General features: G+C 50.6%; 7 protein-coding genes, 2 long non-coding RNA genes and 1 pseudogene across 23 annotated transcripts; 5 read left to right on the top strand and 5 right to left on the bottom strand.

The window, feature by feature from the left end:
* Positions 1–48,762: 48,762 nt before the first annotated feature.
* On the bottom strand, positions 48,763–49,937 carry LOC130541853 (histo-blood group ABO system transferase 2-like; annotated as a pseudogene).
* Positions 49,938–61,638: 11,701 nt separating this feature from the next.
* Positions 61,639–66,482, bottom strand: LOC113248801 (28S ribosomal protein S24, mitochondrial-like). The gene is made up of 4 exons (XM_026490408.4): positions 66,431–66,482; positions 65,270–65,394; positions 63,931–64,042; positions 61,639–62,602 (listed from the first exon to the last, which is right to left on the bottom strand). The coding sequence occupies exons 1-4, from the start codon at positions 66,480–66,482 to the stop codon at positions 62,319–62,321; spliced, it is 573 nt and encodes a 190-aa protein (XP_026346193.3). The 3' UTR covers positions 61,639–62,318.
* Positions 66,483–69,099: 2,617 nt separating this feature from the next.
* SCGB1C1 (secretoglobin family 1C member 1) lies at positions 69,100–70,411 on the top strand. The gene is made up of 3 exons (XM_026490433.1): positions 69,100–69,154; positions 69,729–69,928; positions 70,379–70,411. The coding sequence occupies exons 1-3, from the start codon at positions 69,100–69,102 to the stop codon at positions 70,409–70,411; spliced, it is 288 nt and encodes a 95-aa protein (XP_026346218.1).
* A 1,684-nt stretch (positions 70,412–72,095) lies between these two features.
* On the top strand, positions 72,096–75,218 carry CIMAP1A (ciliary microtubule associated protein 1A). 2 transcript variants are annotated; one of them, XM_026490401.1, is made up of 6 exons: positions 72,096–72,204; positions 72,634–72,834; positions 73,268–73,369; positions 73,549–73,670; positions 74,455–74,595; positions 75,129–75,218. In XM_026490401.1, exons 1-6 carry the CDS (start codon positions 72,096–72,098, stop codon positions 75,216–75,218), a joined length of 765 nt encoding a protein of 254 aa, XP_026346186.1. The 2 variants fall into 2 exon arrangements, with proteins under 2 accessions (XP_026346186.1, XP_026346187.1); XM_026490402.1 differs by lacking the exon at positions 74,455–74,595.
* Positions 75,219–76,648: 1,430 nt separating this feature from the next.
* On the bottom strand, positions 76,649–80,966 carry BET1L (Bet1 golgi vesicular membrane trafficking protein like). 2 transcript variants are annotated; one of them, XM_026490358.4, is made up of 4 exons: positions 80,823–80,957; positions 79,606–79,697; positions 79,268–79,324; positions 76,649–79,123 (listed from the first exon to the last, which is right to left on the bottom strand). In XM_026490358.4, exons 1-4 carry the CDS (start codon positions 80,839–80,841, stop codon positions 78,956–78,958), a joined length of 336 nt encoding a protein of 111 aa, XP_026346143.1. In that variant the 5' UTR covers positions 80,842–80,957; the 3' UTR covers positions 76,649–78,955. The 2 variants fall into 2 exon arrangements, with proteins under 2 accessions (XP_026346143.1, XP_057164210.1); XM_057308227.1 differs by having other exon boundaries at positions 76,649–79,324; positions 80,823–80,966.
* A 1,333-nt stretch (positions 80,967–82,299) lies between these two features.
* RIC8A (RIC8 guanine nucleotide exchange factor A) lies at positions 82,300–88,067 on the top strand. The gene is made up of 10 exons (XM_026490344.4): positions 82,300–82,500; positions 82,782–82,829; positions 82,916–83,503; positions 83,941–84,032; positions 84,585–84,735; positions 85,819–85,914; positions 86,000–86,144; positions 86,220–86,364; positions 86,759–86,878; positions 87,271–88,067. The coding sequence occupies exons 1-10, from the start codon at positions 82,417–82,419 to the stop codon at positions 87,389–87,391; spliced, it is 1,590 nt and encodes a 529-aa protein (XP_026346129.2). The 5' UTR covers positions 82,300–82,416; the 3' UTR covers positions 87,392–88,067.
* A 622-nt stretch (positions 88,068–88,689) lies between these two features.
* SIRT3 (sirtuin 3) lies at positions 88,690–108,306 on the bottom strand. Of its 12 annotated transcripts, none has more exons than XM_026490345.4 (10): positions 108,077–108,306; positions 103,890–104,034; positions 102,726–102,917; positions 102,396–102,628; positions 101,953–102,008; positions 100,632–100,689; positions 100,420–100,520; positions 94,454–94,615; positions 90,758–90,967; positions 88,690–89,251 (listed from the first exon to the last, which is right to left on the bottom strand). In XM_026490345.4, exons 1-10 carry the CDS (start codon positions 108,129–108,131, stop codon positions 89,231–89,233), a joined length of 1,233 nt encoding a protein of 410 aa, XP_026346130.3. In that variant the 5' UTR covers positions 108,132–108,306; the 3' UTR covers positions 88,690–89,230. The 12 variants fall into 12 exon arrangements, with proteins under 12 accessions (XP_026346130.3, XP_026346132.3, XP_026346133.3 ...); XM_026490347.4 differs by lacking the exon at positions 108,077–108,306 and adding an exon at positions 107,857–108,050; XM_026490348.4 differs by lacking the exon at positions 108,077–108,306 and adding an exon at positions 106,408–107,833.
* Positions 108,307–108,614: 308 nt separating this feature from the next.
* On the top strand, positions 108,615–121,209 carry PSMD13 (proteasome 26S subunit, non-ATPase 13). 2 transcript variants are annotated; one of them, XM_026490355.4, is made up of 13 exons: positions 108,615–108,853; positions 110,098–110,176; positions 113,671–113,705; positions 113,791–113,846; positions 114,083–114,126; positions 114,310–114,396; positions 116,060–116,231; positions 117,386–117,465; positions 117,544–117,669; positions 119,222–119,284; positions 119,884–119,964; positions 120,127–120,243; positions 120,782–121,209. In XM_026490355.4, the coding sequence occupies exons 1-13, from the start codon at positions 108,759–108,761 to the stop codon at positions 120,875–120,877; spliced, it is 1,131 nt and encodes a 376-aa protein (XP_026346140.1). In that variant the 5' UTR covers positions 108,615–108,758; the 3' UTR covers positions 120,878–121,209. The 2 variants fall into 2 exon arrangements, with proteins under 2 accessions (XP_026346140.1, XP_026346139.1); XM_026490354.4 differs by having other exon boundaries at positions 108,674–108,853; positions 120,091–120,243.
* On the bottom strand, positions 113,765–115,151 carry LOC125281231 (uncharacterized). The gene is made up of 2 exons (XR_007188371.2): positions 114,202–115,151; positions 113,765–113,900 (listed from the first exon to the last, which is right to left on the bottom strand). It is a non-coding gene; the product is annotated as an uncharacterized LOC125281231 (long non-coding RNA).
* A 2,501-nt stretch (positions 121,210–123,710) lies between the features above and the next one.
* On the top strand, positions 123,711–129,261 carry LOC130542979 (uncharacterized). The gene is made up of 4 exons (XR_008957927.1): positions 123,711–123,850; positions 124,163–124,291; positions 125,324–125,452; positions 129,063–129,261. It is a non-coding gene; the product is annotated as an uncharacterized LOC130542979 (long non-coding RNA).
* The last annotated feature ends 10,111 nt before the right edge of the window (positions 129,262–139,372 follow it).

Genomic DNA, 139,372 nt, shown 5'->3' with positions numbered 1-139,372 from the left:
AGCCCTGTCCTCGGACACCCGTGAGACACCGACGACAGACGTCGAGGGAGACGGTCAGCGCTGTCCTCGGACACCCGTGAGACACCGACGACAGACGTCGAGGGAGACGGTCAGCCCTGTCCTCGGACACCCGTGAGACACCGACGACAGACGTCGAGGGAGACGGTCAGCCCTGTCCTCGGACACCCGTGAGACACCGACGACAGACGTCGAGGGAGACGGTCAGCGCTGTCCTCGGACACCCGTGAGACACCGACGACAGACGTTGAGGGAGACGGACAGCCCTGTCCTCGGACACCTGTGAGACACCGACGACAGACGTCGAGGGAGACGGTCAGCCCTGTCCTCGGACACCTGTGAGACACCGACGACAGACGTCGAGGGAGACGGTCAGCCCTGTCCTCGGACACCCGTGAGACACCGACGACAGACGTCAAGGGAGATGGACAGCCCTGTCTTCGACACCCCTGAGACACCGACGACAGACATGGAGGGAGACGGACAGCCTATCTTCGGACACCCATGAGACACCAACGACAGACGTCGAGGGAGATGGACAGCCCTGTCACGGACACCCGTGAGATACCGACGACAGATGGACACCCCTGAGACACCGACGACAGACGTTGAAGGAGAAAGACAGCCCTGCCTTCCGACACCCGGGAGACACCGATGACGGACGTCGAGGGAGGTGGACAGCCCTGTCCTCGGACACCCAGAGACACCGATGACAGAGGTCGGGGAGACGGACAGCCCTGCCCTCGGACACCCCTGAGACACCGACGACAGACGGACACCCGGGAGACACGACAGACGTCGAGGGAGACACTCGGAGACCGGAAGACACTCTGCGCTCGGGAAGAACCGACGCCGTGAGAACACCTGCTCTCCCCACAGCCGTCTGTCTGCAGAGCGCGCGCCGTCGCTACCGAACCTCCAGACACCGAACCGACAGCCCGGACCGGGTGTGGACGCGGGGAGGACCCTGCGGGGCCGAGGCGGGGGGAGCACGAGCACCGGGTGGGCGGCCGGAGGCTCCCAGACTGCAGACCGCCTGCGGAGCCCCCAGAACCGGATCCGTGTGCGCGTAAACACAGACCCGCGGACCAGCCCAGCGGATCCGAGCCCAGAGAGGGGAGACCCCACAGCCCCGCGCGCAGCCCCGCCAGGGACCCCACGGCACCGCACACAAACCACGGAAACCCCACCGTCTACACAGCGCGCCCTTCCTCCGCGGGGTCCTGTGAGCACGGACCCCTCAGCAGTCCCGGCTCAGGCGGCTTCTCCTCACCTTCTCCTCCCGCGGTGGGTGCTGAGGAGACCCGGGTTCTGTGGGTGTGGACGCGCACCCAGGTCCTCCACTGCGGGTCCTTTCGGTGTGGACGCGGAAACACGTCCTCCACTGCGGGTCCTGTCCGCGTGGACGCGGCCCCATGTCCTCCCGAAGTCTCCACAGCGGATCCTGAGGAGGCCAAGCTCCTGTCGGTGTGGACGCGCACCCACGTCCTCCACTGCGGGTCCTTTCGGTGTGGACGCGGAAATACGTCCTCCCGAAGTCTCCATAGCGGATCCTGAGGAGGCCGGGCTCCTGTCAATGTGAACACAGACCCACATCCTCCACAGCAGGTCGTGGGGAGGCCGGGCTCCTGACCGTGGGTGAGGCCCCACGTCCTCCCAGGGCCTGGGCGTCACCACAGACGGTCCTGAGGACTTGGAACGCCCCTCAGCTCCTGGAAAGCGCATGCCCAGCGGGAGTCACGGAGCGGGACTCGGGCGCCCCCTGCGGGCGGTGGGGGCGGTGCAGGGTGGGGTGCGCTCAGTTCAGTGGAGGCACCTGTCCCTTCTGGAGTCCAGCTGAATCCATTATATTTTGAAAATTCAAACTGAAATGGAGTCCAATTACCCCTGACATCTCCAGAAATAGAAACAATTAATTAGAAACCATACAGAATTAAGTGAAATGCAGGCACAAGCATTACAACTTACACCAAAATTCATTCAACATTGTAGATAAATTTAAAATGTAAAACTGTCAAAAAGAAAACATAAAAGAATATCTACATGACCTTGGGTTTGGTGATGAGTTTTAACACAACACCAAACGCCAATCCACAAAAGAAAAAAAAACTGATAACAAGTACTTCCTAAAATTAGAACTTCTGCTCTGTGAAAGACCTTGCTCAGAAACTAAAAGACAAGCCACAAACTGGGAGAAAATATTTGCAAAATATATATCCGGTAAAAGATCTGTATTCAAAATATACAAAAAACTATCAGAACTGAACAGTAAGGAAACAAACATCCGAACTGATAATGGGTAAGGGTCTGAAAATGCCTGGACAAAGAAGATATGCAGACACAGAATAAGCATACAAAAATATGCTCAACGTCATCATTAGGAAAGAACAAGTGTAAACGACAGTGAGACAGCACTGCACACCTATTCCAAATGCTGAACTCCAGAAACAAGAATACCAACTGCTGGAAGGCGAGGAATGGCAGCAACTGTCCCTTCAGAAGACAGTTTGGCCATTTTCTCCAAACCTAAATAAGTCTCACGTTAAGGTCCAACAAGTGTACTTCTAGTATTTAGACCACTGCTGTGAAAAGCTATTTCCAAACAAAAACATGCAGTTATGCACAGCAGCTCTATTCATGGTGGTTACAAACTTAACGAAGCCAGGATGTCCTTCCGGTAATGAATCCATAAGCAAACTGAGTGCATCCATGTGAAGGAAGCAGAATATGCCAGGCAAAATGTGCCTCTTTGGCACAAGGGTTATTTGGGTGGATTAATTTTAAGAAACAGCACACATGGGAGAATCTCTGACAACTGGGTAGAAGTTGCTGTTTGGTGAGTGAAAGGTACGCTGATAAAGGAAAGCTCCATTGGTAGGCCTGTCTCCCTCTGTATCAGGAACAGAATGACTAAATCTCAAGAAACTCTTACTGAAAGAAAAAGCACAGACTTAAATCTGTGTAACAACCATTCCCTCACTTACTGTGCTCACCTGATAACATCCCTTAACTGGCCTTCCCACCACCTAAAATCTTTTGGTCTTTAGTTGAAGATGGCATTTAGAGTGAGGGCTGGGTCACTTCAAGGGGTTACTCCATTTTCCTGGGTATCTCCCATGAATACAGGACATTTGAATGATATTAAACTTTGACTTGTTTTTCTCCTGTTAATCTATTCAGCAATAAAAATAAATGAACCATCACCCCCACACAATGACATGGATGAACTTTACACGTATTTTTCTAAGTCAAAGAATCCAGTCTGAAAAAGTTACACACTGAGTGACCCCATTTGTAGGAGATTCTGGAAAAGGCAAAACTAGAGGTGATAAAATGATCAAGGGGTGAATTCCATCATATTTTAATGATTTGTACCTGCCATTATTCATTTGTCAAAACCCAAACATTTTGGGGCACCTGGCTGGCGCAGTCGGTGGAGCATGCAACTATTGATCTTGGGGTTGTGAGTTCGAGCCCCATTTGGGTGTGGAGATTACTTAAAAATAAAATCTTTAAAAAACACAAACAAACATGTTTACATCCCCAAGAGTAAATCAAAAGCTACTGAAATAAAGTTACTTAGGATGTGGGAGTGTCGCAGGGTGGTGTAGGGACCAAGGGCAGGCTGCCCCAAATCTGCCACTTTGACATATATATTTTAAATAAAAGTTACTTAAGAGACAGCCTATGTAAGAGGGATGCTCAAACCCTCCTCTGTCCCCCGAAGCAGGAAATCTATCTGCACATGAAGATCTCCCTGTACCAGGAGATGAAAAGACTTCCTAATCACCAGAAATGGGAAGTTTAGAGCCCAGAAGCTGCATAAACAACCCTTGTTACTTTTGACTAACTTACTACCCCAGCCTGAATTCTGTTTAGAATTCCTTACTAATTGAAGCTCCCAAGGTTGTTTTCCTTCTTCTGTGAATTTCTCACAGATTTATTTTCTCTTTGTCCACAAAGTATAAAACCTGCCTGCCTTGGTCATTTAATCATGTGTACATGATTAAACTTTGTGGGTTTTTCCCTCCTGTTAATCTGTTTCATGTCAATGTATAATTCCCAATCCAACTGAAAGAACCTTGAAATGAGCAAAATTTCTTCTGCCCCTTCAGTGGGATACAGAAAATGACAAAGAATCTAACTGTACTGGAAATGTATGAAAAAACACCCACTGCAGGTTGTATGGCAGAAGATGCTGACCTAAGTAAACTTTGGAAACAAGTGGAATCTGTAGACTAAAGGAAAAAGTTCTTTCCCATCAGGGTGGTAGCTAACAGATCTGAAAACTCCCCATCTGTAATCTGGAATGGAGCAATGAATTAAAACATGGCAGGTGGTGAGAGCCAGTTTGTCACTGTTGGAGTAGAAAGTTACAGATCAGCCAAGGAAGAATATCACAATACAACCAGGTTGGAGACATCAGCATGAACTCCTCTTCGGCTCAGTACGGATACAGACAGTACCACACGGACATCTTTAATTAGGTGTGTTTACATTGGTTGGAACACATGCATGTATTGCCTTCCATTGTCTGCTGAGCACATTCAGTTCCCACAGGCAAGACTTTAATACCATTCTCTAATAAAAGGAGCCAGAGCTCTTCTAAGATATTGCTAATAGTAGGACTGAGACTGTAAATATAGGAGCCAGGATAATCTTGAAGTATCAGAAAGTAAAGAAGTACCACAGAAAACCCCACAAAGATGGAATGATGTCCACAGAAAACAGGAGACAATGGAAAACACTGGTAAAAAATAAATGATTTGTTAAAAAGAAACCACAGGCCCCAAATGCAGTCACTTAACATTAAGAGACCCGGGTCAGCAAACGAGGTCTTACCACCTAACCCAACTGCAGTTTCACACACCCCCACCTCCAAGTAAACTTTAACCAGTCAACCAGGAATATGTACTGAATGGCCCCTTCTGTTCCCCTTAGGAGGGCAACCCTGCCTTAAACAATGCATTGTTTGCTAACGATTTCCTTTTTTCAATTCCCTGTCTGCTTTTAAAAGCCTTTCCTTCCGTGCAGCTCAAAGGAGGTCCTTTCTATTTGCTAGATGGGATGCTGCCCAATTCATGAATTGTTCAGTAAGGCAATGTGATCTTTTAAATTGCTCAGTTGTATTTTTTATTAACAGATTACACAGGTTTTTACAATTGGGGTTGAATAGACCTCTTCTAACAGAATTCCAAATAATAAATATAGACAGACCCTCAGCTACCCATCAAGGAGGTGCAGCTGACTCCCCTCTCCTAAAGTGTGTGGGCTCCGCACAGTGTCTTCCTACTCACGAGGACACACCATAGGCACCTGGGAAAGTAACTTCATGGTGGGGAAGCCCGACCAACACAGCCTCAGGTGACCAAGGTTAACACAGACAGTGACAAGTGTTCCTTCCTGTACAGTGATGACAGAGCACTTTACCTCTGTGATCCGCTTCCCTGAAAACCACAGCCCCCGTCTAACCATGAGAAAAACAAGTAAATCCCGTCTATGTACAGGTCTATGTACAAAATGCCTGACCTGTCCTTCTCAGCACCATCCAGGTCATCAAAACAAGACAAGTCACAGCCAAGCAGAGCCTAAAGAGACATGATGACCACATGTCACGGGGTGCCCTCACGGGATCCTGGAACCAGAAAAGGTAGAACAGAGGGAACCTGGATAAGTATGGACTTCAGTAAATAATAACGTATCAACATTTGTTCATTAATTGTGACAATTTATGACAAATTTAAAGGTTAAATAAGAGAAACCTCTTACATCAGACTGAAAACCTAGAGGAAATGGGTGATTTCCTAATAAAAATGCACATTAACAAAATAGACCCTAAAATAAGGAAAAAACAAGCAGACCAATTAGCCATCCAGGGCCTCTTCCTCGTGCTGATTCTCGTGCTGAGGTGGATAGAGGGATGAGTGAAATAGATGAAGCGGATTAAGAGGACACTTTTCTTGATGACCACTGAGTAATATATAGAATTACTGAATCACTCTATTGGACACCTGAAACGAATGTAACACTGTATGTTAGCTCTACTAGAATTTAAATAAATTTTTTTAAAAAATTTTTCTTTCAGGAACCTCTTTGAAAAAGCTTTTCCTGTGCAATGTGCATAAGCCCTACTTGGGAGGATTCACTCTACAATAATTATTCACTCTATGCCTCGAATTCAGATTTCACTGAGTTCTTGCACTCTACCTGTGGATCCCAGCCCACGGGAGCCATGGTCCTTTTCTGTCCAGGCTCAGCACCTATGCATTCAACATTGGAAGTAGAGACACATGTCACTTCACAGTCCAGGAAGCTATTATTGTTTCTGTTTTAGTGTGAGATAGTCACAGACTGTGGGACAGGTTTCAGAGCAGGTTTATTATGGATCCTGGATCTCTACTTCAATGGTCATTACCTGGATCCATTTGGCTAATAGGTTCCCTGTGGATGGTCTTGATTCCAAGCACATACACAGAAGATGCAAAGGTGGGTGGGCTTGGATGGGACAGGAAGAAGACCAATAACAGACGAGTGTACGACCCCTCCCCTGATCCAGGAACTGCTACGGGAGAGGGTACAGGAGGAAGAATCCATGTGAAACTCCAAGGTCACCAGGTGAACACAGGAGGCACAGGTCAAGGGATCTGGAGATGCAGGGCTTGGAGGCTGCTCTGAGCTACCTCTGGGAGGGAGGGAGGAAGTGAGGGAGGGAGGGAAGGAATGAGAAGGAGACACTGCCTGCCCCTGGCCCATTCCAGCTGCCCACCGCTCTGGCACACATCAGTCTACACAGCTGACACAGCCTATGCTCAGGGTTGACTGGCTCAGGTCCCTCAATCCTCAGTGGGACAGCTGGCCCCAGGGCTCAGAGACATGCTGAGGGAGATGAGAGGGAAAGCTGCCCCACCCAGATCATCCCCTCCTTGAGCAGACAGCCCTTCAGAACTGCTAAAAAAAAACCCCACTAACAGGTTTGAAAGACATGCCATGGATGAACCAAGGCATAGAGATATGTAAAATAACATTCATTTTTAAGTTCAGAGCTGTCATCTCAGGAAGTGGGGAGAGCTTCCCTGAGGAAGACTGAGGGGAGGGCAGGCCATGCTGAAAAGGGAGACATGGCTCTCCTGATTGGGGACCTGCAGCCCCCTTCCAGGGCAGGGCATCGTCCTCACCTCATGGGGGATCCATGGAAGTGTTCCATCAGGGGACTGACAGGGCCAGAGGTGGGTCTCGAGAAGGCTACCCTGGCATCAGACTGCACAGGGCACCAGGGACGAGGGCCCGATGGAGGACGGGCAATATCCCGGAGGCCATGGGGCAAGAGCAGAGGCACATGACCTTGAAGATGATGATGAAAAGCAGGAGGTGGCAGCATGGAGCCGGCCCGAAAGTGCCATGGGAGCAGTGCCCACAGCTACACTGACGGTGCCTTCTGAGCCAGGTGTGGCTGACTTCAGTGGGCTCCAGACCAGTCCTGACCACAACCTTAGGAAGTGTGCACCACCCCGGCCTCCTATCCCCTTGCAGCTGCTAGGAATCATGGTCACAGACCCTGGTCAGCTTTCGTGGAAACCAAGCAGTGGCTCCCCTGCACGCTGCCCCTCTGGTGGCGGTCCAGTGCGACCCTCGTGCCTGGCCAGAGACTGATGTCTACCTGTCTCCACACAACTCCGCAGACAGGAGGGTGTCCCTGAATTCCACAGCACCTGATGAGACAGATCCACAGACCCCAACACCCAGTGGGTCACTCGGGACCTCACCTATGGTCATGAAGCTCACCATGCCCTATTTCTGTCACTTCCCACAGAAAGCCTGGTTCTGACCCCCACAATACCATCCATCCTGGTTGCTGATGTGTGGTCATGCCACGAACCCACGTGGCACCTTTCTTTTAGAGAAGGCTACCCCTGCACCTCGTAGAAAATATTTCTAATGAAGTAAAGTCCATCAGGACTACGGTGTGAACAGTGACACACAGTCTGCATGGTAGTAGTCAGTAATTCTAACAAGGGTTGACCCCCCCTCCCATCTCACAAAACCTTCCTCTGTCCCCACGAAACTCATGGTCTGCCCTCAGAAAAACCCCCAGGAAACAAAGTTTAATCTGAATTCTCCCTTCACCTTCTGGTTCAAATCTTGTCCAACCACAATTATATGAAACTAGAAAACAGTCTCAAGAAGAAAATGGGACATGATGGGTAGTAAGGAGGGCACGTATTGCATGGTGCACTGGGTGTTATATGCAACTAATGAATCATCGAACTTTACATCAAAAACCAGGGATGTACTGTATGGTGACTAACATAATATAATAAAGAAACATTTAAAAAAAAGAAGAAGAAGAAAATGGGACAGTTGAAAGTATGTGGAGATTGGGGCACCTGGGTGGCTCAGTCATTAAGCATCTGCCTTCAGCTCAGGTCGTGATCCCAGGGTCCTGGGATCGAGCTCTGCATCAGGCTCCTTGCTCAGTGGGGACCCTGCTTCTCCTTCTCCCACCCCCCTGCTTGCGTTCCCTCTCTCGCTGTCTCACTCTCTGTCAAATAAATAAATAAAATCTTTAAAAAAATATGTGGACATTTAACAACATGCTACTGAACAACCAACAGTCAAAGAAGAAATCAAAAGAAATTTTAGAAGTACCTTGACACAAACAAAAAAGAGAACCTACAAAAACTTATGGGATGCAGCAAAAGTAGCTCTAAGGGGGACGTTCATAGAAATTCAGGTCTTCGTCAATCCATGAGAATGCTCTCCAATAAACAACCTGATTTTATGTAGTAAAGAAGTAGAAAAAAAAAAAACAACAACAAGCAAAGCCCCAAATTAGTAGAAATAAGGAAATAACAAAAAGGAATGCATAAATAAATCCAATGGGGACAAAGAAGACCAAAAAATCAATGAAAATAAGAGCTGCCTTTTTTGGAAAGAAAAACAAAACTGACAAACTTAGCTAGACTCACCAAGAAAGACAGAGGACTCAAAATCAGGAAAGAAAGATAATGGATTCCCGTCTCACATCAAAATCAAAAGAACACAAGCAGCAAACTCTTCGACCTTGGACACAACAACTTCTTGCAAGACACGTCTCTAAAGGCAAAGGAAATAAAAGCAAAAATGAACTATTGACACTTCATCAAGATAAAAAGCTTCTGCACGGCAAATCAAACAATCAACAAAACTAAAAGGCAACCTATGGAATTGAAGAAGATATTTGCAAATGATATTACAGATAAAAAGGGCTGGTATCCAAGATCTATAAAGAACTTCTCAAACTCGACACCCAAGAAATGGGCAGAAGACACAAAGAGATACTTCTCCAGAGAAGACATACAAATGGCCAACAGACACATGAAAAAATGCTCCACATCACTTGCCATCAGGAAAATACAAATCAAAACTACAATGAGATACCACCTTACACCAGTTAGAATGGTTAAAATTAACAAGACAGGAAATAAAAAATGTTGGAGAGGATGTGGAGAAAGGGGAACCCTCTTACACTATTGGTGAGAATGCAAGCTGGTACAGCCACTTTTGAAAACAGTATGGAGGTTCCTCAAGACGTTAAACACAGAGCTACCCTACGACCTACCAATTGCACTACTGGGTATTTACCCCATAGACACAGAGTAATGAAAAGAAGGGGCTCCTGTATCCCACTGTTCATAGCAGCAATGTCCATAATAGCCAAACTGTGGAAGGAGCCAAGATGTCCTTCAGCAGATGAATGGACAAAGAAGATGTGGTTCATCTATACAATGGAATATTACTCAGCCATCAGAAAGGATGAATACCCACCATTTGCACCAACATGGATGGACAAGGAGGGGATTATGCTAAGTGAAATTAAGTGAAGCAGAGAAAGACAATTATCATATCGTTTCACTCCTATGTGGAACGGAAGGAATAGCATGGAGGACATTAGGAGAAGGAAGGGAAAAGTGAAGGAGGGGAATGAGATGGGGAGATGAACCATGAGAGACTATTGACGCCGGGAAACAAACTGAAGGTTGCAGAAAGGGAGGGGGTAGGGGAATGGGTTATCTTGGTGATGGGTATTAAGGAGGGCACATGTCATAATGAGCACTAGGTGTTATATGCAAGCAATGAATCATGGAACACTACATCAAAAACTAATGAAGTACTGTAGGGTGACTAACATAATTTTAAAAAAAGAGGAAGATATGAAATCCATACAGGAAAACTGTCAAAATTTGCAAATGACATGAAATCCCTAAAGATTCCACAAAAAACTGTTAGAATAAACACATTCAGTAAAGCTGGAGGATATAAAGTCAACATACAGAGACCTGTTGCATTTATTTTTTCAGATTTTATTTATTTATTTGACAGGGAAAGAAAAAGCATGAGCAGGGGGAGTGTCAAACAGAGGGAGAAACAGACCCTCACTAAGCAGGGATCCCAGGACTCTGGGATCATGACCTGAGCTGAAGGCAGACGCTTCACCGACGGAGCCACCCAGATGACCCAACTTCTTGCATTTCTGTATACTGATGACACACTTTCGCAAAGAGAAATTTAAAAAGCAATGCCATTTACAATTGCATCCAAAAAAAATCTAGGAATAAAAGCAACCAAGAATGAGAAAGACATGGTACACTCAACACATGGCAGAAAAGAAAGGAAAAACATGTGTGTCAGCAGGGGGTGGAATGTATGGGTCAAAGATTTGGAAGGCAACACAAACAAATGGAAGCATACGCCATGCTCCTTAACTGGAAGAGTTAATTATGTGAACATGTCCATCATACCCAAAGCAATCGACAGATGTGATGAAATCCCCATCTGAATTCCAGTGGCATTATTCGAGGAAATAGAAGACAGTCCTAAAACTCATATGGAATCACAAAAGACCCCAAATACCCAAAGCAACCTGGAGAAAGAAAGCTGCAGTCAACACACTCCTGGATTTCAAGCTAGATTACAAAGCTGTTGTCATCAAAACAGGATGGTACTGGCATAAACACAGACACCAGGTCAGTGGAACAGAACAGAAAGCTCAGAAACTTACCCACACGTAGATGATCCTAACTTACGACACAGCAGCAGAAGATATGCCATGGGGAAAGGACTGTCTCTTCAGTGAGCGGTAACAGGCAAACTGGACACTAAATGCAGAAGAATATAACTGGGTCACTTTCTTACACCACACACAAAATTTTTAATGGATGAATGATTTGAACATAAGACCTGAATCCATAAACCTCCAAGAAGACACAGGTACTAACTTTCTCGACATTGGTTTGGGCAAAGAGTCTTCAGATCGGACACCAAATGCAAAGGCAACAAAAGCAAAAATAAACAAGTGGAACAACATCAAACTGAAATCTTCCACACGGCAAAAGACACCATCAAAAACTTAAAAGGCCACTGACCCAATAAGAAAAATATATCTGCGAATCATATGTGTGAGAAGAGGCTAATATCCAAGATACACACAACACTCATACAAATCAAAACAAAAAAAACTGTATAAAAAATGGGGAGAATATGTGAATAGATACTTTCCAAAGATGGCACACAGGTGCCAACAGACAGAAAAAGTTGTTCAACATCACTAATCATCGTCAGGGAGACATAAGTCAAAACCACAATCAGCCATCACCTCACAACTGTTGCAACGGCAATCGTCCCAGAGGCAGACGACGGGACCCTGTGCACTGTTGGTGGGAATGGAAATTGGTGCACCCACTGTGACAAACGGTATGGAGGTTCCTGAAAAAATAAATGCAACTACCACATAACCCAGGAATGGCTCTACTGAGTATTTGGAGAACACAAAAACACTGCCTCAAAAAGACAGATGCACTCCCACGTTCACTGCAGCATTATTCACAATAACCAGACATACAAACACAGACCTTGGGGGCCTTATGCCAAGTAACTCAGACACAGAAAGACAAATACCAGATGCTCTCATGTACATTCCACGTGGAATAAACAAATACTGAACGCATAGATACTGAGAACAGATGGGTGGGTGCCTGATTCGGGGATGGGGTGGTAGAAACAGGTGAAGGTGGTCAAAGTCTCAATGTTTGAGTGATAAAATCCGACAGTCATGAAATGTTCTGTCCAGCATGGAGACTAAAACTAACCCCGCAGGATGAGGTATAGGTTTCCCTGCTCTTTGAAAGTACAGTGCTCCTGGGAAACCTTCCACAGCAGAAATGGTGTAAAGAAGGAACTACCATTAATTTACACAGAAAAATTAGAGAGCGTGCTCAGACTCCAAATTTCCTTCTCTTTGGCTTTTCTTAGGGCCTCGGGATACAACTTCCTAACAGATGACGAAAATAAATGGAGATAAAGCACAGCAGAGGCTCACAGACACAATTCAAAGTGCTGGTGGCTGGATGCGGAGAGCGGTTCCCAGCGGAAGGAGCTGGTTGGGGCGCACGCCGCCTCTGTCGTGCTTCTCCCCAAAACAGATGCTGAACACGATTCTCACTGTTCGACTTTTTTCATAAGAGGGAAATCCTCTTCAGGTCTCTTCCTCTTACTGAAGCCGGGTAATAACGTAGATCTTTCAAGAAAGCCAAGTGTCTTACTGTGAACGTTTAAAAAGTGGGGGATAACTGTACTTGAGCATTGCTGAGGGAGGACATGTGAAAGGTTCTCCCAGACACAAACCTCAGCAGATCCACCAGGAAAGGCCCCTTCTTCAGCATGGGGAACACGGACTACCTCCTACCCCCAGAAACCTTCTTCCCTTCGCTCAGGACAACGCATAACAGCTGGGAGTCACCCCAATTCCTCCTTTCTCCCATTCCCAATATCTAACCCACTGGCAAATCCTGTGAGCTCCATCTTCAAAATGTACCCAGAATAGGTCTAACCACTCCATCCAAGGCCACCTGTCTGGTCCACACTGGAGCCCATCTCTTGGCTGAGTTCCTGGAAAAGCTTCATCATTGACCTGCCTTGCCATCCTCAACCCTCTGTCATCTGTTCTGAACACTGTAGCCAGGAGGGCCCAGTGAAACAGGGTCTCATGGGGTTACAGCCCTGTAATGGCTTTCTGTCACCCTCTGTCACATCTCTGAGGTCATGTCCTAAGCTGTCTCCTGTGGCCACAGGGCCTTCTTGCTGCTCCTGGACATACCTGGAATTCTCCTGCCCCAGAGCCTTTGCACATGCTTTCCCTTCTGTTTAGAATGCTCTTAATGTGTTCTCACTCACCTTCTGAGAAGTCTGAATTGGAGTGACAGGGACAGAAGATGAGGCTGTGTGTGTTGGGTGAGGCTGGTGGCCCAGAAGAAGGTGCTCGGCCAGCTCTCTACCTGTGCCTCACTTGTCCTCAGCCAGGAACTTGCACACAGCCCTCACCTGTCACAGCTCTCACACAGGAGACCCACAGCCACCCCTGGAGCCCGCCCTGCCCACACCCTGCTACAGAATGCACTCAGCTCTCCTCTGGGACCCCTGTCAGCTTTACCCAGACCCGGAACTCCCCCGTCTCCTGCAAAGCTCCAGGATTACCCCTCTTCTTCCAAACTCACACTGGCGCAAGGCTTTCATGGGAAAGCTACAAAGCTAACTAATGAAAGGTTCACACCTACTTTCCCCTTCTGTTGCATTTCTCTGCACCTTCCTTCCTACCTGTGCAAACTGGTACATATCAGTGGAGCATGAACATGCTCTGAGATATGAATCTTTCATCGCAGCTTTCTGAGGACTCCTGCGATAAGAAACTAGCATATCCTACAACAGGGTGTTTTACAACTATCATCTGCAGAATAGTACAGCCAAAATCACTACATTTTTACCTCACTCTTCATGAAGCAGAACACTTTCTCTTCTTTTACTTAAATTCCAGTTAGTTCACATGCCATGGAATATTCGCTTCAGGGGTAGGATTTAGTGATTCCTCACCTGCATACAGTACCCGGTGCTCATCACAAGTGCCCTCCTTAATACCCCTCACCCATTTAACCCTTCCCCCCATGCCCCTGTCCTGCAGCAACACTCAGTTTGTTCTCCAAGGTTGAGTCTGTTTCCTTGTTTGCCTCTCTCAACACCCCTCAACTCTGCTCATCTGTTTTCGTTCTGAAATTCCACATGAGTGAGAGCATAGGATATTTGTCTTTCCTCACTGATTTTGCTTAGCTCAATACACTCTAGATCCATCCACATCCTTGCAAATGGTAAGATTTCATTCTTTCTGAAGCTGGGTCATATACCATTATATATATATGTATCCCACATCTGCTTTATCCATTCATCAGTGCATGGACTTTGGGATTCTCTCCATAGTTTGACTATTGTGGACGTTGCTGCTATAAACATCACGGTGCATGTACCCCCTTCGAATCTGCATTTTTGTATCCTTTGGGTAAATACCTAGGAGAGCAATTGCTGGATCATATGGTTGTTCAACGTCTAACTTTTTGAGGAACCCCAAACTGTTTTCCAGAGTGGCTGCACCAGTTTGCATTCCCACCAACAGGATGGGAGGGTTCCCCTTTAAGCAGAACATTATCTGCGAGCAATTTCATAAGAGGAAACAAAACCTCTGTGAGATGCACCCAGGGTCAGGCAAGCAGTTGCAGAATTCACCCCAGGGCTCCTGACACCAAGCCCCTTGAAGCCACCAGCATGCCTCTATCCAAAAGAATTCCCAGACTCTCCTTCTGACTCCACCACCAAAGAAACTACAGAGAAAACAGCTCCTCAAAATATCTAGATGATACATTCAGTAAAACTAGAAAGTCAAGCTCAACTTTTAAACAGTAAAAGGCTGCCTTGAATAATTTAGAATTTTCCCTCGACCCTAATTGTAACTCTTTTGATGAAAAGACTAACCAATGATGAAACATCACCTTTGACAAATGACAAGACATCATCCAAGTCTGTATCTGATGACAAAAAGCCACCTAACTCTAGATGCTGGCCACGCATCTATATCCTAGGCCCAAGTGAATAACACTGTTAGATGAAGGAACAAATCAGACATTACAGAGTGAATCTCAACTTCCCTTTCTAATAAAAGAGGATTTCCTAGCAAACAGATGGTCAAAATACATTTGTAAGCAATAAATGGACAGAGAAATTGTGATCCCTGCAAAGTTCTACCTGCAGGGAAACTAAGTAACTCTTGCACCAAATCCAGAATGCTGACAGCTACTTAAGTTTTACTTCGTGGCTCAGCTAGAGAAAAGAGAAAAGCCCAGGAGGTTTTGGGAAAATGAGAGGTTTTACCTCCAGTCTGACATAGATAGGACATTTCGCCAAACGTACCTGTGCTTTCTCTGAACACTGGCGTCCTGTGACAAGCTGCCTCACTGACTCAGATGCTGACGTTCAAAACCTCGGGTCTCGTGGAGCCAGAGTAGAGAACTGCTGTCAGCTGGGGAGAAGAAGACACCTCTAACCTATAGCCTGCACACCTGCTTCGGTTTCTGGGCGAAGGGGCAACACATATTTGTTTTTTACTAGTAATTATCTTCATTCTAAATAGACCAATGACCTTGCCTTTTCTGGAAAGCAGAATTACTCTTCCAAACCCTCAACTCATCTGTTCCAAATACAACCAGAGGGGGGTCTGCTTTACGCCCGCCTCCAGGCCCCCACCTGGAGGACCTTCCAGCATGATTCTAACAGCCAAATACCACCAACTCCGGGGCACGGGGTTGAGGCTGGGGGATGTTGAGGCTGGGGGATGGAGCTGGGGCTTGTTACCGCCACACCTGTGCCTGGGGCAGCAGGAACCTGGAGGACCCTCCTGCACAATACTGACAGCTCATTACCCCCAACCCCTGGGGACAATGCTAAAGCTGGGGGACCGTTCTGGGGCTTATTATCACCACACCTGTGCCTGGGGCAGCAGGAACCTGGAGGACCCTCCTGCAGGATCCGGACACCCCATTAGCACCAACCCCAGGGGACACGGGGCACAATGCTGAAGTTGGGGGACTGCTCTGGGGCTTGTTACTACCACACCCGTGCCTGGGGGAACAGGGAACACCCTGCTGAACTCGGGGTACTGCTCAAGGTCCATCACCTGCACTGTGTCAGGGAACCAGGGGACACTCCACTGAAGATGGGGACTGTGTGCGGTCCTTACCTTCACTCTTCCTGGGGAACACGGGAAACCCTGAAATTCTGCAACCCATCCCACAAAAGCTCAGGTGAGCGGGCGCCCTGGAGTTCACGGGTCTGGGGAATACGGCCAGTTGACAGACATCGGGCAGAGGAGACTTCAAAGGGAAAAAGAAAACTCACCCGCGATGAACCCTCTCCACGCGCCCTTCCAGAACCCTGCCTCCCACCCGGGGCTCACCCTCCCCCCGGACCCCCACCGCGGCACACATCCCGCACTCACCCAGCCAGGAACTCCGCAGGACAACTCTCTCCCAGCGTTCCTTCTTCTGCCCCAGGTCTGCAACCCGCTGCAACTCTGGGACCGCCCACAGAGACGTAGCTCCACCCCCACACAGTGATTGGTCGGGAGGGTGGTGCCCTGAGCCCCTTGGATGCTGGGCAACCCGCCCTCCCGCCCCACAACCCTGCGAGTGCAGGGGGTCCAGGAGGCGCCTCCCTGCCCCAACACCCGGCATGGGTGGGGTCGTGGGCCGGGCCCCACACACACACCTGGCCCCTTCCGGGGACCCCTCTAGCTGCAGACCACCCTCAGAGCCCTGCCCCTTCCCTTTCTGCACCAGCCCTCCCTGCTGGCGTGTGCCTGGTTCCAGGCAAGGTCAGCTGCTCTCAGAACCTCCAAGGCTTGGGCTTTAGGAAATGCAATGATTTCATGCATTTCCAAGGCAACTTTAAGACCTAAAAAGTAATGCTCTAACTGGGAAGAGCTTCACCTTCTGGTCTCACCCATGGAGTGGACAGTGCTTCTCAGACCTTCAACACATCCTTCTAGGATGAGCCCATTTGTGCTGGAATCTATATACACATGCTTGGTTCTGCAGGAAAGCATCCAGGATGGAGAACAGCCGCCCTTCTGTGCTGTTGCTGTTGTGAACCAGGAACATATATTTTTCACTTAAAAAGAAAGCGTATTGTTATTGTCGACACTAAATGAACTAAATAAACAGTTTAGAGCGAAAGGAAGAGAGTTTTATTCAAACCCAAGTCAGGACAGCTGCCTGGGAGACACAATCTTCACAAAGGGATTGCTCCGGGGAAGGAACATTTGGGGCAGGGTTACATATTTGTTCTGCTTTATTTTACGTACAGAGTTACACACCACGATGAGGAAGAAGATTCCAGAAAGTTACAGACTTGTTCTTATGTTTTCAGAATGTGCAAGTCAGTATGACTTTAATCTTATGGGAGCCACAGAGGTTCTTTATTTTTTCTCATCTTTATGTTGGCATTTTTCGTTATTGTTTTCTTCTCGAAGCAGATGTACAACATGAGCTTGGGGCAGAAATAGGGTCCATCCTTTGAGGTTTTGTCCAGTCATTTTGAACTGGGTAAAATGTTAAAGGATAGCTTCCCTGGGAGCCCAGGATCAGGGCCCACAGATGATATAAGATAAAAATTACTTTTATCATTATAATTACTCCTAAATGGAGGAATTTGAGACAAAAGCACCTTTCACAAGAGTACCAAGAAATCAAAATGATGCCCACAGAAGGCTGCCTGCTCCATGGTCAGCACAGGTAACAGAAGTGTTCACAGTCTCTGGACTCCTGCCCTTCTCCTGCCCAAATCTCTGAAGCACACAGACCACTTAAAATCAGAATTGTAGAACTGCTAGACACCTTAGAGATGTCTGGCACCATTCCCTTGGACTGCAGAATAAAACACAGTAGCTCGTTGTCACAAACTAATTTCAACATGAAGTGCCCCCTGGAAGCAGTAAGTTCTTTCTCTGCAAATTATGACTAATGTAAGTCACATCATACCATATAAACACTACGATGGCTGGGAAGTCATCGTAGGTAAGGGAATATTTTAGCCATGTTTATAAGCATTGGCTCACTTTGTAGAAGAGGCTGAGCTGAGTGTTTTTAAAACTATTTCAGACCTGTCTTAGAGCACACTCTGAACATACCAGAGCCTGAATCAACTAAAAAAAGATAGTTCGTTTCAGTAACTTTAATACCAGAAAAATATTACACTGTCTCTATTCCTAGGGGTCTCTATTCCTAGAGGTCCTCCACTGAGATAATTCTCTTCATGATCATGATGGGCAGAGGTTAAAAGGCAAGCTGAATTCATTCCAGTTGGCCACACGACAAGAAAATCCTGATACTTGATAGGTTTCCAGATCGAGAAGACCAGAGGGAAATAGTACCCTGTATGGAATAACAACAGATTTGGAGTCAATTTGGGGATCCCACTTAGGTTTCTGACACTAAAATCCTCTGTGACTCGTATTGCCTGAGTCCCTGTCTAACCATCTGAAAATGTGCCTCTAATATCTACATCCTAGTTGAGAAGTTTAAGAGGGAGAATGCTACAAAGAGCCAGTATGATGTCTCTCAAGAACAGGTGCTCAGGAAGCCATAATTGCTATTGGGTCTATTACTTTTCCAGAAGAAAGAACACATGTTGAATCCATATTTCTAATAGATGACTCACCAGATGATTTTCAAACCTGAAGGAAGGCCAAGAAGTCGCTCTTGTGTCATATTTCACTCAGAAATCATGTTGTTGGACTGGTGAGGACGATACGATAGCAACGTCATCACTAAGAGTGGGGAGCTTCTAATTTCCATATGGCCATGTTGACCCCCTTAGCTCAGAGCCACCAGAAAGGGCAGCTGGGGAGGGAGCACCATCATCACTAGGAGTGGGGAGCTTCCCATTTCCATATGGCCATGTTGACCCCCTTAGCTCAGGGCCACCAGAAAGGACAGCTGAGGGGGACCACAGGCCCAGGCTGCCAGGTGTGGCTGGGGCAGGCAGAACTCTGACTTAAAGCTCAACTCCTGTCTAGGTTATTATAATGCTCTTCACAAATAAAGTGGCATTGTCCATGAGTCCTGATGTAGAAAAGGTTGAGAATTTCCATTGAGATTCCCTCTCTGACCTTTAGGATATGTAGCAAAGTTACATTTAAATTTTAAACATGGAGGGACTTCCTGGTTTTCTTTTCATTATGACTGTGGCTCAATTCCCCTGTGCTCTAAGAATAGAATCTAGTTAATGTCAGTGTTTAAAATTTGTAGACTTTATTCATGGCCCAACATATCATCATTTGGGTAAATATGCTATGACCACTTGAAAATACTGTATTCTGCACTTACTAGGTAGTGTTCCATATAGGTCAATTAGGTCACATTTGTTACCAATGTTTTGTCTGCTTTTTCTGTCAGATATTGAGAAAGGTATATTAAAATCTTCAAACAATGCTGCTCTATTCAACATTGCATTGGAAAATCTACCCAGTGTTATAAGGCAAAAGAAACAGAAAGTATAAGAATTGAGGGGATGATTGTGACTATTCACAGATAATAGGATGGTGTACATAGAAAATCCAAAATAGTCTATAAATACCCTATTAGAATTAAAATGGAATTTAGAAATTTGAGATGGATTATAGCTTCACATTAGACAGTTTCTGGAAGAAAATGTAGACCATTTCAATCTTGGGGTAGGACACAGGGTGCACTGACCATGTAAAAGAATTCAGTGGGACTTCATAAAAATGGGACTATTCACAGATAATAGGATGGTGTACATAGAAAATCCAAAATAGTCTATAAATACCCTATTAGAATTAAAATGGAATTTAGAAATTTGAGATGGATTATAGCTTCACATTAGACAGTTTCTGGAAGAAAATGTAGACCATTTCAATCTTGGGGTAGGACACAGGGTGCACTGACCATGTAAAAGAATTCAGTGGGACTTCATAAAAATGGGACATTTCTCCTTATCTTATGACCACTAAGAAAATGAAAAGGTGAACTGCAGACTGGGAAGTAAAGATTTGCAACACACACTGACAAAGACTTGTCAATAAAGAATTCCTACTCATCAACCATAAAACGCACTCTATTTATAAACGAATACTTCACAAAAGATTGACTGATGGCCAATAAGAACAGGAAAGGGTGCTCTACAGTATTATTTTCAGGCACAGCAAGGCCTTTCCTAAAATGAAAACATACACACAAACCAGTATTCCCTAGATGGATGACGTCCTTATTTCTGAGGACAGCTTGAAGAACAGACTAGCATCAAAGTAAAGTGATGGAATTCCTGACACTCAGAGGATGGACAATTGACCTCAAACTACAATACAATTTCTAGGCATCATTCGGTCCTCTGAAGGCAGACAACTGCCACACCCCTTCCTACACCACACAGGTTGCTTCCCAACCCCTACCATAAAAGAACAAGATGAGAAACAGGACTAGTAGGAAATAGCAAAAATCACATGTGGGGATTATCCTGAAACACACTGATCACATAACTAGTGTAAGGAAGTGTAGGGAACTGACAAGGACAGAGACTCAAGAGGTACTTCTTTGGGAAATGCTGTCTGAAATCGTCACACGTTGGTACCTGCTAATGAGGGCTCTGAGCATATCCTAGGGTTTGCTCACAAGGGTCTGCAACACCATCGCTGAGGACTGAAAATCTTCAAGACCTCAAAGCTTGCCTGATTGACTATTGGACTAACAGATTCCCATGTTCTGAAAACAGATACCAACTCATTGAAAGGTTCACCTGGGCTTTCTCGGAGGCCCTACAAGAACGTGAACCATTCACTGAAAATCAATTACACACACACACACACACACACACACACACACATACACACACACACACCCGTCATTTCACCAATTACTTAAACATTAAAGGATCTTCCTACCTTTTCTTTTTTACATTGATATTTATACTCACATGAAATGTCATCATTTCTAATGAACACTAATGTCAAAATAGAGATCCATTGACACAATATTCACAAAATGGAACTTCCCTGTTGTAATTTTCAATATATCGTTTTTTAAAGTTCATACATATTTTAGGTTTTTGGTAACTCATATAGGAGAAAATCAGCATTGAAAAACTCTAAATACTGACAATGAGTTTTAAGCCTAGAAAACAAAAATTGTCCAATTTCACGGATAATAAGGAACCAAAGGGAAAGCATGGAAGTTGTAGTCGAATAATTTTACACATATGCATCCTCTATTATTCTACTACTGAGGGGCGTGTTTTATTACCACTATGCATGCATCAATTGTCTTCCACGTGCACCTGCACAGGTATAATGAATTACTACAGTAGAATGAAATGTCTGGGAACTACTTGGCGGCATCTATAATGAACAATTAAATTTCGTTCTATATTTGGTGAACTTCCACTGTCTGTCCCTTTAGACAATGGACCCTAAACAAAAGGGGGAATGAACCACGAGAGACTATGGACTCTGGGAAACAAACTGGGGGTTCAGAGGGGAGGGGTGTGGGGGATTGGGATGGGCCAGTGATGGGTATTAAGGAGGGCACATATTGCACGGAGCACTGGGTGTTATATGCAAATAATGAATCACGGAACACTACATCAAAAACTAAGGATATACTGTATGGTGACTAACATAACATAATAAAAAACTATTATTAGAAAAAAAATAAAAAATAAAGGTTAAAAAAAACCAATACAGCTTTTCTGTTTCAAGAACAATCACAATTGAGAAGAAACTAACTTCCCAATTCCTAAAGCAACACACAGACCGAGTTCCATTTCACTCCCCTTTATTCACATTCTCTGTGGGTTCTAAGCTATTTCCTTACCTCCTTTCCTGCTGAGCAGGGAGCCCGGGCTTGATCCCAGAACCCTGGGATCATGACCTGAGCCGAAGGCAGACGCTTACTGGCTGAGCCAACCAGGAGCCCCGCCCATGTTTTTCTTAAGCAAAAGGACACTTTCTCGGATGACTTCACATGACTTCACATGGTTCCAGAGATCTGCACTTTGCCTCTAGGAGGTTGGAGATGAAGGCAATTGCAAACTCTCACAGTGGTTTCCCACTATGACCTGCCTGGTGACAGTGAGCCCCTTATGAGCCCACGAGAGGGTGCTGTGACACTCAGGTGTGGCTGGGCTGGCACAGAAAACCAAATCCATTTCCCTGGCTGACATCTCTGGGGAACAGATGCCCCGCACTGTGAATGAGTCCCTGCCACTGAGCTGTCCAGAGATGGCCATCCTCAGGGAGGATGAGGATCAAGGACAATGCCAGAGGAGACCTCATCTGTCTCTTTTATCTTTTCATATTGTGGACAGTGGACAACTAGCTGCCTACAAGTCCCCAGCTACCTTAGTCTCTTCTGTGAACGACCCAGAGGTTTTAAAAACACTTAAGATTTTGTCCTCACAAGTGCCCAAATATTTACATATAGATAAGAGTGCAATCAGTTCCTTAATTTTAAATGTAAATATGTGAATAAATTCTTATTTCTAAAAAAGATTTATTTATTTTAGAGAGAAGAGAGAGAGCACAAGCAGGAGGGGCAGGAAGAGGGAGGGAGAGTCTCAAGCTGACTCTGCACTGAGCACCCAGACCTAAGCAGGGCTCCATCTCATGACCCTGAGATCATGACCTGAGGTGAAACCAGGAGTGGGATACTTAACCAACTACACCACCCAGTTGACCTAATGAATTCTTAATTTAATTTCATTCATAACCAACTGCTATGGGATCACAGAGCTAATAATTAGGCACATTCTCATCTTTAGCATGAATATAGAGGAGGACGACCAAATTCTACCGAACTTCTAATGTGGTGACAAAAATCTCAAATCCTCTAAAACACTCCTCAGGTTATATCCATAAGTTTTAATGATATGCTCAAACAATTTCAAAAATTATCTCTTTTTAATAAAACATACATGGTTTACTTAAAGTCAACTAGCCTTTGCATTTAAGCTCCAAATGGTTTTGTCTTTACCAGGATAGTTAAAATCATCACTACAGAAAAATGGAAGGAAGTTGTTGGGTGGTTGTAGCCATTTCTCATAGATCGGTAAGTTCCAGCTTCATTTATCATATTTAGCCTGAAGAGATCACCTACTTCCTGCTACAGACCTTCTTACATTTGAATTTTCTCAGTTATTCCCATACCAGTTAGATTCCATCCTGAGAGTTACAGGGAGAACTGGCAAAGACACTGGACTCTGGGTGTCCCGAAGAGAGAGGGAATGAGCTGCTATTAACACTTTGCAGCCCAGGCCACGTGCCCTGCTGCCGCCTTACACTGAAACAATATTTCTCACACAGAAGTGCTGATGAAATGATGCAAGTTACAAAGGACTAGATCTACCTACATAAGCTCAAACACAGGTCAAACAAACAATTGTTTATGAACTCACATATGGGTGATAAGGCTAGAGTTACAGTCAAAAATTACAGTCACAACTAAAAATGATATCAAAACACAGATTATAACAAAGTCACCATTGAAGGGAAGAGAAAGATATGGAGTTGGATAGAGGCCATCTGAGGTTCTATCCAGGTTCCTTAACAAGGGTGTCAATATATTGACCCTTCACTTTTTTATTATTCTGTTATTTTTTCTCAAGAAATACATTTATTTAGATTCTCTTGGTCGCACACAGTTATGAATATGTCTAATGAATATCGTATTATACATCACGTCACTGTCATTTATGTGTCTATGACTAGAAAAAACCCAGTACATTGGTTTTACATAGTCTTAGAAGACAGTCCAGCTCAGGTCCTCAGTGAAAGCTTGTTGAGTGAAATAACAGCACTGCCAAATGATTGTCTAGTCCATATTTAAACCTGCAATCTCTGATAAGTCTACAGATCCCTTCATGGTGTTGAATGTTCTCCATCGTCGTGTTACAGGATTTGTGTCCCCTCAGTGCCAGGGTTCTTGGTCATGCTGCTTCCAAGAATGAAGAGGTAGACCAGACGAAGGGTGGTAGGCATCAAAGCAAAGTTTATTGAGCAAGAATACAAAGCTCCCAGAGAGGGAGGGGACCCAAGTGGGTTGCACCCGGAGTTTCTACGTTTAGGGGTTTTTATAAGCTCTTTTTGTGGAACTTTCTTAAGCAGGGTGTGCTGAGTTGTGCCAATCAGGGCTTTGGTCACATATCTGTCTCCCTAGTAGGTTCATGTCCACTTGCTGATGGTCTTTTTTTTTTCCCCTAACATCTGGGGGCTTAGATCTTAACTGCCCCTTGTCCATGATATTGACAAATGCTTTTGTGGTTAATTGTCTTATTTTAGGACGTTTTGCAGAAGTCATTCCTGCAAAGGCTGCAGAGCAGAATGTCCGTGTTGTCCTGTCTAAGCTGCAGAACAGGATATCAGTGCTATTTTATTTTAACTGTCCTGACTCCATATTTTCTTGTTGGGGACCCTGACCCTGACTACCTAACTGTCCAACTAACTCCTAACTTTCCCCCCTCTGAAGAAGTGACCCTAACTGCTGGTAGGGAAAGGGGGCCATGACTAGTCTAACTGCTCCTGCTGGTCGGGGGCGTTGTTGAAGAATCATAGTCAGGGTTTCATCCCCAGAGATCTGTCCAAAAGTCCTCGGTAGAAGTCGGTAGGGGCTGTCTCCATTTGTGGCTGCACAGACAGGACCATCTGTAGCCTGACGGACTTTAAACAAGAAAAGACAAATCAGATAAGGGCATTTAGAATACAAGGTCTGGAAAGGAATAGAAGGGAGATGACTAATAGTGGGGCTCTTATACCAGCAACACAGGTCAGGTGGTCTCTCGTTTGGATTCTCAGAACCTGGTAGCCCAAATAGATGACCTCTTCTCTTTCTGCATGTCTCTCAGGGCACAGCTGTGAGAGAAGGTATAAATAAATAAAATTAGACATGTGGAAGCAGAATAATGGTCTCCCAAAGTGTGCACATCCTAACACCCAAATTCAGTGACTGTGACCTCACATGGTAAAAGGGACTCTAAACATAACAGTAGAGAAGGAGGCAAGATGGCAGAAGAGTAGGGGACCTCGTTTCATCTGGTCACTTGAATTTAGCTTGATATCTATCAAATCATACTGAATACCCACAAAATCACCCTGAGATGTAAGAAAATATGTCTGGATCTCTACAACCAGAAAAACAACTGGGTTTTTTTGCAAGGTAGGATGTGCAGAGGCATGAATCTGTGGGGAGATATTGGAAGATAAACAGAAGCGGGAGGGAGTCTCCATAAGCTGGCTACCATTAAATGATATAACAACAGAGCGCAAATCAGAACTCTTAGAAATCTTCTCTGGTGAGAAATATCCCTTTCTGAAAGGGGCTCAGGGGATGAAAAGGGCAGAATTCTATGTGGGTCATTGTGGTCTCAGGATCCCAGGAGATACAGAAAGAATAGGGATGCCTGAACCAATACAGTGCCCAAGAAGTGGAGCAAAGAAGCTGGTTGTGGTCAGTGAGCCCAGAAGGGACTCTCAGCTCTGGTCACCATAAACCAGGAGATGGGCTAGTATGGCAACCACTCTCTGCCTGACCACCCTGTAAAGGACTGGAACTTGTGGGCTGTTTACCGTCCTCTGGGAGGGGCAAAAAGGCTGTGGAGCTGGGTGCACACAAGAGCCCACAACTGCTCACAGTCCCAAAGACACAAAGTGCAGTGATGGTCTCTGGGACTCCCCCGGGGAAGATTGCAGTGGACACAAACCACGGGAGTCTGCAAACTTTGGTGCACATAGAAGTGGAGACCCTTTCACCTGGAGGGTTTATTGAAGAGGGGGATCATGATCTTGTGGCTCTGGGCCAGAGATCGGGCACAGCCATTTTTGCTCTGACCCTCAGAAAATGGTGGAAATCTTCCAGGGAACAAAAGCCACAAAGACGACCAGCTCACCTTGAGCCCATCCCCCTGACAAGGGTGGGGCAACTCTGCCCAGGCAAAGACACCTGAAAAGCAGCACAGCAGGCCCCTCCCCCAGAAGGTGGACTGGATGAACAGGTGAAAGACGAGCTTATGGATTCCACCACACTGTAAAACTCCAGCACCAGGGGAAAATATTATACTGAGCTCCAGGTGCTTCCTCAAAACTCATTTATCCTTCAGTCTAAAATTTTCCATTTCTTCTTCTTCTTTTTTACCTTTTCCCCATTTCAACTATATTCTTATTTTGCCAACTTATGTTTTTAAGTCCATTTTTAACTTTTATTATATCGCATCTACATTTTATAGATATATGCTTCATTCTAGTTCTTTTTTCACTCTATGTATCTTGCTTTCTTTGCAATTTTGGGATGTAGTGTCTTCTAACACAGAGACCAAAATTCAATCAGGAACAAGTGGATCACCCTGCTTTGTCCACCCAGTGAGATTATAGTCTCTCCTCCTCCACCTTTTTTTTATAGTTTTCTTTCACTTTGGCTGTTTGCTTTTCTATGGTGGCTTCCGACCAATTCAGATTTTTTCTAGGGTACATTCTGCTTGGGTTGTGGATGATATTTTGGACTCTGTTCTTTTGCTCACCTATACTTCCCTGGGCAGAATGACAAAAAGGAAGAATTCACAACAAAGGAAAGAGCCAGAGGCAATGTTCTCTGCCACAGAGCTAATGGATATGGATATAAGATGTCAGAGAAAGCATTCAGGATAGCAATTATAAAGTTAATAGCTAAGCTTGAAAAGAGCATAAATGACAATACAGAATCTTTAAGGGTGGAAATGAGATCTAATCAGGCTGAACTTAAAAATGCTATGAATGAGATGCATTCTAAATTGGATGCTCTACGAGCTAGTGTCAATGAGGCAAAAGAGAGAGTAAGTGATCTAGAGGACAGACTGATGGAAAGGAAGGAAGTTGAGGAAAAGAGAGAACGACAACTCATACCCCATGAAAAAAGGCTACAAGAATTTAATGATCCCTTGAAACAAACCAATGTCAGAATTGCTGGGATCCGAGAGAGGGTGGAGAGAAAGAGAACTAGAAGGTATATTTGAGCAAATCATAGCTGAGAATTTCCCTGATCTGGGGAAGGAAACAAGCATTCAAGTCAAAAAGCCACAGAGGACCCCTCCCAAAATCAATAACAATAGATCAACACCCCAACATATAATAGTGAAGCTTGCAAATCTTACAGCCAAAGAAGCTGTCCTGAGAGCAGCTAGGGAGAGGAGGATCCTTATGTGTGGAGGGAGGAACATCAGAATAACATCAGACCTATCCACAGAAACCCAGCAGGCAAGAGAGGGCTGGCAAGGTATATTCAGGGTACTAAATGAGAAGAACATGCAGCCAAGAATAGTGTATCCAGCAAGGCTGTCATTCAGAATGGAAGGAGAGATAAAGAGCCTCCAGGACAAACAGAAACTGAAAGATTATGTGACCACCAAGCAAGACCTGTAAGGAATCTTAAAGGGGATTCTGTAAGTGAAGAGAGACCCTGAGAGCAATATAAACCAGAAAGTAACAGAGACAATCTACAGAAACAAGGACTTTACAGGCAATACAATGGCACTAAATTAATATCTTTTGATAGTTACTCTGAATGTAAATGGGCTAAATGCTTAAACCAAAAGACACAGGGTATCAGATTGGATAAAAAAGCAAGACCCATACATATGCTGTGTACAACAGACTCATTTTAGACCTAAAGACACTTCTAATTGAAAGTGAGGGGGTGAAGAACAATTTATCATGCTAATGGACCTCAAAAGAAAGCTGGAGTAATAATCCTCGTATCAGACAAATTAGATTTTAAACCAAAGACTGTAGTAAGGAATGAAGATGGACACTATATCATACATAAAGGGTCTATCCAACAAGATGATCTAACAAAGCGGTAAATATCTATGCCCTGGATGTGGGAGCAGCCAATTGTATAAACCAATTAATACCAAAGTAAGGAAACATATTGATAACCATACACTGGTAGTAGGAGACTTCAACACCCCTCTCACAGCTGAACAGATCATCTACACAGAAGATCAACAAAGAAACAAGGGCTTTGACGCACTGGACCAGATGGACTTCACAGATATATAGAGAACATTCCATCCTAAATCAACAGAATACTCATTCTTCTCGAATGCACATGGAACTTTCTCCAGAATAGATCAGATACTGGGTCACAAATCAGGTCTCAACCATCACCAAAAGATTGAGATTATTCTCTGCATAATTTCAGACCACAATGCTTTGAAACTGGAACTCAAATACAAGAAGAAATTTGGAAGAAACTCAAGCACTTGGAAGTTAAAGAGCATCCTGCTAAAGAATGAATGGGGCAACCAGGAAATTAAAGAAGAACTTAAACAATTCATGCAAACTAAAGAGGATGAAAACACATCAGTTCAAAACCTATGGGATACAGCAAAGGCGGTCCTAAGAGGGAAGTATATAGCAATACAAGCCTTTCTCAAAAAATTAGAAAAATCCCAAATACACAAGCTAACCATATACCTAAAGGACCTGGAGAAAGAACAGCAAATACAGCCTAAACCCAGCAGGAGAAGAGAAATAATAAAGATTAGAATAGAAATCAATGAAATATAAACCAGAACAGTGGAACAGATCAACAAAACTAGAAGCTGGTTCTTTGAAAGAATTAATATGATCGATAAACCTCTGGCCTGACTTATCCAAAAGAAAGGGAAAGGACCCAAATTAATAAAATCATGAATGAAAGGGGAGCGATCACAAACAATACCAAGGAAATACAGACAATTGTTAGAATATATTATTAGCGGGGCGCCTGGGTGGCTCAGTCCTTCAGCATCTGCCTTCGGTTCAGGGCATGATCCCAGCATTCTGGGATCGAGCCCCACATCGGGCTCCTCCACTGGAAGCCTGCTTCTTCCTCTCCCACTCCCCCTGCTTGTGTTCCCTCTCTCGCTGGCTGTCTCTCTCTCTGCCAAATAAATAAAATCTTTAAAATATATATATATTATTAGCAACTATATGCCAACAAATTAGGCAATCTGGAAGAAACGGGTGCATTCCTGGAAACTTAAAAACTAACAAGACTGAAACAGGAAGAGATAGAAAATCTTAACAGACCAGGGGCGCCTGGGTGGCACAGCGGTTAAGCGTCTGCCTTCGGCTCAGGGCATGATCCCGGCGTTATGGGATCAAGTCCCACATCAGGATCCTCCGCTATGAGCCTGCTTCTTCCTCTCCCACTCCCCCTGCTTGTGTTCCCTCTCTCGCTGGCTATCTCTATCTCTGTCGAATAAAAAAACAAAATCTTTAAAAAAAAAAAAGAAAGAAAGAAAATCTTAACAGACCAATAACCAGCAAGGAAATTTGAAGCAGTAACCAAAAACCTCCCCCCGCCCCAAAAAGAGTCCAGGCACAGATAGCTTCCCAGGGGAATTCTACCAAACATTTACAGAAGAATTAATACCTATTCTCCTGAAGCTGTTTCAAAAAATAGAAACAGAAGGAAAACTTCCAAACTTGGTCTATGAGGCAGCATTACCTTTATCCCAAAACCAGGCAAAGATCCCATCAAAAAGAAAAATTACAGACCAATATCCTTGATGAAATGGATGCCAAAATTCTCAACAAGATCCTAGCCAATAGGATCCAATAATACATTAAAAGAATTATTCACTATGACCAGGTGGGATTTATTCCTGGGGTGCAAGGGTGATTCAAACATTCACAAATCAGTCAATGTGATAGAGCACATTAATAAAAGAAAAGAACCATATGATCCTCTCAATTAATGCAGAAAAGCATTTGACAAAATGCAGCATCCTTTCTTGATTAAAACTCTTCAAAGTATAGGGTTAGAGAGAACACACTCAACATCATAAAATCCATCTCTGAAAAGCCCACAGCAAATGTCATTCTCAATGGGGAAAAACTGAGAGCTTTTCCCATAAGGTCAGGAACATGACAGGGGTGCCCACTCTCACGACTATTGTTCAACATTGTACTAAAAGTCCTAGCCTCAGCAATCAGACAACAAGAAGAAATAAAAGGCATTCGAATTGGCTAAAGAAGAAGTCAAAGTCTCTCTCTTCACAGATGACATGATACTTTATGCAGAAAACCCAAAGGACTCCACCCCAAAATTGCTAGAACTCATACAGGAATTCAGTAATGTGGCGGGATACAAAATCAATGCACAGAAATCAGTTGCATTTCTATACACTAACAATGAGACTGAAGAAAGAGTAATTAGGGAATCAATTCTGTTTACAATAACAACAAAAATCATAAGATAACTAGGAATAAACCTAGCCAAAGAGGTAAAGGATCTGTACTCTAGAAACTACAGAACACTTATGAAAGAAGTTGAGGAAGACACAAAGAGATGGAAAAACACTCCACGCTCATAGATTGGAAGAATAAACATAGTTAAAATGTCTATGCTGCCCAGAGCAATCTACACATTCAGTGCAATCCCTATCAAAATTCCATCACCATTTTTCACAGAGCTGGAACAACCAATCCTAAGATTTGTATGGAATCAGAAAAGACCCTGAATCTACAGGGGAATGTTGAAAAAGAAAACCAAAGCTGGAGGCATCACAATGCCTGACTTCAAGCTACATTACAAAGCTGTGAGTATCAAGACAGTACGGTACTAGCACAAAAACAGACACATAGATCAATGGAACAGAATAGAGAAGCCAGAAATGGACCCTTAACTCTATGGTCAAACTAATCTTTGACAAAGCAGGAAAGAATATCCAAAGGAAGAAAGACAGTCTCTTCAATAAATGGTGCTGGGAAAATTGGGCAGCCACATGCAGAAGAATGAAACTGGACCATTCTCTTACACCATATGCAAAGATAAACTCAAAATGGACGAAAGATCTAAATGTGAGACAGGAATCCATCAAAATCCTAGAGAGCACAGGCAGTAACCTCTTCGACATCAGTTGCAGCAACTTCTTGCAACACACGTCTCTTAAGGCAAGGGATACAAAAGCAAAAATGAACTCTTGGGACTTCATCAAGATAAAAAGCTTCTGCTTGGTAAAGGAAACAGTCAACAAAACTAAGAGGGAACCCATGGAATGGGAGAAGATATTTGCAAATGACAAAACAGACAAAGGGCTAGTATCCAAGATCTATAAAGAACTTATCAAACTCAACACCCAAAGAACAAATAATCCAGTCAAGAAAGGGACAGAAGAAGGATACAAACCATGAGAGACTCTGGATTCTGGGAAACAAACTGAGGATTACAGAAGGGAGGGGGTGGGGAGATGGGGGTGATGGGTATTAAGGAGGGCACATCTTGAGATGAGCACTGGGTGTTATACTCAACTAATGAACCATTGAACACTACATCAAAAACAAATAATTAAATTAAATTAAATTATTAAATTAAATTAAATTAAATTAAAAAGTGATCAACCAAAAGCCAACTTCTCTTTATTAATCACTCAACCAGCAACTCTAAACATCAGTGATAAAATATTCCTTTCCAGAAAAAATATTTTGTTGGTCTAAGTTCTAAATCTAAACAAATGCTATGGTTACCATTGGCTTTCAACATAGATATTAGCAAATTAGCATTTTTTATAACTTGTTTTTAAGAAACATCATATTCTACAGATAATTTCAATTCTGGAAATTCCAGTAATACAGCAGGCCCCTCAACTCCTGACTCAGCCAAGTGTGCCCCTTTCCAATTATAAGTCCCCTTCATGGGCAAACTACTTATCTCTGCATCTAAACAGGAGATTCAAAGAAAGCAATGACAGCACTGAGGATGTAAAGACAAAAGATGTAAATTGAGTTATTTTACCTCTGTCTACTTGGACTATTTATTTGTGTTTAAAATTTAAAACAGTGAAAAGGAGGGCAGATTCCAAGTGGTACTATTTTTGTTTAGTAAGAGTAGGCATGAAATGGAATCGTTTCATTTCACAATTACTGTGGAAAATAATTTTGTCTAAAAGAGGAGAAAGGTGTTAAAAAATAATCCATGCCATTGTCAAACAGGCCAGCCTCAGCCTCTCATCCCTCCTGACTTTTATTAAGATATAATGCTTAGAGTGGAAAAGCTTGGTGGCCTCAAACAAAAAAGACACCAAAATAGGGGTTTGGGTGAATCCTCTTGTAATCAAATCAACACAAACCTATGATAGGTCTTCATGTCTTCTCTGTCGTGTATATATTTTTGTTACAGGCACACTACAAAATTAGAAGGAAGATACCATGGCCCATGCTGGGATGTTCTGGATTCAGTTACAGCATAGTGCAGGACAGCAGGATGGCAGTATTAATTTCCGCATGCCCCAAGTTGTCCCAGAATGCCTAAGTCCTGAGAGAGAAACCCTTGAGCACAAAGCAATAAAATACTAAAGGTGTCTTATATCGTGCCAGTGACAAACTCATAGCAGAGCTCCATGCCCGATCTATCCATCTTAATTCATGCTTCCTAAGAGCGCTCAGCTGGCTCAGTCAGTAGAGCCTGTGACTCTTAATCCCAAGGTTTTCCAGCCCCATGTGGGTGTAGAGATTACTTAAAAATCTATTCGTGGGGTGCCTGGGTGGCTCAGTCGGTCAGGTGCCCAACTCTTGATTTCCACTGAGGTCATGATCTCAGGTTCCTGAGATTGACCCCCACCCTGTGACAGCCTCCACAATCAAGCGAGGAGTCTTCTTGAGGATTCTCTCCCCTCCCTCTGCCCCTTCTCTCTCTCTCTCTCAAATAAATAAATCTGTAAAGAAAAAAAAAATTGGACAGAAGACACACACAGACACTTCTCCAAAGAAGACATACAAATGGCTAACAGACACATTAAAAAATGTTCAACATCACTAGCCGTCAGGGAAATACAAATCACAACCACATGAGATACCACCTTGCACCAGTTAGAATGGCCAAAATAAACAAGACAGGGAAGAGCAAATGTTGGAGAGGATGTGGAGAAACAGGAACCCTCCTCCTACACTGGTACGCAAGGTAGGAATGCAAGCTGGTATAGCCACTCTGGAAAACAGTGCGGAGGTTACTCGAGAAGTTAAAAATAGAGCTACCCTATGACCCAGCAATTGCACTATCAGGTATTTATCCCAAAGATACAGATGTAGTGAAAAGAAGGGGCACATGCACCCCAGTGTTCATAGCAGCAAAGTCCACAATAGCCAAACTGTAGAAGGGGCCGAGATGTCCTTCAACAGATGAATGGATAAAGAAGATGTGGTTCATCTATACAATGGAATATTACTCAGCCATAAGAAAGGATGAATACTACCATTTGCATCGACATGGTTAGAACTGGAGGGGATTATGCCAAGTGAAATAAGTCAATCAGAGGAAGACAATTATCATATGATTTCACTCATATATGGAATTTAAGAAACAAAACAGAGGATCATTGAGGAAGGGAGGGAAAAAGAAAACAAGACAAAATCAGAGATGGAGACAAACCATAAGAGACTCTTAATCATAGGAAACAAACTGAAAGTTGCTGAAGGGAGGTAGATGAAGTAATGGGTGATGGGCATTAAGGAGGGCACGTGATGTAATGAGCACTGGGTGTTATACACATCTGATGAATCACTGAACTCTACCTCTGAAAATAATAATACATTATTTATGTTAAGTAGATGGATTTAAATAAATTTAAATGTAAAAAAACTGTGTTGGGAAACTGGATATCCCCATGTAAAAGAACAAAGATGGACCCTTCCATTTCACCTCTTACAGAAATGACTAAAAAATGGATCAAAGACCTCAATGAATGTCCTAAAACTGTCCATCTCCCATAAGAAAACATAGGGGAAAAGCTTCATGAGACTGTATAGGACAATGATTTCTTAGGACACCAAAAACACAGCAACAACAACAATAAAAGGCAAATAGGACTACATCAAAGTAAAAAAACTATTGTGAATCACAGGACACAACAGGTGAAAAGACAACCTACAGAATGGGAAAAAATATTTGCAAATCATATATCTGATGATGAGTTAATATCCAGAATAAAGAACTTGTACAGCATAATAACAAAACAATCAAATGACTTGATTTAAAAATGGGCAAAGGACTTGAATTGACATATCTAATTGACAAGCATAAGAAAATATGCTCAATATGATTAATAAGCAGAGAAGACTAAACCAAACCACAGAGATATCATCTACATTCATTCTGACGGCTACTGGAAAAAAAAAGACAACCAGAAACAGAAAACTCCAAATGTTGGCAAAGATGTGGAGAAAGTGGAACTTTTGTGCACCGCTGGTGTGATTGTAAAATGGTGTACCACTATGGAAAACAGTATCGAAGCATCTCAAAAACTAAAAATGCAGGTACAGTATGATCCAGCAATCCCACCTCTGGGTATATATTCAAAAGAATCAGAAAGCAGGTTCTGGAAGAGATATTTGCACACCCATGTCACAGCAGCACTCTTCACAATAGACAAACGGCCAAATGGTAGAAGCAACTCAAATGTCCACCAATGGATAAATGGATAAACCAAATGTGGTCTATCCATCAATGAAATATCATTGAGTCTTACCGAGGAAGGAAATCCTGACACCTGCTACAACATGCATGAACCTTGAGGACACGATACTCCGTGAAATAAGCCCTCACAAAAAGACAAATACTGTAGGAATCCACAGCTGGGAGTCTCCAAAGTAGCCATATTTCCAGAAATAGAAGCTAGACCGGTAGTAACCAGGAGATTCAGGGAAGGGGGAAAAGGGGGAAGCTGTGATTTAATGGGTGCAGACAAAGGCCCATCAGAAAAAGACAAATACCATATGATCCCACTCATATGTGGAATTTAAGAAAGAAAATAGATGAACATGTGGGAATAGGGAGAAGAAAAAAAGCAGAGAAGGAAACAAACCATAAGAGAATCTTCATGATAGAGGACAAACTGAGGGTCCCTGGAGAGAGGGGGTGGGGGAGGGGCTAGATGGGTGATGGGGATTAAGGAGGGCACTTACTGTGATAAGCCCTGGGTGTTGTATTCAGTGATGAATCACAGAATTGTACTCCAGAAACCAATATTGCACTGTATGTTAACTAAAATTTAATTAGAAAAATAAAGATGCTGATCCGATGAGCACACAACTAATGAGTCATTGAGCACTACATCAAAAACTAATGATGTCGGCTAATTGAATTTAAATAAAATATAAAAAAATAAGAATGAGTACAGGATTTCAGATTTGCAAGACGGAACGTTCTGGAGGTATGTTCACAGCAGTGTAAATATACTTAACATTACTGAACTTTATACTGAAAATGTTTAAAATGGCAAAATTAATGTTACGATTTCTTACAATTTTTTAAAAGTACATTCTGTATGATTCTATTTTTATATTTTATTATGTGCAGTTAGCTAGTGTATAGCACATAGTTTTTGATGTAGTGTTCAATGATTCGTTAGTTATGTATAACACCCAGTGTTCATCACAGCACGTGCCCTCCTCAGTTTTTATAAAGATTTTGTTTATTTATTTTAGAGAGAGAGAGGGCATGGCACGAGAATGACAGGACAGGCAGGCGGTGGAAGGAGAATCCTGAGCCCACGCTGCACTGAACACAGACCCTATGTGGGGCTCAATCCCAGGACCATGACACCACATCCAGAGTCAAAATCAAGAGTCAGTGGCTTAACTGACTGAGCCGCCATCCATCTCCTTGGGCATTAGTGTTGTTCCGTTCCCTGCTCTCTCCACCACCGCTGTGCTGAACACTCCTGAAAATACAACTGAAAAACCAAGCCAGAGTTCCTGGGGGTGAGTCCAAGGACAAGCATGCTAGGTGATGGGTGCACCTGCGGCCTGGGATGGGTACTGCTCACTGTTCTCCCAGACAGGGGTGCCCAAAACCCTTCTCTCCAGGGGACCTGTGGGGACCGCCATGTCCTCAGGAACCTGAGGGCCACCCGGCCCAGGAATTCACCTTCCCCAGCAGAGGACAGATGGGGCGTCTTTCTCTGGCCAGGAATAGGAACCCTGATCCCAGGAAAGGAGAGCTCTCCTGGACTCCTGGCCCAGCCAGGCAGCCGTGGGCACCCTGTATGTGATGGAGCCAGAGCGGCTGGACCTTGGAGGGAATGTGTGCCTTACACCAGCCGTGTGTGGGGCAGGCGGGAGCAGCAGCCCCTGCTTCTTGGGGAGCAGTGATGTGTGTGGAAGGAAGGAGGCCGGGGGGCGGGGGGGAGCCTTCTCAGCCACACCACAGTCTCTCCCTTGGTCCTGAAACCAGCAGGAAGGGAGTCCTGAGGGCAGAGACAAGACTCCAGGAGGATTCCCATCCAAGGAAAGGAGGCCCGCAGCCCCTGGAGGGCACTGAAGCCTCCAGCCCACAGGCCATACACACAGGATCACCTCCGGCATTTCCTTAGCACATTGTCCATGTTCGTGTGTGGACAGTGATTGGCCCACTCAGTGCTGGTGCATTTTCAGAGGCAGACTAGAAACTGTCCAGTGCCTGCTAGTGGGACAGAGGACCCCCGCCCACAGAAGCAGAGGATGTCCCTTTTCCTCCAGAGCTGGGGGAGGCAGCCACTGTACTTGGGCAGGACCTGGTCCAGGTGTGTTGTCCTTTCTGAAGTCCCCGCGTTCAGTGGGCATCGTTGTGCCTGAGAAAGGTCCCCTCAGCCTTAGAGTCGGGAGCAGTGAGGGGCTGTCTCTGGCCCTGGCCCAGGATCACGACCCGAAACCATCCTGTCTTTGGGAAAACATGTCCCTCTCCCCTCCCCAGGTCCAGGACGCCCGGGATCCTGCAAGAGCTCTTCATTCGAGGAGTCCTGGAGAGCGTATGTGTCTCGTCAGCCCAGCAAGTGAAAGAACCAAACCCCAACGCTCAGGTTCTAACCGAAGCAGAATTTCCATGTACTCTTCAAGTCCAGATTTACTGTGTGCAGCAAGGACGCCTTCCCCTCCCCACTAGGTAAGTGGGTGCTGGGGAAGGGCTGTCTGGGCATGGGGACAGCCTCCTCCCCTCCTACGTGGCCTTGGGGGACCCCAGGGAAAGTCTTCCTTGCTCTCCTTCCCTCAGAGGGAGGGGCTGTCCTCGTGCTCCCAGGGCTCCCCACTGCGTCCCCACTCCTAAAGAACAGCCACCCATGGACCTCGTGTCAGAAGTGTGGTCTGCCACTGCTCCTGGGCTCCCAGCCAGGGGCCTGGCGGCTGCATGGAGGGGCTAGATTGCTTTTGGAGGGAGGGGTGCTCACTGGTGACCCTGCTCACCATCCCCCACAGTGGTCTGCAATCCAGGCTCTGTGCCCAGCGTAGGTCAATCACCAGCACCCCACATGCTCCTGCCATGGGAATGATCATTCAGCATCACCCCATTGCACACAGGAGGAGAGCGAGGCCCAGAAAGGGGAGGCAAATGGCTCCAGTCACAGGGCTCCTCCGCAGAGAAGCTGGAGGCCAGCCCTCCCAAGCCCCCGCTAGCCCACCCAGAGACTCCCTGAACCCAGAGTGAGCCCTCCCCTGCCTGCCCAGCCACTCACTGGTCCCTGAGTTTGATGACGGCCTGTTCTTCTTGGCTCTGAAGGTGTTGCTGGTCGACTAGGAGGGGGAGTCCAGCTGGCGGGACAGGCGGTAGCTACAGGACAGAGTGACACGTCTGAGCTAGCAGGAGCCACACTCTGGTCTCCCTCCCAGAGCCTGCCCGGGAGCTGGAATCTGGGTGCCCTAGGGGCCAGCATGCAACAGAGTCTCTGCTGACCAGGGAGCCATGGTTCCCAGGGAGAGTCCACTCTGTCCTCTCCCCACACCTGCCTGGCCTCACCTCTCCTCACTGTGGGGCTCTGAGACCCGGAACCAGTCCCCATAGGGCTGCTCAGTATCCAGCTTAATTTTGCAGCCCCTGAGCAGCTGGATTTCCTGGAGCTGGAGGGAGGACTGGCTGCAGTCAAGGACTGGGCTGGGGAGGATGCAGGGCCTCGTGGGGGGACAGGATGGGGCAGGGGCTCAGTTCTGGGGATGCTGCTCATGTCTAAAAAGGGCTGAAATCCCTGAATGCCCACGGGGTCCCTCATTATAGTAACAACACCCTCACACTCAGGCATCCTGGTGGTGGGCCCCTCCTCCCTGGCCTCCTTACCACCCCTCTGACTCTAGCCAGGGCTGCCACCAGGGGCAGGCTAGACCTCGTTCTAGGTCCTGCCAGGGAGACTAGGCAAAATGAGGAGAGGAGAAGGGGCGGACTGATCTTTTCCCTGCCCTGAGTCAGCCTCCATTGCTGCCTTCAGGTCCCCTGGCCCAGCCATGCACTTAGCTAGACCCTGGGAGGGAGTCTGCATTCCAGGCCAGCTGGGTGGGGGGCTATTCAGTGACCTTTGCGTCCCCAGATGTCCAACCCACCTGGCCTTGCACCCTGAAGCTTGCTGCCCAGGGTGGGCATGGTTCTGGGGCTCAGCGGACTCTGGGGCCACAGGGCACTCGGCAGTGGTGAGGGAACATGGGGGACCAGTCAGGTGTGGAGCCATGGGTCTCGTGCACGTCCGTCACAGGGCGGGGTCATGATACACGTGCTGTGTGCAGGTCCCCTGTGCACACCTGACCCTCTCAGTGGAGAGGCCTGTGTGCCTGGTACACCTGTCCTCCACCTACCCCAGAGGAGCGGCCACATTCAAGCATTTCCATGTCCAACCCTCAGGGACAGTTGGGAACCTGGGGTCCAGAGAGTCAGGGACTGGCCCAGGACAAATGAGGGGTGCAGAGTCCAAGGAGCAGGGCTTCTCTTCAGTCCTAGGCCAGCCTTAACCCTCCCATGAGGTTTGCTTTGGGGGTGAGAGCCCCTCAGATCCTCGGGGATAGCTCCCCACCCCATCCCATGCAGGGACATGACCTTGGGCATCCCCAGGCAGGTAGAGGCATGTGCACACACACACACACACACACACACACACACACACTCTGACTGCCCAGCTGGGGGTCAGAAGGGGAGGACACCCTGGGAGCGAGGTGGTGACAAAAAGAAGAAAGAGGTCAGAGAGAGCTGGGCCATGGGGGCAGGGGCATCAGGACTCCTGGCAATACCCCAGATCCATAGCATGGGGAGGGGAGACACACGAGGCTGATGGTCAGGGGGTCCCCAAGAGGCCCAGGGGGGTTGCCAGGGCACTGGGAGAGGACAGGGTCAGGGTCCAGTGTCCATCACCTCCCTGGGCACCTGAAAGTAGGAAGAGACACCCCCCCTAGTGCAGAGGGGGCTCAGCTTACTCTATGGTCAATTGGGCTGTAGAGACAGGCTGTCCCCAGGGTCCCACAGGCTTGTAGAAGAGCCTGTTGGCCTTGGATCTCCGTCCCTGACCCACTGTGCTCCCAGTCCTGGGAAAATGCTTTGTACTCCCTCGAGGTTCTTCTGAGCAGAGGGCAGCCTGGGGGCTTGGGGGGCTGAGGACCTGGGTATGCAGAATGTGGCAGAGCACTGACCACTGGTCGGGGGACCAAGGTCAGGACCCTCCTTGGTGCAGCCTCAGGGTTCCCATTTGGAAGAGGTTCCAGACTCAGTGCTCTGGGCATGGTGAGGAGGCCTGAGGAAGGAACTGAGCACCAGGACAGGAAAGGGAAACAGGGACAAGGGAGAGTTCTGAGGTTTCTCACATCGTCCCCGGAGCCCGCAGATCCTGCTCCTGTGAGACACTCAGAGACAGAGACAGAGACTGAACACAGGAGAGAGGGAACCAGGAGAAGTCACAGACTTTCCTCCATCAGCTTGGAAATGGGATCCCATCATTTTGCTCCATTCTGTTCCTTAGAGCGCAGTCACAGAGGCCATCCACCCTGGAGGGGAGGGGACTCCCCAGGGATGTGTGACCAGGATTCGGGAATGCCTGGGAACCACTGTGGAGACTGCCCCGCACATGGGCACAGACAAGGCCCAGGGACCTGAGCCTAAATCTAATGGGAGCCCCTGGAAGTCTGTGTCGTGAGAGGACAAGGTCAGAACCCATTCATTGCAACCTTCCCACGGGGCCTGGGACAAAGGGGTGGCTTTCCTGGACCCCAGAGCAGACCCAGCCCCTCTGAGCGTGTTCCATGCCCCGCCCAGCCCCTGGCTCATCCTTGCATTGCCAAGTGTGTGCCCCAGCCTCCTGTGATAGCAGATACGGAATGTATGTAGAGGTCCTACCCCTGATGGTGTTCCTAGAAGTAGAAGCCAGAACACCCCACTGTGCAGATGGGGAGCCTGGGGAGGCCCTGAGAGGCACAGGGTCTGTCCAGGGTCACGGCCCTGGTCACGAGCAGAAGCCCGGTCTGAAACCAGCTCTGTGTCGTCACAGCGGGGACACTGGCTGCACCCAGGCCCCCTGGGGGCTGTGGGTGGGCGGTGTGGGTGTCACTGTATGGATGGGCCATGGGGGGGAGGGTGAGCATAGAGCAGCTGGGGGAGGGGGGCCCTTGGGGGCTCTTGTAGGAGAAGGAAGTCGGGCAAGGGAGCCCCAGGCAGTGGTGACCTCACTTCCCTGACAACGGACCCCAACAGAATTTGGAACCCGGGTAACCAGGCACCCACATTCCAGAGCCAGCCCCCTGCCCAGCTCATTTCGTTGGAGATCCTCGAACGAAGAACATGTTTGCGTGTTGCATCCCCAAGTCTGGAGGCTGCAGGCTGAGGAAAGCGCGCCCTGCAAACACTTCCCCTCGCTGGGGATGTCGTGTCAGGGCTCCCCGACGCCTCTGGCCATTTGGCAGGAAGGACCGAAAGGTGACACCATGAGGCCCAGAGCCGGCCAGCCCAGCCCCACACACTCTGATCCGACTGTGCAGCCCCAGGTCCCCTCCCTGTGTGTGTGTGTGTGTGTGTGTGTGTGTGTGTGTGTGTGTGTGTGTATAAGAGGGGTCTTGTAGGGTGGGGCCACTCCGAGCAGGAGCAGGCTGATGAGGGGTCAATGTCCAGTGGGCAGGTCATGTTCACACCCCAGGTCAAGCCTGGCTGGGTGGGACAGGGTGTGTGGGGGCTACGCCCTTCTGCCCAAGGTTTATCCCGAGCCCTGCAGGGATGGGTCACTGCATCCCAGGTGCAGGGCTGTGCACGCACAGGTCTGTGTCTGATCTGGGAGCACCAGGGGGCCTGGGCAGGAGGACAGTGAAGACAGCCGGGCAGGGCTGTGATGCCTCTGGGCCGGCTACCGGTCCCTGTCTTTGCAGAAGGCCACGGATGACACTGAGAGGAAGCTGGTGGACACGCCCTCCTCTCCAGGAGCAGGGACAGGGGATCACCTGGGAAGGGTTCTGACTCCGCCCAGGCCACTGTCCCCAGTAGTCGTTCACTCAGTGAGTGTGATCCAGGAGCCAGAGCCCACGGAGGCCGAGCCCGAGGGTGAGAAGGCTGGGGCTGGGTGTGTGTGGTGTGTGGGGATGGGTCAGTGCTGGCCCCATGGGGAGGAGCCCCCAGAGGCTGGTGTGGGTCCAGGAGCAAGGACCGGGCTCAGAGCACCCAGTGGGTGGACTGCAGTCGGGGACACGTCCTGGTCAGGGTTCCTTCCTGGCTGCAGCTTCTCTGGGCGCCCCTGGGCTGGGTTCTGTCTCTGCAAAGGCCACGAGAGGCAGGCACATGGGTGAGCTTTTCTCCTCTCACAGCTGCTCCACCATCTGAGGAACTAGAGCCAGCTCCAAGTTTATGGGAAGCTCCAGAGGGAGGGGTGGTGCCTGCAGCAACTTCAGCAGGAGACCAGGAGCCAGCGGGTGACCTGGCACCTGCCCACGGAGAGCCTGAAGCTGTGCAGGAAGAGCCTGCTGGAGACCCTGCTGACGGAGAGCCTGCCCCTGAGCCCGGCACTGCTCCTGCCCCCACACCTGCCCCTCTCTGTGCTCCTGTTCTTGCCCCTGCCCGTGCCCCTGCCAGAGCCACTGCCCTTGCCCCTGCCTGTGCTCCTGTTCCTACCCTCCAGCTCTTGCCCCTGCTCCTGCCCCTTCCTCTACCCCTGCCAGAGCAGCTGCCCCTTCCCCTGCCCCTGCCTGTGCTGCCATTACTGCCCCAGAACAAGCTCATGCCCCAACTCTTGCCCCCTCCCCTGCCAGAACTGCTGCCCCTTCCCCTGCCCCTGCCAGAGACCCTGACCCTTCCCCTGCCCCTGCCTGTGCTGCTGTTCCTGCCTTGGACCCAGATCCTGCCCCACCTCCTGCCCCTTCCCCTGCCAGAACTGCTGCCCCTTCCCCTGCCCCTGCCAGAGCCGCTGACCCTTCCCCTGCCCCTGCCTGTGCTCAGGTTCCTGCCCCGGACCCAGCTCCTGCCCCAGACCCAGCTCCTGCCCCTTCCCCTGCCTGTGCTCAGGTTCCTGCCCCAGACCCTGCTCCTGCCCCAGCTCCTGCTCCTTCCCCTGCCAGAACTGCTGCCCCTTTCCCTGCCCCTGCCTGTGCTCCTGATCCTGCCCCAGACCCTGCTCCTGCCCCAACTCCTGCCCCTTCCCCTGCCAGAACTGCTGCCCCTTTCCCTGCCCCTGCCTGTGCTCCTGATCCTGCCCCAGACCCAGCTCCTGCCCCAGCTCCTGCCCCTTACCCTGCCAGAACTGCTGCCCCTTTCCCTGCCCCTGCCTGTACTCTGGCTCCTGCCCAGGACCCAGCTCCTGCCCCAGACCCAGCTCCTGCCCCAGCTCCTGCCCCTTCCCCTGCCAGAACTGCTGCCCCTTACCCTGCCCCTGCCAGAGCCACTGACCCTTCCCCTGTCCCTGCCTGTGCTCCTGTTCCTGCCCCAGACCCTACTCCTTCCCCAGCTCCTGCCCCTTCCCCTGACAGAACTGCTGCCCCTTTCCCTGTCCCTGCCTGTGCTCTGGTTCCTGCCCCAGACCCAGCTCCTGCTCCTTCCCTTGCCAGAACTGCTGCCCCTTCCCTTTCCCCTGCCAGAGCCTGTGACCCTTCCCCTGCCCCTGCCTGTGCTCCTGTTCCTGCCCCAGACCCTGCTCCTTCCCCAACTCCTACCCCTTCCCCTGCCCCTGCCTGTGCTCCAGTTCCTGCCGTGGACCCAACTCCTGCCCCTTCCCCTGTCCCTGACTGTGCTCCTGTTCCTGCCCCAGACCCTGCTCCTGCCCCAACTCCTGCCCCTTCCCCTGCCAGAACTGCTGCCCCTTCCCCTGCCCCTCCCAGAGCTGCTGACCCTTCCCCTGTCCCTGCCTGTGCTCCTGTTCCTGCCCCAGACCCAGCTCTTGCCCCAACTCCTGCCCCTTCCCCTGCCAGAACTGCTGCCCCTTCCCCTGCCCCTGCCAGAGCCGCTGACCCTTTCCCTGCCCCTGCCTGTGCTCTGGTTCCTGCCCTGGACCCAGCTCCTGCCCCTTCCCCTGCCAGAACTGCTACCCCTTCCTCTGCCCCTGCCAGAGCCGCTGACCCTTCCCCTGTCCCTGCCTGTGCTCCTGTTCCTGCCCCAGACCCAGCTCCTGCCCCTACTCCTGCCCCTTCCCCTGCTAGAACTGCTGCCCCTTTCCTTGCCCCTGCCTGTGCCCTGGTTCCTGCCCTGGACCCAGCTCCTGCCCCAGACCCAGCTCCTGGCCCAGCTCCTGCCCCTTCCCCTGCCCCTGCCTGTGCTCTGGTTCCTGCCCTGGACCCAGCTCCTGCCCTTTCCCCTGCCAGAACTGCTGCCCCTGCCTGTGCTCTGGTTCCTGCCCTGGACCCAGATCCTGCCCCAGATCCTGCCCCCTCCCCTGCCAGAACTGCTGCCCCTTCCCCCTGCCCCTGCCTGTGGTCCTGTTCTTGCCCCTCACCCAGCTCCTGCCCTGGATCCTGCCCCTGCCACTGCTGCTGACCCTGTCCCTCCCCTTGCTCCTGCCCCTGTCCCTGTTCTTGCACCTGTCCCTGCTCCTGTCCCTGCCCCTATCCCAACCCCTGTCCCTACTCCTGCTCTTGCAGGGCTCCCAGAGCCACATCCAGAGCCCACAGCCCTGCAGGGAGAGCTCCTTGTACAATTACCCTTAGTTCCTTCACCCGAACCCGACATCCCGCCAGAGTGTTTCATCCCCTCCCCCTATGTTCTTTCTCTCTGGTACATATTGACTGTTACTTTATCTTTTCATGTTCTGTATACTGTTTATTATTTGTTTTAAGTAAAATTACTTGTTTTCAATTGAACACGTCATGCACATTGAGTATATTCACAATGTTGTGCCACCCCACCAGAGAACATTGCTGCAGAATATCTCCTTCCCCAAAGGAGTCCCTGAACGAGAAGCCCTCCCTGCCCATTTCTCCCCCAGCGCACACCCTCAAAACCCCTAAGCTACTCTGTTTCTTTACCTGTTTCGGATGTTTCTGTAAGTGGAATCACAATAGGTACCTTCGTGTCTGCCCACCTATTTTCAAAGGGGACTCTTTTTTTCTGTGTTTATCTGACATAGCATTTCCCTTATTCGATACTGAAGTCCCCGATGGATTACAGATCAGACATAATCGTAGAGACCACTTTAGGAATTATGGGCACAATCTCAGGGCCGAGACCCCTGTTCCTGCTGGGACACCACGGCCTGACCTCAGACAGGAAACAGCTGGCTCTTCCTGTGACCCACACAGAAACCAGGGAAATGCAGAAAGCTAGTAGACACACCACAAAGGGCAAAAGCATTGCTCACAACCCAAGGCCAGAGAAAGGTTTCCCCTGCCTCTGGTCCAAACTGTGCTCCAAGTCACTGGGTTCCACAGGGACAGAGACCAAACACATGCAAGTCCAAGGGGGAGGATAGGCACGCGGGGAGTATGTGTCAGAGATGCGGGAGCTCCCGGGGAAGGACTCCGGCAAAGGAAACCCTACGGAGGCAGCACTGGTCACCCTCAGACTGGCAGGTGTCTGGTCTGGGGACCAGCAGCCCTGGGTAGAATGTGAGGACACAGAAGTCCCCCGCAGGTCCCCTGGAGAGAAGGGTGATGGGCAGCCCTGTCTGGGAGAACAGTGAGCCGCACCCACCCCAGGTCACAGGTGCACCCATGACCTAGCACGCTCGTCCTCGGACTCACCCCTGAAAACTCTCACTCAGTTTTTCACAGATGTATTTTCAGGAGTGTTCTTCACAGCAGTGGTGGAGAGAGCAGGCTATGCACCAACACTAATGCCCAAGGAGATGGATGGGATCCTCGGTCCCAGTCCTCATGATAGGATGCCCTGTAGCTACTGTCACAGCTTCCTCTGGGGCACAGGATCTGGGAAGCCCTCCTGAGACTCCCCTCCTGCCACCCTGGTCCTGGGAACATTCAGAATGGTCTGAGGAGGAGGTGGAGAGGATCCAGGATGACAGCAGTTCCGAGGAGAAGGATGGTCAGCACTGGGAGGACAGTTGGACGTGCCCTGAGCCACCATCCAGGGCCCGGACTATGATGCCCTCGGACCTCACCCCAAATAATGGCTCCTGATGTAGGGACCCTAATTCCGTGGTTTCACTCCCTCCCTCCCTACATCATTTATTCACTCCATCATTCATTCCCCCCCCCACACCTCTTTCCTTCCCCTCCACCCCTTCCATCCTCCCTCAGGCCCTCCCTCATTCAGCAGAGGATCTGGGGTCCCTGCTGTGTACTGAGCACTGGGGCTTCATCAGTGAGCACCCCCCAACCCATGCAGTCACATCCACTGTGGGTGGTGACAGGGGCCAGTCCTCAGGGTGAGCAGGGGTGATGAGCACCAGGAATCTGCTCCTGAAAACAGAGACGAGTTGCGCAAAGAAAAGAATGGAGAGACCCATGCTTAGCACTTCCTCTAGAAAAATCTAGTCTTGAAAAGTAAGTATATCCTAGACTTGATGCAATGTGAGTTCTCATGGCAGGTACGCACTGATTCCTAGACCCAACGAAGAGTAAATCATCCAGTGTTGATGGGGGTTTGTGACACACCTTTTCTGACCAAATGACAGTGATTCAGCCAACATCTCCAGGACCTCTGAGTCTTCCCAAGGCCTCTGCAATCCTCTGATTCTTCCATCGACCTCCTTGGGAAGCTCTGTTGCCTTCCTTGTCGCCTGCCTCTTCTGGAACCCTCTGTGGCCTCCCCACCAGGGCCACCCTCACCAGGATTTCCCGTGACCCATGGCTAGGTGCCTGCATCCTGTGCTGGGCCCCACGAGCCCCGTGCTTTGTGCAAGTCCTGTGTGCTCACTCTGGGTCACTTGGCATCTCCCCTTGCAGCGGGCTGCATCTTCCTGCGCTGGGTCTCCTCTGAGCAGTCTGTGAGGCCGGACTGTGCCCATGTCACGGGCACTGAATCGCGAGTCTAGAAGGTCCAGATGACCCACTCCCAGTCCCAGCATGTACAGAATGGGCCGAGGGTGGTTCCCAAGCAGAGGAGGACTTGGGCCCAGAGGGCCTGAGGGAGGGCATGGCATAGTGAGCCTGCAGAAGGAGAGCAAGCACCGTGGCGGCCTGGGTGCTCAGGCCTGCTGGGAGACCAGGTCCCACATGCACTGGCTCTGTCCCCAGGACTGGAGGCCATCAGGGTATCCACACTCCCAGGCTGCAGGCTGGCAGTGACTTGCAGGGGGAGGCACCACTGGTACAGGAGAGAGCCCTCCACAGGGAGGAGGGGGCAGGCGCTCCCCCAGCAGCTAGAGGAACTCAGGGTGTCCACATTCCCAGGCTGCAGGCTGGCAGTGACTGGCAGGGGAGGAGGCACTGCTGGTGCAGGAGAGAACCCTCCACAGGGAGGAGGGGGCAGGCGCTCCCCCAGCAGCAGGTGCACTGGGGAGGGCTGAGGGGGCATCAGCAGACAGCAGTGGCTGCAGCTGGGGTCTCCACACAGGCCCCTGCCTCAGGCCCAGCATGAGATTGGATGGCCTTTGTCCCCGAAACACAAAGTCTGGCCCAGGACCCCTCCCTCAAGTCCCCACTCCCAATCCTTTGTACTCAACTCAAGTGACAAGAAATGGCCAATAGTTTAGGTGGTGTTGGGTGCACAGGGACATTTGCTTTTCTGGCCCATGCTGTAACACTGCTGTCATTTTAAAGATCTCAAGGCTTTGATTCAAATACTGTAGGAAGATAGCTTTGTAGCTTTCTGGAAACTCTGTGCCTTGCAGCCCTCCCATCCCACCAGCTCTGCTCAGAATCCCTCCAGGCCACAGACCCACAGTCTTGGGTCCTCAGATGGCCCAGACGATGTGATCCAGGTGGGGCAGCAGGACACACTGCGGATTTCAGCAAACCTCCCCCCCCAAGAAAGTGAGGGTACCACTGGGCGAGCTGTCTGAAAACAGCCAGGTCAGGGTTCCAGGAAGACACCAGAGGCACAGGAGGAACTGGGGAGCATCTGAAGGTCAGGTGGGGACAGTCAGAGCTTCCAGGCCCTATTCCCTAACACTCCTCATCACTCAGCCTTTCTTCCAGTGAATCTGCTTGGTTTCTGTTTGCCCCAACTGTTACCCGTTGCCCTGGGCAGCAGAGACTCACATATGCCTTTAAACGTTTAGGACATCGAGCGCCCTCCAGTAGCCACCTCACTACAGTTGGTGGTAAGCAAGAAGTCACCGAGGTCTCCAAGGGTCTGGACTTGGTGTTTCCCTCTTCTGAGATGGGGACACCTGTGGAAGGTGCAGGTGGCCGGCTGGGGGTGGGGGGCAGGCACCTGACATGGACAGATGGGGTAGGTGAGGCCCAAGGCCCCGGGGGGGTGTGTCCGGCATCTGCACTGAATAGGTCTTCAAAGCTGCAGATTGGTTGGGATCATCTTCAGGCTGAGAAGGAAGATGAGGGGAGCAGAGGGGAGCAGAGGAGGCTCAGCTTAGACAGGAGAGGGCGGAGCCACTCCTTTGGGGGAAAAGTGGGTCAGGTCCAGGCTCATGGGGACAGACCTTAGGCCACTGTGTTACGTGAAATAAGCCAGCCCCTAAAGGACAGATACTGGAGGACCCCACTCGTGAGGGACGGAGAGCATTCCAATTCACAGAGGTGGAAGGAGCTGCTGGGTGCCGGGGCTGGGGAGGGGGAATGGGGGTTAGGGTCTCGTGGGTAGAGGTTCAGTTTGGGATGACGATGAAGTTGTGGCAATGGATGGAGGTGGCAGGTGCAGAGCAGTGAATGTACGTATTGCCACTGAATTGTACCCTGAAAAGTGCTTAACAGTATCAGTCGTATGTCCACTACACCACAATAGGAAGGTAGTGAGTCAGGAGGACGGGGCGATCGCGAGTCCCAGGAGGGCCCTGGAGCAGGGACCCTGTATCTTGGTTCTCACTCTCACACTCTGCCCCTTGTTGGTGACCGAGCTCACAGTAGGCACTCAGTGAATGCTTGCTAACACATAGTGCAGAGAGAGTCCACAAGTGCAAACCCTCCAGTGGGCACTGAGGGATCCCAACAGGACGCGCATCCAGACAGAGCCAGTGCCCACATCTCACAAACACCAGCACAGAAATAGCCATTTAAAACCAAGGCAGGAACCAGAAATAACCCAGAGGGCTCCATGCTCCTGGAGGCCGTGCTAGCGGTCACAGCCTCTGGTGGTCAGGGGACTGGGGGTCTGAGAGGTGACTCGGCGCACCCCTGACCCTGAAGGCCCATGGCTGCCGCGAGGTGCAGGGACTGGGAGGAAGACCCAGCCAGGGCCCGTTCTGGCTCCAAGGCTGCTGCAGGGCTGCTCCCAGCTCACCAGGCGATGTCTGTTTAGAACCAGGGAGAAAACATTTTCCCTCAATTGTTCTTTTTAAAGATGGTTGCTCAGCATTGACACAGAAAAACATTCGACATAAAACTGGAGCCGTTCGCAGCTGCAAATGACCCAGAAATGATCGAAATGCACTGACCACAAAGAAAGGAACTTGTGCCCCAGGCAGGCCTCCTGTGCATGGGGGCAGCTAGAGGTCCTGGACATGCCCGAGCGGGCAGTGCTGGACTCCACAGTTGAGGGGACAGAAGAAGGAATCTGCTCTTATGGCTCCGCTCAGAGAGGCCACCCTGACGGAGACGGGGCGAGCCCCTCATGCGTTCTGGATGCCCTGGTGATTCTTGGGCACTGCCCGAATCTCAGCATCTTCATGACCCGGGTGGGGGAGGGCAGCCCAGCAGCCTCAGGTCCCACGTGGCCTCCGGGGCTTGGTGGGCTTGTGGTTCAGGTGGCTCTTGTCAGGCCACATGGCCTCCATGCCATTGGCCAGGTCGACCCCCATTGCCTGGTGACAGGCCAATGTCAGTCAGTGAACCTCCACCACTGACCCCCCCAAAAAGGCCCCCATATAGTAAAAGTTGCCCTGGGGCCTGGGGATGAGGGCCTGGGACTGCAGCCGGCGCGCATAGCTGAAGTTCTCATTGGCCACCCAGTAGAAACTGGGGTACAAAGTGACAAAGGGGGGGACAGGATCTCCACACCCACGTGGTCGCGGAACTTCATGTCCACATCCGCGCACACCAGGTCGTCCACCTCACGGAGGAAGCGCTGCTCACAGAGGCGGCTGATCATCGCCATGTGCTGCATGGACACATCCTGCCAGCACGGGGCGCCACGGACCTCGAGGACCACCACCCTCCGGCCTTCCTGGAGAGGCACAGAGGCCCAGCAGCTGGTGGTTGGTGAAGACGTACTAGGTGACCCTGTGTCCACCATGAGGAGCACCACCCTCCAGCCTTCCCGGAGAGGCACACAGGCCCGGCAGCTGGTGGTTGGTGAAGACGTACTAGGTGACCCTGTGTCTGCCATGAGGCACCGTGGACCTTGAGGACCACCACCCACTGGCCCTCCCGGAGGGGCACACGGACACGGCAGCCAGCTGGTCAGTGAAGATGTACTAGGTGACCCTGTGTCCACCATGAGGACCACCGCCCTCCAGCCCTCACAGAGGGGCACACAGGCACAGCAGCCAGCTGGTCAGTGAAGACCTAGTAGGTGACCCTGTGTCCCACCATGAAGTGCTTCTTTGCCGTCTGCAGGACCAGCTCCAGGAAGACCACATAGCTACAGGGACAGGGGACAGGGTGAGAGGAGGGTCACTGCCAGAGGGTGGCCACAGGACCCCGAAGCTGAGGGCCATAGACCTGTGTACCTTCTTCAAAGGGTCAGGCCCTGGGCTGCTTTAAGCAACAGCCACTCTCCAGGCCTCTCCTGAGTGAGTCTGCCCATGGGGCCTCCCTACCTTCTGCTCCCAGAGATGGGGGCCATCAGCACCCCATCTTACAAAGGGGTGCCTAAGGCTTAAGAGGTTGGAAGCCCATGCAGCCCCACACGGGCTCTAGCATGCTGGAGCCAGGAACACTCCCCCTGTGCTGAGCTCCCGGGCAAACCCCCAGGTCCTGTCCCCACCTGCCAGGAGTGGCACACCTTGGGGCACAGCCCTTGTTTCTATGCCCTACAGTCTGGGTAGAACCAGCAAGGCCGGCCACCTGCCCCAATTTGTTTTGAGTGAGATGTCACTGGCCCCCACAGAGCTGTCTCCACCTCCTGTAGGGTCCTCCCTTGAAGGCTACTGGGCATCCTGCTGACAAGGTCCTCAGTAAACCACTGGTATTCCTAGGAGGGGTCACCCTCGAACTCCCCCAGGTCAGGAATCAGGTCCAGCCCATGGTCAGGGAAGGGAAAAGAGGAACTCTGGAAGAAGAAGGAGCTTGCTTAGGCCCCAGCCTTGAATCCAAGGGTGTAAGCTTCCAGGTCCAGGTCTACATCTCCCCAGACAAGAAGTTGGGAGTCTTGTCCAACCGCCTCACATGACTGGTCCCCCTTTGAGGGGACTATCTGCTCCCCACCATAGGGACAGCAGCTCCCCCATCATCAGGCAAGTTTGGTGAGCCCCTCTGAGACTGATGTTTTATGCAGACACTAAGGCTACGTCCTTACACCTGCCCCATCACGGACAGGTTAGCAAATTGCTCACATCGGGAAGGCGGGCACTACATTTAAATAGCGGACAGGCACATTCAACCAGCAGACATGAGTCAGGTCCTCAGGGGGCAATTCGGGGCCCAGCCAATGGGGAAACAAGCCAAACATGAAGCAGGGGGAGAGAAGAGTGCTCCTGGCAGAGGGCACAGTGAATGCAAAGGCTTGGACTCAGGCCTGAGGCACACGTGGGACAACCACACCCCTGGGTGGCCCACAGAGGGGCAGGCCGTGGTGGGAGGGGTGAGGCTGCAGAGGATGGGCAGGAGGGGAGCAAACCACAGAGAGGCCCAAAGGTTATGTTCCGAAAAGATCACTCTGGTTACTGGAGGTGAATGGGCTCTGTGCGGAAGAGGACAGGGAGACCCCTAATCCTAACCCTAACCCAACCATAACCCTAACAACCCGTAACACCAATCCTAACCACTAATACCAACCCGAATGAAATCATCACAAAATCAGCAAATACATCCCTACACCTGTCTTAAAATAGATGTAAGAAGCCTGATCAGAAAAATTGCAAAACCAAGAGCTCTTAAATATATTGTACATCATAAGTGTCTCTTCACAAACATCTCAAAGGTTGTTCAATATACGGAAAACAAGCAATGTTATACTCCGCAATAAATTTTTAAATAAAAACATGTGGTCATATTAATTGATGCAGAAAAGGTTCTAACCAAAATCCAATGTCTGTTGCTGATATAAACACTCCTGAAAGCAGGAATAAGGGGTAATCTTTTTCAATAAATCTATAGCAAGCACCATGCTCAAGTCTGAATATTGACAGCTCTACTCTGAAATCAGGAACAAGGACAGATGCTGGCTTTCACAGAAGGACAGACACTGTGTGATTCCACCTGTATGAGGTGTCTAGAGATAGAAAGTTGAACGTGGCTGCAGGGCTGAGAGGAAAGGGGAATGGGGAGTTAGTGTTTCATGCATACAGTCTCCCTCGGGGAGAAAGAAAAAGTTCTAGAGAATGATGTACAACCATGTGAACTCAGCTAAGGCCAGAGAACTGTGACCCTGAAATGTTTTAAGTGGTAAATGTTACTATGTTTAGTCACAGTGAAAAAATGAAGGACTGATGCATGTCGCCACGTGGACGGACACTGAAAACAGCCCAAGCGACATAAGCCATCCAGACAGGCCACCCAGATTGGAGCCATCTGTGCTCCTTAAGTCCATCAGGGTTGTGCAAATACGGGAAAGTCTCGGGAGCAGTTGCAGAAGAAGAAAACTGGATCCGAATGGAGCAGGACATTTCAGACAGTGGGGCAGGTGGCGACAGTTCAAGTGGACCTGTGGTCTGGATTATAATATGGAAACCGCGGTGATTTCCTCATTCAGGGCTACGTGGTGGTTCCGCGGGAGCCTGTCCCTGTTCGGGGTAAAACGCACTGAAGTATCCCGTGTGAAGTGGCAAATGTGGTAAAGAAACGACAGCTGGGGAGTCTGAGTGTGGAGATAAAGCGTATTTGTTCTGCTGTGACAGGTTCACTGCACCTTGAAATCACCACAGAGTCAAGTACTCTTACAAACAACCAGGTCAGCACCAGGTCACAGGAGCAGAGACCACATCAAGCTTCCTGATAGAGGCCACGTCCTCCCAGACCAAGTTCACCCACCGCAGAGAGGCCACTCGCCAGGGTAGGAGGCCACACGTTAGCAAGAGACTTGTGGAAGGATGACATCGGCGGCCCCTATGTTCTGGGTACAGGAGAAGTAGCGGGATCTGGAATTTCCACAACACTCCACCAAAAACTGGTTAGAACTGTGAAAATGCATGAAGGGAAGGCTCAGTCAAGTGGACTGGGGTCGCCAAGAAGGGACACTGGGCGGGGGAGCCGACCATTCAGTATCAGTTACAGAAACAACTATCAATTACAGACCCCACATTAGAACCCCCCACAGCAGAGACTCATCAGTCACAGGCCCCAAAGGGGAAGACGCAGGTTTCACCTCATCCCAGAAATCACCACCCCTGCAGCTCAGCGGGTGAGAACCCCCATCACCCCGGACCCCGCTTTTCTCCAGGGGACTTTCCTTCAGAACAACCCTCCCAACTTCCTCCTCCTCCTCCGGGAAATACCGAACAGGACACAGCCCTGTCCTCGGACACCCCCGAGACACCGACGACAGATGTCGGGGGAGACGGACAGCCCTGTCCTCGGACACCCCTGAGACACCGACGACAGATGTCGGGGGAGACGGACAGCCCTGTCCTCGGACACCCGTGAGACACCGACGACAGACGTCGAGGGAGACACGCGGGGACGGAAAGACCGACGCCGTGAGAACACCTGCTCTCCCCACAGCCGTCTGTCTGCAGAGCGCGCGCTGTCGCTACCGAACCTCCAGACACGGAACCGACAGCCCGGACCGGGTGTGGATGCGGGGAGCATCCTGCGGGGCCGAGGCCCGGGGAGCACTAGCAGCGGGTGGGCGGCCGGAGGCTCCCAGACTGCAGACTGCCTGCGGAGCCCCCGGAACCGGATCCGTGTGCGCGTAAACACGGACCCGCGGACCAGCCCAGCGGATCCGAGCCCAGAGAGGGGAGACCCCACAGCCCCGCGCACAGCCCCGCCAGCGACCCCACGGCACCGCACACGAAGCCACGGAAACCCCACCGTCTACACTGCGCGCCCTGCCTCGGCGGGCTCCTGTGAGCACGGACCCCTTGGCAGTCCCCGCTCAGACGGCTTCTCCTCACCTTCTCCTCCCGCGGCGGGTCCTGAGCAGACCCGGGTCCTGTGGGTGTGGACGCGGAAACACGTCCTCCACTGCGGGTCCTGTCTGTGTGTACGCGGCCCCACATCCTCCACAGCGGGTCCTGAGGAGGCCGGACTCCTGTCAGTGTGGACGCTGCCCCACGCCCTCCACAGCGAGTCCGGGGGAAGCCAGGCTCCCGTCACAGGTCTGCCCATGCCCGGCTGCTGGGTGGGACCTGGGGTCCTGCGCCCTCTGCAGGCGGTGGAGGCAGTGCAGGACTAGGTGAGCTCACCGCTCAGTGGAAGCACCTGCTCCCTCCCTGGGTCCAGCTGAGTCCATTTAATTTTGGAAATTCAAGCAGAATGGAGCCCAATATCCCCCAACTTCTCCAAAAATAGTTAAGGAACAATTAATTGGAAACAATATGGAATGACAATAGTCCCTGACCCAACCAGTGGCACTGAACATGACCCTGGTCCTGACCCTGATGCAGACCCACACTCTGACCTGAACTTGATCTCAAGCCTGGCCCTGACCCCAATCCAAGACCCTAACCCTAACCCCCAACCCTAACGATGTTCACAATAATCAAAAGGTAGAAATCATGCAAATGTCAATGGTGAATGCATAAACAAAGTGTGGTTAAGGGTTTGGGTTTGGGCTCGGGTTCAGGTTTGGGTCAGAGTTCTAGATCAGGGTTTGGGTTTAGAACCAGGGTGAGGGTAATGGTTAGAGTTAGAGTTTAGGGCTTGGGCTTATGATTTGGGGTTTAGGATTTAAGACTTAGGGCTTAGGGGTTAAAGTTCAGGGTCAAATTTGAAATTTGGGTTCTGGCTAGGGTTTGGGTCCAGGGTTCAGGGCTTGGACTCAGGGTTTGGGTTCAGAGTTCGGTTGTGGGGTTCAATTTCAAGTTTGGTATTCAGGGCTCCAGTTTGGGGTTTAGGGTCACGTTAAGTTTTAGGGTTAAATTTAGGGGTTAGGGTTAGGTTTAGGGATTACATATATTCTTTGGCTGTCATCATGGACACAAAATTTCTATCTGAAGTTTATAAATCTGAAATCTATTTAGTCTGGGTGTCAAGAGGTAGTTCAGAATCTCGGATCACAGAAACTGCCTATTGACAGCATTCTGATCCTAGAGTCTCCCAGTCACCCAGAAGCTGCATTTTTCTTGGCTCAAACATACTGTTGGCAGAGAAGGGCCAGCCGGTGCCAAATTTGGGATGATTTCACAATAGTAGAGGTGTGAAACCAAATATTGTGGAAATGTTCATGGAAAATGAAACAGGAGACAAATAATTTGTCCACTCCTGATTCTTCCACAATAACCAAGACCAAGTTCCCAGTAGAATCTGATAATGTTCCCTAGGAAGGACTATGGACTCATTACCAGTACCAAAAGAGGGCCCCTTCCCCTGGTTTAAACTAAGAATCACAGGAGGATACTTCCTATTTTGTTGTCAAAAATAAAATTTTACTAATAATTATTTGGATGTGCCAGTGTGCATTTGTGGAAGCATTCCCAACATTTTCCATACCCAAAGTTTCATCAATACACGGATAAAATGCAGGCAACATTGTAATGCACTGCTCATTGGATTACCAAGTACAAGGAGGGCTATTAGTAATGATAAAAATATATCTATTATTAAACTCAGAAAAACACTCTTTATGGGCACTTAATGAGGATACCTATTAATAAGATCTAACATCTCATCATACGGAATTCACCCATAAAAATCAACAAGAACAACAGCCTGCTGACCACTGTAACCACCCCACCATTTACCTGTAGGCCTGTAATACACACTCCAACCGCTAGAGACACACTTCTCAGCCGCAGAACGGGACTTGCCCACTCTCGGGGGACCAAATATTACAGCGATGTAAAAAAAATCCTACTCCTTGGAAAGCTCAGCCGTTAGGACAAAGTCACAGAAACCACACCCACGACTTAATAAAGGACAGACATCTCGTTAGCTGGATGCTGCAGATCACCACCGCTCTCACGAAGCAACCCCACAGTGGACTCCAGATCTGTCCTCTTCCCAGGATTACGAGGTGCACCACATTCTTCCAATACTCCAGCCTTAGAACAAACCTTTAACTGTCCTCGTCAGTCCTGTGTGCAGACTCACAGTGAGTCCTGTGAAAGCCAGACACCTTCTTGAGAGCACTCAGCCTCTCACGCCTATCCCAGCAGATGGAGGGTGCCGCTCTCCCCGACGTCTGTACCAACTAGAAAATACTTGGAACAAGTCTTGCCATACTCCATGCAAAAGGCATATTCTTCATCTGCAAAATTATTGATGGTGAACCACCACGGATTCCTCGCAGCTTCTTGAACCTAGGTAAATTAGAGATATAGATTGGTCAGAGCTATTATCCTCAATCCCCATAACCCCAGCCCTCCAACACACACACACACACACACACACACACACACACACACACACACACATACACACACACACCATTACCTTGTGCATTCCAGACCCGTTTCCATCAACTTTGCTCATTCTCAGCCACTGTCTCTGCAGATTAGTACAGTAGTACCGAGGTGCCGGGACTGAGGTGCTAGGTACTAAGCCAGCACCTTGGACTCACTCACTACCAGAAATTAATACTCGTTTTATCAACAAATGCATCTCAGAAGACATTGCCACCACGGCAATTAGAGAAGTCATTACAACACAGGACCTAACAACCTGTGCCAGTCTCCGCGGTCCCACTCCCTGGCTCCAGCGATTGGCTCATCCATGGGCATGTGACCTGGTCCCAGCCAATGAGGTGACAGGAACCTCGGGTCTTGACCTGCAGAGTAAAGCTTCCCGTGGACCACCCAGGCCAGGGGCTTCTCCATCACGACTGCAGAAGCATCCGAGGCATGACCAGTGCCCGCGACCCAGAGGGCCCAGGAAGCCAGGTGCTCGAAAACATTGCTGAGGGCTGAATCAAACTCGACCTGAAGCCCACACTTACTAAGTCCTCCACTGACTCACAAGATCCATAAATGTCCTCACGGTCTGGGCCTGAACGAGGTGACCGTCTGTGAGGTATATAACCCGGAAGATATACCCGCCAGGCAATGGGGACATATTCAGCAAAACAATACCTACACGTAATTCAACACAGACGAACATCTCGTGGCAAGCTCGAGAAATACAGATAAATGCAGGGGAATTTCTGGGGTGTTACTTGTTGGCCAATCTCGCTATCATCCTTTTTTCCTTTCAAATTTAGGGGCCGGGGTCAGGCAGGGACCCCCCGGTGTATGCCCACTCTGCCATTTGAAAACAAGAGCCCTCTCACCCATCGTCCATCAGGTTGCAAATCTGGGGTGTGGGCAACTACCACCCATGGACCAAACGTGACCTCCCCCTGTATTCTGTAAACAAAGCGTGGCTGGAACACAGCCACACACATTAGTTATGTGCGGTCTGTGGCTACTTTCGAGCCACAGTGCGAGAGTAGAGTCATTGTCTGAGAGACCACATGGATTGCAACACCTAACAGAAAATCTTTACAGAAGACGTCACAGAAAACTCTGTGCCGATCCCTGTTCTAAAGATGATATTATCACGTCACTCCTTTGAATAGAACGTAGAGCCTTCTGGGTTAAATCTCATTTCTTTAAGCCCATAGGCAAGGACTTCCATCATTTTAGCCAGAGCTCCATATCCATCCTCCTCTGTTTATACCTTTAATGGCACATCTACATGTCTGCAGCACAGTGGGAATTCACTGTAGTTTACATGGTAGTGATGCTCAGAGACAGAGGTGTGAGTGTGAGCGTGTGAGTGTGAGCGCGTGTTCACTGTTTGCTAGCCACGGTATGCAAGTAGAATACAATACAGTAGCAGGCTTTCTGTCTCACAGTAACGGCCACGTTATGTGGTTACGTAATGATATCAGAAGGAATCCAACTCACAGAACAAACTTCATGTGGGAGGACTCTCACATCCCTTGTCCTGGGCACCATGCTCCACCGAGGCTGGGGGCACACCCTGCCCATCAGGGTTTTGAAGGATGCCTGCTGTTCCAGGACAAAAGATCCCAAAACCATTCATCTACCTGTCATCCAGCCAGGCAGCAGCGAGTACTCCCAGCAGAAAGGACAGACCGAGAGACAACGAATGACAGCATGGTGTGAAAATGCCACTACAGGGGGTGCTCAGGAGGACTGGGGGTGTGCAGGGTCGGCAGAGCAGGGGGCAGGGGGACCAGGAATGTTCCAGGAGGATGGTCACAGCTGTGTCACTACAGGGGGTGCTCAGGAGGACTGAGGGTATGCAGGGTCGGCAGAGCAAGGGGCAGGGGGACCGGGAACGCTCCAGGAGGATGGTCTCAGCTGTGTCACTACAGGGGATGCTCAGGAGGACTGGGGGTGTGCAGGGTCGGCCGAGCAGGGGGCAGGGGGACCGGGAACGCTCCAGGAGGATGGTCACAGTTATATCTTTGTGTGGTTACATGTGTCAGTGTGACCGTGCATTGGCCAGACTGGAAATGACAGGGCCAGAGAGGGCGGTGTCACTGAAGAGTTGAACAGGCACCAGGAAAAAGCAACTGCTGTCCTGGCCCAAGACTTCAGCCAGCACCTTGGGATCACCCAGGTCTGCTCTGGCCCTCTGTTCCCCCTGTACCACCATCCACCAGGACAGCTCTGGGCAAAACTGTGTCACCAACCTCCCACCCTCTGCCCCACTCACCTCAGGCCTGGCCAGACCCAGACCACCAGGGACGCCTACCATCCTTGCAGTGAGAGACCAAAGGCTGTAAGCCCCTCCAAGCTGGCCAGACCTCTGGGGTTCCCCACACACACCCCTGATGGTGGTGAAGGAAGTACAGCTGGAATCTGCTCATCTCACCTTCACTGAGAAGAAACGGATCCTACCCACAAGACATACTTTACATTTACACTCTAAAAAACACGTTTTCTTAGGCACTTTCACGCCAAACTGTCTGCTGCAAGGCAAAAGGTCAGTGACGAGATTTCCTTCAGTACGATTTCATTGTACATGCTTATATGAGTCCCTAAAGCTGGGTGTGTGTGACATGAGGTATGCAGTTTCCCATTTCCTTCAAGTCTGAGCTACCGAGGGCTGAGCACACTTAGTATGTATTTTTGTTGCTTTCACAGTATGATGACTTTTCTCACCTTTATCTCCAGACCCAAGGACAGGGAACAAAGGCAACACAGATCTGCACACTTTGACATGTCATCAGAACCCTGAAAACCCAGGTTCTCACAGGAGCTGAAGGTTAAGGACCACGGTGACAGAAAGGGGAGGCAGATAGCAAGTAACCAAAAGAAAATGTCACGTGTCCACGAGTGGCCACCTTCTCTACCTGTCGGAAGCAAGCCATGCCTGACAGGAGGGAGCCACAGCTGGACCTGGTCCCTCCGTGTGGGCTGCTCTTGAGAGCAGCAGAGGATGTGCTGAGCTGGGTGTGGGTGCAGCGGGGAGATGGGCAGCTGGCCACAGAGGCCACCTGCCAAGTACCCATAGGACAAGCTCCCGGTCCTCAGCTAAGGCTAAACAATAATTATGTTTATTTACATATTTACTGAGACAGGTAAGGTGCTCAGTGCTTTGAGTGACTATATTCTCTCCCATTTTATTTTCTAAAAATACACTTTATAGAGGTAGGATTGACATACAAAAAGCTTTACATAATTAATGCATGCAACTTGACCCGAACCCTAATATCTAGTTAAGATATATTCTGATTTAGAATACGGCTCATAAATTATTTGATGGTTTTTAGGAGTTAGGGGATCCAGGGACCAAACTTATTCTATCTTACTCTCCCTTGAATTTGACAGGTTGAAACACCCTCTGCCACATGCAATCTGGAGAGTGGCCACACAGGGGCAACAGTGAGTACACATTAGCGCAAACAGCGCTCAGAAAGAGGAATGGGCCCCGAATCGCCAAGGAACTGTTGAAAAGGAAAAACAAAGCTGGGGGCATCACAATGCCGGATTTCGAGCTGTACTACAAAGCTGTGATCACAAAGACAGCATGGTACTGGCACAAAAACAGACACATAGACCAATGGAACAGAATAGAGAACCCCGAAATGGACCCTCGGCTCTTTGGCAGCTAATCTTTGATAAAGCAGGAAAAAACAGTCAGTGGAAAAAAGACAGTCTCTCCAATAAATGGTGCTGGAAAATTGGACAGCTACATGCAAAAGAATGAAACTTGACCACACTCTCACACCATACACAAAGTATAAACTCCCAATGGATGAAAGACCTCGATGTGAGACAGGAATCCATCAAAATCCTAGAGGAGAACATAGGCAGCAACCTCTACGACATCGGCCAAAGCAGCCTTTTTCATGACACATCCCCAAAGGCAAGAGAAACAAAAGATAAAATGAACTTGTGGGACTTCATCAAGATAAAAAGTTTCTGCACAGCCAAGGAAACAGTCAGAAAAACTAAGAGGCAACCCACGGAATGGGAGAAGATATTTGCAAATGACACTACAGATAAAGGACTGGTATCCAAGATCTACAAAGAACTTCTCAAACTCAATACATGAGAAACAAATAATCAAATTATAAAATGGGCAGAAGATATGAACAGACACTTTTCCAATGAAGACATACAAATGGCTAATAGACACATGAAAAAATGTTCAAAATCATTAGCCATCAGGGAAATTCAAATGAAAACCACACTAAGATACCACCTTATGCCAGTTAGAATGGCAAAAATTGACAAAGCAAGAAACAACAATTGCTGGAGAGGATGTGGAGAAAGGGGATCCCTCCTGCATTGTTGGTGGGAATGCAAGTTGGTACAGCCACTCTGGAAAACAGTGTGGAGGTCCCTTAAAAAGTTAAAAATTGAGCTACCCTATGACCCAGCCATTGCACTACTGGGTATTTACCCCAAAGATACAGACGTAGTGAAGGGAAGGGCCATATGCACCCCGATGTTCATAGCAGCATTGTCCACAATAGCTAAATCGTGGAAAGAACCGAAATGCCCTTCAACAGATGACTGGATTAAGAAGTTGTGGTCCATATATACAATGGCATATTACTCAGCTATCAGAAAGAACGAATTCTCAACATTTGCTGCAACATGGACGGCACTGGAGGAGATAATGCTAAGTGAAATAAGTCAAGCAGAGAAAGACAACTATCATATGATTTCTCTCATCTATGGAACATAAGAACTAGGATGATCAGTAGGGGAAGAAAGGGATAAAGAAAAGGGGGGGTAATCAGAAGGGGGAATGAAGCACGAGAGACTATGGACTATGAGAAACAAACTGAGGACCTCAGAGGGGAGGGGGTGGGGGAATGGGATAGGCCGGTGATGGGTAGTAAGGAGGGCACACATTGCATGGTGCACTGGGTGTTATACACAACTAATGAATCATCGAGCCTTACATCGGAAACCGGGGATGTACTGTAGGGTGACTAACATAATATAATAAAAAATCATTAAAAAAAAAAAAAGAAAAGAAAGAAAGAGGAATGGGAGTTCGGAGCAGCCGGCCGGAGTAGTCGGGGCTCGGGGTGTCTCGTGGAGGAAGTGACCAGGAGACTCGTCACTGGTTACCACAGTGCAGCATCAGAGTATGCGCTCTGCCTGACCCGCGACCCCAGGGGCATTGGGGGCGTTCTAGCTCCAGAGGATCTACAGCCTGCAAATCAGCCCGAGCTCAGCCTCCGCGGTCTGTGTTTTTTGTCCCTGGGTGTGGCTCTTTCTCTGATTCTTGTTTTGTTTTCCTCTGAACTGCACTATTTTGTGTGGCTTCGGTCCTGTTAACTGACACAAATTCTTTCTGAAAATAAGTGGAATATCAGTCATACTTGTTTCCCAGGTTATTCAATAGTAACAGCCTTTTCCGGACCCCCTGGGCCTTCATCTGCTCTCCCTAACACCAACTCCGAGAATTTTAAAAACAAATTATACTTTCAACAGTTTAAAAGAATTAGTTTGTTTTTTAAAAAAAATTCAACAAAGTCACACTTTAAATAATCTATAAAATGGTCTATAAACATTGAATGAGCAAGGTTTTACAGGATGAAGGAACAAGTCAAGGTCAGGGATGGGATTAGGGTGTGTGAGGCTGAGGCTCAGGGTTAAGTGTGCAGGGTCATGGTCAAGGTGAGGGTCAAGAGCAGTGTCAGCGGGGGGGTTGGTGAGCGTCCCTGCTGCACCCCCCAGCGCCAGGTGCAGCTTGGGCAGGCACCACCTCCTGAAACGCTCGCGCGCGCTGGGCTGGAGGTCTAGCTCCCTCACCTCTTGGAGTCGTCGGTGCTGCCTAGCCCTCCCTGCCCACTCCACGGGCATGCACCTGTCACCAAGGCAGCGCCCTTGGAACAGAATGTTCTGTACGCCGATGGGCTCCAAGCGCTCAGAACATCTGTGGCACAGAGTAGTGCTCAATCGAAAGCTTGTTTCATAAGCAACGAGTATCCCCTAAGGTATTTCTGGAGGGAAAAAGTACATCTGGAAATAAACTGTTCACAGTAGTTCTCTCCGTGGAAGAATTACAAGAGTCTTTCATGGTTGACTTGACACATGTCCATATTGTTTCAAATTTTAAAAATTAATGTTGATTATTTTATAATGACCAAAAACGGATTTTTCCACTCTGAGAGAAAACAAAGAACTCCAGGTAAAGTTCCTGATAAGGTGACAAGACACTCATTGCACTGTTGCTATTACCCAAGGCTCAAACAACTGGCAGCCTTTTGGGAGCCTTGGAGCACCCTCGAAGAAACCCTACTCTGGTTCTCTTCTCTAAGGAGGAAAGACAAACCAAGGGGCAAGACAGCACGGAAGGTCTATTTACTCAACAGCAGCTTTGAAAAGGAATCCTCATGAGACAGTGAGGGGATGTATTTCCTCATTCTACTTCACTCCTTTCCCACACGTTTCTGTCCTTCCCAGGCTAGAGCCTGATGCAAAAAACTGTCTTAGGTGTACTTATACACGACCTTGGAGGGCACAGTCTGGAGGTGCAGACAGACGGGACGTTTGTAACAGGGGGACAGCAGAGTCTCACTGTAGCCCACCAGCAAGTGGAACTTGTGTGCAGGCAGCTGCCTCAGGACCAGGGCAGAGACCTCCAACTGGTGAGCCCGGCGCTTTAGGATCCGCGGGTCGGCCAGACACACTGGGAAGGTGCCCAGCATGAACTTTTGAAGGAAAACATCCTCCACCGTTTGCTCTGCAGCATGGTCCTCCCCGTACAGGTTACCTGAAAGGAGAAGGGCACCTCGAAGACTCAGCAGAAACTCCAGAGGTAACATCCAAGAGCACTGGGTACTCAATTCCGCCCCCACCCTGGCTGCTTCTCTCTTCTTCTACAGGTGGAGTAAAAAGAACAACACTTTGAAGTTCAAAGTACATTATTTCATTACATTCGCAAACAAATCCTGTGAAGTAGGTATTCTCAATTATCCTGGTTTTACACAAGGGAAGACTGAGGCCTTAGCAGGGCATAGAACTCAGATGATCCTTTCCTGTCTAGCCCTTTCCCACTTTTTCTGGACCACTTATAGAAGCACTGGCCATCCTTTGGCCCAGAGAGATGAAGCCACCAGCTACTTCTGAGACTAGGGACACGAGCTTTCTCACCGACCAGGGCCATGGCCTCAACCAGTGGATCCTCAGTGTAGATGCTGAAACTCCCACAGCAGAGCCTCCACTCCCATCCCCAGGTCCCCGGATCCTGAAACTCCCACAGCTCGCACAGTGTGCGTGAAGAGCCTCCGCTCCCATCCCCAGATCCCCGGATCCTGAAACTCCCACAGCTCGCACAGTGTGCGTGAAGAGCCTCCGCTCCCATCCCCAGACCTTAGAACCAGAACCTGAAAAGGGTGGGGGACAGGAATCTGTATTTTAAGGTCTCTAGACAGATGGATCTCAAAACACCCAGGTTGAGAAGCCTCATACAGAACAAAACACAGCTGATTCTCACTAGTTCCCGGTAGTTATGCTCTATGACGTCACCATGGACAATGAGGGACACTCACCCCTCGCTCCTAGGGGATATAAGGAGTTAGGTTTCCGCATGCCCTGGGTTAAGACACATCAATATATAACCTTGTTTCATGTGTGTTTCTGCTTAAAGACCCCTTGTTTGATACACATGGCCGCTGAGCGCTGAGCTCTGCCAGCAGCACTGTAACTGGTGCCTGAAGGAAGCTCACCTAACACGCACTTTCTCCCCAGTGTACGTCACACCCTTCTGGTGCTTCACACTCCAGCATTAGGGCCATTTTAAGGCAGCGAAGTCACCGACAAACAGCACAAACTGTAAACATGGGGCACTAGTGGATCTCGAAAAGAACACTCCTTTACAATCTGAGCAGAAACAAGAAGGCAGTGCCCTCCGCAGGGAAGGGTGTGGGGGATGGCTGCTCGCCCACGTCCCACAGTGATTCCCGAATATGAAATCTGCAAATGAAAACCTTGAATACGGAGGAGTTGAATCAAGCCCCTCGCATGTGTTTATCTGGTGTTTGTGTGATAGCCACGGCTGAGAACTTCAACTGCAGGGCGCCCCACACCACGGCCCCTCACCTGTGTGCAGCGACAGCCGGCCCTTGCGGTGGGCAATGTAGTGCGGCCCGTGCACCTCCTCGTAGGTCACCGGCTTGTCCTCCTTGTCCACTCTGAATCGGGCCACCTGGTTCTAGGAGCAAGAAGGGCCTTGACTCTGCACATCCACCGACCCAAGCCACCATCCCCACCGCACACACCTGGACCCTCCAGTCCCCGTCCCCACGGCCCCCGACCCAGTCCCTAGGGCCCCAGCCACTCCAATCCCCCCCGACCCCCCACCCCAGACTCTTAGGTCCCTACGCTCCCAGCCCTAACCCTAACACACAAATTCAGCACCCACCTGAACACAAACCCTAACCCTGACCCTCAATCTCATCCTCGCCCTCAACTCTGCCCTCCAAGGAGGTTTCCACTCTGTTGGCAGATTGGACCCTCCAAGCTCCAGGATTCTAACCCTAACCCTAGCCATGGCTCTGACACTACACTTGCCCAAAGCCTAGGTCTGAGAACAGAGGATTTGGGACACCTGACCAACACCAGAAGACTCAGCCAGAAACACAGAAGGGAAATCGTGCCATTTGGAAGACCGGAATGGCACCAGAGCAGGAGGATTTTGAATGAAGACCTTGGCCAAGGCACACATTCAGCGCCCCCATGAACACAAACCCTAAGCCTAATTCCTAACCCTAACTCTGACCCTAACCCTAACCTAATCTAGTTTTGTTTTTGTTTTGTTTTTTTTTTTTTTGGTTTTATTTATGAGAGAGAGAAAGAGCACAGAAGGAGAGTAAGAGGGAGAAGCAGACTCCCCGCAGAGAGCCTGACATGGGGCTCGATCCCAGGACCCCGGGATCATGAACCGAGCTGACCTGAAGGCAGACGCTTCACCGACTGAGCCACCCAGGCACCCCCTGTTTTTAAATTCATAGTTTAGCACTGACTTAGGAAAGCACTCTTCCCTGAGATTTCCATTGTTAAGAAGAGGGGCTGCTCTTCTGAATGGGGCAGTATCAGTAAACACCATGATGACAAGGAGATGAAGACAGAGTTCATGTTCTGTGAACTTGGAAGAATACTCCCTTGTTTACTTGGTTCTGTGTCAGTTAATGGCAAAAGGCTGAAACTTCTGCGAGCTATTTGCAGCGAGAGACTAGCTGATGAGACGTTGAGACTACCAAACAGAGTAAGTGCAAAACCCAAGAAACTGCCGGAAAGAAAGTGCGTTGAGCTTAGAAGCTGACGGAACCAGATTTTCAGTATGTCACATATGTGAACTTCCATACTCTGCAGGCTTTCGACAAAGCGGCACCTCGGGTTGCTAAGATCAGACCGTACCTACAACTGCTGACGTGCTCACGGAAGGCTGTGCCACAGGCTTGAAGCTCCAGTTGTGGCTGGAAAATATCGGGCGTGTCTGCGGCAGAGACAGGGCTTCGTCCAGCACGACATTCCAAAGACGCCACTGCTCACTGTACCGAGGAGCTGGTAAAGGAAGAGGAAGTCCACTCGGAACGAGTGAGGCCACCAGAATCCTTTTCTGCCGATGAGTCCTGTTTTGGAAGACATGCATATGTGTGATTTGAACACAGTGGTGGTGTCGTTGCCAGGAAAACCGTTAGGTCTGAATCGTACAGAAACCGTGCACAGCTACATTGCCAGTCAGTGTAGTTTGGAGACTGAGTTTTGTGTCGTGTGTCCTGATGGCACAGCCTCAATGAGGATAGGGCTCCAGAGCGGCCTCCCAGAGAGACGAGCTGGCACCAGGACCTCAGTCGACACCCTGCCTTCTTTACTGACCGTGCCTTTCCTGAGAAACGTCAGCTGACCCAAGCAGTGTGCTTAGAGAGGCAGTAACATGGAGGCTTGCATGACAACTGACGTATTAAACTCAGGATTATTCTTTATTGAGTATCGTATGGGAGCTCATCATAAGGAAATTCTGATGGATTTTTAGATACGATGGTTATCAGGGGAGGAGTCTAGCTTAGAATGTTTGACTACAGAGGAGCTCCGAGTGTCTCTGCAAGAAGGAAACCCATGGTGGCCCCACCTCATTAACACCATGACTCAGACAGTCTGACAAATTGTCTGAGATCTTCAATATTTAATGAGCTTAATAGTTCTGTGCAAGAACAGAATACCACTCACCTTCATTAGGACACACAAGGTCATAGGACACAAATAAATGTTCAAAAACTAGAGCAACGAAGGGTCTGCAGATCGCAATAATGAATTCCACAATTAACAAATATTATCTTGGTATGTGCACATCTGTGAAAATTGTAACCAAACACCTTGAGAATCAATAGAATGTGGGCTTTTTTGGGAGAATGTTTTGAATATAATTTTCCATCAAATAAAGATCCATCCCTAAAGAGTTAATGGGTGCCGAGCGTATTGGTTCCTCATAGTTAGCCAAACCCAACCAGAAAACAGCAGGCCGGGCGGCTCCCGGGGCACCAAAGAAGACACAGTGGCGTGGCGAGAGTCTGCAGAGCCAAGGGGAGGCCTCCCTCACCGGTGTCAAGGGGCACTTGTGTTTTGCTTGAAGTCGGGCCGCGGTACGGCATCAGCGTATGCTGACAAGGGTGACGCAGAGGGATACAGCCCTGATGTTGCAGAAAGAGGCAGCAGAGGCCTCCCGGGGGAGAAGTGACAGGAAGAGCGTTGCCGTCGGTGTGTGTGTGAACACGGGTCCTCTCACACAGCGCGAGAACACACACATGTATGCCTGTGAAGGAAGCCACGCTGGTGGATGTGGTGTTGTGACTGTGCGTAGTTTTCCTTCTGATTTCTTCCGTTCCTCAGTGAAACAAGAGCCGAGGCCCAGAAGGTAAGACGAGACTGGCACTGTGACAAGTAGCTATCTCGAAGGATGTGAGGACACCCACCCCGGAAACCCGGAAGCCATGAGCAGCACTAAGGACCCACCCAAGGTGAGTCCTGGACGTGAGGTCCACTGAGGTAGCAGGTGGAAGGAGAGAGGGGGTGGGCAGGGGTCATCCAGTGGGGGAGGGCGAAAGCACAGCTGTGAGCAAGGGAGGGGTGCGTTGTCACGACGGTGCAGTAAAGCCAGGGCCGGGAGGTGCGTGTGGACTGTGACAGTCGGCCAGGGTGCTCCCTGAATACCTGCTGGGCACCAGGGGCAGCAAGCACGGAGGACGTGCTCATCGGGAGGCTTGCCTGAACTAGACACGGCAGAGTGCAGCCCCTGGTGCTGTGGAGACCAGGAAGCGGCCCTGGCAGTGGCTGACTGAAGCAGGGGAAGGGGGTTAGAACCTTAGGTGGGTTAGGTATGTGCAAGCAAAGTCACCACAATTGGTAACCGGAGTCGTCAGCGGGGAGGACTGACTCTACTGCCCACCCCCTCCTCAACTGTGAGGCACTTGGAGAGTGTGTCTCGGACAGCGCCAGGCAGGACTGCAGGGCAGCCGCTAATAGCTTATGCTTCCAGGGGCTGCGGTTTGGAGAAGAAAAGCCACAGCCCAGACGCAACCAAGGGGGCACCCGGTCCACCTCCAGTAGGGACAGCACTCTGGAGACATGGCAGGAAAATGGAGAAGAAGAGGAGGAGCGGGGCAGGTCTCCATTAGAGCCAGCCCTGACTGCCGGAATCATCCAGAGGGTTTCAGAACAACAGATGTCCAAGCCGCACCCCCGGGAACACTGCTTCTGGGCTACACTGAAGCCCGGGGCTGGCATCCGTAGACATCTGCCCAGGTAGTGCCACAGGCGGCCAGAGACCAGTGGGTGAAGGACGGTAATGGGCACAGCATAGGGAATAGTCAGTGGCATGGTAGTAACCTTGCACGGGGACAGATGTGGCTGCACTTCTCGTGGGGAGGGCTGAGTATGGTACAGAATTGTGGAGTCCCTAAGTTGTACTCCTAAAGCTAATGTAACATTTTATGTCGACTGTACTTCAATGATCTAATTACATAAAGTAGGTGATGGGTCAATCAGAGCAAAGGTGGCGGCTATGGCCAACCCAGAATCCATGATCCCTGGGGCCTTTGGGGACGGGGGCTCCGCGTGGCCTTGAGTACAGTCTCTCCAAGCAGCCACCTGTTGAGTTACAGGTGATCTTGGTCACACTCTTGGTCTTGTGTTCTTGGAATTCTGCGCGTGAGCAGGCTACAGCGTCTCCAGACCTTCTGCAGAATACTCATTGCAAACAGGCCCACGAGGGGGTGAGGTCTGGACGAGGGCCTGACGTCTGTGACAGACAGGGCCAGCTAGAGACGGGTGAGGGACAGGGTGACAAAGGGTGACAAAGACACCATGGTGATCAAGCCAGAACAGTTTGGGGGAAGGTGGAAACCGTCCCCAAATGCTGATGAGGAGCCCCTGGGGCTGGCCAAGGGCTAAAACCCCTGGGTCCTCGCAAGCATCCTGACAATGCCTCAGCCACCAGGTGGCAGCAGGGGACAGGAGAGGGGCCGGGTCCCACACACAACTGCTGCTCCTGGGCAAGTCTGGTTGCGGACTCAGGTGTCTCAACCCCCTATGTCCATTCTAACATCTCCCCCAGACCCTAGACTTCCTGGGGCTGGCCTTGCACAGAAGGAAGCTGTGTCTCAGCCTGTGGCCCCTCCTCGCCTCCTCCAGTGGTGGGAGAATCCCACCAGGCCCCAGGGGTGGCCTGGCTCCTGGCCCCTCAGTCTCTCTGAGGCCCACCTCCTCCCCCTGGACCCTACTGTCCACTTGGGCCTCCTGTGGCTCTGGGCCCATCTCCCACTACCCAGATCCACAGGCCCAGGAAGCCCCCACCCCTGCCCCAGTGGAGACCCTCAGGCATGTTGAGCAGCAGGGGGACCGCCCCAAAAGAAAGGCATGAGCCCAACCCCAGAGCCTACCCCTCTTAGCCACAGAACAGGCATGGCCAGAGGCCTGTGGCATCCTGGCCCCACTGTTCTTCCCCACCAGCCTCGCATCTCACCCTCTCTGACGTCCACTCAACCCAAAACCACGTGCAGACCACCCCTCACAGGGTACCCAAGCCTGTTGCTGCTTGACACCCATGGGAGCCCAGGTGAGGACACAGCGCCCCCCCCCCCCCCGGCTGCCCAACCTACACTCTCACTGCCAAGGTCTTGACAGGCAGGTTGGCCCCACCCCCAGGCCAGGTGCCACCTCCGAGGCATAAAGCCCGCAGAGGCAGCTCCTGAGGGACCTCCGCTGTCCGCCATGAAGGGAAGCAGCACCCTCCTGCTGGCGGTCCTCACCCTGCTCTGCTCCTGCGGTGAGTCTGGGCGCTTCCCTCAGCAGGGCCCCTGTCTGGGGGATGGACGGGGACCTGGGGAGCTGAAAACCCAGGCAATAGGCCCCTCACAGTGATGGACGGTGCCTGACTGGCCTCCACCACAGAACACGGATGTGGGCGGCGACCCTGAAGCCCCCGCCGATCCCAGTCCCCACGCGGCCCCACCCACCCCCAGCCCAGCTCCAACCTCTGCCCCAGCCCTAGCATCACCAAGCCCAATGTCACCAACCCAGCCCAGCCTGACCCCAGCCCTCCAAGCCCCAGGTCAGGCAACCCCACATGGAGGGGACATTCCAGCTGCGTTAGGGGCTTGACTCCTTCCCTAGAGATGTCGGGGAAACCCAGAGTGGAGGGAGGAAGAAGAGGTTAGGGGTGACAGAAGGGGTCTGTGGGCAGGTGGAGTTGGGGGGTGCTGTGGTGGAAGATCTGAGGCAGGTGAGGCGGGACTCGACGCAGAGGGTCTGGAAGCCGAGACTGGAGTGCTGGGAGGTCTGGGGTCATGGGCTGAAATGCAACCCTCCTGTCCTGGTGTCACCCTGCCCCCACCACACAGGGCTGGCCACCGGGGAGGACAGCAGTGAGTTTTTCATGGACTTCCTGCAAACGTTGCTGGTGGGGTCCCCAGAGGAGCTGTACGAGGGGCCCCTGGGCAAGTACGACGTCAATGCAGACGCCAAGGCAGCACTGACTGAGCTCAAGTCCTGCATAGACGGCCTACAGCCCATGCACAAGGCGGAGCTGGTCAAGCTGCTGGTACCGGGGCTGGGGGTGGGGGGCACCCAATTCCCTAAAGGCCTGCAGCCCCAGCAGGACCCACAGCCCTGCCCTACTGGCCCTCCACCAAATGCCATGGCTCCCGATTGCCCCCCCAACACAGCCTACCACCCTTACAGACACCCTGACCTGCCGCAGTCAGCAGAAGTGGACATCCCAGACCTCACTCCCCGCAGAGCACCCTCAGGCTCCCCCACACAGACATACATGCATGGGAACACCTGCATACGAGTGCACACACACACCCACGCGGGTGCACGCACTACTTCCCCAACTGCCAGGAGAGGGCTGGCCGAAATGTGCCAGAGCCTACTGTCCCCCAGGGGCTGGCCGGGGCCTGTCTGCCCGATGGAGATGGGGCTTTCTAGTTTTTGATCACCAAGGATGGGATCCCCCAACCCTCTTGGCCCACACCTGTCTGCTTTCTAGGTGCAAGTGCTGGGCAGTGAAGATGATGCCTAGCAGACCCCAGCCACGGCTCCAAGCAGCCACAGGACCAGCTACGCAGGCAGCCATGGCCATGCCGCCCCATTACCACTTCCCCATGCATGACTTTATCCTAAAACTGTTCGGTCAATAAAGCCTCCTTCAGCTCAGGCTCTGGCTCCTGTCTCTCCCCACACTCAGAGACACAACTACACGCACATGGAGATTGACATACGAGGGTCACATCCACTGAGCATGCAAGTAGCAGCAGCCCCACACAGAGGGCAGACCCACCAGATACCCGTGTGGACAGCCAAGAGAGACAGACAGGCAGGAGGTGGACACAGGAAGGCCTGCAGAGGCAGTGGTGGGACGCAGGAGCAGTGCCTCAGAGCAGGGAGGGGCACAGTGCCCCAGGCAGAGGACATGGCCAGGACTGGGGGGTCAGGCTGGGGGCACGCTGCATCTGAAGGCTGTCATTCCAAGATCATACATGTACACGCTATCCACAGTGGCACAAGCCCAGGGGTTGAAAGCAGTCTCCCCAAAGTCACCCAAGAAAAGAATCTACCTGGAAGGAATGCAGACCCAAGCCAAAGCCCCAAAAGGGTCCTTGACAAAGTCAAGAAGAAAGTGCACCTGCCCTCGAGGACCCCCGTGTTCCGAGGGGTGGGCATGGCCAGCAGTGGCACAGGAGGGAGAGCAGGGTCTGAGAAAAGTTCCGCAGGACAGCAGCAGGCCCCCACCCCAACTCCCCAATCAGTGCCGACCCTACCCTCACCTTGGATCCCAGGATCCCAACTGCTGGAGCCTCCCTGTGTCTCGGTTCCCCCAGATCAGCGGTCTTCACTGGGGACAGGGCTGACTAGGTTCATCTCAGCCCCTCACAACTTTCGCTCCCCCGCCACTCCAGTTCTGGGCCCCGTGGCCTCCTTGACCAGTACAGAACCTTGCTGTCCCTTTTCCTGCCCTCCAAGCCTCTGCCCTAGCCATCGCAACGAGGAGCAGAGCAAGGTCCCGACCTGAACCCTCCCTGGTGAGGGTGGGCTTCCCTGGGCAGAGGCCATTGTCTCCATCACACAGACAGTGATCTAGAACTTGCTGTCCCACAGAGCCACATTCTAGAGCTCAGGGGCTAGGACCCCTCCCCAATTCTCCAAGCCCCCTGGGGAGAGGAGAGACAGGGAGAGGCCTTCCTCTCCATGCCCCTTTTTCGGGAACTCCCTGGCACTGAGGCCAGAGTGACGGGACCGCCTCTGAGGAGCCTTGGTCCATAGGTTGCTCTGAGCACAGCTCCCGGACCAAAGAGGTGAGGGCCCCTCTGGAGCGGCCTCCCCTTGCCCCATGGTGCAGTCTCAGCCAAGAGGTTTCTCAACTTTTGCCCACCGCTCCTTGCCCAATAGTGCCCAGGGTCCTCTGAGTAGGAGGAACCTGCCCAGAGCCTCCTTAGAGCCAGGGAGGGGTGGTCAGTGAGGGCTGGAAGAGACAACCCTTCTGGGCATGTACACGAGAGTCTGGCACTCCTCTTGGGGGTTGGTGGGGGCAGAGCAAGCCCACTACTCCAGGCAGAAGTTCTATAAGTCTGGGACCCAGCTCAAGACCTCACTGAGGAGGCTGTGGCCTGAAGTTCTGCTCATCAGTGGGGACAAAGCAGGGATGGGGTGAGGAGTTGGGTCTTCCCAGCACCTGGTCACCCTCCCGTCCATGCACAGAGCCAGCCATGGCGGAGGAAGTATGGGTGGGCACCTGGAGGCCCCATCGCCCCCGGGGGCCTATCATGGCCCTCTACAGCAGCCCAGGACCCAAGTACCTGATTCCACCCACCACGGGTAAGTGCCTGGGGGTCTGGAATGGGGCTGGGGTGGGGGCAGGAGCCAGGTCTGAGGTAGGCTTGGGATGGGCCTGGGGAGGGCTGGGGAGGGCTGCGGAGGGGGGCTGGAGAGGGCATGGAGAGGGCCTGGGCTGGGTCTGAGGGGTGAGGGGCCTGGGGTGGGCACTGAGAAGGCCTGAAGAATGTCCTGGGGGGGACACGGGGTGACCCTGGGGGACCTGGGATGGGTCTGGGGAGGATTTGGGGGGAGCTGCCTGGGGAGAGTCTAGGGAGGTTCTAGGGGGGTCTGAGGGGTTGGTGTGTGGGGTAGGGCTGGGGAGGGTGAGGGCTTATCCCTGACTCCCAGTGCATGAACCCCTCAGGGGCCAATCGGGTGGGGAGAAGGATGGTGTCTGGTTCCAGGCTGCTCAGAGCCCCTGCCCCACAGGCTTTGTGAAGCACACGCCCACCAAGCTGCGTGCACCCGCCTACAGCTTCCGCGGGGCCCCCATGCTCCTGGCAGAGAACTGCTCCCCAGGGCCCCGCTACAGCGTGAACCCCAAGATACTGAGGACTGGCAAGGACCTCGGCCCCGCCTACTCCATCCTGGGGCGCTATCGCACCAAGACCATCATGACCCCTGGCCCTGGTAAGTGACTCTGGCCCACACTCAGCCCTGCCCAACTCTGCTGGTGGCTACATGTGTTCTGTCAAGGTGAGGGTGTGAGGGAACACAGGTGTCCTGAGCCTCCTATCCCCCCGTTTTCCTCACAAGGGGCACCATCACACCCAAAGCAGCCTTGGAGACCCTCAAGCCTAACTCTGACCCGAGCTTTTCTTGGCCCGAGTCCCTGCACCAGGCCCACATCAGAGCCTGCCCTTCCTCCAAAGCTGCACCTGTTCCCCTGATCCCTGCAGCCCCTGGACACCCCCTGACCAATCTTGGTCACCATCTGTACTGGGGCCTGGAAGCCCTGCACCCGCAGTATTGGGGGTTCTCCTTGATCCCCTGAGCAGGGCCAGCAGCCTGTCTGCATGGTCCTTTCCCTCCGAGCACACCCTCCACTCCTTTCCCGAGCCAGGTGACTACTTTCCAGAGAAATCTACCAAGCACGTGTTTGACTCAGCACCCAGCCACTCCATTTCTGCCCGGACCAAGACCTTTCGAGTGGACAGCACCCCAGGTGTGCAGCAGCCCTGACAGCCAACATCTGACCGGGTTGGAGATCCGGCGGGGGTGGTGGGGGAGGTCGGGGAGACAGGGCAGCCTGATGGCTGTTCTCCTGGAAGTGGAAAGCCCCAGGGAAGGAGTCATCGAAGACTCCGGACGCAGCCTGAGACTCAGTGCCCATATACCCCGCAGGCCCTGCTGCCTACATGCTGCCTGTGGTCATGGGGCCCCACACTGTCGGCAAGGCCTCCCAGCCCTCCTTCTCCATCAAGGGCCGCAGCAAGCTGGGCAGCTTCAGTGACGATCTGCACAAGGCAAGGGCCCCCTGCCAGGATGCAGGGCTGTTCATGCCCCAGAGGTGGCCCCTCTGGCCCCTTCCCCCAGACCCCAGTCCCCCCAGAATGAAGCCTGTCAGCTCTTCATCCTCTGGGTGCCTGCCACATGCCTGGCACCGCCCTGCCCCCCCCAACACACACACGAGGTTACAGTCTAGGGATGAGGAGGGGCAGACAAGGGACAAGGGTGCAGACAGTAACAGTGCTGAAGAGGGTTGAGCAGGAAAGGGGCTTTAGAGAATGCTGTGGGGAGGGCAAGGAGCAGCCTTTGATAAAGTGGCATGCAGGAAGATGGAAGAAGAAAAGCTGGGAGATATTTGGGGGAGGAGGGTTCCAGCGCAGAAGCAGCCAGTGCAAAGGCCCTGAGGTAGATATGTACCTGGGAACTCGAGGAGCCTGAGGCGAATGCCAAGGTGGTGTCACAGCACTGCTGACCTTGCCCGCCCATCCCATGGCCATCAGGTCCCACGGGACAGAGTCCCAGCTGGAAAGGGGCCTCTCTAGCACACACCAAAGGGACAAGCCTGGGACTGGCGCACACTGGGGTGTCATTGCCAGAGCGAGGCTGCTGCAGAAGGGCAATGTCTCACAAAGAGAATGGCCATCCCCACGGTGTGACTATTGTCTGGAGTCAAAAGGAACCCCTGACACACAGACACACAGTGGCTCAAGCTTGAAACCCTCTGCCCGATGCTGGGCCCCGACCCTTTGGAGTCACATGCCCTGGCAGGCTGAGACCGTCTGAGCCTCTTTTGCTTCCTAGACCCCAGGTCCTGCAGCCTACCGCCAGACGGACGTGCAGGTGACGAAGTTCAAGGCTCCGCAGTACACCATGGCAGCCCGGGTGGAGCCCCCAGGGGACAAGACCCTCAAGCCAGGACCAGGAGCCCACAGTCCTGAGAAGGTCTAGAAAGAGCAGGGCCCAGAGGGATGGGGTGAGGGGTGGGGGTTACAGGGAGGAGGGAGCAGGGATGAGGGTGACATGGCCCAGAGGGGGTGCAGAGTGGTCACGACCCAGTGGGGAGGGGTAGTAGGGGCACCGCCCAGAGTGGGTGGGGGGGCACGACTTGGGGAGCAGGGACCACAGGCCGGAGGAGTTGAGTAGCTGGGGAGCAAGCCCGGAGTGGGTGTGATGGGGAAGGGCCTGTGAGGGTCACAGTGGCCATGCACCCCTAGCATGCCAGGCATTGGTGGCACACCGTTTCCCCAGCTGGCAGGTTCTGCCTTCCCAGAAACCAGTGACAGTCAGTGTACTGAGCACTCACCACGCACCAGCCTCTGTGTTTAAACCTGGCAGTGTGGTCTTGCGGCCGGTCACCTTGGCCCAGGTTCGGGAGGGACAGTGAAGCCACTATCAGCAGCTCTAACCCCAGGGAGGGCAGAGCCTGTCCGGCGAGGCAGGGGTGCCGGCTCTTCTCAGAGCCTCTCCTCTCCCAGGTGACGGTGACCAAGCCCTGCGCCCCCATCGTCACCTTTGGCATCAAACATTCCGACTACATGACACCCCTGGTGGTGGATGTGGAATAGCCCCGGCCCCCACCCTACCCCGTCACCCAGAGCCTCTGCACATCATGCTCCCACAACAGATGCCCTGGGTCGTGTGCTCGGGACGCCTCCTCCACCAGCTGGGCTGTGGCCAGCCTGGCCCTGCAGGGCGGAGCATACTTGTTTGGACAGTTGTGACCAGTTATTTTTTCTATGCTGCTTTCCCATTTGCTATCTTGTTTCCTGCTGTGCCCAGATACTTAATAAATCACAGATTGCATTAGTAATGGGTTTGTCTTGGCAGTAGAATTAAGCTTTTCCAGAAAGGGCTCCTGCCTAGGTGGCTGGGTCCCATCCTGGCTTCCAGGGCCTGAGGTCTGAGCAGAGAGGAGGGCTTGGGATCCTTGGACACCCTGACATGCCCGCCCTCCTAATTCTGCCTTGGGCCCTGCACTTTGCATTTCATTGTTTACTCCAAGAATGCTCACACCAGCATCCATCCCCTTCCACGTGGTCTTCTCCCTGCATGACTGATCTCCCCCCATGACATCTGGGCCCCTCCCTTTGAATCTGGACTAGAACCTGTGACCACCCTCAGTAAAGTGATACTGCATGACCTCTGAGGCCAGGCCATACAACATACAAAGGGAACAGCTCCTTTGTGGAGCTAGGCAACCCCCTCCCTTTGCTCACTCCAGCACCAGCCACCCTGGTGTGAGCTCCACACTTGGTGAGGCCACATCAGCATCCAGGCAGCCAGCACACCAGCACCAACCCTGCAGGCACGTGAGCAAGTCTTCAGATGACAGCAGCCCCAGGCTCAGGTCTGCCAGCCGAGGCCTTAACGTTCTAGGCAGAAGACCATCCCCACCAAGCCGGTGTCGAATTCCAACCACACTAATCATAAAACGTAAATTCTTGTAATTGTGACTAAATATTAAGGTGATCTGTTAACAGCAAAGGCAACATGGGAAGCACAAAGATGTGGGCCAGGAAGGGGAATTCTGAGTAAGGCCAAAGACAGGCATTTCCAGAGGCTGCCTGGAGTCCAAGCCTTGAGGAGTGAAGTGTGGATCTCACCTCACCCCTGGGGAAAGGTTGCTGTGAAGACTGGAGGGTGGGTGGCCCCCCCGTCATCCCCGTGAGCCCACCAGCTATAGCTGTATGAAGCACAGTATGGCCGCTGACCCTCACTCAGCTGGGACCACGAGGCTGTGTTCTGAGCACCTCACCTTTATTCATTTAACCCTTGGGGGTGAGTTACGCAAACCTGACAGAGAAAGCGGCAAGCCTGTGACCACCCGCCTGGGGTGGGGGTGGGAGGAACAAGTGAGGAAGGGGGCAGGGACATGGTAGAACCAGAGAGGGAAGGAAGTGGAATCCAGACCCCCAGCGTCCATGGCCAGTCTATGGACCAGGGTCAGCTCCAGATGAAACTCTCAAGCACCCAAGAAAATCAGAACACCAAAGAGTGTGTTTACTTTGTCGCGAAGCTGTTTATTCCAAATTTTTATTGTTAAACGCCTTGTCCTTGAATTGTGGGATAGAGCCTGGCAGTGTGTCCTCCCTTGGCACACGTTGGGCCCCCAGGTCCTTTCTGTTTTAGTGGTTTCAGGGACCAAGGTCAGCAAACCGCACTTACACACAGGAGTAGGTGCTGAGCACCGAAGGCGGGGAAGGAGGAGGGCCAAGTCTCTGATAGGTCGGCAGCAGAGCTGCCATGCCCCCATCATGGAATCTGTCCGAATGCAACGAGAAAGAGAAACAAAAAGGTAAACCTGAAAGGAACTAAAATCCAGACCCCAAAAGAGCTAGAAGGGCCACAAAGAGCTGTGGAAGTGGAGGCAGGAAGGCAGAGAAGAGGGCTTCAGGAGAACATTGCGGCTTGCGGTCTCAGGGCGACTGCAGTAAGCACTTGTCAAGACTACCAGAAACACAAAATCTAAACCAGGCTGCATTGAATCCGTAGTGGTGGAGCTCGCACAACCGAGCCAAGTTCTCAGGAAGAGAGGTCAGCACCACAGGCCCGGGGGGATGCAGGGTGTGGGTGCATCTGCAGTGCCACCAGACGGAGACACTACACAGGTCTAGTAAGTTTGGTGACCCGTGGATGGGCCCCCGTGGCAAGACTTAATGTGTGATGGCTAACTCAAAGCACGGGGACTGGGGAGGGAGGCAGGACCGTGGGGGCCTAAGAAGGAATGTCAAGGAGTCAGGGGAAACAGCAAAGCCCTACAGACAGGGAGGCAGGTAATCTGACCTCCCTGGAAGAGAAACTAGCATCTGGAGGGACAGGAACAAGCCAGAGCAGAGCACTCAGAAGTAGGAAGGTGGGATTCCCCCTCCTCCAGGAGCCTGAGCGGCCCAGCAGATACGATGCAATAGAGAAGAGTGCCACGGTGACCATGTGAGGAGAGGCCAGGTCTGCTGGATGGACAAGGGACAGGAAGAGGAGAAAGAGGAGGAAGCAGAAGTAAGAACAGGGAGCAGAAGCAATGCTAACGGGGAAGTGTCCAGAGTTGGAGACCAGAGCTGATGTGCGGTCAGTGTGTGTGTCACACCCGGGGCCTGCACGGCAGGCAGTATGGGACAGAGCTAACAGTCCTCTGGAGTAAGGGGGAGTAACCGGGCTGGCAGAAGACAGGAACAAGGAGGGAAGGACACAGAGCTGACGAATCGTTTCTTACGTGTATTTATGCACAAATGAAGGTGCTGACACCTCACCATGGAGTGAAAAACCGCTGGCGCAGTGCCTGTCCTTTCGTTTGTGTGAACATGGGGCTGGCCACATTGGCAGTGAGAGCCCAGGGAGAGGCGGGCATGGAGGGTAGTCTGCAGAGGCTGAGGATGAGAGGATGGCTAAGAGTTCCCTTAGTGAGGAGATACTCACTGTTGAAGGGCCTCACATGGTGGAGGGGAAGCTGCCTGGTGACCCTCAAGAAGTCACCCATGGGTCCTATGAAGAGAGTCCTTGTAGGGAAGCCTCCTGTCTTGACCCACAGAAGGTGCCCCCTCCCCCCACACACACTCTGCCTGACTGAAATGCCAGTTGGAACTGCTTCCAGACGTCTGGTCTCCAGGAAATACATCTTTGGTGTTGGCTAGATCTTGAATCCTGAGAAAATGGGAGTTTCTGCTCCTGGATACAAGACTGTGAGATCCAAAAGGATCAGGGCCCAGTGCCTTCAGCCAAGGTTGCTGTCCACTTCTTCAACCACAATACCCTGCCCTTCCCGAGGGTGCAGAGGGCAGGCGAGGCTGATCTGCCCATGCTCAGCAGCCCTAGCCAAGAGTGGCTGCCACCTCTGAGCTGAGGAGATGGTGCTCAAAGTTCATAGCCAAACCCCCTTCCTGTGTCAGCTCCAGGCACCTCAGGTATCAGACGTGGCCTTACCCAGAGACACGGATTGGGCAGAGCCTTGAGACGTCAAAGCCCCAAGGGACAAGGAAAGCGCTGATGGCCACGGGTAGCATGTCCAGGATTCCCAGAGGCTCTGATCACACCTGGCTCTGCCAGAGCCTCTGGCACCCAGAGTAGCACAGGGGGCTGGGCCTTGGTTCCCCCAGCAGAAAGAGACCCTTACACACATGGGACCAGCCAACATGAGCTCACTCGGTCAGAGGCAGCCATGAACTCCAGTCACACAGGAAGAAAATTCCTGAGCCAGGATCATCATTTCAAAGGAGTATTTTGTAAGTAGGTCCTCTGGAGCCCAGGACACCAGGCAGGGGAAGACCCTGGTTGCCCCAGGCACCCACAGAAGTCAGCTCCTAGTGGCTCATGTCCTTGCCCTTGACAGGAGATATGAGAGGATGAAGAAGGCCACGATCAGGCCCACAGCCATACCACATAGAAGCTTCCGGTTGTCTCGCCCAGACCTCGCCATTGTGGAAAAGCGCTTCATGCTCCCTGTGAGCAGGCCTGTCATGCTTGTGAAATCCGAGTCCTGAGGGAGGAATCCCAGCAAGGTCACACAGGGGCGGCACCTCCCAACTGCCACACAGGTGCCACAAGCAACACCAGGGGCCTGCACAGCAGACAGTGTGGGGCAGAGCTCACCGCGATGCCCACGCATACTGCAGATCCTTACCATGCTGTCCAGGTACCGGTTCTGGTCTTCTGCGTCCCTATCGATGTCCAGGGCCAGCTGGTCAGGACACAGAGGGGGCAAGGTCAGGCCAGAGAAGACACACTGGATGGCACTTGACCCCCCAGGAGACCAGCAGACCCTGCCAACAACTCTGCCAGAAACAGTGCCACCAGCAGAGATCAGGAGATCCAGGTGTCACCTGGACCTCACACAGATGAGTGCTGCCATGGATGAGTCAAGGAAAATGGGAACTACCTGAAACCCTTCCCAGACTCTACCCTCCCTCTGGTCCCCACTCCAGAGTGCCAGGTGGAGATGAAGGGAAGACCACCACTGACCGATTTGAGCCTGGTGACCTTGGAAGCCAAGCTGTCGGCCATCCGCTTATTCTCCCGGTCTAGAATCTCCTCCACAGCGGCAGGGCTCTGAGCTGTGAGAAGGGAGAGTCTGAGGCGGTGCATCTACCTGTGAGCACTGCCCTTGATCCCCGCACATCCCCTTTGTGGCCTCAGGGCTCTCACTCCAATTCTATCTGGACAAGGGAGAAGCCTCAGGGAACTGGGCTCATGTCCGTTAAGCATGTCCAACCCTAACCCAGGGTCAGGTGCATGCACTTCACACAGGACAGGCTGTGTAAAGGACAGCATGTGTGAGCACTTGCCATGTGAGCACTTGTCCTGTGAACATATCCAAGCCGGAATGGACAGGCACCCCAAAGGGTTCAGTCCCACCAGCACTTCCCAAGATTGATTTAGAACCTGTCCACAATCCCTCCACAGATGTCACCAGGATACATGGGACCTGTCCTCAGAAAAACAATTAATTCTGGTAGGGACATACGATTTAGGAAGAGCGGGGGGGGGGGGGGGGGGGGGGCGGGGAGGGCCCCTGCAGGGACGACCTGTGAACTGGGTCCTGAAGAGCCGACAAGTAACCAAGGAGGAAACAGCTGAGCCGAGTCCGCAACACCCCAAAACAGGGGCTGAGGTCGATCTAGGTCTGCTCACCTCTGCACCCCACACCTTACATGGCACCCAGAGCACGGTCCATGCTGAGACCTGACACGTGACTAGTGCTAGGCCAGGTGACTCCGAATTTCTGTCACATCAGGTGGGTCAGAACCACCTCCCCACAAGCTCGGAGTGACGCCTCAAAGATACGGGTCCAATCGGGGCACAGCCCTACGAATCACTGATGTGTACAAACCCCGAAGGAAGGACTGTTAACATCCTACCAACCACTTCACGTTCGTTCATTCCTTAAGTCCCAACAGCTCGGACCCCGGCGTCAGCACCCCACTTCCCGGGTGAGAACACGGGCTCTCAGAGGAGGAAAGCCCCCTCGCCCAGAGCTGGCTTCCGGGACCTGTGGACGGGTGGACCCGCCGGAGGCCGCAGGCAGAACCACCTGGCAGGGGGCGGGAGCCCCCGCAGGGCCCCAGGGCCCCCTCCCCGGCGCGCGCGGCCCGGCTCCGCCCGCCGGCAGCGTCTCCTGCGGGCAGTCCCGTCGCTGACGGCCGCCCGCACCGCCACCCGGCTCGCTCCCCCGCGCTCACCCCGAGCCCAGTCCGCCATCGCGCCGGGCCCGGGCCCCGGCCTCCGTCAGCCGCGCGGCCACAGGCTCCGCGGACGTGGCGCAGTCGCGGGGAGGACCCTCCCGCCCCGCCGCTTCCGCTCGGGCCCGCCGACTTCCGGCCGAGGTCCGTCCGCGTCCGGACCGGGGAGGGGGCGGGCCGTTAGTGCTTTCCCTGCCAATGACGGCATCGACAGACACTTCTACCGGCCAATCGCGCCGAAGGCGGGGTCAGGTCCTAGGACCGAGAGCTCCCAGCCCCTTCCTCCCGCGAGAGAGGCAGGAAGGGGTCGCACCCGGCGCTCGCCCCCGCCAGGCTACGGCGCGAACCTAGGCCCCAGTTACTGCTTGTGGGACACGGGTGGAGACCAGTGCCTGGAACGGGCGAGCGCTGCAGAAGATGCAAGGGTGAAGCATTCTGAAGCCAGAACGAGGGGCGGGAGCGTGGCGGTAGCAGGGACAGAAGCCAGTGCTTCTGGCCGTCGCACCGGGCACTGGGAATGGGCCTGGCACAAAGGAGACGGTCAGCAAAGTCTTGTTGCACAGTGGATCCCGACCCGCCGTACTGGAGCATTTGCTGCGTGTCGTTGAGTCCTCCCGACAGCACAGTGAAACGGGAACGTCTGTCATCTCTGCCTTTCAGAAGAGGAAGCTTAGTCCAGGCCACACCGTCTGGGTCACACCCCTAGGAAGTTGCTGCACACGATCAGGCTTTGCCTGCATCCTGACCCCTCCCCACTCTCCCCTTTCTTTAAGCAAAACGGGGTGTCTGTTTCTCTCTCCCACCGCGGCCATTCCCATCTTTGCACTGGCCGCTCTTTTGGCTCTGAATGACCTTCCCTCAGATCACTTATCGTCCAGTCTCAGCAAAAATGGCACCTCCTCAGATCCCTTTGTAGCCCACCAGGCCCCTTTTCTTTTCTAATCACAGCGCTATGACTGTCTAAAGCCGTCTTATTTGTCCGTTTTCCTTGTCTTCATTTTGGAGCACGAGCTCTACGAAAGCCCGGACCCAGCATGCGGTAGGCACTTAAACCCCTGTTGAACACAGCAAGTGGTCCCCGTGCCACGCTCGGCTTTCCCCTCGACTTGCACTCGCGCTGCGCTTCAAGAGGGGCGTGGGTGGGGGGCTCCGTAGGGCGGGCTAAGGTCCTCGCCTGCTGGGAATTCCGGCCCAAGAAGCAGAGGTCCCTGTTAGGTTCAGAGGCGACTCGACCCCGAGGTCGAACAATCACCTACTAGGATCTTTGAAATCCGCGCCGACTCCCCGGCAAAACCTTCAAGTCCCACTCCGCTGAACCAGGTCTCGCCACCTTAAGGAGCCTGCAGCCCTGGCCCCGCCCCGCGGCGCGGCGCACAGAGTCCCCGCCTTCGCCGCTCGCAGCCATGGCTCCGCCCCGCGGCGCGCGCTCCTAGTCCCGGCTTCCCCCGCGCGCACCCCCCGGCCCCGCCCCGCGGCCTGGCACACCCAGTCCCGGCTTCCCCCGCGCGCCGAGGAAGGGCGGAGCGGCTCGACTCCGCCCGGAGCCGGGAAGCGAAGCCCTCCCGCCTTCCCGGCGCGGGAGCCCGGGGGCGCCATGGAGCCCCGGGTGGTTGCGGATGCTGTGGAGGCGGGAGAGGAGGACGTGGTTATGGAGGCCCTGCGCACGTACAACCGGGAGGTGAGCGAGAGCCGTGAACATGGTACATGCACGGAAGAGGTGGGGCAGGGTGGGGCACGCGCTCTGGCCGGTCCTGAGATAGTGTGTGCGGCTGGGGGCCTGCGGGCGGTGCGAGCGCCGCGGGAGGGGTGCCGAGTCGGTGAGGAGTTGCTGGGGGGGGGGGGAGTCTGGGTGCACACACTGAGGGGCGGGGGTGGAGCGCCATCTGTCCGGGGGGGGGGGAATCTGTGGACTCAGGCCCCCATCCACGGAGCCCCCTGAGTCTCTGGGTCTCTCTGCAGAACTCCCAGAGCTTCACGTTTGATGATGCCCAACAGGAGGACAGGAAGGTGGGTGCTGACCGAGGGTAAAGGGGGAGGCTTGGGCGGCCCCGGGTAGAGGGGCCTGGTGGAGCCGCTCTTCTCCCTGCCCACAGAGACTGGCGGAGCTGCTGGTCTCGGCCCTGGAGCAGGGCTTGCCGCCCTCCCGCCGCGCCACCTGGCTGCAGAGCATCCGCATCCTGTCCAGGGACCGCAGCTGCCTGGACCCTTTCACCAGCCGCCAGAGCCTGCAGGCACTTGCCCGTTATGCTGGCATCGCCTTCGAGGAGTCGGCCCCGGAGCCTCTGGACATGGACGTTGTACTCGAGTCGCTCAAGTGCCTGTGCAACCTCGTGCTCAGCAGCCCGGTGGCACAGGTGCTGGCCGCAGAGGCCCGCGTAGTGGTGAGGCTCGCAGAGCGCGTGGGGCTGTATCACAAGAGCAGCTTCCCACACGACGTGCAGTTCTTTGACTTGCGCCTCCTCTTCTTGCTAACGGCACTTCGCACAGACGTGCGGCAGCAGCTGTTTCAGGAATTGCAGGGAGTGCACCTGCTGACTGATGTGCTGGAGCTGACACTGGGAATGACTCCTGAAGAGAACCCGCCTGAGCTGCTTCCTCCCCAGGAGACCGAGCGGGCCATGGAGATCCTCAAAGTGCTCTTCAACATCACCTTCGACTCCATCAAGAGGGAGGTGGGCGAGGTGAGGACTGACCTGAGCCGGCGGGTAGGGCTTAGCAGTGTGGATGTTCCCTGGATCTGTCTGCCTGTAGGGTACCTGCAAGTTTGGGGGCATCAGATGGGAGAGGACAGGCAGAGCTCTCAGCCTGTCGGGAGGAGGCAAGGAGATGCACATTTTGGGCAGGGGGCCTCAATGTTTCTGAGAGAGGTGGAGGGCATATCTGGTTCTTGCAGCCTGGCAGGAGGGCTGTTTGGTGCATGGGGAGGCCGTGAGCATGGGGCTAGAGTACACTGTGACTTCATCTCAAGAGAACCTAGTGACATTCTTGGTCAAGGAAATGCCTCAAGGTTATGTAGGAGAGGACAGGGGGCAGGTGTGCAGTAGAGGAGATGCATGGTCTGTGCACATGATCCCGGAGTGGGGCTTCCTCTCACAGGAACCCCTTTCTTTTTGGTCAGGAAGATGCTGCCCTTTATCGGCACCTGGGGACCATTCTGCGGCACTGTGTGATGGTCGCTGCTGCTGGAGACCGCACAGAGGAGTTCCACGGGTGAGGGTGGGGCCTGTTAGATGGAAAAGAAGTGTGCTCATGTATCTGGAGAGTGGTTCCCAGCCCTGGCTGTGGGCTAGGCTCCACCCTACAGAGTCTTCACCTATCTGGGTGAGGCCAGACAGCGGTGTCTTTCTACAGTACAGCACTATGTGATTAGGACGAGAGGTATGGATCCGAGGGTTGGAATGTCTCTCTCGAACTGGGATAGTAATAACGAATAGTGTATTTACGGGGTAATGTGCTTACTCATCTCTGTTTCGGTGACCTGTGCCCAGGCAGGTTCTGGTTTTCCAGAGATTGTCTGTGGTGCTTCAACCCAGATAGAGCCTGGCAGGGAATGCATCCGTAGACAGTTCCCCTTCCTTAGGAACTCACCCCACCAGGTGGGAACAGCTCTGAGGTCAGTCCCAGCCTCAGCTCTGGCCTCTGGTTCTTGTCGTCAGGCCCGCAGACACTAGCTCATGTCACGTGTGGCCTCTGGGGGGCACCAAGGGTTGTACCTGTGCTGGGGGATGGACTTATCAAGCCCTCCTCCCCGTCTGTCCTCAGCCACACAGTGAACCTCCTGGGGAACTTGCCCCTCAAGTGTCTGGATGTCCTCCTTACCCTGGAGCCACGCAAAGGCTCCCTGGAGTTCTTGGGAGCGAACATGGATGTGATTCATGTCCTCCTCAGCTTCCTGGAGAAGCGTCTGCACCAGGTGGGCAGAGGGACCTGACATGTGGGCTCCTCAGTGGCTCTGACTTTCCCAAGCAGCCGTGGTCACTGCTTTTTTACAGTCCACACTGGTAAGTGGAGATCACGGCAGTGTGATTCAGGCATTTTCTCCAGCTGCTCTGTGTTCCAGCTTGGCAGAAAACCAGACTCCTCTCTGAGAAACGTGTGGACCCTCTCACACACACACTTGAAGGTTTTATTTCTGCTGGTTACCATAACAAGTTTTTAAAGTCAAACAAAGGACTTACTTTTTAGAGCTGTTTGTGGATCTGTCTTGAGTCCTTGCTTTTGCCTTTAGAGTCTTAGTGTTGCTGTATACAGGCAGCCCTTGGGAACGAGCATCCGTTGTCTCTTGGCATCCCTGAGGGGACCCACAGGCATCTGGAGCCCGAGGCTGCCTGATTCCTGTGCCTGCACACAGGACATTGGCTGGCCAGACCTCTAACCAGCTCCTCTAGGAGCTCAGAGACAACACGCAGGCTGCAGATCGGAATGGGGTGAGATTAGGCGGACACCTTGGGAATCCACATTGCTTATGTGCGCGGTGAGCTGGGTCACCAGCGTTGGACATGATGGTTGTGACTGTCCCTACCACTGCTGCTGCTGGGGTTGGGGTCTGGGGAGGGAAGTGGGGGGAGGCCGGGGAAGAAAAGGAGCTCTTTGCTCTCCGGGTCCGTGAAGCCCACAGAGTGGGGATTTTTGTTGTGTTTTGGCCACTGTTTTCTGAGGACAGATCACGTGCCCTTGATGGGCTAACAGCTATGAACACTGTATTTTCTCCACAATTTTGGTATATAGGTGAGGAAGTTAGAGTAGATGAGTTATTTGCCCCAAGTTGCAGAGCACACGAGAGCCCTCCTAAGTTAAGTTCCATCTGCAGCCCTCTCGAAGCTCACACACCCACTGCCCACTCTTGGCCCCTCAGCTGCCTAACTGTGGCAAGGCCTCTTCCTGAGCACCTCCTGCCAGGACCAGACCATCTGGTGTGCATGTGTAGCCCCGCCCCCCCACGCCTGCCCTCAAGGCCGGTGGGGGCACAGCCCCAGTGACAGAAGCCCCTCTGCAGACGCACAGGCTGAAAGAGAGTGTGGCCCCCGTGCTGAGCGTGCTGACGGAGTGTGCCCGCATGCACCGTCCTGCCAGGAAGTTCCTGAAGTCGCAGGTATGGGGCAGAGGGGCTGGCGCAGGGCCCAGATCACAGACCCCAGCCAGCTCAGGCCCAGGCTGAGGGACGGCTGCCTCCCCAGGTGCTGCCCCCACTGCGGGACGTGAGGACCCGGCCCGAGGTTGGGGAGTTGTTGCGGAACAAGCTCGTTCGCCTCATGACACATCTGGACACTGATGTGAAGAGAGTGGCCGCTGAGTTCCTGTTTGTCCTGTGCTCTGAGAGTGGTGAGTGCTGGGATCCTGCCCAACACCTGTCCCTCCCAGCCACCTTCGCACACTGACCTCTGCCCTGCCCCTCAGTGCCCCGATTCATCAAGTACACGGGCTACGGGAATGCCGCCGGCCTCCTGGCTGCCAGGGGCCTCATGGCGGGGGGCCGGCCCGAGGGCCAATATTCGGAGGACGAGGACACGGACACAGATGAGTACAAGGAAGCCAAGGCCAGGTGTGTGCCCCTACACCCTCGGCTCCCCTCACTCAGCCTGGTCCCTGTTCTCATACCCATAGGGACCCACAGGGTGGGTGGGACAGGATGACAGATGGGTAGGACTTTGGGAGTCAGGCACTGGCCCCTAAGTGATCTATCCTGATGTCAGGATGTTTTGTTGGGAACATGGACTGAAGGGGGTCAGGCCATTGGGGGACCAGGAGACCCAGGTGGCAGGAGTTGGTTCACTGCTGCAGCTCCTGCAGCTGCCCTGCTTCCTGTCACCCCCAGGAGAATGGGTTTCTTGCTAGTCCAGGCCCAAGCAGGGCATGTGGGACTCCACCCACCCCATGCAGCTGCCTCCTGTCCTAGTCACTAATGCATTCCCTACACCCCCTCCCCTGGGAAGCAGCATAAACCCAGTGACCGGGAGGGTGGAGGAAAAGCCGCCCAACCCCATGGAGGGCATGACGGAGGAGCAGAAGGAACATGAGGCCATGAAGCTGGTGAACATGTTTGACAAGCTCTCCAGGTATGTGGCACGGCAAGGAGGGGCCCACAGCTGGGAGAAGGGAGAACAGAACCCCAGGCCCGGATCCAGTCTTGTGAGCCCCAGAAGGTAGGGTCAGAGGTGGGCTTAGGCAAGGCTGCATTCCTAAGGTTTGAAATGAAGGAAATGCCCCGGGAAAGGATTAGACTAGAGATTGGTATTATGTTTATTTCACAGATGATGAAAATTGAGATCTAGAGAAATTAAGAGACGGCATAAGGTCCCAAAACCACCGGGTAGCAGTTGGGATTCCTCAGTAAACAGAAGCAGCCTGGTGGAGCACAAGGAAGTAGTCAGGGGTGAACAGGATTTCTGCCCCCTCCGCCCGCCCCACCAGGCCCCTTCCCCAGCCTCACCATGCTTTTCACTCACAGGCACAGAGTCATCCAGCCCATGGGGATGAGTCCCCGGGGTCAGCTGACAACCCTGCAGGATGCCATTTGTGAGACCATGGAGGGGCAGCTCTCCTCGGAAGCCGACTCAGACCCTGACTGAGGACAGCAGTCTTCTGTTCCCCCTTCAGAACTGGTGCTGCTTCCAGAGATGTCCTTGGGACTGTGACCCGGGGAAGCCATGTCCCTCTCCACCTTGGAGACCCCTCTCTCTCTACTTCCAAAGTTCTGTTAATGATTTGTCTCTGGTCCAGTTTCTTATCTTTAGGACTGTGAGGGCCTTGTCCTGCTGCAACTCTGGAAACTCAGCCTTGACTTCCTCAGATGAAGTAGCCTCGTGTGTGCCAAGAGGGTGTGTGCAGAGGCCGCTGCTTGGGGGCAGAGGCCGAGCGTGGGCACACGCAAGCATGTCCAGCTCTGGCATGCTTGCCCAGGGCTTCCACGTCAAGAAAGCGCCGCAGTTCACAGGAAAAGAACTTGCTAGAACTGTGTATACTGTCAGAAACATACTTCCAAGGTATGCTCTGCTGTTTCTGTCCCCACTGAGCTCAGGACTGGTAGCCTCTTATGTATCCTTGGTCCTCGCTCAGCTGTCTGCTGTAGTATCCACAGCACCCAAGCTCTCACTGATTTTGACAGTGGAGTCCTGACCTTCCCACTGGCATAGACCATAAGTACATGAAGGGAAGTACACCTCGTAAAAGCCTAAGTTTGGATTTCTGTCACGTGCACAAAGCATCGCAGAAACATCATCTTGGAATAAAGAGTTTCAAGCAAGACCATGTGCGTGAGAAATTAATTTCATTCTTTTCAGAATTTGGCCCTTTTCCTAGATCATTAGTCATGTCTTCTGTTCTTGAGGAGGCTACCAGAACCCCTCTGAGGAGTCTGTCTGTTAAATGTGCCACGAGTGGGGAAACGATGCCTGGAAGGAGGGACCACCCACAGGGTAGGAGCCAGAGATCAGGAAGGTGTGCCTGGGCGGTGCTGTCCAAGCTGGGCCTTGGGGCAACCCCAGCAGCAGGGGCCTGTGCAGGCACTGGAACTATGGGCTGAGTACAGGGCGGGCCAGAGGCCAGCTGAGGTTTCTAAGTGAGTAATGCCTTCCATAACATAGAAGTTAGTCCTGGGGGCATTCCTGGGAAGGCCTGGTAGGGGAGAGTGTGGACAGGAGGCTGATAGCTGCCGGAGCAGAGGACTTTCTGGGGGAGAGGCATCAGGGTGGAGCGAACAAGGCATGATGCCCTTCAGAGAGGGGTTCTGGGGCTCCGAGGGAAACGACACTAGGCCCCTCTCCTGGGTGAATCCAGGGGCATGTTCTCCGTCCTTGGGTTATTCCAGTGGGGGGAATGTCCATGCACGCACAAGGTCCCCTTTCCACATCCATTGTCAACACCTGCATTCCCTTTGAGACCAAAGAGTTTATTTCATGCCAGAAATGAACAAAGTTTCTCTATTTAAAAACCCTACTAAGGAGGCCAAAATGCTACAGGACCCTATTACATTACTTGGGACCCAGGACCGTGCCTTGGGAGTGGCTGTGACCACTCAGCCCGAGACCGTCTTTCTAACGGATAGAGATGCTGAGCCCGCCCTTCAGATGGAGACCTGGACACACAGGAGATTCACTCTGGGCTTCCCGCTGGTCCATCTGAGTTCAAAGGGTCACTGTCAGAAGAAAGCTCTTGTTCGGCACCAAGAGCTTCAGCAGACTGAAGAGTCAAACAGCAGGAAGGTGCCGGGCAGCTGGGCACCTGTGACCGGGGTGGCCCGCAGCTTGAGCAGGACACGACCCATCAGCACGGCGCTCAGGACACAGGCCGCCTCACACTCTTCCTCAGGCCGCAGTTCTGGTTCAGCCAAAACTGTTCCCTCAGAGGCGGGCAGTGACTCCTTGGAACCATTCCTGGTCCCAGGAGGGGTGGGAGGACCAGCCATCCCCCTATTTGTCCCGTCCATCAAGCTGGAACACAAAGGAGAAAGGGAATCAGTCCCACAGATCTCAGGGCCTGGGTTCAAACTATTGCATAAAACAAAAGCTCTTCCGCTTCTGCCGATAATGCTGTTGAGCCAAAGTAACACGGTGCCAGCGGGGCTGGGCGAGACGTGGGCGCCGGGCGAGACGGGGGCACTGGCCAGAAGGCTTCACTGAAGTAACCAGGTGGGATGTGCTGGAGCTCACGTGCTCACAACCAGGCACTATTTGGGAAAGTAACCCCGAGTGGACTGCACCTCATCCCTCCATGTTTACTCTTGGATAGCAACTCTTTTTATATACATAAACCCCTAAAATCAGAACACACTTCACATAAATTTCCATGACTGTAAAATCGCACAGGTCAAATCCCGAAGGACTACTTCCAAAAATCCCTAGGGGTCACGTGACTTAGTCTTGTTGTATGGAAACAGGACATCAGCGCCAGGAAGCTGCCAGGCGGATGGGACCAACGCACCCGCTGCCTCTCCTTGAGGTGCGAAGTATAGGCTTCGGTGCCACCTGCCTTCTCTACTTCCGTAAGATGACCCAGCAACGTAACTTTGACATTTATAAGACAAGGAGTGATACCAGCCTCCATCTTAGCCATTAGAGCCAAACCCTGGAATGGACAGCTAGAAAAAACAGTAGCCACGATATCTAAAATGTGTGGAAACAGTAAGTGTGAAGCCTCCTGGACTTCATAAGCCCCATATTCTTCTTTCTTTGGTTCAACTTGGTAAGAAACCGGGCTGCAGCCAGAGGCTGGGGGCTGTTGCCAGTGGAGGTGAGGCGGAAGGCCGGACCCCCGACCCTGAGCCTGAGGCACTCACAGCTGAAGGGCGAGGCTCTCCCAAGCCCTCTGCCCCATCCATCCCCTTCGGGCAGTGTCACACAGTGCTCCCCTTTGGGACGACTGGACTTCCAATGCTTAATGCTGCCTCCTTTAGAAAATAACCACTCACACCAGGGCCACACATGCTGATTCTTATGGGAAACTTCACTCAGAACAGGTTTGAAACCTCGAGAGCTTTCTACCCTCGGCAGATTGTCATAGGCCAACAGCACCTGCGCTGATCACCTCCTGAAAGCCTCCCCAGGTTGGGCTTCATCCCACACCAGCACACACAAGTTCAGCTCCTCGGAGCTCATCTCCGAACCACACCGTAGCCTGGAGCTGTTGGTGCTGCTTTACTTAGGGGACAAAAGGCAAGGCTGCAGGGAGAGCAGCCCAGTGGGCCTGGACCAAGTTGCAGCTCTGTGACCGGACAGCAGCCACCTAGCACCCCTTCCTCATCTCCACACGGAGATAGTGAGTCACAACGCCCGATTCATAAGCACACGCAAGACCCCAGACAGTGGCCAGTACAGGAGTAACAGCCAATATTCGCTATTTGTCACTTTCTGGCCAACCCAGGAGGCACATCGAGTGGACCCAGACCCCAGAGCAGTGAGGAAGACCGCCCTTCAGAGGACCCTGTCCGCAGTCTGTACCTTTTCCGTTTCCTGCTGGATGAGGTCCTGCAACTCTTGTGTCCAGCCCAGAAGCTCCGCCAGTCTTTCCACGCCGTGAACCACATCCCCCAGCTGGACCACATCCCTGCTGCGAGGACGCCAAGCAAAGGGCCCCACCAAGTCCCGGTTGATGAGCAGTCGGGGCACTGAGCTCTGCACGGCCTCAGACAAGCTGGCAAAGGGTTCTACCTGAAAAATTGCCCAAACGTGAGGAGCACAGTGCCCACCCTCCGAGCCCCTCAGGACACTTCATGCCACAGCCTGAGACTTTGAAAAGGAAGCTCAGACTGACGGTGAGGCCGTGAATACGGGAAAACACACCACCGTTTCATTTCTTCCAGTCATGTGGCCCAGGTTCCACCCTTCCTGAGCCTCCCTCTGGTCGGCGTCTTTCTGCTTCCCGCACGTCCAGGCCTCTGCAGGTCTCCCTGCCCAGGCGCACCTGGGCTCCGGCAACCGTGCCCACTCTTACCTGTCCTGCCCCATCACACAACGTCTCCTCCCAGCAGCATCTCGTCTGTCTGTTCTCGCTCCCTGGGAGCAAGAGCCTGGGCCCACAGAGGGCTCCTGGGGTGCCCACAGGGGTGGGTGCCCCACCTCTCCACAGTCTCCACCATCCAGACCTCCAGGGAGTCCTAACTCGGTGCCTTTGGGCTTCTTCATCCAGCTCCCATGTGAAACTTTCATTCAGGAGTGATAATGTAAGAAACAGATTAATAAATGTTATTGAGACTCGCTCATTAACTGGTAGGAAAATACTCAATTCCTGCCTTCGCTGAAAAAATTTCTAACGAGTGACTTAAACGTACACAGAACAGTTCTTGAAGAAAATGTAGGTTTCCTAAGTGAAGTAGGGAAGGACTTTTTAGGCCTGATAAGTCAGATAAGACAAAGGAAAGTCATGATAGGTTCGACTACATCATACTGTCACAGTATGGTCTACATAAAAATATAATGTAGAAAACTAATGTTTTAGACCTCATTACCATAAACTACAAACATATTTACAACATGTGACAGTTTATATTTTTAATTGCTAAACTAATTTATAAACAGACTAATAACCCAATGAAAAATAAGCAAGAGATACAAATATGTAATCCAAAGAGAACACAGTGGTTAATAAACATGAAAAGATGAACTTCACTCTTCATTACAAAAATGTTAAATCTCCCTCTCCCCCCCCACATACACATTTATTTCTAACCAATCAGATGGATAAAAACTTAAAGATAGTTTAAAAAAAAAAACCTTAAATCGGGTAGTGTTCGATGTTGGTGAGGAAACGGCCACTCATGCAGGTTTGGTGGCAGTGTAATTAGTGTACCTTTCTGGAAAGTCTCTTCCCAATATTTACTGAAGTACTCACACGAGTGTGCAGACATGTATACACACGATTATTCACTAAATCATTATTTTGAATATAAAATCTATATACTATTTATTTTTGTTGTCCATCAATAGACAGTTGCTTAAATTGTTACACATCCGTCATCCCTTATCTTAAAACTCTTGGGGCTGGGTATGTTCCAGAATTCAAAATATTTCAGAATATTTCAGATTCAAAACATCGTATGGCTGACACATGCCACCCCTCAGTGGGACCCAGAGGGCGGTCCATAATCAAGTAGTAATGTCTCCCACACAGCACAGGAGGTGCGTTCTGAGCAACACCACCGACCACTCGGTGCTTACGGACAAGCACTCTGCGTTGGGGTCCCAGCAGGGACCATTATCCGTATTTGTCAGGACTGTGGGCGCTAACCAGGTGGGTCTCCGTGCGCAGTGTTGCCCCACCTCGTTAAAGCTCACCCCTCTGTGCAGCAGAGAAGCCTGTGAGGACACTTGAAGAGGTTCTTTACTTCACTGTCTCTGTATAATGTGTGAGCATACGGTACTTTTATAATCAGAGAAAAAGGCTATTTTCATTTCACTTAAAAAATATAGAGGACTGGTGGCCCCAGTGTCCATTGCTGGCGGCCAGCACAGGGCAGCAGCCGGACTGCACCACTCACCGCTGACCACCACAGCCCCCGACCCCTCTGCCCGGCCCCCCACACAACGTCCGCCCTTCCATCCAGGCCCAGTGTGGGCATCCGGGTCTGTGCACACTCTTCTGTCTGCTCACTCTGGCACCCCAGGTCCCACCTCTGCTCCCTCCTGGACTCCAGATGCGGGAATCCACCTGCCTGTGTCACACATCCACTGGACGGGCTGACACAGCACTCGAATCAGTGTGTCTGGGGCCGAGTTCCCCCAACCTGGCCACTTGGCTTCTCTGTCTCAGGAAACCAGCTCCATCCTTGCGGCCATTCAGGTCACAACCCCGGAGCCCTGCGGGAGTCCACACTCTCCCACCCACCGCTCCTTCACACACCTGGACTCTGACGCCCTCTGCAGTGTTACCTGGCTACCCGCCATCTCCACCTGCAGGATCTCTACCAGCTTTCCCCAGCACAACACCCATGGGGTCAGGAGGTCAGACCTTGTCACTGCTGCCCTCTGCTCATTCACTCTATGTGGCCGCGGGTCACTGTGCAGTGTCCGCTGCCAGACACCCTCCGCTGACATGTGCGTCTCCTTCTGGCCTCAGCTCCGGGGTCACTTCCCAACACAGCCACGCAAACCAACCAAGCTGATATCACGACCAGTTCACAACCCTTCCCAGCCTTCCTGTCCCACTTGTTATTTCTCCCCTAACGTGTCATCACCTAACACTGTGTAACTTGCTTATGACATCCTACTGTGTTCGTCCAAAGCTCTAGAACAGGACCCAGCACACGGCAGGCACATTTACTGAAGAAATACACTTAACTCGAGGCCTCTGTGGCCGACAGGGACTGAGCACAGGCTCTTCCGGCCCTTCTGCCCCTTGGTGCCTACATCCAATCAGGCAGAGTCCATTGCAGGGGCTCATCTGTTGCTCTTGTCACATCCTTTACAAAGTTGCTCAGCTTCAGGTCCAGATGAAAAATAGCTTCTGGAATGTGTCCATGGGTGTGTCCCAGGCACCTCAAACAACATGTGCAGAACTGAGCTAGGCACCCTCCCTGAAAATACCTCCTTACCAACAAATGGCCTGAGTGCCTGCAGACAGAGCCAGACCACTCCTCACCTGGCCCCAAGTCCCTCTCCTGCCCTCTCTCATAGTCACGTGGTCTGACTGTGCCTACAGCCCTGCCCTCATGAGGACCAGCCTCCTGGACATCTTGCTTCAATCCCCACTCCCCAACAGTCTCTGTGACCCTGAGAAGCACCAGCTATGTCCCTGGCTCAACCCCTTCAAGTCCATCACTGCTTCTAGCACAAAATCAGCCACTGTGATGTGCCCTGGGAAGTCTGTCCCGCCCTACTTCTCTATGGTCCTCCCTTCTCCCTTCCCCTCGCACACTGTGCCCCACCCATACTGACAGTGCCTCCAAGGCTGAGCATCCTCCCCGGTTCTGCCCAGACTGCCACTCCCTAGGCCAGGAATACCTCAGCTTCCTCACCAGTTGAACCTATTTATCTTCCGAAGCTAGGATGCCAGAAGGCTCCGAGGGCACCTGGTGCCACCCCCAGCAGCCCCACCTCCTGGGCCCTGTCCTTCCAGCCTCCCCCCACCACACACACACACACACACACACACACACACACACACACACAGTCAGTCCACCACTGGACCTGCTGACAAACCTCCAGGGAGGTCCCCAGGATAAGCAGCAGATCGGCCATGGGGAAATCAAGCACATGCAGCAGGAATCTCTGGGGAAGCGCCTCCCCAAAGAACACGACGTCGGGTTTCACGATGCCAGTGCAGACTGGGCAGCGGGGGATCCTGTCCTCTGTCACATCAGCCTGCGTAACACAGACAGAAAACGGGCCAAGGAAGGTGTCACACACACTTTAAAAGATGGCTCTTAATATCGGGGGGAAAAGAGAGAGAGAGAGAGGCAAACCAAGAAACACTCTTAACTACAGAGAACAACCTCATGGCTACTGAGGGGGGGGGGGACCGGGGTGAAGAGGGGATGGGGACTGAGAAGTGCACTTGCTGTGATGAGCACCAGGCGACATATGGAAGCGGGTCACTAAATTGTACACCTGAAACTAATATAACACTGTATGTTACCTAACTGGGATTTAAGTTAAAAAAAAAAAAAAAAGATTGCTTTTACTAAGAAATTTTCAAACATTCACAACAGCTGAATCATGAACCCAGCTTTGGCATTTATTGACATTTTGCCAATTTTGTTTCCCATAGTGCCCTAAAGCTGGGGACAGGGTGCATTATTTGAGAGCGGATCCCGAAGGGCACAGGGTGACTAGCACATGTGGCACCATGCTGTGCACCTGGGTGGCTGTCAGAGACATTCAGATGCTAAGGAAATTCTCAGTAGATGACACAGTCCTCTGGAGGTACTCTGTAGGCATCTGGCCTACACTAGGCGTGATTCAATGAGAAAGGTGATATAAAATTTGTCCCTGATTTTAGCTGAAGTGAGCATGATGTTGCCTTTGCCCCGGAAGACATTCAGGCTGAAGTTTAAAGTAGCATGACCGCAGACCGCTTCCTCGCAGGCCAAGGTGAGGTAGACAGAAATCGTTATTATGCCTTAAGATGCCTGTGTTGATATGCTGGGCTGGGTTTCAAAGGAGGGAGCCTAAGAAAGAGGACACCGTTTTCTAAGGCAAACCTTCCTGGCCTCATTTTAGCAAGCTGAGCCCAGCCAGAACGAGCAGAGACAACGGACGGAAGAGAGACTACTCAAAGACTTCAGATACTATCAAATACAGATTAAGAGCATATTGTGTTTAATTATTTTCTTAAAAAAAAAAGACAGGTTTGAAGTATCTGTTGGGGATAGAAACTATAAAAAATAATGTAGTGGATTTGAAAAAGAACCAAAGAGAACTTCCAGTAATAAAAAGCATCAAAAATTAGGAAGGCACTTGTGATGAGCACTGGGTGTTGTATACAGGTGATGAATCACTAAATTTTACTCCTGAAACCAATACTATACTATATATTAACTAACTAGAATTTAAATAAAAATTTGGAAGAAAAAAATAGGGCAAGTAATTCAGATCTGGATAAGCCTACTGCTGACTGAGGTTTTACATCTCCTTAAACCTTTTCCAAACAAAGTAACAAAAATTAGCACTCAGTGGAAGAGCTTTATTCTGCACAACAGAACAGAGGGTTGATAAACTGGAAAACAGATCAAAAGACATTATTCAGAACACAGCACAGAGAAGTAAGATTGAACACGCAGAAGAGCCACAGGTGGGAGCCTGAGATGGTCTCATGGGAGTTTAAGCAGAGCTCCACAAGGGAGAAGAGGGAGTGGGAGAGGCAATCAACATCTAAGAGGCAATGGCCAAGAATTTTTCCAGCAATGATGAAAGATCTCCAACCACAGATTCAGAAAGCCCTACAAATTTTAAGCAGAATAAGTACGCAAAAGGAAATCCATATGGAGATATACCACGGTACAAGTGCAAAACTCCAAAGACAAAGAGAAAAGGTTTAAAAATATGCAAAGGACAGTGAAAAACTGATTCAAAAGTTTATAGGAAAAGCAAAAGACCAGAACAGCCAACACACAATATTGATGGAGAAGTACAAGACTGACACTACCCGACTTCAAGACTTATTACAAAAAGCTACAGGAATTAGGACTGTGGCACTGCTGTAGGAACTGGTGAACATGTCAGCGGAACAGAACAGAGAGCCCAGAAGTACACTCACACAGTAGAAGCAAATCTCATCTCTTCAACAAATGGTGCTGGACATTATGAAAATTAATAAAGACCTTGCTCATGTGGATTCAGGAGGCTGGAAGGAACCCTACCACTCACCATCAATCACACAAAGAATTACAAACTACAGACCCAACAGAAGAACGCTCAACAGGAAAGAACCATCAGGCAGGCCCCAAAAGGGGACGATGTGACCACCCCTCTACAACAAATTGGCCACCCCAGTGATTCAGCTGCCAAGACACCGTCATTCCCCTGAACTGTTTCTCCAGCCCCTCCCAGCTCCCTCCCTCCTCTCGATCAAATGTCCCTCTCCTTTGTTGTTTGGACTTGCCTAGTTTTGCCGTAGCTTGCTTGTCCCAAAATGCACGTTTTCTACTATTCCCGAATGAGCCCATTTTGCTGGTAAAGTAACTGGCAGTTTTAGTTTGAAGGTGTCAGAAGTGGGATGCAGGGAGCTACCCCCAGAGACTCTGAGGCTGGTGAGCAAACAGGTGCCAGTACCCACAGACCCAGTCGGGCTGCAGCTTTCTCGCCGACCCTGGGGTTTGAGGGTAAGCCTTGAGGCTCCCAAACATTTTTAGGATTCAAAGTTTGTTCACCTTTGGTTCATTTGTTAATTTAGAAATAGTACTTTGCAAAGAGGCAAACAACTGAAAGAAGTCATTGCAGCTTCTGAATCTTGCCTTCCCCACCTCCTTTGTCTCCAGACAGGTGGGGCCACCTTGCACTCAGACCCCGCCTCTGGCACCATTTTCCTCTTCCCTCAGCACTGTCCCCACCTCCCCTATACCCACCCCTCATCCTAATCCTTTCGCTGAGCTTCCCTTTACCTCCAAACCTATCCCCACCCGCCTTCTCCTAAACCTGTTAATACCTACCCCTCTAAAGTTAACTCTGCTGGGGGTCCAAATGAATGCCAAATTGCTTATGTTGCCTGGACTAAGGCTGAATTCCAAGCCATAGTCAAAGATTTTCCTAAAGTGACTGAGGACCCCATAAATTTGCTGAAGAATGTAAAACAGTTACTCAAACTTACTAATCTGATTTCTCAGATTTATATCAATTGGTCCACATGCTTATTGGTGAGGGTCAGGCCAAACACTGGATAAAACCAGCCCAATGGGAGCATCCGGAAAGGGATTTAGAGAAACAGATGCCTGAGTTTTGGCAAGGTGTTAGAACACTCTCTGGAAATCTCCACTGAGTGTTGGGGAAGATCATCAAAAAGATATGACCACCAGTTGAGCTGTGACCTGGACCCCAGCACTTGGAGGCTCCTCACTCCATTCCCCTGTCCTTGGGATGTGGGCTCCCCTTGCCTTTCCCGCCGCAGAGTCTGCTCCAAGGACATAGCCTTGAGATGGTGATGTGGTGTGGTGTTGCAAACACCTGCAGAGTAGACAGGGCTGAGCCCAGTTACAGCCTCTTGATAAACTCTTAAGATTTGAAGGCGGGTGTGGGGATCCAGCCATCCTGCTGCTGCCCAGGACAAGCCTTGTATGTCAGTTCCCTTGATGATTAAAACGGACACCCACGAACCTGGAGTGGCCGCCTCTTCGGTCTCTCCCTGCCCTCCACTAACGGCAGCAGATTTTAGGTCACACCCTGGAGCTCCCGAGAGGGCTGCAAGCCAACATCAAGCAATTACGGTACCTTTTCCTAAGACTGCTGAGTGAAACAAGATTCAGGCTTGACGAACCTGTTCGTGACTATCAACAATCGACTCCACGTTGTCTTCAAAGAAAATTCTTCCTTTAGATGCTAAATCCACCCAGGTAGCCTTTAATTCCATTTATTAATGAGCTGAACCATCATCTTATGGGAAACCTTGTCCACTCCAGACTTAGTTAATTTGGCAAACCAGCTCATTGGCATCCTAGATGAGTCACCTAAAAGAAAGACCACTACCACTCTCAATTTTCAACTCCAGCAAATGTAGGCCCCTAAAGTACCAGCCCCTTAGCCCCCTTGTTTCTGCTGCTATTACAAAGGACCAGGGCAGGAGCTGGCAATGATTTCTCAGAGGTAACACCAAAGGCACAATCCATGAAAGAAAAACATGTTAGACCTCATTAAAATTAAAAACTTTGTTCTGTGAAAGACATTGTCAAGAAAATGAGAAGACAATATTTGGAAATGAGGAGAAAATATTTACAAAAGACATCTGATAAAGGATTGTTATCCATAATATACAAAAATATTGTTAAAACTCAACAATAAGAAGATGAGCAACCTAATTAAAAAATGGGCCAAAGACCTGAATAGACAGCTCACCAAAGAAGATGTACAGGTGGCAAATGAGCATTTGAGAAGATGTTTCACATCATATGTCATCACGGAATTGCACATTACAACAAAACAACATTACACGCCTATCAGAACAGCCGAATTCTAGAACACAGACAACACCAGACGTTGCTCTTACTCGTTGCTGGAGAACACACGCAGTGGTGCGGCCACACCGAAGGCACTGAACGCGCTCTCACCACACAATCCAGCAGTCCCGGTCCCTGGTGTTTACCAAAGGCCTTGCAAACTCACGTCCACACAAAAACCTGCATGTGGATGTCTATAGCAGTTTCGTTCATAACTGCCCACACATGGACGGAGCCAAGATGTCCTTCTGTAGATGAACAGATAACTGTGGTCCATCCAAACAGGGGATATTATTCAGCACTAAAAAGAAGTGATCTATGAAGCCGTGAAAAGAAAAGAGGAACCTTAAAGGTATCTAAGTGAAGGAAGTCAGTCTGAAAAGGCTGCATATGTACGAATCCAACTCTGAACTTCTGGAAAAGGCAAAACCATGGAGACAGTGAAAGGGTCAATGGTGGCCAGGGGTTGTGGGGGAGCGGTGGACGGGGCTGACCGGTTAGTAGGTACAGAGTTTTCCTTTGGGGTGATGAAAATATTCTGGAATCAGACAGAGGTAGTGGTTGCACAACACTGTGAATATGTTAAAGCCAGTGAGTTGTACACTTGCATGTTTAATTTTACGGTTATGTGAAATTGACCTCATTAAAAAAGAAAAGACGGGGCCCTATGCCTCATCAATATTTCAGAGTTTCATTTAAGATTTTCCAGTCTATCCTATTCTGCTTGAAGAAACCCATCCTCCGGAACTATCCCCAGAAGTACACAAGGCTATGAGCACAAGTGTCACTGATGCATTAATCTCAATAGTAAAAATCACAAACATCAAAAAATATCCCACAGTAGGTGAATGGCTAAATTTAATACTCCAGTTACTAAAAACGGTAAGCAGAGTTGTAGCTGCTGACACAAGATGGCCATAAAATTTTGTTCTGTAGCAAAGCAGTCTGTAGAATATTAAACTTAATAATCCTATTACTGCAGCGCCTGGGTGGCTCCGTCAGTTAAGTGTCCAACTCTTGGTTTCAGCTCAGATCATGATCTCAGGGTTGTAGGATCAAGCCCCACATCCGGCTCCGTGCTCAGCAGGGAACCTGCTCGAGATTCTCTCTCCTTCTCCCTCTGCCCCCCCACTTGTGCACTCTCTCTTTCTCTCTCTCAAGTAAATAAGCTTTAAAAATTTTTAATAATCCTATTATTAAAAAAATGATCACTGTGTGGTGTAGGCACACAGATATGGCCACGTATGTTTAGATATGCCTTTTTTTTTAAGGCTTGGAACATTATACACCAAACTGTTACAGGTTGGGCTATAGGAGCTGACTGAAGGGAGATACATTTTTCTCTACATATTTTTAAATATTTTACAAGTGTGTATTACTTTTCCAATTTAAAAATAAAGAAAAACATTTCATACCATTACTGTTGTTGTCCTTCCAATACAATGCTTATAAATGCCACTTTTCCAGGTCACTCCCACTGCAAAGTGCAGAAGGGAGAGGAGTGGCAGCATGAAAACTCACCCAAATGTCCTTCCCTGGAGACGGCCTCTGGCAGACAGTGCACGTGGCGGAGGCAAAGGAGCCATGAGCTTCCACCAGCTTTGAGGCAGGGATGCCAGACACTGAAATTCAAACCAAAGCTGAGTGCCACTAGCTCCACAAGCTCTGAGCTCGGCAGCCCCCAGAGGGAGTCACAGCCCTCCGTGCAAGCCTACAGGTAACGTCCCACTGACCAGAATAGGCACAGGGATGAGGGCTCCCCGATGCAGCCAAATCATGGTTAAACAAAGCCTGTCAACAAGTTTGATGTAAGTTCAGATAAAATTACATCTGATACCTAGGAAAACATTTTCTATTCTACAGACACCAAGTAAAAGCAGAAAAAACTATATAGGGGCAGCTGGGGGCTCAGTCAGTTGAGCACCCGACTCTCCATTTCGGCTCAGATCATGATCTCAGGGTTGTGGGATCGAGCCCCGAGGCAGGCTCCATGCTCAGCAGGGGTCTGCTGGAGATTTCTCTCCCTCTACCTCTGCTCCTCCCCCCACAGGCACATGTGTGTGTGCTCTCACTCTCTCTCTCAAATAAATAAATCTTTAAAAAAAAAAAACTATACAAAGACAATAAGTTTCCCCAAAAAAACACAAAACTGTAGTGCGCCCCCCCACACCCCTCGCTGTCTTCTCTGCACCGGGAGCAGCGCTGCTGCCACAGCCCCTCAACCCTGAAAATGCACACCTTGCACAGCTCGTCTCCACCCCGGCCTTGGTCAGGACAGACTCTCAGCTGCTGAGCCCATCACTGTCTGCAGTGGTGCTAAAACCACCAGAGACTCTGACAGACGAGAGCCGCAACTGGGCAGCCCCGTGTCCCCTGACCTCACTCATCCTGAGCCGCAGCTCCCGAACCAGCGCCATCTCGAGGGACACCGACACAGCAGCCAAGGTCACGGGGGCTGGGGCTGCCACAGTAAGGGTGGCTGGCTCTAGGGCTGGAACTGGAACTGTGTTTGGGAGCCTCATCAGCGGTTATGCCAGGAATCCCTCTCTGAAGCAACAGCTCTCCTACGCCATTCTGGGCTTTGCCCTCTGGGAGGCCATGGGGCTCCTTTGCTTGATGGTGGCCTTTCTCATCCTCTTCGCCATGTGAAGGAGTTGGCTCCACCTCCCGTAGGTTTTTCTCCCGTGTCTTGTCTGCCCTGTATGTTCCTTTTCCTATACCTCCCCAGGCAGCCTGGGGAAAGTGGTTGGCTCAGGGTTTGACAGAGGGAAGACAAATAAATACTGTATTAATAAGAAAAAAAACTGTAGATAAACAAACAGAGGTAACTTCTTACGACAGTTACGTGTTCCCACTGTCAGCTTCTGAGCTGTGGATGGGCAGACAGTCCCAGCTGCGAATCACTGGTTGTGGCTGCTATCGGGACAGCGGGAAATCATTACACAAAGAGTCTGATAATACTAGGCATCAATAGTGATCTCTCTGTGGGACAGTGACATCGTAGTTATGTTTTAAAGGTCTTTACCTTCTAGAGACACCCAGTGAAGTACTTACAGATTGTTTATAGGTTAAGTTCATGATGTCAGGGATTGGCTTCAAAATAACTGGGGCTGAGAGAGAAGGTGGGGGGTAGGAAGACAGACACGATAAAGTGAAGACTGGCTATGATGAGGGCACAAGGGTTCATTACATTCCTCTCTTAATTTTTATGTGGTCAAAAATTTTCATAATAAATTTCTTAAAAAAGAAATCATCATATCAGATTAGCAAAACTAGAAGCTCCCAATGTCAACTTTAGTTCTACCCGAAACTCACAGCCCAGCAAGTATGTCAGGACATCAGGCCCACCAATGAGATCCCAACAGTGACTCTCAAACACACGGTGGACTTTTGCCAGGGACAAAGGTCTAACTAGTGGGCTTGAGATCAGAGACGGGGTATGAGCACTGCCTGGAAGCAGGCGCCCAAAGCCTTCCCTGCAGAAGAGGAGAGCTCACCTCTCTCGAGCCCATCGATGTTCTGTGTGTAGAGCCGCAGGAGCAGCCCCTTGTCGTGCAGCAGTCGGAGGAAGTAGTGTATGACGTTGGGCCTGCAGCTCCGCAGGTACAGCTCCTTGGCCAAAGTGAAAAAGGGCTTGGGGTTGTGAGAGAAGAAAGCGAGCTCGAAAATGGCCTCGGGGTATGGGAGCCCGTACTGCTGCAGGTTGCTGTAGAGGCCACTCCCGGGAGACCTGCGAGAAGGAGCAAGAGGCTCTGAGCCCTGCGGAAGAGGGCGGGGCCGCAAGGCGGACCAGGGTGCCAAGGGAGGAGCTGGGCGTCGCAGGGTACCTGAAGTCCGGAATGCCACTGGGCGTGCTGATGCCGGCCCCCACCATGACCACCACCCTCTGGCAGGCTCTGGCTTGGATCAGCTCCACTATATCCTGCAGAAAAAGCTTCTCCTTCTTACTGTTGCCTCCGCTTCCAAAGATGCTTGAGGCACTAGCAGAAAAAGATATGGGTCTTCTTCCACCTGTAATGCTGACAAAAAAGGAGAGTGGCCAGGTGACCAGAGGCAGTTAAGCTCATGCTAGCCCTTCCACCACCCCCACCACTGAGAATGAACATACACTTCCCTCCTGTACCCAAAAATGACCACCCTTCCCACCATGGATGACTACTGGGCTACAAGAGAAAGAAGTCTCAACTCAGAAATCAAAACTTACCTGGGAGCAAAAAATTCAGGTTAGTTGCAACTGCGCAAACAAGGGATGTATCATATCTTAATTCCTGTTATCCAGTGCCAGTGCTAAGAGAACGGGGTCCACACCAGAGGTGTGGGGGCTTTGTGGGGGCTCTGGGTATGCTCTCTGCAGACACACACCGTAGCATACCTGGGCATTGACATTTAAAGAAAGCCAGGTGTCTCAGACTTCACACCAAATACCATCAGGAGAAAAAGTGGGTTCTAGAGACCATTCCAGAAAGAAACACTCATGCCCTGACCGCTAGGGATCCACACTGCTGCAGAGACTTGAACCTCATTGTTCGCAGCTGCCCATACTATGCGGCAGCCAAAGGAATCCCACAACCAAGGGAAGGCAGTGGGTAGACTCAGCTCGGGGCTTCTCAAGCCACCCCCAGAAGCCAGGAGCCGAGACACTCGCAAGGCTAAGTGTTAGGGATATGAGATGGTCTTCCACAGGAAAAAAAAAAAGCAAAACACGATGTACAAGTCCCAAGCTTCAGCAGGACCTCAGGACTTAGAAAATGACCCCACATCCAGGAGAGCAACAGGAAGAAACAAACGCAGTAGGACTAAGACAAAGCCTGTAGCACCACCTGCAAACACCCCACGGAAGTGAGTATGTGGACGTGGGAGGCATACAGCACTACAGCCTTACCTCACATGGGCCTGGAAAGGCTTCCTGGGTTTACTATCTGCTGTTAGGGACCCTGTGCGGCATCTAACCAAGCTGCACAACTTCATATGGTATCACGCTGACAACTCACCTAGAGTTCAGGACTGCCAGCCCCACTGCACAAGGCGCCGTTCTCACACCCCAAAGACTGGTGGCCACCATGTCTGTTCTTCCAGAAGGCCCTTGACGACCCTCCCCCAGGACATCTCCGACTTCAGTAAAGAGACTCCTCCACCCTGATGGGAAAAGAGATTCCACAAATGGAATGGACAACCGTCCTCAAATGAGCAGTGGATCTAAAATGAATACAGGGGCGCCTGGGTGGCGCAGTCATTAAGCGTCTGCCTTCGGCTCAGGGCATGATCCCGGCGTTCTGGGATCAAGCCCCACATCAGGCTCCTCCACTAGGAGCCTGCTTCTTCCTCTCCCACTCCCCCTGCCTGTGTTCCCTCTCTTGCTGGCTGTCTCTCTCTGTCAAATAAATAAATAAATTCTTTAAATAAATAAATAAATAAATAAATAAATAAATAAATAAATAAAATGAATACAGACATAGAAACAGGAAACTGAGAGCATTTCTTTTACTCATTTGTGATTCAGGCAAGAAATAAGCACCCTAAAAGCACATCGTCATACACATCAGAACAATTCAGGAGTATGAATCTTCTAGGAGTAAGGCCCTAAGTCACTCTCCTGTTTGCTGTGTCTTTTGTGTTCTTTTGCTCCTTACAAAACCAACCGTGCAAACTCTCTGCAGAGACCCACCCACGGGACACACTGTCAGTGAGGTTTCCCCCAAAGCTCTCTGCTCCCCATCCTAGCAAACATATCCCACCCCAGTGACAATTTCAACCCCACCCTGCCCTCTTGTATATCCCCTCTTCCAGACAAGCAAAAGGACTCCCTGGCTCTTGTATATGTCCTAAACCCTGAAAAGACCTTTCTCCACCTCAGCATGTCCAAATCTCCCATAGTCAAGGCCAGGACCAAATGCCACCTCCCTCGTGAAGCCACTGCTGGACCCCAGTGAGCAATCACTTTGCCCTCGTTTGATTCCCTGCTCCTTTTAGGCAGGCTAACACCCCTTCCCTTCCTGCAGTGACCCTGCACACCACCTCGCACACTCCACTCTGGGGTCAAGGACTTGCTTGCTGCTCACAGTCCACTTGCTTCTGTGTTGTGGCCTCTCCCACCACACAAAGCGTCATCCCGGTTTTCAAAAGAACAGATTTCTGAAAGGTATGTACAAGAGAAAGAGGAACATGACAAAGGAAGGTGTACGTGCAGGGCCAAGGGCACCCAAAGGAGACTCAGAGCCCTAGCTCACTGCCAGTCTCATCCAGTCACTCAAACACCCTGAGCCTCAGCTGCTAACACCAAGAGCAAGAAATGATTCTTACAGTCTTGCTCGAGAAGACCTATAGCTGTAGATCTTACCCAGCAGAAAGTACAGGAAATACACACAGCAGGGAAAACAGTCCTTCCCCCTCATCCCTACTCCTGCAGAGATGCCCACAGATCCTGAAGGAAGTTCTGCTGCATCAGAGACTTGTGTAAAAACACCCATCAAGCAGTTCTTTTGAGTGCAAATTGATAAGTCTCCATAGGAAATTTTCTAGTGAAAACCAGCCGGATGGTCAGGAAGAGAAGACGATGCTCTGGCTGCAGCCACAGCTGTTAAATGCCCCAGGTCACGCAGCATGTGGAACAACTCTCCCCTATAGTCTTCGCCCGAACATTTCCTGAGCTCCTCCTACACGCAACTTATTATGAGAAACACAAAAGGAATTAAAGGGAAGTTGTGATATTGTGATTTAGAATAAATATGTTTTTGGTCTTCATCCCCAAACCCTTGGAATTTCCAAGAGCAAAGGACCCATCTTTTGTTACCACGGTTGGTCTCCTGTCCTCAGTTCCTGAACTCCCCTCGGAGCCATGAAGGTGAAGCAGGTGTCTTGTTCTGCTTAACCAGCCCCTCTCCACCACAGTTGGGTTTATGTTCATGAGGGGACTTTGGGAAGGCCCTAAGGATGGGGGTGGGTGCCCGGGGGGCCACTGTGATTAGAGGGTTGGAGCTTCCATAAAAACTCAAAAGAAGGGGTGCATGGGTGTCTCAGCTGGTTGAGCATCTGCTTTGGCTAGGGTCATGAACCCAGGGTCCTGGGATCGAGCCCTGCATCGGGCTCCCTGCTCAGCAGAGAGCCTGCTTCTCCCTCTCCCTCTGCCTGCTGCTTCCCATTGCTTGTGCTCTCTCTCTCTGGCAAATAAAAAAAATCTTAAAACAACAACAACAACTCAAAAGAAGGGAGGCGGGTCAGAGGGCTTCCAGTTTGGTGAACCACATGCCAGGCCCCTGGGCTCCAAACTCCATAAGGCAGAAGGGACCAGGAACCCTTGCAGACCTCACCCTATGTATCTCTACTTCTGGCCATTCATTCAGTTCCTTTGGCACCCTTCATAATAAACCCGTAATCTACTAGTCAACGGTCTCCAAGTTCTGTGAGCTGCTCTAGCAAATGAAGGGACCCAGAGGAGGGGATCATGGTCTGTCAGAAGCACAGGAGACAACCAGGGGGAGCAGGGCTGTCTTGTGGGCCTGAGAGCTTCACCTGTGGTGCTCTCTTCAAGCAGGTAGAGTCAGAATTCAGTTCATTTGCTGGGACACCTGGTCAGCGCAATAAGGTTTCTGGGATGAAGGAAAGATCCCTTGGATCTATTAAACTCTTCACCAATACTTTTAGTACCTGCGTAAGATGGCATCAAGTATTAATCCATTATTGGACATTTAAGTTAAGTTTCTTAACAACTGTAGGTCTTAAGATATTCCCATACGTATGTTCAACTCCTAGGCAATGAAACGGAATCAAGGAACCCTCACGAACACGCAGTGGAGCCCAGCAGGGGGAGCGCTCCCGCCCACCACTCCCTCCTCTTGGCCCTTCAGCATTCCCAGCGGGAAAAAGCCTGGGCTTCCCTGAGCCCTTGGGAGGAAGGGGTTCGTCCCATCCGGCCAACCCGGCCAATGAGAGCATAGCTCAGCCAAAGAGAGCAGAGCCCGGCCAATGACAGAACAGCCCAGCCAATGACAGAACAGCCCAGCCAATGAGAGCCAGTCACAGCTCAGCCAACGAGAGCAGATCCCAGCCAGTGAGAAGCCCAGCAAATGAGAGCATAGCTCAGCCAGTGAGTGCACAACCCAGCCAATGAGAGCACAGCCCAGCCAATGGCAGCCAGTCACAGCTCAGCCAATAACAGCAGAGCCCAGCCAATGAGAGCACCGCCCAGCCAACAAGAGATGGTCAGAGCCCAGCAAATGACAGCACAGCTCAGCCAACGAGAAGCCACTACGATTCCAGTTCCCTGTTTATTCCAAATACTATTGCTAGTTCCAAATATTCCAAATATTGTTCCAAATACAATGCTAGTAGAGGTATTAATTGCACAACCTTCATCGGGGACAATAAAAACGCATATACCTTTAGACCCAGGAGTTCCACAACTAGTTTATCCAAAAAGTGAGTACAATGTACCTCAGCATTATTTGTAATAACTAAAGATGACAAACTATTTCAATAAGAGAATGATTAAATACATTACGAAACATCAGTAAAATGGAATCCTACAGATCCCACCCCCAACCTGGGACGTGAAGGGTGGGGGTGGGGCATCCTCAGTTCCCCGCAGAGACAGGCTGTGGGAGGAATCCGAACGGTCAACAACCAAGAAGCCCAGGCTCTATCTTGACCTCCCCCTGCGGGGAGAGGAGCAACAGGTCCCTCCTCCCTGACTCTAAGCCCTTTCTTGTGTAAGGTGAGGCAGGGTCTGGGGAGCTCTTCGTTGGGGCAGATGCGGTGGCTCGAATAAAAGAGTCATGCAAAGAAAAAAAAAAGGAATTCTACAGATCAGTACAAAAGACTGAGAAAGCATTTATGTTTTGAGATGAAAGTAAGTCCAAGACATATTAAGTAAAAAAAGGCTACCTAAACAGTGTCAACAATTAACATATAAGTGTTGCTTGTACTCATCCAAATACCCCCTAAGAAACAAGAAACCGCTACCGTGGCGCCCTCCGGAATACCCTCTGAGCTGCGTGGACAGGGACTTCACATTTTCAGGTCTTCTAGTGTCCCACCGACCATGCAAGGAAAAAAACCCGACTCCCGCGCTCGCCGGAACTGCACCCGGCCTGCTTTGCAACCCCAGCAACGCGCGGGCGCCAAAGCGCTGGTCTCCGCCCCGGGCCGCCGCCCGTCCGGCCGAACCAAGAGGCCCACTCACCTGCCGGGCGCCAGGGCCTGAAGGCGGAAAGAGCCGGCCGAGCCCACCGAGCCATGTCCCAGCTCCTCCGCCGCCCGCTCGCGACCTTGTCCCCAAGGGCCACGAGTCCGCCGCCGCGCGCCCCGCCCCACCCCGCGAGCCCAGGCTGGGGTGGACGCCAGGTGGGGGCGGCTTCCTAGCCCCTTGGGGTCCCGCTTCTCGCCCTGGAGACCAAACCAGGAGCCAGCATTTCTCTATCCTGCTTTCCCACCGTCTTCAGTCGGGAGGGTGATGCGCGCACTTTGCGAGCACTTTACTACGGCCAGTGGTCACATTTTCACTCAGTCCTCGCGAGACACTATTAAGCTACTATTATCATGGTCCCCGTTTGAGATGAGAACCTGCGGGTCACAAAGGCCGAGGCCACAAAGCCAGTCGATGGCCGGGCCGACCCCAGGCCCTCGTACTGTTGAATCCCACGGCCAGCTGCGCGGGAAATCGGGTACAAACCCTGGAGGGAATTTCTTCAGAGGCACCGGCGCGGTTACCCGGACAACCCCCGCGCGCCGCCCGCCGCCCGCCGCCGGGGAGCTCCCGGCCTGCCTCGCGCGACGAGGGCCGGAAGTGAGTGAGCATTTCCGGCGGCCATTCCCGCGGCGCTCACACCTCCGTTGTACGGCTGTCCCAGGGTCTTCCTGCCGTCATGAAGGACGTTCCTGGCTTTTTACAGCAGAGCCAGAGCTCCGGGCCCGGCCAGGCCGCCGTGTGGCACCGTCTGGAGGAGCTCTACACGAAGAAGTGAGCGCCCCGGGCCCCAGCGATGGGAGAGCGAGGCAGAGAGGGGGCGGCGGGGGGAGGGGCGGGACATAGATGGACCGAGGGTGCTCAGCCCCGCGTGCGGAGAGTGGGAGCAAGTTAGGCCGGAGAGGTGCGCTGAGGAGGGGGAGGGGTGACAGCCCACGGGGACTGAGGGGCAGAGCCATAGGCAGAGTTTGGGGGCCTAGGGTTCACTGCCTTCCTGACCGAGGGGCTGTGACTGAAGTTCCTGCACTCCCCTTCCCCTGATCTTACGAAAAGGGTTCAGGGCTTTAAAGGTTGTTCGCTCTTGATTCCAGACAAACAAGCAAACACCCTTTCAGAGGTAAGGCTGCCATGCATTTTGAACAGCAGATCCTGGTGTCTTGGCCTTGGTATGGTGTGGCTGTGTCTACGCCCTCTCTCAGCGGTCTGGAGCGGATAAACCAGAGCCGAATGCAGTTTTGTTTTTTCCCTCTTGATTCTGCAGCTGGTTACACCCTGGGTTTCAACCACATCTCCCCTCTCCCATGGTCCCTACTTTCCGTTACATTTCATATTGGGTTTTGTGCCCCTGAGATCTCCGAGTTTAGGCTTACTTAGGATGAATTTTTTTGACAAATTGTCTGTTGCCAAGCACCAGCCTCTTTTCAAACGAATAGAATAAGTGGCTAGCATTGTTCCATAGGAAAGTACACCTGTAACAACTTCCCTGTTAACAACCCTAGCGTTAAGCATTGTGCCTCTTACATAGAAAATGAATATATATTTGGGTGATGTTCAGCAGCCTTCTGCTATTAGCGTTTTATTTGCATTCTTAAAAATTAGACTTCGGCTTCGAATGTACCGTCACTTTTCTAGAGGATTTATTCATTTGCCTGTTTAACCCTTCATTCATCCCATTTACAGTGGAGGAAACAAGCTCACTTTAAGCTCCTTCCCCGAGATACTCAGCTGTTAAGTAGAAGAGCCAGGATTTCAACTTGGATATGTGTGATTCCAAATTCTTGTTTTCAGTCAAACCTCACAGTAATTCTTGAGGTAATTAAAAAGATGATCTCCAGGGTGACATACCGTTGAATAGCAGAGCGAGGAAAAGAGCTCCGGTGTATTAGCACCTGCTTTAGCTTTCTTCCTGTTACACAGTAGAGACTGGCTACTATTTGTTATTTGATAGGACTATCAAGGCTGGAGGTGTCTGTGACTGGATATTAGTTTATAGGTCTTAAGGGCCTTATGTTTTTCAGGTTGTGGCATCAACTGACACTCCAGGTGCTTGATTTTGTGCAGGACCCATGCTTTGCCCAAGGAGATGGCCTCATAAAGGTAAATGATTTGCCATGCTAGGTCAGATTATATAAATATAAAGGACTTTTAAAAACAATAGGTGGGCTTTTATTAATGCATTATACCTACTCAGTCGTCAGTATGTCAGGGACTGTTCTAAGGGTTTTGTATATTTACTCATTTACTCTTTACAACAACATTGGGATATAAGCACTACTGTTACCCTATTCATTTGATGTAGAAGTTAACACCAAGAGATTGAGTAACTTGCCGGAGATCACAGCCAACAGGTGGTAGAAGAGTCGTCAAATACAGTCTGGCTTCTTCTAAAATCCCTGCCTAGGGGCGCCTGGGTGGCGCAGTCTTTAAGCGTCTGCCTTCGGCTCAGGGCGTGATCCCAGCGTTCTGGGATCGAGCCCCACGTCAGGCTCCTCTGCTAGGAGCCTGCTTCTTCCTCTCCCACTCCCCCTGCTTGTGTTCCCTCTCTCACTGGCTGTCTCTGTCAAATAAAGAAATAAAAAAAAAATCTTTAAAAAAAAATAATAAAATCCCTGCCTAAAATGCTGTCTTATAGCATAGGATGCCCTGTATCTTACTGTTTGTAGACTTTTTTTTTTCAGTACTGTACTTTTGGAAACGTACTCAGAAATTCAAAGTGCAAACTCATTGGAGGGTGGGGTAGGAGATAATGGAAGAGAACCATAGAGACCTTGTAGACAAGTGTCATCAGTCCGCGTCCTTCCCTCCCACTGATCTGCTTGCTTGCCAAAATGCCTTGTCTTGGGTGGTGTGAAAGATGGAGCCTCTGTGCTTCACTTGGCGGTGGGGAGGTTTGCAGGGGAAAATCCTCTGTAGTAGGGCCCTTTAGAATTTTGTCAACAGGTGGGGGGGAAACCATTCTCTGCCCCAGCCTTCCCCACACTCCCTGACAGACCCCCACCAATTTGTTCACTGGTAGCTTACTCTTTACAGTCTTTCTTGGCGTCTTACTCTTTGATGCCTTTCTCTCAGATTCTGAATGAATCAGAGATTTAAACCTGCATTGGAACCAAAAACTAGTTTTTGATAGCTTGAGTTATTTGCCCTGGATACATTACTTTATATGTGCTCACAGTGAAGCTAACCCTTATTACCCCACCACCTGGGATCCTAAGATTTTCTTGTGTTTTATACCCACCAGTTTGACATTTCACTCCTTCCAAGGAACTTCTATTCATCTGTAAACCTAAAGATTTTACTGGGCATTCTGTCTTCTGGATTATGTGGGAAAATGATAAATTAGAGCTGTCTTAATATTGTTCCCTAAGGTTCTATATCATAGCAATGAATAATTCATGATTATTCATCTCTATCCTTTACTTTCTTGTCTTTAAATCACTTTCTATACAGAGCAAAATATTCCCTCAACCCCCTGTAACATAACACTTACTCAGGTCAGCAGACTGGTGTTTACTGTGTCAGTGGGCAAGCAAACCTTTAAAAATTGTTGGGACTCAGCCCGCACAACTTTCAGACACGTAGTGTTCATGAACCTGCAGTGACCAGTAGTAATTTTGAGTTTCTTTTTTCTTTGGATGGGTTTTTGCAAAATTATAACGGGTGTCAGAAAAGTTGAGAATACCCTCTTAATGAAGAAGATATCTTTGAAATAGTCCTTTGTAATGAAAAAGCCATTTTATTTAGAGAGCTCTTTGCTGGGTGCCAGATTTATCTTTCTTAAAGATTTTATATATGTATTTGACAGAGAGAGACAGTGAGAGAGAGTGCGCGCACAAGCAGGGGGAGCAGCAGGCAGAGGCAGAGGGAGATGCAGGATTCAGTCCTAGGACCCAGGGATCATGACCTGAGCCGAAGGCAGACGCTTAACCTACTGAGCCACTCAGGTGCCCCGTGCTAGGTGCCAGATTTAAATAACTAACTGGCTGCTGTAGGGACATTTCTACCCACCCACCCCCAGTTTTACTGAGAGAGCATTGACGTATAATACTGTATTAGTGTACGGTGTGGAGTATAGGTATATGTGCAAAATGGTGACAATAAGTCTAGTTAACATCCATCTCACAGTTATGCTTTTTTTCTTCTTGTGATGACAACTTTTATGATCTACTCTCTCAGTAACTTTCAAATATACAGCACAGTATTGTTAACTGTAGACACCGTGCTGTACGTTATATCTCCAGGACTTGATTATGACCGGACATACTGTCTTCAGCCATTTCTTGCACCCCCACCCCCTGCCTCTGGCAACCACCAATCTGTTCTCTGTATCTATGAGTTCAGTTTTTTTAGGTTTCACGTAGAATTGAGTCATACAGTATTTGTCTTTCTTTGTCTAACTTACTTCACTAAGCAAAATGCCCTCCAGTTTCATCCATGTTGTCACAAATGGCAGGATTTCCTTCTTTTTATGGCTGAATACTACCCCACACTCTGTGTGCATATACACCACATTTTCTTTCACAGGGACTTTCTATCTTCACATCCCAGAGGAATTGCAGACTCTCCTTATCCAAGTTGACCCCATCTGGAGGCTCCCTCTTCCCACTTTGCCCAGTTACCCAGCGATAAGTTCAGAGGTCATTGTCAGCTCCCCTTCCCTGTGACCAGCGAATCTCTCGGACCCTTTGTCCACCCTCACTGCTGTGGCTCCCTCGCTCTCCTGTCTTGACCGGTAGCCTCAGCTGGTCTCTGTCCCTCCTTCTGTTCCCTCCCTGTCCTCCCTGCCCCCGGTCATGCTCCTAAAGGAGAAGTGTGACCATGTGTTCCCACTGGCTGCGGCTAGCCTTCAGGACAAGGACAAGCCCCAGCGCCTCCCACTGTCTGTGTCCTTCAGAAGTGCTCCTAAAACAGTGCAGTGTTTCTTCAGTGCTTTTGCGCATGTTTGCTCCTGTCTGGAATGTTCTCCCAATTCCATACCTCCTCTCCCATTCCAAGCGTGTCCAGCTCTCTAACTCCTCTTCCTTCCTTAAAACTCAGTTATCACCACTTCTGGAATAACCTTCTTCGGAACCTCACCTTTTGGCTGATCCACCCACATGGGATTTTTTCCTGGCTTGTAAACTCATAGTGTTGTCATTTATTTTTTTACAAGTCTGCTCTACTAGGCCAGGAATCCTTGAAAGCCCAACTTTTATTTTACACATTCTGTGTCTGTAGTACCTAGCAAAGAGTCTGAGTCAGTACTCAGGTGTTTGCTGAATGGCTAATAAATTTGGTAATAGAGGCTGCAACCCTCTAAAATCTGAAGGTTAGTGAATCTTTCAAACTGATAGTCTGTTTTACCTAAAATACTTTGGAGAAAGAATATAGGAATTGTTCTCTAGGAGATTCTTACAGGTCAGGGATCTAATTCCCAAGAAAAAAATCATAGCTTTCTTCAGTAATCCGTTGGTGATTAATAAACTCAAATATGGGTGTCCTGTCAGTCCACCAACATGTCTGCAGTGCCTGCTACGTGGTGGGCATGGCGGGCATGTCTGATTTTGCAGAATGAAAGACATTCTGTAATTACTGTGCGTGTTTTGGTTCCACAGCTTTATGAAAACTTCATCAGTGAATTTGAACACAGGTAAAACACCTTTATCGGTTTTTTGCTTTGAACATGGAAACATTGATGCTTAGTGACACTCAGAGGCTGCTGGTTTTTATTTCAGGGTGAACCCTTTGTCCCTGGTAGAAATCATTCTTCATGTAGTCAGACAGATGACTGGTGAGTCTCGTTTTGTGTCGTAAAGGAGAAGATCCAAATGGTGATTAAAATGATCTGAAATATAAGTTAATTGAACTTTTACGTTTTGATAGAAAATGCCAGATTTTACGTCACGTTTTTATTATATTTTATGATCTAACCCTAGAGATTACCCTAAGTGTTGTGGTTGGTAGGAACCAGTCTCTACAGATGCCCCTTTGGTGGTTCTTCTGACATTGTTCTTCTGCCTTTTCTAGACCCTACTGTGGCTCTTACTTTTCTGGAAAAGACTCGTGAAAAGGTAAATGTGAAGTCTGAGCCAAATCTTTAGAATATGTGTGACTTACAGTTTTGTGTCTGTGCCCGCTGTACACACCTTGTAGAGACCGGCGTGTCTCTAGTCGTGTCAGTGAAGCCAGCGTGCAGATGTTTTGTTCGTCTCCTGCCCACACTTCTCAGGTCCCCTTGTCTCTGATGTCTGTAGGTGAAAAGTAGCGATGAGGCAGTGATCCTGTGTAAAACTGCGATTGGAGCTCTAAAATTAAACATCGGGGACCTACAGGTCACAAAGGTAAGGTTGCTGTAACACAGGTTTGTCTTTGGTTTACAAAGTTGGTGAGAGTTATGGGGGGAAAACCCTATTTCTCCATTTTACCTTTTAAAGTGATTTTAAATTATAGAAAAGTTGCAAACGTAGCACAGGGAACTCTCATACATCCTCTCGCGCGCTCCCACTGCCGACATTTCTTTGCCCCATCAGTCTGTGTGCACGCGTGCAGTTTTGTATTTTGTTTTTCAAAACCGCGAAGAGTCAGTTGCTGCTATGAGGCCTATTACCCTTTAACATAAGGGGACTGCCCTGGGCAAGCACAGCACATCTGTCAGCAGGAGGGTTCCAGACAGCCTCCGACTGTCCACATGGGTCCTCACTGACCAGGGTCAGCCCACTCACCACGACAGGTCACAGGCTGCTCCTTTGCCCCCTCTGCCTTCTAATCCTTGTAGAAGTTTTCTCTCTGTTTGTTATTTCCGTTTTAGTGTAATTTGGGGGATGGATGTGGTTATGGGTGGCAGTAAGACCAACTTATGTGGCCAGTCCACCTTGTTAAAGTAGAGACTACCTGTGTTGAGTTTGGATTTGGGTTTGGGTTTTTTGGTAACCGTAATATTTAAGAAAATATTGGGGTAAGTGTTGATGTTCTCCTTGCCCTAAAATAACCTTTCTTATGTTTTGTTGCTTCCCAGTCCTGTCCTGCATACATACTTACTGCGTTTTGCTCTGAATATTTAAGACATGTCAAAAGCCAGAGAATACTATAAAGAATTCTGTCGTGGGTGTCCGCGTACCCCACCCAGCTTAGGAATGAAGCAGCACTGCACGGTTGGAGCTGCTGGGCCCTCAGAGCACGTTCCTGCACCAGCAGTGCTCCCGTGCGCGTGTGTGGTGTTCCTCGTGTTTGTGTGGCTCCTGACACTCGCTAGATAGGGCGTGTAAGTCTGAGTGATACATAGTATTGTTTTGAGTGGCTGGCTCGGTGTGAGGTGTGAGAGTCATCGTGCTGATACCTGTGACCCATTCATTCTTCCCGTTATTTGGTATTCTGCTGTTATGACTGTTTCACAGCCTGTGCATCAGTGTCCTGTTGAAGGGATTCCGGGGTTTTCCTGTTACGAACAGTACTGTTAGTTATCAGCATTTCTGTGCCTGGTTCCTCACCAGCGCATGTGCCTGCAGGTGAGGCTACAGGCATACGGTGTGTGTTTTACGCCTTTACCAGATGTGGTCAGACCTTTCTCCACGATGGCTCACACTCCCCTAGCACTTCCAAAGCTCCGAGTCTTCAGCACTTGATACTTTCAGACTATTTAATTCTTGCCAATCCGGTGGAGATGAAATGCCATCTCATTGGGGATGTATTGACCACTCCATTCGTGTCTCCACTTACGTAAATTGCCTGTTGATATCTTTTCTTTTGCTCACTGTTTTGTGTTACCGTCCTCCTGTTGATATGTAAGAGTTCTGTATATAGTGTTGGTCACACTCCCTTGCGGGTTACCTGTGCGGTAAGTACCTTTGTCCAGTCTGTAGCTTATTTTTGTTCTCTTTTCTGTGTGTCTTGGATGAGCTGAAATTTTCCATTTTCACATAGTCCTGTCTGTCAGCCTTCATGTCATGTATTTCCTTAAAGGTGCTTTAAGCTAAAAAGAAGGGCAACCTTGCTTCCTGCGTTTAGGAAACAATTGAAGATGTGGAAGAGATGCTCAGCAGCCTCCCTGGTGTGACGTCGGTTCACAGTCGCTTCTACGACCTCTCCAGTAAATACTACCAAACGGTCGGGAACCACGCGGCCTACTACAAAGATGCCCTGCGGTTTCTGGGCTGCGTCGACATCAAGGATCTGCCAGGTAACATGGAGCCATTAAAGTCCACGTCGAAGGAGCACGCTTTTGAGGCATGGTAGCAGGTCTCAGAAGCTACTCTGGTGTATCCCTCCCTCGTTGAAGAGAGCACAGGTGGTAGAGGGTAGAAAGAGCCATGCAGCCATCAGTTTCTCCCTGGGGCTGCCTTCAGAATTCAGCTCAGGTGAAAACAAGACTGCGCCCTGTAGCCCCTCGCTGGTCCTTCTCCAGTCTTCCCTGTTCTCTGAATCAGAGACCTTTGTGAGAAGCCCAGCAGTGTCAGCGTCTGGGCCCCTGCAGCAAGAAGGGCACGGTGAAACCCGGTACCTGAGATCTTGTGCCGGAAACTGAACAAGATCCAGGGGAACACCTCACAGAAATCTTTCAAGGATCTGAGGAATGGAAAGAAAAGTGAACAATACGTTTTGGGGAAAGTGCGAGGAGTGTGTTTAGAAAAGAAATGTGAGCCCGTTTTAGGTGTTTCTCACAGTACACTGTTGAAGCTGTGGAGACCAGCAACCCCTAAAATTGGGTGCAGTTTTAATTCTTGCATCTCGAGAGAAACATTGGAAAAAGCAAGTAGCACGGTCAGGAGAGGGGATTGTATGGGAACAAGGAGTTAGGCTCACTCTATTCTGAAAAGAGGCTAGATGAGGTGACTTTAAGAGAAATAAGAGGTAATTCTTCCCGGAAGTAGATTAGCTGAAAATATAAATAGAGTCACGTATTTGGGTAGGAATAAGTAAACGAATGAATGTCTTTCCCACAAAACCTGCACACGTGGTTCCAGGTATAATTTGAGTTAATCTAGTACTTTAAGCGATGACTAATGGGGCGCCTGGGGGCCTCAGTCGGTTGAGCATCTGACTCTTGGTTTGGGCTCTGGTCATGATCTCAGGGTCCTGGGATTGAGCCCTTTGTCGGGCTCTGCGCCGGACATGGAGCCTGCCTGAGATTCTCTCTCTCCCTCCGCCCCTCCCCACCTTCCCTCTCTAAAAAATAAAAATAAAAGATAAAAAAATTTTTAAAAAACCAACGTGTTAAGGCTTTGTGATATGACCATTACAGGGAATGGTTTCTTTACTTTTTATGAGATTTTTAAAGCCAAACAGGACTGGTTCTCGTAACTGGGTGTCACTGGAGGTGTGTTGTTGCCGCAGTGTCTGAGCAGCAGGAGAGAGCTTTCACGCTGGGACTAGCAGGACTGCTTGGCGAGGGAGTTTTTAACTTTGGAGAACTCGTAAGTGGACCCTGGGCACAGATTTCTTAACAACGGGGAGACTGATTTTGTGGTCAGCTAACCATCTCCTCCTCGCAGCTCATGCACCCCGTGCTGGAATCACTGAGGAGCACCGACCGGCAGTGGCTGATTGACACCCTTTACGCCTTTAACAGTGGCAACGTGGAGAGATTCCAGACGCTGAAGACCGCCTGGGGCCAGCAGGTCAGTCATGGGAAGGACGGCTGAGTGCTCCTGCAGTGCCCCTGGCTCGCCTTCGTCCTGCGTCTGTTCATTGATTTAACACAACGTTTGCTGTGCACCTTCCCTCTACACAGCAGGCTCTGGGGAGACAGGAGATGAAGACAGGCCGGTCTTGCTCTCAGAGCAGGTGGTTAAGTGGCTAGTTACGGCAGTAATTCAGTTACTATGGTAGTGCTCAGTGCTAATAACAGAATATGACAGGGGAGTGTCATCTGGGTGACGGGGGCGTCACCAAGGACCCAAAAGAAGTAATGCTCTGTATCTGATCTTAGTTGTGAGTAGAATTTAGCCAAGTGCAGAATATGAGAAGAGTGTATTCAACAGAGGAAAAGGAAGCTTTTAGCATGTTGCTGACCTGAAGTAGGGTCGGTGAGACCAAAGTGAGTGAGTGATGAGAGCCGGGGAGAGCCTTGAGTGCGGGAAGGCAGGACAGTCTGTGCAGGGAGGGAGCGGTCAGTGTAGAGGGAAAGGGGTCAGCAGGGGAGAGGGCACTAGGCAAGGAGAGGAGCCTCTGGGAGGTATGGATCAGGGAGAAGAGGTATTAACAAGGACCTGAACTTTCATAGTAAGTTTATTTTTTAAATGAGATTATTGGAAGCAGATATTACTAAAATTGTTCATAGCGATAGGGATGATTGTTTTTGTACTTTTCTGAAATTTCAGTTTTCTCAAAGTTCAAAATAAACTTGTGGAATTCACAGATAGTGGAGCCGAGTAGATGTAAACGGGCTGTGAAGAGGCAGAAAACCAGCCCAGCCAACCTTGACTACAGTCCGTGTGTCGATCTTTGAAAGAAACAGGTGTGCCACTTGGAAAGAAAGATGGCTGGCTGTAGAAACATAAGAACTTCAGAAGTGCGTTGCCAGCGCTGTGTCTAAGCAGTGAGAGCCCATTTGGGGGAGTGGGCACTTCTGAAGAGTTTGACCTGTCCCGTACCTGTGGCAGAAGTATCCCTGGAGGGCTGCCTGTGTTGGGGTATGAGTTCCTAAATGTTTGCATCAGGGAACCCATTCTCCTTTTTTTGTCTCTGCTCAGCAGTAACCTGTGGCCTTCCTGCAAGGAGACTGTGCGGTTCTCGTGACAGTGCTGGTTTTCATGACAACTTAATAACTTGCTCTTTCAGTCCAGAAAACTCCCTGGAACTTAAGGAGTGTGTTCCTCGGAGGCCCCACTTACACGGAGCTGACCGAGCAGGCAGTGCACTTGGACCTGCTCAGGCACAGGACGGGTCATTCCTTGCCTTTCTTTGTGCCAAGAGTCTCCTTGAAATGCCTGCACCTGGGTCCTGCCCCCTGGTGTCTGTGGCATTAGGGTAAATCTTACACTGTAAATGCTGTCTTACGTGGGGCACGGCTTTTCAGGGAGACGCCAGGTAACGGTGTCCTGAGAGAAGCGAGCCTCCACGACCCTGCTGTACAAGGTGTTTGGACATGCCAAGTTTCTTTTCGTTCGATCTGTTGAAGAAGGAATTTCAAAGCCCAGGTTAGGTAACTGAGGTCTTTCTACCTTCCAGCCTGATTTAGCAGCCAACGAACCCCAGCTTCTGAGGAAAATTCAGTTGTTGTGCCTCATGGAGGTAAGCAAGCACCCAGGAACCTGCAGGTGAGCCCATGGGGTCCTGCACACTGTCCAAGGCTCTCATAGTGATATTTTGGCCACACCCCCTCTCCACCACCTTCCTTTTTCTTCTGCCACCGTTTGCTTTTTGAAGTTTGTATTTGAGTCTCATCTAAGATAACGCAAAGACCCAGGCTAGCGGAGGTGTTCCCTGGCCATCTGAGCTCAAGTAGCTGCCACCTCATTGTACGCACCCTTCTCCGTGCTCATCTCTTTCCCTCCTAGAACTTAAGCTTCTTGAGGAAATGGATCTTCCATTTCTGGGCCGCCATGCTGCCCCAGCTCAAGTGTGGCCCTGGCACGTGGTGGCCTCAAGCACTGCTCGGGCATGAGTGCTGACCGCTGCCGACAACTGCCGTGGACCTTATTTCACCTTAGTATCTGAGCACGGAAGACCTGTTCCTAATAAGATACATGGCTACTGTTCAGGAAAAGTTTAGTATGTGGGATAGTAGTAAAATCTGTGTTTTCAGAGCAAGTATTGACAAAACATCCGTATCAGTCAGTTCTCTGACAGTTTTTATTTGGAAAAATAGTTAACCAAAAAATTTTTTTCAGATGACTTTCACACGACCTGCCAATCACAGACAACTCACTTTTGAAGAAATTGCCAAAAGTGCTAAAATCACTGTGAACGAGGTACGTTGTTGGACTCAGGATGGTCCAGTGGTAAAGCTGCCGCCCAGAGGGTTTGGAGCTCCTGTGAGCTCTGTTCCCCAGACTCCAAACCGCAGAAGACACGGTGTCTCGCTCCCCCCCACTTAGGGCCTCGGGGTGACTCACAGCAGCCCCTCTGCACAGGTGGAGTTGCTGGTGATGAAGGCGCTCTCGGTGGGTCTGGTGAAAGGCAGCATTGACGAGGTGGACAAGCGGGTCCACATGACCTGGGTGCAGCCCCGAGTGCTGGATCTGCAGCAGGTAGCACGTAGTTCGCCTCCGCAGGTGGTTCGGATGGTATCTGCTGTCTTAGTTTCCCTTGGATGGAAGCCATTTAGGAAGAAAGCGGTATTGACGAGAGGTTTCAGAGAATATATTACTGCTGTGGGGACTAAGGGTTTTTAAAGAACCTAATTTAATACAAGCCTGGGGTTTGAACCCTGCATTTAAAAGCTTATCGTAATTACAGTGCTGGTTGTGCTGATGAAGCCTTTTAATCTTAAAATTGGTACTCGGATCAAATATGTTCCTAGTTCTGTGGTTTGAGCTCCGATCCATCTTGTCCATATTTACTGGAAATTTAATCCTGTGGATTTCCTCTATTCTTGCCTGTTTTCTTTCACGCAAGTTTTTTAAATGTCCTTGCGATAAGAATTGACTGGGATAATCACCTCTCACACAGCCCACTCCCCCAGCTCTAGTGTCCTTTCTATTAGCGCTAACCCTAAAGAATTAGCTGGTGAGGTGCGCCTGGGATTCCCAAGTGTCCTGACACCCGTGTGGTCCTGGTTTGCCTCAGATCAAGGGGATGAAGGACCGCCTGGAGTTCTGGTGCGCTGACGTGAGGAGCATGGAGATGTTGGTGGAGCACCAGGCCCACGATATCCTCACCTAGTGCCCCCGCCTCACCGTCCGTGGCAGCTGAGAAGATCTGCATGTAGTTGGGGGTGGGGGGCGGGATTCTGTTTGTTCTTCCTGCTGTGAAAACAGGACTGTCACTGATGGGGGGCCCGGCCGCAGAGAGAAGCCTCCTTCATGGGTGTCTCCCATAGCCCACAGTGGGGGGGGTCACGGGTCTCCGGTGACGAGGCGGGCAAGAGTGTGCACGTGCCCCAAGGAATGAGAAGGAGTAGCCCTGAAGTGTGTGGACGCTTGTCTCCACATCCACCTGTGGACATCTCTGGTGGCGTATGAGAATGTTCCTATAATAAACGCCTTTGTTTTGTCCTTTTTGTGGTTCTGTTTCCTTAGTCTTAACTTCCAGGTGCAGCCTGGGCCTAAGAGATTAGAAAGCAGGAGATGGGAGATGGAGCTTGGTGGGGGTTTGGCCTCAGCCCTCCTCCTACCCTGGGAAAAGGGCAGCTCGGCACGTGCAGGGCACTGGGGCCAAGAAAGCAAGTCCTGTCTCTTGTGGCTCAGACGTGCTGTCCGCTGCCATCTGACAGGCGTCCAACCCACCACCACCCAGCCAGTGGCTTCTGGGGCCCGGGTGTCCCAGCCAGCCCTCAACCTAGTGCCGAGTGTCCAGGGAGGGGGCTACTCGTACACAAATCACACAAGCACCAAGCGAACACTAGGTGGGGGAGGGGTTTAATGGGGTCTTTTGTCCTGCGCCTGGAGCCCGAGCTGCGGAGCCTTCATGCTGTGGAGCTTCTCTTGTAGCTCTCCAGATGGGATAAGACCCAGCCTGCAGGAATCAGGAAGCTGAGGAACATCACAGAGAGCCCAATGGCTTGCTCCTGGGTTGAGGAAAGCACGTACTTGTGAGTTGACTAGACCATTACCAGGTCATTCCTGGGTCATTGGGTAAGGCTGTCTCCCTGCCCCGCTGTTCCTGGTCCTGCCGTGGGGGACTCCTAACCAGAGCAGCAGTCCGGTGCTAGAGATGTCTTGCCCCCCGCCCCCGCTCCTGTGGGACCCTCAGCCCAGCCCCAAACTTCTTGTGTGTCAGGTGGAAAAACCCTGCAATGCACGAGCAGGGACCACTGTAGTCATCATTGTGGACAGCCTCTGCAAAGACCCAGACTAGCAGCCCTGGGCTCCAGTCTCTGTGGGGCAGGACCTCTTTATCATCGCCCCCTCCTCCACCCCCACCCCCGCCCCTAGAGCCTGCCTGGCCAGGCCATGTGTCCCCCGACCTTGAACTCCTGACCAGGCACAGCATGTGCCCTCCCTTCCTGATACCAGCAGACGTGTGCGTGCCGGGTGCTGTGTGGGACGCAAGAGACAGCTGAGACTGGGGTCATACAAGGGCAGGGCCTTTTCCCTAAACGGCAGTCCTGCTCAGAAGCCTGGATGGAGGAGATGGGACTCCCGGTACTGCATGTGCATGTGTGTGCACTCACACCAGTGCGCAAAGGCCATCCCACCCCGAGCCAGATTCTGAAGAACTAACTATACTTCTCCTTCATTCGGTTTCCTCCTGCAACAAAGCCTGGGCCCAGTCATCCCTGCCTGTTCCCTAAAACAGAGTCAGATGCCGGTTTGGGAACCAATTCTTCCTCCTGGCTTTGCCTCCCAGCGGATTCAGAGCAACATTGGCCCAGAACTGGGCCCTTAGGCTGGGTTCAGATCTTAGCTTCACCAGTGATATGACCCTGAACAGATGACCTTCAAGACCTTGGTTTATTGATGCTTAACACAGAGGTAGCGATCTGCTCTCCCGGAGCCTGAGGGTAACTGAGTTCTGTGTTTTCACCTGTGCTCTCACGGACCCTCAAAGCAGCCCACTCTTCCCCTTCAGTGGGCGGTGAAGCTGGAGTACACACTGAGTGCCCTCCAAGCTCAGCCGTTTAGCACCCCTCATTTGCCAGAAGGCAAGTGGGGGCCTGAAAACAGAGAGACCACCATCCCCTAACTGACTCCGCTGGCTGCTGTGGGAGCCTGACCTCCTGGCGATGGACCTCTTTCCTGGCGTAGGAACAGTGTCCCAGCCATAGGGCTGTGTTCCAGCAGAAGGGTCACCTCTAGAAGCTGCAGGCCTGAGAATACATTCCTCCTTCCCTTTACCAGCCTGGCCTTCTGTATCCTGCCCCCAAACCCACCTCATCTTCAAAATAATGCAGGCCTGCCCACTCCCCCTGCTCAGGTCAGCACCTCTACTTCGCTGGAGGTACTCACCGTGGGAGAAGTGGGTGTCCGGGCTGGCTTGGCAGAGACATGTGCCTTGGGAACCAGCCAGCCCCTCAGAGGGGCCCGCAGCAGCCTGGTGGCACAGGCTAACCTCAGCATGGTAGTTGAGCCGAGCTCCTCCTGGAGTCCAGCAAAGTTCCGTGTATCTGTTCGGTGTGTCCTCTGCTCACTCGGGTGTTGGGGCTTTTTATAGCTCGGGGCGGGGGGTGGGGGGAGCTGCAGCTGTCCCCTCCTGTCATGGCGCTTGGCAGAGAGGATGCCCGCTTGGAAGTGGGCGAGAACCGGCCTCAGACCAGCAGCCTCCAGGTTGCTGTGGCCCCCAAGGGGCTTCGAGCCTTTCTCAGTGCAGGCAGGTCTGCAAAGGGCCTTCATTTCTCTGTGAAAAGGGCACTCAACAAAGAAGCAGGACCAGGGAAGTCAGAGAGCTTGAGAATGCAAGAGGGGGAAGGTGACGTAAGTTCAGAGTGAACCTTTAGTATCTGGAGTGTCAGCTGGCAGAAGCATGTAGAGCTATTTTAAAATTCTCTAACTCAGGAACGCCTGGCTGAGCTGCCCTGCCTTCTGATTCGTAACTGATGGACCAGCTGGGTGTTCCCGGAGCCCTGCTTCTCCAGGCTCAGCACGTGGTGAGTCCGAGCAGCCTCCCTGCTGACTTCGGCAGTGCTGACACCAACACTGACACGACAGCCTTTGCACTCAGAGGAGACCATCACAGCTGCACCGCAGACAGACAGAGGTGGGGAGAAGATCAGCAGACACTTTGTGAGTGTGAGTTCAGGGCTGGGGCACTTAGGCCCCTGGCTCTGGGCCCACATGCAGTAAAGGCTCCCAGGGCCGAATGTGCTGGGTCCACGACGCCCGCCGGCCCTGCGGTAATCAGCCTGTAACCTGCCCACATGCCATGTGTGAGCTCAGAGCCTCCCTGCCTCTCTTCTCTTATTTCTACAGAAAATGAGTTACTCATTTCTTCCCACAGCAAACATCTACTAGTAAATTTGTTTTCCTGCTTTCTGAGAGACTATTTCACACCTTCTCTCTGTACCAACAGCCCCTACACACACAACACCCTCGTCAGAGACCCTACTGCTGATTCCGAGATAATGGAAGTGACCAGATGTGAACCTCTGTGGACCCCAGTTACTATCCTCCAGGAGAGCAGCGGCCCTGAGCCCCTGCGGTGAGTCAAGTGCCAAACTCAAGTCCCAGCGGCTTCTCCAGCCCTTCTGTCCTTGGTTGCTGGAAGCTGAGCCCCTGGTCTTCCTTCCACCTTGTCCAGATCCTTCCTGACTCCCGACAGCCCCAGGACTTTCACAATCTCTCCATCCACCTTCTCCAGACCTCATTTGGCCATGACACCCCAGCTGCTGTCAATCATGATACTTAGGGTGGACTAATGCTGACCCTCATCCCACCTTTGGTGGAGTTCCCGAGGCCCTGCGGTGTGTCCCCCGGCCCTTTCCTTTCCCAGCTGCTCAAGTCAAATGTCTGAGCACCACCCTCATTTCCCTCTGGTGCTCACACTCCATACCAGGTCACCAATGTCACCACACCCCACCAAGCCAGCTCCCCACCCTTGCCCAGTCCAACCTGGAACGTGTCCTCTGAGACTTCCCCACCCAGGAGCCAGGACAGCCCTTGGGGAACAACCAGCTTCTGACCACTGTCGCTGTTCAGCCTCCCCTACAGGCTCCGTCCACCTCTGTTCCATGGCTTCCAAGGCCCGAATGCCTGACCTTGCCCTCACCTGCTCCCTACACCCTAATGCCAGCCTCCTGCCTTGTCCCAGACACTCGTCACTCCCACCTCACACTGGTGCCTTTGCCTGGACAGCCTTTGCCTCATGTTTTCAAATCATTCAGGTCCTTTTCCAATGACCTCTCCTCAGACGTACCTTATTGACGGACTGCTTTCCTAGCTGGAATACAAGCCCCGCGAGGGCAAGGACCTTGTTGGCTTCATCACAGAACTGCTGGTGCCCGGCAGATTTTCAGCCAGTGTTGGAAGGCTGGTGGGGGTGGGGAAAGAAGGAGAGTTGGGTCGGGGGTGGCTGGCTAGCTGGGTCGGATGGACAAGCGTAGTCTCCGTTCCATGGCCAGCACTGGCCTGGGGAGTACGCAGTTGAGTCAGACGAGAAGGAACAGGGCAGGGTCAGAATGACCTAGATTACTCTGCACAGCGATGAAGCTCACAGCCCGGCATGCATCTTTAGGGCCTCCAGCCCTGACCAGCATGGGCACAGGCCAGGAGCTGAGGAGCAGCAGGCCACCTGACCCCAGACTCAGCGATGGTCACCGTCCTCGCAGGGACGATCGTGCCCCAGTCCGTTTGTTTAGAAACGGTGAGTTGATGATCTGAATACACCGCATGGGAAACGTAATTTTACGTTTGCTCTTTTCTGGAAACCACGCTTGTTCTAAATGTGGGGCTCGTTTCCGGGCTTCCCACCCCGCCTCCCACTGCCTCTGTCTGGGTTTTCCAGAGAGGAGGCAAACCCTCAGAAGCTGGAGGAGGGAATGTGTCCTGAATGTTATCTCCAGCAACGCTGAGTCACAAGTCCCGATGCCAGCCTCAGGCCACGGGGGGCTCTGCCCCTCCTCTAGAGTAATCCCTTCCGCCTAAACCTTTAATTATAGCTTTGGGGTCCAGTCAGGAATAAGGCTGTGGGTCAAACGATCAATCATGCAGCCTACGGTGTTTCTTTTTTCACAGAAAAGACCTGCTGTCTCCAAACACCCAGGCCTGGTTTGAAGGAAGTCCTTCTCCATCCTTCCCAGCTTGGGGGGGGGGGGGGGCATAAGGGATGGGAGACTACTAGATGGAAGAGGCCCCGGTGAGGGCCGGGACAGGGGGCTGGGGACTGTAGTCCAAGGGAGAGAAATCCCAGGCCTCTCCCTCAAACTTCTAGGCTACACCCGCTGTTGCCTTCAGCCCCTTCTCATCTGTTCCCACAGGCCTAACCTTCCAGTGCTTCTGAGCACAAGCCTGCCCTCTTGTTTCCACGCTCACATAGCTTCTGAGGGCTCCACCACCCACACAGTGAGCTTCAGACCTCAACTCAGCTGGGTTTTAGTCCCCAGAACCACTTGTTCAGACCAAACCCGACACAGATGCCTGCCGCCTCCAGCACACAGATGTTGGCAGAGGCGGGGAGCCTGGCATGGCCCTGCCTTCACCACTGTGAGGCCACACTAAGCCTCCACAGAGCCCTGCTCTGCGTCCCGACTTCTCTCCTCCACCCAGAAGGAAACTGGGACGACCCATGGAGAAAGGAGCGGTGGCCAAGAAAGTGAAGGGTTCCCAGGGGTGCAGGGCCAGATGAGTCCCTTGTAACAGCAGGAGAAACTGAGGCTTGGGGAGGGAGCAGGGCCCAGGGATGAGGCCGAGCCAGGCCTGTTCCGGCCTGTACTGGACATGAGTGGCATCGGGAAGAGCTCCCGAGGGCTCAGAAGGACCCCTGTCACCTGAATCGTCACCATCATCCCCTTCATCCACCCACACCCAGCACATACCTATCTCTGCCCTTGACCTGTCCCTACTACCCCTGGGGGTTGGGGTAGGAGAGACCAGCCACCTGCACACATCCTCCCACTCAAAGCTGCCAGCCACCTGGAAGGTCTGGGCGACACCGTGGGCACATGGCGCCACCCTGTGTCCATACATGGAACCACAGAAACTGCTGGAGAAAGCAGAGGGGCACTGACGGCAAGGCACAGGTCCTCCGCACAGGGACCCGGAAAAAATGCACGTGCATTAAACATTAGCAAATTATTTATTTTATAATTTCATTTATTTATGTATTTATTTTAGACACAGAGCACAAGCAGGGGGAGGAGCAGAGGGAGAGGAACAAGCAGACTCCACACTGAGTACCGAGCCCGAGACGGGACTGGATCCCACCACCCCAAGATCATGACCTGAGCTGAAATCAGGAGTCAGATGCTCAACTGACTGAGCCACCCAGGTGCCCCAAACATATGCATATTATTTTTATTGCAAATCTATTTCATCACATGAAACACTGGACCAGCAGCATTAGCATGACCTGGAAACTTGTTAGAAATCAATTAGAAACTCTGTGGCAGTCCCAGTCGACGGCCACAATAGCTCTCCTAGGGAACTGGGATGCACAGACAAGTTTAAGAATCATTTCAAGTCATTTAAAAATGGCTGCTTCCTGCTATTTCATTCAAAATTAAACGTCCACTTCCAGAAAGATCCAACTCTTGCCCAGACCGCAAAACCCAGCCTCTTGCTTTTATCTACAAAGACACACTCCCACTAAGTGTTTCGTATGTGCAGCAGCATTTACTGGAAACTCAGAGCTCATATGTGGAGACTGTGTGGAGGGGCCAGCTGCCCCTTCCCAGCCCACCTCTGCACTCTGCTGTCCTGAAGCCCCACTCCCAGAGAGGCCCGCTCCATGTGGGACACGTCCAAGACACTTGTGCCACTCTGCAGTCAGCAGTTCACAACCCTGGCCATCCTTTGGTGTGATAGCTAATTCTATGTGTCAGCGCGGCCGGGGCCATGACGCCCAGACATCGGGTCAAACATTCTGGATGTTCCCATGAAGGTGATTTTTGGACGAGATTAACATTTAAATGGGTGGACTCTGAGTAAAGCAGATAACCCTCCACTGTGTGGGTGGGCCTCATTCGATCAGTTGAAGGCCTTAACAGAACAAAGACTGACTTCCCCAAGCAAGAAGGAATTCTGCCAGCAGGTGGCCTTTGGACTCAAGCCACATCAGCTCCTCTCTTGGCCTCTAGCCTGCTGGCCCACCCTGCACATTTTGGACTTACCAACTCTCCACAATCACATGGGCCAATTCCTTAGAGTAACCCCCCAACCCCCGCCCCATCTCTACCCCTACACACATCCTGTTGGTCCTGACTCTGTGACAAATACAGTCACCAAAGTGCCAGAAGAGAAGCCCTTTAGCTGCTTTGTCCTTTCACCTTTGGCAATGAAAATAAAACTTTATTACACTTTCTTTTCTTTAATACGTACCATATTAAATGATGCCTAATATAACCCAGACATGTCATTGGTCATAATGGCAGGAACACTTCACACCATTGTTACCTGATGTATCAGTTTCTCTTGCTGTGTAACGAACTGTCACAGACCCAGCAGCTCAGAGCAGTGTGCTCATAATCTCAGCGTTTCCAGGGTCAGCAGTCCAGGTGTGGGTTGCTGGCCTTTGCTCCAGTCTCACTCACTGACATCATGGGTCACGGGGCCACGGTGCCCATCTGAGGCTTGGGGTCCTCCTGTGACAGCACTGCTTGTTGGCAGAATTCAGAGCCTTGGGGCGCCTGGGTGGCACAGCGGTTAAGCGTCTGCCTTCGGCTCAGGGCGTGATCCTGGCGTTATGGGATCGAGCCCCACATCAGGCTCCTCCGCTGTGAGCCTGCTTCTTCCTCTCCCACTCCCCCTGTTTGTGTTCCCTCTCTCGCTGGCTGTCTCTATCTCTGTCAAATAAATAAATAAAATCTTTAAAAAAAAAAAATTCAGAGCCTTGCCGCAGGGCTCCCTCAGTAAGTAGTTCACATGTTGTTTACTCCTTCAAGGCCAGCAGGAGAGTCTTTCTTGTTTCAAATCTTTCTGGCATTTAAAAAAAAAATAGTTTTTAAGAAGGGTTTTAGATTTACAGAGAAATTCTGAAGGTAGCAGAGAGGTCCCATATAACCCATATCAAATCCCCTATTACTAACTTCGTACATGAAGGGTCGTTTGTGTGTCAGCTTGAATGGTCAATCCAGTGCCCAGAAATTCACTCAAACATTTTTCCAGGGCTGTCTGTGAGGGTATTTCTGGATGACGTTGAAGTGTGTGTCAGTGGACTGAATGAAAGAGATGACCCTCCCCCGTGTGGGTGGGCCACATCCAATCAGTTGAAGGCTGGTTTTGTTGGGGTTTGTTTTTTGTTCTGTTTTGTTTTTAAGGTTGTCCCTTCCCCAAGCAAGAGGGAACTCCTCCTGCCTGCTTCATCTGGGACATGGATCTTCTCCTGCCTTCAGACACAAACTGAAACATCAGCTCTTTTGGGGTTTTAAGCTTGCTACTTTCAAACTGAAACTTCACCAACAGGTCTCCTGGGGCTACAGCTGTCCGGAGATCTTAGGACTTCTCAATTTCCATGACCCTGTGAGCCAATTCCTTATCATAAATCTATATCTATAACTATCTGTATCCTGTTGACTCTGTTTACCTGGAGAACCCTGAGTAATACAATTAGTAGGGTACATTTGTCACAATTAATGAGCCAATATTGATCCGTCATTATTAACTAAAGCCCACACTTTATTCAGATTTCCTCCATTGCCCCCGATATCCTTTTCCTGCTCCAGGACCTCACCCAGAACCCCACATGACATTCAGTCGTCACTTCTCCTGAGGCCCCTCTGGGCTGTGACAGTTTCTCAGACTTTCTGTTTTGGATGACCTTGACAGCTCGGTGGAGGACCAGTCAGTATATTGTAGGATGTCGCAGTATTGGAATCTGCCTGCTGTTTTTCTCACAATGAGGCTGGGGTTGTGACATTTGGGAGGATGAGCCCGGAGGCAAAGTGCCGCTGTCATCACGGCAAGTCAGGGACACACCATCGACATGACTTACCCCCGTGGTGCTGACCTGGGCTGCCTGGCTGTGGGGCGCTTGTCAGGTGTCTCTGCCGTGCCGTTGCTCCCTGTCCCCCCACCCCCGTCCCGCGCTCCGTGGAAGGAGGTCCCTTTGCGCAGCCCGCACTTAAAGAGCGTGGGTTATATGCTCCACCTCCCTGAGGACGGAACATCTGCACACTATTTGGAGTTCTTTGCACGGGATATTTGTCTCCCACTTACTGCTGATTATTATTTTTATCTACTTGCTATTATTGATTCAATTATTTGTATCAGTATGAACTCACGGACTTTGCTTTATATGTTGGATTATATTCAATACTATTTTATTTTGTTGCTCAAATTTTCCCAGATTTGGCTTTGAGAGTTCTTTCTTTTGGCTCCTGTGTCCCTTCGGCAAACATAGCCTGGTCATTAGGGAGTTTGTTTGTTTCTTTAATTTGTTTGTTTTGAACACTTCCTTACTTGCTGGCAAGATAAAATGCTCCAGGTTCATCTTGGCTACTTTCTGCCCCAATCCTAAAAGGCCAGTCCCTGTTTTGGGGGAATAGCACTAGAAACCAAGATCAGGGCAGTGGGTAGACACATGACATTCTGCACTTGTTAAACAATTCACAGAACTTCACACCACAGAGTGAACATTAATGTGTGCAGACTTCAAAATCTCATGGGAGTCGGGGACTCCCAGGGTGGAATGCGGTAGTCGCATTATACACACAGGAAACAATCTCGCCAAAAGGACTGGGGGAAGACGTTGACCCCAGTAACTTGGGAAATGAATGGAGTCTGTACAGATAAAGGCAAAGAAACTGGAAACAGTGTGGCACTCCAGCTTATGAAGTAGAAAGCCAGCTCAGCAGACAGTGATTCATGCAGCAGGCTGCCTTCTTGGACACATGGCTGGACGACATTTCCCACCGTTTCCTGCTGTGAGGGTTGACCACACGACTCTGAGTGGAAGTGACACGAGGAAGTCCCTGAGCTGACCACAAACATTCTCCTGCATCAGGTTGTTTCCTAGAGTAATCTTTACAGTGGCGGAAAAATGGGAATAGCCCAACCTGCATTAGTAGGGCACTGGTTAAAGAACTGTGGTTCATCTCTGCAATGACGAAGGTAAAAAGAATGAGATATGCTTACGTACACCAGCATGGAAAGATGTCCAAAACATATTGGTTATTAAGTGAACCAAGCAAGTCAAGAAGCATCATATAATATCCACACAATGGGTGCTCTTCAGCAACACAAAGGAGCAGACCACCACGGCATGCTACCACGTGGACAAATCCCACAGCACACCGAGTAGAAGAGCCAGCTCGGTAAACTACATGCTACCTCAGGAGTTGGCAAACCATCACCTACGAGAAAATCCAGCTCACATCTCGTTTTGGTATCTCTTGTGAGTAAAGAATGGGTTTTCTGGGGCCTTTTTTTACATTTTCAAACAGTTGTGTAAGAGAAAAGAAAAGAAAAAGAATATGTGAAAAATACACTTAAAAAGAAAGAATAATAAAAGGGGCGCCTGGGTGGCTCAGTCGTTAAGTGTCTGCCTTCAGCCCAGGGCGTGATCCCGGCGTTCTGGGATCAAGCCCCACATCAGGCTCCTCAGCTGGGAGCCTGCTTCTTCCTCTCCCACTCCCCCTGCTGTGTTCCCTCTCTCACTGGCTGTCTCTATCTCTGTCAAATAAATAAATAAAATATTAAAAAAAAAAAGAAAGAATAATGAAAATACAGCATATGAAAACTTATGAGATCAGATACATTCACGCCTTGAGGGAAACCTATTGTTTTAAATGTACACATACAAAAGAAGAAAAACTGACAACCAATGATCTAAGAATTCCTCTCAAGAATTTATGTGGAAAGGGGCGCCTGGTGGCACAGCGGTTAAGCGTCTGCCTTCGGCTCAGGGCGTGATCCCGGCGTTCTGGGATCAAGCCCCACATCAGGCTCCTCTGCTATGAGCCTGCTTCTTCCTCTCCCACTCCCCCTGCTGTGTTCCCTCTCTCACTGGCTGTCTCTATCTCTGTCGAATAAATAAATAAAATCTTAAAAAAAAAAAAGAGGGGGGAAATTGTTTAAAAAAAAAGAATTTATGTGGAAAAACAGCAAATTAAACTCCAAGAAAGTAAAAGAAATAAATAAAAGTAGAAAATAAATGCATAACAGAGGATTAATGAAGCCAAAAGGTGAAATTTTCTTTCCTTGAAACAATTAATTGAGCTGCTTCCAGTATAACTACTCAAGAAAAAAAAAAGGAGATACAAATAACCAAGTTCAATAATGAAAAAGGAAGAATATAGAAGCAAAAATCCTCAGCAAAATATTAGCAAACCAAATGCAACAATACATTAAAAGGGTCCTACACCATGATCAAGTGGGATTTGCTCCAGGGATGTCGTGGTGGTTCAACAACCACAAATCAATCGGTGTGATACACCACATTGACAAAACGAAGGATAAAAATTATGTGATCATCTCAATAGATGCAGAAAAAGCACTTGACAAAATTTAACATCCATTTGTGATAAAAATTCTCAACACAGTGAGTAGCGAAGAAACATACCTCAACATAAGAAAGGCCACGTATGACAAGCCCACAGCTAACATCATACTCAACAGTGAGAGCTCTCCCTCTAAGGTCAGGAACAAGACAAGGATGCCCACTCTTGCCACTTTTATTCAACATAGTATTGGAAGTCCTGGCCATTGCAATTAGGCAAAAAAAAAAAAAAAAAAAAGGTAAAATGCATCCAAATCAAAAAGGAAGAAGTGAAACTGCTAATATTTGCAAATGACATGATATTATATATAGAAAACCTTAAAAACTCCACCAAACAACCATTAGAACTAATAAGTGAATTCAGTAAAGATGCAAGATACAAAATCTACATACAAACCCTCTGTGGTGCTTATATACACCAATAATGAACTCTCAGAAAGACAAACTAAAGAAACAATTCCATTTGCAATCGCATGAAAAAGAATAAAATACCTGGGAATAAAATTAATCAAGGAAGGGAAAGACTTGCACACTGATAACTATAAGACATTGATGAAAGTGAAGATGACACAAATAAGTGGGAAGACATTCTATGCTCATGTATTAGAAGAATTAATACCATTAAAATGTCCATAATACCCAAAGCAAGCTATAGATTCAGTGCAATCTCTTTTAAAATTCCCGTGGCATTTTTCACAGAAGAACAAACAATCCTAAAATTTGTATGGAACCACAAAAGATCTTGAATAGTCAAAACAATCTTTTTTTAAAAAAAATATTTTATTTATTTATTTGACAGAGAGAGAGACAGCCAGCGAGAAAGGGAACACAAGCAGGGGGAGTGGGAGAGGAAGAAGCAGGCTCATAGCAGAAGAGCCCGATGTGGGGCTCGATCCCAGAACGCCGGGATCACTCCCTGAGCCGAAGGCAGACGCTTAACCGCTGTGCCACCCAGGCGCCCCGTCAAAACAATCTTGACAAAGAAAAACAAAGCTGGAGGCACCATGCTCCCTAATTTCAAACTATACTACAAAGCTGTAGTAATCAAAACAGTATGGTATTGACAGAAAACAGACACCGAGGTCAATGGAACAGAATAGAGTCCAGAAATAAATCCATACACACATGCCAATTAATTTATGACAGAAGAGCCAAGGACACACGGTGGGGAAAGGACAGTATCTTCAGCAAATAGTGCTGGGAACACTGGACAGCCAAGGGCAGAAGAATGACACTGGACCACTTTTTACACCACTCGCAAAAATCAACTCAGAATGGACTAAAGACACGAATATATGACCTGAAACCATAAAAGTCCTGGAAGAAAACACAGGTGGTTAGCTCTTTGACTCCAGTCGTGGCTATGAGTCCTGGATTTGGCAGCAAAAACAAAGGCAACAGAGGCAAAACTAGACAAGTGGAACTACACCAAACTAGAAAGCTTCTGCACAGCCAAGGAAACTGCCAAGAAAATGAAAGGGAAACCTACTGAATGGGAGTAAATATTTGCAAATCATACATGTGATAAGGAGTTAATATTTAAAATATATAAATAACTAGGGGCACCTGGGTGACTCAGCCAGGTGAGCGTCTGACTCTTGGTTTCGGCTCAGGTCATGATCTCCGGCCCTGGAGATGGAGCCCCGGACTGCCCCCCCCCACCCCCCCCACTCAGCATGGAGTCTGCTTTTTCTCTCCCTCTGCCCCTCCCCCACCCAGCTTGTGCACTCCCTCTCTCTCTCTCAAATAACTCGTACAACTCGACAGCAAAAAAGCAAGCAATCTGATTAAGAAATGGCCAGAAGATCTGAAGAGACATTTTTCCCAACAAGACATACAGACGGCCATGAAAACAGACACATGAAAAGATGCTCAACATCACTGATCATCAGGGAAACGCAAATAAAAACCACCATGAGATAGCACCTCTCACCCGTCAGAATGGCTACTGTCAAAAAGACAAGAAATAAGCGTGGGTGAGGATGTAGAGAAATGAAAACCCTTATGCACCGTTGATGGGAATGTAAATTGGTGCAGCCACTGTGGAAAATGGTACATTTCCTCGAAGACTTAACCATGCAACTACCAGATGGTCCAGTAATTCCACTACTGGGTATTTACCCAAAGGAAATTAAAACACTAACTTGAAAAGATATCTGTACCCCATGTTCCTTGCAGCATTATTTACAATGGTCAAGCCATGGAAACAATGTGTTCACTGGTGGATGAACCGATAAAGCAGAAGTGGTATAGATACACAATGGGCTATTACTGAGCCACAAAAAAGAAGGAAATCTTACCATTTGCAAGCACATGGACCTCGAGGGCATTATGCTAGGTAAAATACATCAGGCATGGAAAGAAAAATCCCGTACAGTCTCACTTGTATGTGGAATCTAAGCAAACAAACAAAACCAAACTCACAGATACAGAGAACAGACTAGTGGTCGCCACAGATGGGGGCTGAGGGCGGACAAATGGGGAAGGAGGTCAAAAAGCACAAACTTTCAGTTATAAAAGAAATAAGTCATGGGGATCTAGTGTATAGCATTACGGTGACAGTTACTGTGACTATAGTTATGCCCTGTGTATTTGAAAGTTTCTAAGACAGTTGATCTCAAAATTCTTAACACAAGTAAAAAAATTGTAACTGTGTGGTGATAGGTGTTGACTGGATTTATGGTGGCGATCATTCTGCAATATTTACAAATAACAAATCATTATGTTGTACACCGGAAACGAATATGTTTTAAGTCAATTATAACTTTTAAAAAATGACCTGTGTTTCCCTAGCCCAATCCCATCCCTACAGTCAGCTTAACTGCATCTTTCTACCTGTTGCCTACACCTTGGGCATTAAAAACCAATCAAATATACAAGCCACAATAATGATAACAAATCGCTAACAAAAACGTACCCACTACTTAAATCCTACCCCATCCACAAGATAAAGGGGGAAGGAATGGTCTCTCCCACTTCTCGCTCATTTTACTACCCCACATTTTGTTTTGTTTTTTCTCTTCTACTTCAACTCCTCTTTCCTGATTTTACCTGTATGAAAAAGTGGGACCCAGGATGAAACGGACTCTTGCTTTTGAGTCCTCAGTCTCCACCTGTAAGTGAAGGGGTGGGGAAAAGAGGGTTATCCTAGGTCCCCACCTCCAGAAGGAGGGGTGGGGGGAGAAGAGGGTTATTCCAGAGACTCTGAGCTTTTCCCTTGCATCTTTTGTAAACCTTCATTCCCCATTATAGTCCCCAATTTTATTTTTTTTGAAGATTTTATTTATGTAATTGAGAGGGGAGGGGGGCAGATGGAGAGACTCTCTAAGCAGACCCCCACTGAGCACAGAGCCGATACAGATCTTGATCTCATGACCTTGAGATCATGACCTGAGCCAAACCAAGAGCCGGACACAACCGGCTGAGCTACCCAGGCGCCCCAGTCCCCAATTTTAATAAAAAGAGTGAAAAGGGGGTATTACTGTAGATCTTATAAATAACAAAAAATTAATAAGAGAATATTGTGGACTTTATGTAAATAAAATGAAAATATAGATGAAATTCAACAAATTCCCAGAAATAAATGCAAGCTTAAAAAAAATATTTTGTTGTGAAAAATAATAGAAAATCTAGATAGTTTTATATCTGGACATCTACTAAAGAAATTGTATCTGTAATTTAAAGCCTCCTCACAAAGAAAAAATTTGAGGTTCAAATGACTTCGCCAGTGAATTCTACCTAACCCTTCATGCAAAGAAAACTCAAGCCCCAGATAGATTCGCTGGTAAGTTTCACCGAAATTGAGGCAAAGTAATAATAGTAATCTTGCACAAGCTTTTCCAAAGAATAGAAAAGGCAAAGGAAGGAATGTGTCTCATCCGTGGTTTTTTGTGTTTTTTTTAATGAAGCAAACACACCCTTGTGAGTAAAACCTTATAAGGACATTGATTTAAAAGAGAAAGTGCAGGGGCGCCTGGGTGGCACAGCGGTTAAGCGTCTGCCTTCGGCTCAGGGCGTGATCCCGGCGTTATGGGATCGAGCCCCACATCAGGCTCCTCTGCTATGAGCCTGCTTCTTCCTCTCCCACTCCCCCTGCTTGTGTTCCCTCTCTCGCTGGCTGTCTCTATCTCTGTCAAATAAATAAATAAAATCTTTAAAAAAAAATAAAAATAAAAGAGAAAGTGCAGGCAAATCTCTCTCATGAACATAGACAGGAAAATTCTCAAGGAAATACTGGCAAATCAAATCCAGGATGAATAAGAAGAATATGACCTTATGACCAAATTGGGTTTAGAAGCTTGTTTATTTTCTTTAAATTAAGCAACGCAATTACATTACCAGATAAAGGAGCAAGTGTAGTTACCTCAACTGATAGAAAAGCATGTGATAAAAACCAATATCCATTCATCATTCTTTTAAGTACCAAACTAGGCATAGAAAGAATTTCCTTAGTGGTATCTTTATTTTAAAAACAGAGTATGTTAACTAAAATTTAAATTAATAAATAAATAAAGACTGGCACAGATGTGGGGTGTTCAATCGGCAGGGGCCAGCAGCCCAGCTGTGAAAGGGTTCCTCCAGGGCAGGACACAGGGGCTGACGTGTCCTGAATGCACTGCAGGGGGGTGGCCGGCAGGACAGCAGAGGGAAGACTGTCTGCCAGGAGGCCATGGTGAGAAGCTGTAGTTACAGGACGGCCCGAAGGAGTATGGGGTTGGATGGAACGTTCCGTTTTCTGGTCATCTTAGGGTTGTAAGTAGCCACTGGTCAGTTAGAGCCGATGGCCTCTGAGCCTATTTGCGTCAGCACGGGGTCACGGGGGCCCTTTGGCCTTGCTCACATTTCCACAGCTCAAGCCTGCTGCCCAAAAGCGGCCCCTACAACTTAACATCATTAGTTAAGGGTGAAATATTGAGATCTTTCCACCTCATCAGAATGAGACAAGAATGTCCACTATCACTCATTTAAGCCAACATTACATTGTGGGCCCTACACAAGGCATGAGACAAGAAAAAGAAGTGAAAGTTATAAGGATTGGAAAGAAGAAAAATGAAACGAAAATTGTTTAAGACCATATGGTTGTGGATGTCAAAAATCCAAAACAATCTGCCAACGAGCTATCGTAATTAACAGACGTATTTACCAAGGCCCCTGGATACGAGGTCAAAAATCTGTTGTAGTTTCATACTATCATTAAGCAGTTAGAAAACGAAACAAAAAAAGATATTTTACAAAGCGTAAAAAATCATAAAAATAACAAATGGAGTTTGGTTTTTAGTCCAGCGTGGAAGAAGCTTGCAAGTCACCACTGCACCTTAACAAGTAAAAAGCTGAAAAACCAACAATTCTTAGATCCATAAGGCAAGTGAGATGACAGGACAAAATATGGCCCCCCCAATTCCCAAATTGGAGAGACAGAGAGTCAAATGCAGAGAACCACAGCTTACCGCGGCAGAAAACCACAAGCAGAGACCCCTGCGGGACCCAGGGCCAGGTACGGGGTCCTGAACCAGAGCTGGAAAATCTCTGGAGGCTCCGCGGGGACAAGTCTAAGAGTCAGAAACCCTAGCGGACCCAGTCCCTGGGTTCTCACAGTGACCCTCAGAGAAGAATTCCTGCCCGTCCCAGGCAGCGGGGAGGGAAAAGGAACCGTTCTGAAAGACGCCGGCCTGGTGGAGGAGAGCCTCAGCTGCGGGGGGGAATGAGCAGCCCCTCGGCCTTCCCGCCCCACCGGAGCTAGGTGAAGCTCCCAGGGCAGAGGCACAGGCTCGCTCAGGACCGCTCCCCCCACACAGCCCACCGCCAGGTCACTAACAGCCTATTTCCCAGTCCCTCGTGTGCACCTATCAACAGACAGGGACAACGCCTACGAAAGGCAAAACAACGGTGGGTCCAAGATGTGACAGACACCTCACCAAAGACGTACAGGTGGCAAATGAACACACGAGAGGACGTTCTTACGTCGTCACAGAATTGCAAACTAAAGCAACAGTGACATACGGTCACACGCCTCTCAGAATGGCCAAAATCTGGAACACGGCCGTTCATCGCTGGGGGGAACGCGGCCACTGGGGAGGGCACGCACTCAACATACTCACTTCTTGGATGGACCCAACTGAGATGAGAGCCTGCGTCCACACAAAAACCTGCCCGTGGATGCTCACGGCAGCTTTATTAATAATTGCTGAACCCTGGAAGCGGCCAAGACGCCCTCCGGTAGATGAGTGGCTAACTGTGGGTTATCCACACAAGGGGTTACTGCTTAGCGCGGAAGAGAAATGAGCTGTCAGCTTACGAAGAGACTTGGAGGAACCTTAGATGCGTAAGAGAAAGAAGCCAGCCTGAAAAGGCTGCGTCCCCTCAGTCCCTTCCTCTGCCTGTTGAAAATCACTGTGCTCATTCATTCAAAAAACACTGCTTGTGACCTACTATGTGCCAGGCATGGTGTGTTCCAGGTGCTCGGGACTCGCATGAACTAGACGGACAATTCCGACGCTCGTGGAGTTCACGCATCGGCGCAGGGAGATAAACAGCGCTAAACTCAGTCACACGAAGAAGGTAGGGAGTGCGTTGGACGGTGGTGCAGTCTCTGGGGAAACGCGGCCAGCGACCGGCTCAGGACAACAAGCAGGGTTTGGTCACTGAGAAGGTGGTGTTGGAGCAAAGGCAGGAAGGAAGCAGGGTGAGCGCCTGCGGCGCTGCGCATGCGGACCTGCGTGTGCCCTCAGGAGGGAGGGCAGCCAGTGGGGAGAGAGGAGAGCCCATGGCAGAGGGACCCGTGGGCTCGTAGGCTCCATTCTGGACAAAGTGGGGGACCACAAAGAAGGGGTGTGACCTCACCTGGGCTCTCACAAGACCACTATGGCTGGAGCGCAGGGGTCCTGACACAGGCCACTGGGGCATCGGCTGGGAGGGTGAGCACGGAGCCGGGCCAGGGTGGTAGCAGGGTGGTGGGCTCCTGGAGCCTGCAGAATGTCACGATGGGTTGGACAGTGAGAGGGGTCCAGGACGAAGCCAGGGATCCCACCCAGTGACTAAAACACCTGAGATGGCAAAAGTTACACATGAAGCACATGTGGGGAGGAAGACTTGGAATTGGCTTTGGGACATGACTTTGAGACACCTGCAGGA

The sequence above is a fragment of the Ursus arctos genome, unplaced genomic scaffold, assembly GCF_023065955.2.
Source record: "Ursus arctos isolate Adak ecotype North America unplaced genomic scaffold, UrsArc2.0 scaffold_69, whole genome shotgun sequence".
NCBI classification, from domain to species: domain Eukaryota; kingdom Metazoa; phylum Chordata; class Mammalia; order Carnivora; family Ursidae; genus Ursus; species Ursus arctos.
This window is presented reverse-complemented; position numbering and strand designations above follow the sequence as displayed.

What these genes read in the sequence shown, in the direction of transcription:
- LOC113248801 (XM_026490408.4), bottom strand. Translation starts at nt 66,482, where the DNA reads ATGCCGTACCGCGGCCCGACTTCAAGCAAAACACAAGTGCCCCTTGAC. An exon ending in ACAAGTGCCCCTTGACACCG is followed by an intron (nt 65,395 to 66,430) that starts GTGAGGGAGGCC and finishes TTCCTTTACCAG; the next exon opens with CTCCTCGGTACAGTGAGCAG. An exon ending in AGCCTGTGGCACAGCCTTCC is followed by an intron (nt 64,043 to 65,269) that starts GTGAGCACGTCA and finishes TCTTGCTCCTAG; the next exon opens with AACCAGGTGGCCCGATTCAG.
- SCGB1C1 (XM_026490433.1), top strand. Translation starts at nt 69,100, where the DNA reads ATGAAGGGAAGCAGCACCCTCCTGCTGGCGGTCCTCACCCTGCTCTGC. An exon ending in CACCCTGCTCTGCTCCTGCG is followed by an intron (nt 69,155 to 69,728) that starts GTGAGTCTGGGC and finishes CCCACCACACAG; the next exon opens with GGCTGGCCACCGGGGAGGAC. An exon ending in CGGAGCTGGTCAAGCTGCTG is followed by an intron (nt 69,929 to 70,378) that starts GTACCGGGGCTG and finishes TCTGCTTTCTAG; the next exon opens with GTGCAAGTGCTGGGCAGTGA.
- CIMAP1A (XM_026490401.1), top strand. Translation starts at nt 72,096, where the DNA reads ATGGCGGAGGAAGTATGGGTGGGCACCTGGAGGCCCCATCGCCCCCGG. An exon ending in CCTGATTCCACCCACCACGG is followed by an intron (nt 72,205 to 72,633) that starts GTAAGTGCCTGG and finishes CCTGCCCCACAG; the next exon opens with GCTTTGTGAAGCACACGCCC. An exon ending in CATCATGACCCCTGGCCCTG is followed by an intron (nt 72,835 to 73,267) that starts GTAAGTGACTCT and finishes TTCCCGAGCCAG; the next exon opens with GTGACTACTTTCCAGAGAAA.
- BET1L (XM_057308227.1), bottom strand. An exon ending in AGGTCACCAGGCTCAAATCG is followed by an intron (nt 79,325 to 79,605) that starts GTCAGTGGTGGT and finishes TGTCCTGACCAG; the next exon opens with CTGGCCCTGGACATCGATAG.
- RIC8A (XM_026490344.4), top strand. Translation starts at nt 82,417, where the DNA reads ATGGAGCCCCGGGTGGTTGCGGATGCTGTGGAGGCGGGAGAGGAGGAC. An exon ending in CGCACAGAGGAGTTCCACGG is followed by an intron (nt 84,033 to 84,584) that starts GTGAGGGTGGGG and finishes GTCTGTCCTCAG; the next exon opens with CCACACAGTGAACCTCCTGG. An exon ending in TACAAGGAAGCCAAGGCCAG is followed by an intron (nt 86,365 to 86,758) that starts GTGTGTGCCCCT and finishes CCTGGGAAGCAG; the next exon opens with CATAAACCCAGTGACCGGGA.
- SIRT3 (XM_026490345.4), bottom strand. Translation starts at nt 108,131, where the DNA reads ATGGCTCGGTGGGCTCGGCCGGCTCTTTCCGCCTTCAGGCCCTGGCGC. An exon ending in CATCGATGGGCTCGAGAGAG is followed by an intron (nt 102,009 to 102,395) that starts GTGAGCTCTCCT and finishes CTTCTCTCTCAG; the next exon opens with CCCCAGTTATTTTGAAGCCA. An exon ending in ACTTAACCTATAAACAATCT is followed by an intron (nt 100,690 to 101,952) that starts GTAAGTACTTCA and finishes ACTTGTTGACAG; the next exon opens with GCTTTGTTTAACCATGATTT.
- PSMD13 (XM_026490354.4), top strand. Translation starts at nt 108,759, where the DNA reads ATGAAGGACGTTCCTGGCTTTTTACAGCAGAGCCAGAGCTCCGGGCCC. An exon ending in GAGGAGCTCTACACGAAGAA is followed by an intron (nt 108,854 to 110,097) that starts GTGAGCGCCCCG and finishes TATGTTTTTCAG; the next exon opens with GTTGTGGCATCAACTGACAC. An exon ending in CTAAAATCACTGTGAACGAG is followed by an intron (nt 119,965 to 120,090) that starts GTACGTTGTTGG and finishes CCCCCCACTTAG; the next exon opens with GGCCTCGGGGTGACTCACAG.